At 44.1% G+C, this 144,179-nt stretch overlaps 2 protein-coding genes and 1 long non-coding RNA gene across 11 annotated transcripts; 1 reads left to right on the forward strand and 2 right to left on the reverse strand.

Annotated features, from left to right (window-relative positions):
* Positions 1-3,761: 3,761 nt before the first annotated feature.
* Positions 3,762-33,497, reverse strand: Skil (SKI like proto-oncogene). 9 transcript variants are annotated; one of them, XR_012908133.1, is made up of 8 exons: positions 32,234-32,387; positions 28,920-30,661; positions 16,362-16,459; positions 12,964-13,190; positions 9,062-9,291; positions 8,632-8,856; positions 6,410-7,976; positions 3,762-6,323 (listed from the first exon to the last, which is right to left on the reverse strand). XR_012908133.1 is itself a non-coding variant. In XM_075951079.1 (7 exons), the coding sequence occupies exons 2-7, from the start codon at positions 30,006-30,008 to the stop codon at positions 7,818-7,820; spliced, it is 2,028 nt and encodes a 675-aa protein (XP_075807194.1). In that variant the 5' UTR covers positions 30,009-30,661; positions 33,452-33,497; the 3' UTR covers positions 3,762-7,817. The 9 variants fall into 9 exon arrangements, 6 of the variants coding, with proteins under 6 accessions (XP_075807194.1, XP_075807193.1, XP_075807197.1 ...); XR_012908132.1 differs by having other exon boundaries at positions 6,398-7,976; XR_012908131.1 differs by having other exon boundaries at positions 6,392-7,976.
* A 225-nt stretch (positions 33,498-33,722) lies between these two features.
* Positions 33,723-48,226, forward strand: LOC142836655 (uncharacterized). The gene is made up of 6 exons (XR_012908134.1): positions 33,723-34,167; positions 34,345-34,386; positions 41,952-42,047; positions 43,729-43,913; positions 44,161-44,257; positions 47,826-48,226. It is a non-coding gene; the product is annotated as an uncharacterized LOC142836655 (long non-coding RNA).
* A 26,597-nt stretch (positions 48,227-74,823) lies between these two features.
* On the reverse strand, positions 74,824-132,401 carry Prkci (protein kinase C iota). Its single transcript, XM_075950443.1, has 18 exons — positions 132,080-132,401; positions 113,541-113,662; positions 106,873-106,962; positions 105,811-105,861; positions 101,395-101,480; positions 99,695-99,835; positions 98,560-98,614; positions 97,140-97,198; positions 90,762-90,938; positions 90,247-90,344; positions 89,742-89,828; positions 89,344-89,479; positions 86,819-86,906; positions 85,424-85,549; positions 84,268-84,347; positions 82,153-82,242; positions 81,562-81,677; positions 74,824-77,521 (listed from the first exon to the last, which is right to left on the reverse strand). Exons 1-18 carry the CDS (start codon positions 132,178-132,180, stop codon positions 77,434-77,436), a joined length of 1,791 nt encoding a protein of 596 aa, XP_075806558.1. The 5' UTR covers positions 132,181-132,401; the 3' UTR covers positions 74,824-77,433.
* Between the last annotated feature and the right edge of the window lie 11,778 nt (positions 132,402-144,179).

Genomic DNA, 144,179 nt, shown 5'->3' on the forward strand with positions numbered 1-144,179 from the left:
TCAGAGCACTGGCTGCTCTTTCAGAGGACCCAGGTTCAGTTCCCAGCACCCACATGATAGCTCACAACTGTCTATAACTCCAGTTCTAGAGGATCCAGCACCCTCGCAGACATATATGCAGGCAAAACAAATAAATAAATAATTTTAAAAATAGGTTTGGATACCCTCAAAAATAATCATTCCTTGTTAGAGGGAAAACAATCAATGAAACTTTAGCTGGACTAAGAAAAGTAGAAAGGAATCAAAATGAAAAATGCACCCATTCCAACCAATACAACACAAATACAAGGGCCGTAAGACTAAGGGCAATCATTCTATGGCAATAAATTGGAGAAAATGTGTATATTATTGGACATATATATCCATCAAGACAAAATAATGAATAGAAAATTTTGAACAGATAGTGACAAGACTGAATCATTTAAAGTCTGTCATCAAGAATGATCAAGGACCTCAGCCACACACACACACACACACACGCACACACTACACACACACACATCACACATACACCACATACACCCACGCACTCAGACATTACACATATTCACACACACACACCACCCATGCACCACGAACACACACTACACGCACTCACACACTACACACTTCACACACATGCACATACACACACCACATGCACACACACACCGCAGCTAATAAATCCACTCAGCAAAGTGCCAGGCTACAGAATAAACATGTAAAATTCAGTTGCATTTACTCTACATACAAAAGAATACGACATGGAAATTAATTTATTCTATGCATCAAAAAGAATTGTTTAGGGATAACTTTAACCAAGAAAGAGAATGATTTGTGGACCAAAAACTACAAAAAAAAAATGCTGAATAAAATTAAAGACCTAAGTAGAGAGACATCTCAAGTTCACATTCCCTAAGATTTAATTTCATTAGAATGGCCCTACCACACAAAGCAGTCCCTACATTATGAACCCAAAGGACACCAGGTTATCAAAGCAGTAAGAAATTTGGGCCAGGCATGGTGGCACATATTGATCCTAGCACTGGAGAGGCAGAGGAAGGCAGATCTCTGAGCAAGGCCATGCAGTGAAACTCGGTTTTAAAAGAAAAGAAATTTTGGGGCTGGAGAGATGGCTCACAGGTTAAGAGCATTGCCTGCTCTTCCAAAGGTCCTGAGTTCAATCCCCAGCAACCACATGGTGGCTCACAACCATCTGTAATAGGGTCTGGTGCCCTCTTCTGGCCTGCAGGCATACAGACAGACAGAATATTGTATACATAATAAATAAATATTAAAAAAAAAAGAAATTTAAAAGATTCACAACTCCTCATTTTCAAAATTACTTCAAAGTTCCACGTGAAAACTGTACTTCTGGTGTGAGGACAGATACGAAAGAGCCCATAAATATGCTTAAGTGACAGGGTTCAGTGACTTCAGACAAGGGCACCAATACCATTTGGTGGGAAAGAGAGAGGGTGGGCTTCGTGTTTTATTTTCAACAAGAGGGCTAGGAAAACTGGATATCTACACTTTAAAAAGGAGGAGGAGGAGGAGGAGAGGGAGGAGGGGAAGGGGGAGGAAGAAGAAGGAATTTTTGCATCATATACAAGAATTAAGTGACAACAATTATTATGACACCAAAAACACAAGTAACAGAAGAAAAAAATAAACTGGGCTATGAAATTTGAAAATTTACTCATCAGAGGTGTGATGATTCATTGGGCCAATCTAAGGTGGAAGATGACCATGACACAAACTTCTGGACATGACTGTAAGGGTATTTCCAGAGAGGTCTGCCTGAAGAGGAAGGACCCTGAATACACGTAACATCAACCCAAGGGCTGAGGCCACAGCCTGAATAAAAAGGAGCAAGCAAGCTGAGCACCAGCATTCGCCTCTCCGCTCCCTGATAGCAGATGCAAAATGACAGCCAGTCTCAAGCTCCTGCCACCATGCTTTCAACTGATGGACTGCGTCCCCAGGAAGTGTGAGCCAAAACAAACCTTGGTCCTTCAGTGGCTTCGGTCTGACATTCATCACGGCACCAAGACAAGTTAAGACTACAATGAAAAAGACGAATCAGAATGACAGGAAAAACATGTAAGTTCCATTCTGAAAAGAACTAAGACAGAGAATAACATATGCTCAGCATACACGAGATCCTGGGCTCAGTCTGCAGCCAAGGAAAGAAACCCGGACTAAGATGAGGTCAACAGAGCACAAGAGAAGCCAGATTTTAAAATGAACAAAGGGCTTGGCAGTATGTCTCCAGAAATACACAAGTGCTAATAAACACATGAAAGGGGGCACACTTGAGGAATGCAGGTCAGACCACAATGAAACCACACTTCGTATGCCTGCGGATACTGTGATTGATGAAAAGCCCCACATAAATCACAAGGATGTGGAGAAGCTGGCAGGGTTACGCTGCCTTTCTGGTGGATGTGTAAGAAATAGCCCGGTGGGTATTTGCCAGCTCCTTGAATAGTTAGTTAAAAAATTAACAGTTGAAGCGTGAACTTAAAAGAGTCACACTCCAGAGCTATCGGCAGACAAAGGGTCGACTGTGGGAGGAACATGGAAAGGAGTAAGAGCTGGATGTGTGGCCTGTGGATGCTGAAAGCACGCCCACTGGGGTTTCACCCCATCTAAGCACCAGAAACAGCAAGACACAGAGCAGAGTTACAGTCTGGAAGTGATGAGGAACAAGGCTGGGCGCACCCAGCGGCAGCTAATCACCACGAAAGTGGCTGATGTGCCTACACGTGCCACAGAAGGGACTTTATGCAGGGTGGCACTCTACCACGACTCCAGCGATCGCTGTCTGCTGAGTATGAGCTGGACTCAGTGACCTAATTCTTTTATTTTTGTGGGAGAGGGGAGAGGAGTTGGTTTTCGGTTTGGAGACAGGGTTTCTGTGTAGTTCTGGCTGTCCTGGAACTTACTCTGCACATCAGACTTGCATCAAACTTAAGAGATACACCTGTCACTGCCCCCAAAGTGCTGAGAATAAAAGCATGTGCCACCCCCACGCAACTTGTGACCCATTTCTAACACACAAGGAGAGGCAAGTGACTGAGTGACTTAGAATTTTGGTCAAAAGCAAACAGCGGCGTTGCTTTCTTCCCGGTCACTTATTCGGGTAAGTCAGGTTCCACACTGCTATGCCATCAAGAGCCGCAGACACGTGCCCGTGTAGAGGACCACCTGTCGATACCCACATGCACTCACCTAAAGCAGGCCCTCCAGCCTAGTCAGGCTCTGACAACATCCTTCTGGGCCCCAAGTCAAAACATCCAGTCCACCTATTCTTTGACTCTCAGAAACTGCCTGTTTGCCCTGAGTTACGGAATGTGTGGTGGTAAGAAATAACGTGCCAGGGACTTGGGGCGATGTTAAAGCAAGGGTGTGAGTGGCCCAGCAACAAAAAATAATAATAAAAAAAAAAATCACAAAATGCTGTCTGAAGTATTATATGAAAGTATTAAATGTTCCATGTTAATCTGTGCATTATGAGTAAGGTACAGAAAAATGGGGGCTGAAGGGACAGCTAGGCAATTAGGTGCACTTGATACTCTCTCAGAGGCCTCCAGAAGTTCCCAGCACCCACCTCAGAACCACCTCTCCAGCCTTCACGGGCATCAGTCATCCACATGGTAAACATACATACACACGAGCACTCGCAAATAGAAACAAATTTATTTAAAATTAAAGGAAAATGTCCATCTTAGGGGAGCAAGAGGGTTAGCAGTTAATACTGAGACGACCTGAACCAAATCTCATGGGCATTAAAAGCTTTTATTGGGAATATCATCCACCATCTATACAAGTTATATACAAGGCATGAAAATGGAAAACCGCACAAAATACAATTGAGGTATAAGCTAAGAGCACAGTATGTCATGTTTCAATAAATATAATCCAAAATTTGTAAACTAAGTAACCAGATAGATGAATCTTATTTTTTTTTAGTAAAACCATATAAAATATTTATTTCACGTGAGGTAGAGGACAGTTTTGTGTGTCATGTAATGCAACCAACCACAGCAATTTTAATCATAAAACTATACACACTGGCAAAATTACCAGTTGAATTATGCTCAATATAGTCAATTTGCTTCAGTAGTTGCAGAAGGGACCATTCACTTACTGCCTTCACAGGTTAAAACTGAGGAGTAATTGAAGACTGTTACATTGCCTTAAAATTACCAATATAAGTATTTTCAGCAAAAAGCTAATGGCAACTACATGTATCACAAACTCTAACAACTCAAACGATGTCCTAGGCTTAGCAATTATTTTAGTAGGGTGTTTTCATGAGTATTAAACGTGCTGTGCTTTCTTTTTTTTCAAGTGAGGTATCTATATTGAAGAAAAAAATCTTATAAATTCCTTTTATACTAAACTAACTTTAAACACTATTTTGTTTTCTGGGCTTAATTTTTAAAATGTTTTATATTTGATTACTTCCTAATTTCAAAACAGTTAACACTATATATGACACTTAATTCTATTTCTAAACAAGCTTCAAATTGTATATATTTTTAAAAGCCATTTAAGTGGGAAGATTAAAAAAGACTGTCCTTTCAAACAAGATACAATACAAAATACCCATATGTTTTTCTTCCAATAGTGGAAATGCTTAAGTATCTTACACTAGAAAACGGAAAACCTAAGTTCTGTTTAAATATCTCAGTTCCGCAAGGATAGTATATAACGAGCAGTTCATATCACATATTGCTGATTGCTTCCATGAAACCGTGAACAAGTAGGTCCAAGAGCAGGATCAGGTGGACATGATGAACACAATTTGTCATCAGTTTGGAATGCCCTGGCCTAAGGATTAAATGCACAACGGACAAACAGAAACTAACGTTCTTGCCGACCCACTCAAAGCATAACACATTGAGCACACCTTCTAGAAGTGGATCCGAGCCCTGCAGGACCAGCTTCGCAGCTGTTTCTAGGGAAATACCTTGGGCACGTTTCTTACTACTTGTGTTTCCTTTTCATTTTGCAAACAAGCCAGACACACGGAGAAACTGGCTGCTCTGATGTGACTTTCAAGGGACACAGGAGCCTGCGAACCAAGTGCAGCCCACTGTCTCCCTACTCCAGTCTGTTTATAATTCACTATGTACAGATGAGTTTTCCCATTACTCCTTCCCACCCCTGTACAAAAGATTTTACATATAAACAGGTTATATATTAAATGTTATAAAATTAGCTCAAGAAGCATAAAACATCCTTATCCTCAAAAACACAAGAAATTCAAGCAAAAGAATATATTTCAAAAATATTAAAGCCCAAGCCAGACCTAAGTTGTTGGTCAAATCTTTCGGTGTTCAAAAGTCCTGGTTGATGGGCAGGTGGTTTGAGTCTCCTTGAGGGCAGCAGTTCCCACACTTGGACCACAGAGAGAAACCATCCCCACCACAGCAGGCATCACTCGCCGTCTCTCCTGCACTCTACAGACTCTGCAGTGCACTCCTAAACCCAGGTTTTCAGAGCACATGGTGTCCTTTCTTCCTAACAGAACACAGGGTCTGAGGAAGTATCTGCTTGCCTAGTAAGCTTGGCACAATGCACAAGACCGAACACCAGAACGAACTTTTAAGATAGCATCCAGCACACAAAATGAGCATGCATAAAATAAGTCTCCTATGGAAAGTTGAGCAGAGGTCACTTTGGGAGTATGACAGAGTTTCAATTTTGTTTTCAAGCTATATGGTGCAATGTAACTTAAAGTTACTTTCAACAGTAGTAGGTATAATATTTACAGCTGACTAAAATTATTTTCAAGGAAGTTCAGACAAAAAACTATGGCACATCCTTTCATCTTCTGGAAAGTAAAGGCTATGCTAAACAATGTCATGAGGCCAAGTTTCATTCAAAGACTAGAAAAATTACATGTGCTTTAGTAGCACGTAAGTAGAAGAGTTTTGAGTAATCAGAAAAATAAATGGTGTAAGTTTGCCTCCCACATAGCCCAGCTGCGCTATAACTGACAACTAAGCTAAAGCTATTTTACAAATGTCTGTGATTTTTCTTTCCCCAGATCTAAATAAAATGACATATATGGTCCCTGTGCAATTTAACATCTGTTTCTCCTCAAGGAGGTTACAAAAGTCAACACATTAAATTATAAAGCTAACGTAGAGGAGTAAATCCCCATTTCGGTCAAAATACATTTAGAAAGCAAACTCCCTTTTGGAAAAAGTTGCTTTTATATATGTATCAAGAAACACGTATGAAGAAACGAAAGAGCAGTGACAGCCTTAACTCTTTAAGTTATTCCTAAGCACAGACACCAAGTCCCTTCATGTAGTGACACGAGACAGCTTGGGATACACAAAACTGAGGTGATGATGCCAATGCTTTCAGGAAACCTCCCTAAAACCACACACACACACACACACACACACACACACACACACACAGCCAGGTGTGGTGGGGCCCACGCCTGTAGATCCAACACTTGGGAGGCAAAGACAGGAGGAACCCTGCAATTTGAAGGGGAAAGAAAACAAAAAGAAAAACCACAATGCTCTTAGATTTCTCCCTAGTAAATTTCAAGCTGGGCATCAACTAATGGGAAAGCCACTGGTCAAAAATAACAGACTTTAATGTGCAAAAAAATAAAAATAAAAGTGCAGAGGCTGCCCTTCCCCAAACCACGGAATTCATTTGTCATCTAAAGTTCATCCAAAATTCCTGCTAGTAGCAGATACTTCAAGGGTGGATTATTAAGCTATCCGATATTAGCTGACTGTAAATTCCTGATTTTAAGATTAAAGAGTCATAATGGTCCATTCGTGCAAGTTTTAAGGTAACATTTAAACATACAAAAGTCCAAAATAACCTTCAAGATATTTAATATTTTATAATTTAAAAGAAAAAAAAATCCATTATATAAATTTCAGTAAGACCCTTTATAAGACTACATATAAAAACTGTACAAGAGGAACCAATGTACATCAGTGGGATCCATTTTCCTCATGAAGATGAATATTCTCACACCATTAACAATAAAAGTTAAGCAATCATTTTAATTTTCTTAAGTCACACACACATATCTAGATATAACCACTCTTAAACCAAAAGACAAATTACAACTGCTCTTGTGTGCAGCATGAGGGTACAGCAAAGCATGCTCCCCCACAATGTACACTGGGGTGGTACTATCATTCCATCAGTAAGATTCCTCTTAGGGGGAACTTCATTCCACAACCTGAACAAAATAAAACACAAACTTGGTATATAAAAATGAAAAGATCCCAGCACTCAAGAGGCAGAGGCAGCTGGATTTCTGAGCTCGAGGCCAGTCTGGTCTACAGAGTGAGTTCCAGGACAGCCAGGGGTACACAGAGAAACCGTATCTTGAAAAACTAAAGAGAGGAGATTCTGTAGTAAGATATTCTGTAATGAGAAGGAAGACACAGAGTTGGCTGGCTCTGTATAATAAACATTACCCTGTATCTAAGCTCAAGACTGAAATAAGCATACAAAACTGACATTGCTCTTTTCCACCACATAGTGCAGCTGTGGAAAGTATGTAACTGTTGGGCTTGCCTCAGAAATACAGGTAGACTATCCACAGACTGAAATCACATAGGTTAGCATTACCAAGCTGACTGAAAAATGTACAAAGAAGCAAATGTTCATTCCTTTGGAAAACGGAAAAATTGATGTACTACTATATAATCTTTGCACTTTGCTGCCCTACAAATGAACAGAATGTCTAGTTATCTTCATTCATATAAGACGATAAAATTTAATTTCCAAAGCAAGCAACAAACATAAATCCCTGTCAACCAAATACAGAAGCATCTCTTCTATTCCTTAGTGGTCTTTGATGATTTCACAATCTGCAACTTCAGCTCTTTTATCATCATCTCTAACTTCTGTCTCGCCTCCCGCTCTTGTCTGAGTTCATCCTGGAGTTCTTGCCTGTCCGCCTCAGCATGGTCCAGTCTCTGCCTCAGTTCTGCCAACTGCAGATTTAAAAGACTGTTAGTTTCCATCCCTTTGATTATTTCCATTGAATCATCTTACCATGGTTACAAAACAAACTGCCATTTGCTTTTACAAAACGAACTATGTCCATGCACACCTCAGAAAACCAGTCCTTTTGACATCTGACACGACAGTGAACTGCAGGAACACAGAGGAACGAGCATGCAGCATACTCCCCAAAGGCTTCTAGCTCACTCCGACTCTCTCCACAGCTGCCATGATAATGTGCTCATCGCCTCCATATTTGTGATAACAGTAACAGAATTATTCATGTTTGCTAATTTGGAACAAAAACTCATCGTACTATATCAAAATAACAAAGAAACTATATTCTAATTATTTGTTTATTCATCTATATGGTGCTAGAGATTGAACCTAGGGTCCTATGCATGTTAAGGTGTTTTAATACTCATCTATATCCCTAGCCCAAAAAGATGTAAACTTTACATACAGACAGTAATTACTAAATTACAGAATCCCAATAAAAACTGAAAATAATAAAGGTTAAAAAAAAATCTTACTGGAGCCAAATGTGGGGGTATATACCTTAAATCCCAGCATTCTTAGTGGGGAACATAAAGCTGTAAAGTAGTTTCCCGTTCTGAACCCATGCTGAGTGACTGGTGCTCTCACCTGGGCTGCGTACTCGGCCTCTTTATCCTTCTCCAAGTTTGAGTCACAGGTGCATTTCTGCTTCATCACCTGCTCCAACTTCTTCTCCAAGTCTCTCTGTTCAATATAAAATTCCTCCATCCTCTGAGCATGCTCATTCTGCAAAGACTCAAGCTCCTTCTGTAGATTCTGCTGCTCTTCAGTGAGCTCCTTCATTGCCTTAGAGCTGCTCAGCATCTCCACCTCCTGTAACATAGCGACAACTCCTTATTTCCAGCCCCTCAGGAAAACCCAAGTCAGCTATGTAGCATGCCTACAGAGAAGTGACTGACGTGAAGTACGCCTTCTTAGCATAGAACTGCACCACCCTGAGTGCATCTGCTACATCGCATTCTGACTTTCTCAACATTAAAAACTATCATAATAATGACTATTTCTTAGGTCAATTTACCATCTGAAGCTGTTGCTTCTTCTGCAGAATTGAATTCAGCTTCTCCTGCTGTTTTACATAGGTTCTCATCACTTCTTCCATAATCTTTCCCTTGTCGTCCTCACAAGTAACATCTCTGACCAGAAACGGAGACGAAGCTTCAGCATCATGCTTGCTTATGTCTCTCACTAAGTTGCAAACAGCAGACTCAGATTTCTTTTTACTCACAGAATTATTTGAGATCAATGGATCTTTGGAAAGAAACAGAAGGGGAAAAAAAGTATTAATATCAATGGCAAAAAGTCCCTGGAACAATCCATAAGCAAAATTAAGAAACAATTTCATTTCTAAATCACCCAAAAGCAGTAAGATACTTAGGGAGAACATTAACAAAAGCGCCAAATGCATACAACAACTGCAATGCTCATCAACTAAAAGGCTTTACCTACTTAGTGTACTCCACATCAAAACTCCAGCTCTATTTTCAGAGAAACCGCCAGCTCATTCTGAGATTCACATTTAAATGTGAGAAATTCAAAACTGCTACAACAATCTAGAAAAATAGTAATAAATGTGGAGGGCTCACAACCCCCAACTTCCTATCTTCCTACAAGCTACAGAAATCACAACATGGGTCAGGTAAAGTGTTTGTCACTTAAGTGAAGACCTGAGTTTGAATCCCCAGAATCCTTGAGAAGCTATATGCACACTGGCAAAAAGAAAGGCAGATACAGACGAATCCCAGAAGCTCAAGAGAAAATTAACAAAAACACTGCCTCAAAGTGGAAGGTGAAGGCAATACCCAAGGTTGTCCTCTATCCTCCACCTGTCCTCACACACAAATGCATGCACATACGTGGTGTAGGAGGGTCTTCTTTCTGTGTTGCTTTCATTGGTCAAATAAAGAAACTGCCTAGGCCTTTTGGTAGGGTATCCCTTAGATGGGCATGGTAGACAGAACAGAATTCTGGGAGGAAGAAGAAGGAGAGGCCATGGCTCTCCTTTCCGAGATGGATGCTGGTTAGACTCATGCCGGTAAGACACAGTCAAGTGGCGATACACATTAATGGAGATGGGTTAAATTAATATGTGAGAGTTAGCCAATAAGGGACTGGAGATAATGGGCCAGGCAGCAATTTAATTAATACAGATCTCCATGTGATTATTTCGAGCATAAGCTAGCCAGGTGGCCAAAAGCTAGGCGGCGGGAAGCAGCCCACGTTCCTTTTACTACACATACATGTACACAAACATACATTGTACATACACAATCAAAATTGTGGTACTGACACAAGACTAGACATTGAAATCAGGAAAAAAGAATTCAGAGTCCAAACACTCACTTTAATAGCATATATGCTAAAAGCAAAATGATTCAAAATTAGACATGGGCTCTGAGCAAGGACGACATGCAAACTTGTGAAGCATTCCCTATTTTTAGAGCAAAGTATAATGATGAGTATGTATGAAAATACAATAATGACCCTAGTATTTTATATAATGATGAGTATGTATGAAAATACAATAATGACCCTAGTATTTTATATAATGATGAGTATGTATGAAAATACAATAATGGACCCTAGTATTTTACACTAACTTAAAAAGCTAACAAAAAAAAAAAATTCAGAATCCAAGCCAGGAATGGTGAATAACACACACCTGTGATCCCAACACACAGGAGACTGGTGTAGGTCACAAGCTCAAGACCAGCCTGAGCTACCAGTGAGGTTCTTGTCTCAAAAGACCAATTCCCAAGAATTCAAGAGTCCAGAAAGAAATCCATACATTCATCAATTGCTGTTATTATTGTTCCAAGACAATTCAATCAGGAAAGAAACAATTCAAACAAGAAAGAACAATCTCTTCACCAAGTGAGCAGCAGTACTAACATGTTAAGAAACAAAAGTGGGACTCCCCACAGTATATAAATAGTAATTCAAGGCCAGGAACTGGTGGTGCATGCCTTTAAGCCCAGTATTCCAGAGGCAGAAGGAGGAGGATCTCTGAGTTCAAGGCCAGCCTAGTCTATAGAGCGAGTTCCATGACAGCCAGGGCTACAGAGAAATACTGTCTTGAACCTCCCCCCCCATGGTATAAATATTGATTCAAAATGACCTAAATGTGAGATTAAAGAATTAACTAAGAGCTGAAATCATTAAGTATACATCTTCCTGGCCTTGGACTAGACAACGCTTTCTTATGTATGACACTTGAGGTAAGAAGGCAAATTAATAAAACTGAATTGCATAAAAACTGCAACATCATATGCTTTAAGGATCACTAAATAAGAAAGTGAACGGGAACTTTAGAATGACAGATCGTATATCTAATAAGAACCAAATTATAAAATGAGCTCCTGGAACTTAACAGGAAAGATACAACCCAATTTAAACACAAGCAAATTGGACTTTTACCTCAAATAAAATAGCCAATGTCCAGAAAATCATAAAAAGATTCTCAACTTTATCTAAACTATTAGGAAATTACAAACCAAAACCACATACAACACTATACCATAGCCACTGCAATGCCCGCATCCAGAACAGACAGTAACACGTGCTGACACAGATGTGCAGACACTGAAACCTTGCCTAATAAAAACACGCAAGACCTCAATAACACACATATCCTTTTTATCTAAAATGTCTGAATAAGCACATCCTATGACCACACACAGACAAGGAGCTAAGGGAAAGGAGAATGGGGTGTCTGCCAGAGGGCGCCGGGGACGTGTATAGGAGCCATAATAAAGCTCAGGATCAAACAGTTGTCAGGCTTTTCACAACACGGTCATTACACTTAAGGCAAATGAATTGCACAATTAAGTTACATGGTATGTCAAAGGTAACTTATGTTTTTAGATTTAGTTTTTATATGCACCAGTGTCTTGCCTGCAGTGGAGATTAAATTCCCTGGAACTAGAGTTACAGGTAAGTTGTGAGCTACCATGTGGGTGGTGAGAATCAAACCCAGGTCCTCCCAAAGAGCAATAAATGCTCTTAATCACTGAGCCATCTAATAAACTAGGAAACCAAATAATAAAAATATAATGATATATGAATTAGTAGTCCCATCATAGTTCAATCCAGAGGAAACCAAGTCACAACAATACCAGGTCAAACACAGGAAGCTGTCAAACTTATGACAGTAGTGTAGCATATCAGCGAGACTGCCTGAAAACTCACAGGCTGCCAAATGATCAACCGCATGGCACTGAGCAAAGCTGCAATGTCCAATGGGACGGAGCAACACATACATGCACACCTCTCCTGTGGTCCGTGACAATTTATTTTAAGGGTTTCTCTGTGGTTTTGGAGCCTGTCCTGGAACTAGCTCTTGTAGACCAGGCTGGCCTTGAACTCACAGAGATCTGCCTGCCTCTGCCTCCCAAGTGCTGGGATTAAAGGTGTGCACCACCACCGCCCAGCAGTCCATGGCATTTTTAAAGGCACAGGAAACAGGCAGGTTTTCTTTGCCATACCAGTCAGCATCTGCATCAATGCCGTCTGTTTTACTGTCTAAGCAGCCCCAGTTCTGTATTCCTGAACTGTGAGTCCAATATTAAATACTTAACATCACATAAACAGCATCTCAGCTCACAGAAAGAAATCAGAAAAGACGAGGAAGTGCTGAAGGATGCTACCAACAAGAGGAAGGAAGAAAAGGCGAGTGAGAAAGCCATCTGCACCGAAGCCGTGCGCTTCCTCTCTCCACTAGCCTCCACAGGCTGCCACCATTCTAGAAAGCTCACAACTGAGGTGCAAGAAATCACCCTGAGTTTTCAAAGTTAGAACTGTTTTAAAGTAAAAGCTGTGATTATATGGGGGGAAAATTACCTTAAATAGAAAAGGCTTTTAAAATAATGATTAGAAGTGTTTCTTAACCAGCTGATTTTAAAAATATAACTTCTAAATACTTACCTAAATGACTGTATAACTCTCTACTTGTTTTTAAATCCATTTTCTCCTGCTCCTCAAGTGAGACGTCTGGGTAAGACACTGTTCTTTGATGTTTACTATTACCATGAGGCTTTTCTGCCTGTTTGGAGAACTTACTTGTCTCTGTCTTGGTGACCTCTTTAGACTGGGAGGCAGATGTGAGTGACACATTTGGTGCAACCACTTTATCACACATGTACAAGTAGTAGCTGGAAACAGAGGTGAAACAAAACACACATTACATATCATGCTTAAGTATAAATCCAGATGTGGTGTCTCTCTATAAACAACTCTCTGCCACTGGGACAATCAATGTAAAATACAAAGAACAGAGATCACAAAAAATATTTCTTAGAAAAAAGTCAGGACTTATGGATAACAAAACTTTGAGGGATTTTTTTTGTTATTTTATGAGTAATTTCAAAATACCAAAGACACTGAAGAAAAAGTGAGTCTCTTCCTCTTCCCTCAAAAGCACCTGAGAACTAAAGCCATGAAACCGAACGTACGGCACCCACATTTATAATCCCAAAACCTGGGAGCTGAAGCAGGAGGACTTGCCATGAGTTAAAGTTAGCCTGGGCAACACAGTGAACTCTAGGCATGCTTGCTTCCCCGGGCTGACACTGAGACCCTTTCTCAAGACACAGATAACTACAGGCATGAAGTTCCTCGTGGAGCTTCTTAGCCGCTGTGCTTCATTCAGTGAGGCTTGCTGCAGGGAGAGAACAGTGCAGGCTACTCTGGTGCCTGTCTTCTTATCCACAGGTAAGCAGTGTGTGACTGAGTCAAAGAGGTGCTCCCAGGAGCCTTTTCCTATGCCTCAGAGAGAGGACACATTCTTGGAATATTGCCCAGCTACCAGGCAATGCTTCCATCAAAACCTGTCTTAGTTAGGGTTTCTATTACTACAACGACACACCTCAATCAAAAGGAAGTTGGGGAGGAAAGGGTTTATTTGGCTTACTCTTCCACAGAACTGTCCATCACCAAGGAAGTCAGGACAGGAACCTAGAGGCAGCAGCTGAAGCTGACTTGCTCAGCCTGCGTTCATATAGAACCCAGGACCACCAGCCCAGGGAGGGCACCACCTGTTGTAGAAGGCCACTTGTTCGTTCCTGGCCACCCAGAACCCAAACAATCACACAGAAACTGTATTATTTAAATCACTGCTTGGCCAATTACTTAAGTGAATTGCTAGCTAGCTCTTACATCCTTTGCTTAACCCGTTTTTATTATTTTATTTATTATCACGTGGCCTGCCGACAAGGTTCTGCCCAGTGGCTTGTGTCTTTGTCCTCTGGTGGCTCCCTGGCTTCCCCCTGACTCTGCCTACTCTCTATGTCTATCTGTTTCAGCCTGGCAATATGCTGTTAAGGCATTGGCTGAAAGCAGCTTCTTTATTCATTAACCAATGAAAGCAACACAGAAGGACTTCCCACACCAACAACCTACCATGGGCTGGCCCTCCCCCATAAATCACTAATTAAGAAAATGCCTTACAACTAGATCTCATGGAGGCATTTCCTCAACCGAGGCTCCTTCCTCTCTAATGACTCTAGCTTGTATCAAGTCAGCACAAAACCAGCCCCTACCAAACCAATTCTTAATAAAGCAGAAATAATAAACTATATAAAACTAAAACTGAAAGAACTACTGACTTTTCTCAAAGTGCAAATAAAATTACTCGGTAGGTAATTTTATGCAAGCTTTACATTTTTGTAAAGCTTACATTTACAAATTTGAAAAGATATGGTCATTTAACCAACACTGCCCTACACTTTAATCTCTGTTTACATCTCACTTTCTTTTTCTTTTTCTTTTTTTTTCGAGACAGGGTTTCTCTGTGGCTTTGGAGCCTGTCCTGGAACTAGCTCTTGTAGACCAGGCTGGTCTCGAACTCACAGAGATCCGCCTGCCTCTGCCTCCCGAGTGCTGGGATTAAAGGCGTGCGCCACCACCACCCGGCTACATCTCACTTTCTGTAAGCAGGATAGTTATGTTACTACTCTTTATGTCTGGTTCTGAATACTTGGTGTTCTGCTTTAAAATTAAACCAACAGAACCTCTCATGGGTTTAACAGTGCCCCGAAGACTTAATTGGGAACTGTATGGTTGTGATGGGGTGCATGTGTGAATTATAAAACTAATACTGACAACCATGATGTGATGGAGGTGGGTCTTGTATCTATTTGTTGCTTTCATTGTTTAATTAATAAAGAAACTGCTTGGCCCTCTGATAGGGTAGAATTTAGATAGGCGGAGTAAACAGAACAGAATGCTGGGATAAAGAAGCCGAATCAGGCAGTCACCATGATTCTTCCACTCCAGACAGACACAGGTTAAGATCTTCCCTGGTAAGCCACCTTGTGGGCTACAGAGATTATTAGAAATGGGTTAGATCAGTATGTAAGAGCTAGCCAATAAGAGGCTGGAACTAATGGGCCAGGCAGTGTTTAAAAGAATACAGTTTCGGGGCTGGAGAGATGGCTCAATGGTTAAGAGCATTGCCTACTCTTCCAAAGGTCCTGAGTTCAATTCCCAGAAACCACATGGTGGCTCACAACCATCTGTAATGAGGTCTGGTGCCCTCTTCTGGTCTGCAGGCATACACGCAAAACAGAATATTGTGTACATCATAAACAAACAAACAAACAAATAAGAGAGAGAGAGAGAACAGTTTTTGTGCAATTATTTCAGGTATAAAGCTAGCCGTGTGGGTGGTTGGGTGCCAGGAACGTGCCCCCCCCCCACTCACATTACTACAAGGATGCAGTTTTATTGAAATATAAACACTAGATTGTGAAAGATGTGGTTATTATAAAATCTCCAAATAATAATCAAACTAAGGCTAGGGGCAGGGGTGCACACCTCTAATCTCAGCAGTTAGGAGGCAGAAGCAGGTAGATTTCATGAGTTCAAGACCAGCCTGGACTATCTAAGGAGGCCTGGGCTATCTAGTGAGAATCTGTTTCAAACAAAAAACAACAAAACAAAACAGCAAAGTAACACACTCTTGAAGAGTCAGTTTACCTCTTAAAGGTAAAAGGAATTAATTCTTTCAGTTTCTACTTCAAAGTAGAAATTTTTATTTCAAGAAAAAAACAATAAAGATTATTGTAAATGTTCAATACAATTTTACAACTCACTTCACTTTAGACTCTTTGATTTTTTTTTCTAATAAAATAGCTAAACAACTTTCCTATGATTAAAAACAAGCAGAGGTGTGTTCAATTCTGATGTACTTGTCTGAAATCAAAGTCTATTATCAGGGAAAACCTAAAGGTAAGTGATTTCATTTTCATTCCTCAGAAAGATACCTAACAGACAGCTGTAAATAAATCATAAACAAGCAAACAAACAAATGAAAACTCACTTACCTGGGGTGTAAAAACGAATGCGTCTGAGAAACATGGTCACCTTCCTGTTTTATAACAGGATACCAGGATGGCAATTCCATTCCTGACGGTGTATCTGTCTGTAGGAGTATGTGGAAAGGAACGTTACTGAGCGCAAAGATAACTTCTCTATGTTTAGAGTCTTTAAGGGATAGAACCCATGGATTAAGCCCAGGGCCTTGGCCGTGTTATGAAAGCACTCTGAATTGGGCTTTATCGCCGCCCCCTGGCAGGACTGCAGAACAAGTGTCATATTCTTAAGATTCATTGTCTACTAAATGCTCTCCCACAGTGCTGTCTCATTTCTTAAAACTTAGCAACTGCTACTATCTGGTCTCAAGTTCAAATATGTTCACTCAAATGACATGGCTTAACAGAAACAATTTCACACTTTGAGAATCGATTTCAAATAATATAACAGGACCCCAAAAATACGCAGCACTGAGAACCTCTGACTCTCACTCACTCTTGCTCACATTCATACCCAGCCGCCACCTGACAGCACAGCATTTTCTAGAATTTTAGCTAGATACCATTCTATACTCTGGCCAATTAAATCTAAAACTACTGTGCTTGCTAATAAGAATCAGTAAACCATATTCCTCAAATATTAAAAGACTTTTTTTTTGCCTTGAACTCTCAGAGATCCACCTGCCTCTGCCTCGAGTGCTGGGATTAAATATTAAAAGCTTTTTAAAAAGCACTTATAAATAAAGGAACAGGGGGATAACTGGTAATTTCATAAATATTACTGGCTAAGAATTTTACACACTTTGCTTAATTCTAATAAATGCCCCCCTCCATAAAGCAGTGATCACAGTTAAAAACAACCTTAGAAAAATGAACTAACTATGGTTCTAGCATCTTCCTAATTTTGGCCTGCTTTATGTTTCCTCCTCAACTATTTCCATCACAGTCATTACCCACTCTTGTGGGACAATAGGGAGCAAGGGTTCCTGAGAGAAAGGGAAAGGAGCCAAACTGAGGCAGATGCCAGACAGGATGTGGACAGATCTAAGACAGTGAGTGAAAGGAAGGCTAGCCTGAAAAGACAGCGGGATATTTTCCTGAATCCTTGCTTCTGAGAGGCTCCAATGCCATCTGCAATTCGGAAGTACATGGAAGAATGACAACCCCATGAAGAAAATACAGGGCTGAGGGTGAGGCTCAGGGTAGAGTACTTGCCTGGCAGACATTAAGACTCTGAGTTCAGTTTCCAGTACCACACATAAAAGTGCCCCACCTAAGGGAAGGTCACCAACACTACCAATTGGAGAGGCTGGTTTCTCCGTCCCAGTATTTCAGGTCAGGAAAGAACACAAAGGAAAATCATGCAAATTGGTCTGGGGTGGGGGACACCTTGCTAATGGAGAAAACCAAAGTAAATGAAGAAACTTTGGATAGATCAGACAAGCAGCCCAGAGACTAAAACAAAAAAGAGCTGAAAACAGAAGGAACAACTCCTAGAATAAACACTACACAACTTCATAATCCAGAAATGACTTCAACTACAATAAAAAAAAGTTTTTAAAAGAAGAAAATAAAAGGCAAGCTGAGTGAGATGACTCAGTGTTAAAGACAGTTGACATCAAGCCTGACAACCCTGAGCTCAACCTGTAGAACAGACAGGAGACTGCCTCTACCTCCACACATATGCCACGGCACATGACCTCACCCAAATAAATAAATACAATCTTTAAAATTTAGAAAAGAAAAACTTAAAACATGATAATTTGTATGTTTTCTAAGAATTATTGGATGAGGAATTTGAAACACAAATAAGATTATTATTATAGAGGTAAAGAATTATTATAGAGGTATTATAGAGGTAAAGAATATTTTTTAATATTTATTTATTTATTATGTATACAATATTCTGTCTGTGTATATCCCTGCAGGCCAGAAAAGGGCACCAGATCTCATTACAGATGGTTGTGAGCCACCATGTGGTTGCTGGGAATTGAACTCAGGACCTTTGGAAGAGCAGGCAATGCTCTTAACCGCTGAGCCATCTCTCCAGCCCCAGTAAAGAATATTTTTATAAGTTAATCTTTATTTTTATTTCACATGCATATAAATACTTTGCTTGTATGTATGCCTGTGGATCATGTGTGTGCAGTCTGTGGAAGCCAGAAGAGAGCATCAGATCCCCTGGAACTAGAGTTCCAAGATGGCCTTGTGGGTGGTGGGAATCAAACCCAGGTCCTCTAGAAGAGCAACCAACGAACTGCTGAGCCACTAGAACACTTGAAAGGGCTGAAGAGTTGGTTATCTATTGAAGACTTCTATGTGAGCAGACAATTTCTTTCTGAAAACTTCACAAAGCTGATAAAATAGTCAAGATTCAAATAAACATCACAGTTCTGAGGGGTTATTCAGAATCTTGGCAGACTCAAACACTTATTTACAAAGTAAACCAATCAATTGTTTGCGGTTTCTCAGCCTACGGCAGATTAAAAAGAGAACTGACTTCTAACAACAAATACTACATGATAAATGTTCACAGACAGCCGACAACCTGATAGAAAAGAGAATTACAAAATATAAAAGAATAAAAAATTGCTATATAGCAAGATAATCTGAGGACGCCAGCATAGGGCACGCCAAGTCATTTACTACATTTCAATTGTGTACTATGAGTTCTATAGTAGCTGGTATTTAAGTCTTGAATCCAGATGACATTAAATTATATTCTGTATACTACTTAGATCTAAACTTATTTGAAGCACTTAAATTTATCTTAAATGTTTACACTTTTAGGGATCTGAAGAGTGGCTCAGTTGTTAAGAGCCCTGGATGCTCTTGTAGGCGACCTGGGTTCATCCCAACACCCAAAAGAAGGCCCACAACCATCTCTAGCTCCAGCTCTAGGGGAGCCAACATCCTCTTTTGATCTCCAAGGGTACCAAGCATGTATGTAGTGCACAAACATAAATACATACAAGCTAAACATTCATACACAGAAAAAATAAACCTTAAAAATTAAAAAATGACCCAAATGGCACATTTAAGCCTTTTTTTTAAATATTGTAATTCTTAAAAGTAGCTTAATAGGCAAAATATTTTGCATTCCAACTCTATTTGATAAGAGGATGTGCCGATAAGCATCTGTAAATTAACTCTAACAAACTAAAGAAAGCTAAGATTACCTTGAATTAAACATAATTTTTTGGTTCAACTCACTTTAAAAAAAAACTTTAATTGATCTTATGTATTAAATAATTCTTGATATACTGCCCAGTAAATCATTTTCAGACTTTTTAAGTCTGAAACTGAACCACACATTTAAAAGGTTTACTGGTACAGATACTGGAATCTGAAATCTTCAGAATAGCTTGCAAAAAGTTTTCCTTGAGCTGGAACCTGACAACTTAAACAGTAAGTTCATTTCAAAGCTCTTTGACTTGTGTGATAATTTTATTCATAATTTGAGCACAATACGTCTTTTTTTATTTTTGAGGCAGTGGCTCCCTATGTAGACTAGAGTGGTCTTGAACTCTGAGATCTACTTCCTTTGCTTCCCAAGTACTAGGTAAGATTAAGGGCTTGAGCCACCATGCCTGGTCATGCCTTTATTTCAGCGATATCTCTGAAACATTACCTTAAGTAGATGTATTTATTTATTTTTAATCATTCATCCTCAATTTCTATTCTTTATTTCCTATTCTCACATCAATCAACCAACAGAGTCACAGACCACATTCTGAGCAAATCCCATGTTCTAGTTTGCTTTCTGCTGCTATGCTAAATGCCATGACTAAAAGCAATTTGGGGAACAGATTTGGCTCACGCTTCCAATTACGAGTCCATCACCACGGGAAGTCAGGACAGGAACTTGAGGCAGGAACTGAATGAAGCAGACGCCCACAGAAGGTGTTTACTGTCTTGCTCCCTGACTGTCAGCTAGTTTTCTTATACAGCACAAGATCTCCTGGCTATGGCTGATACTGCCTACAGTAGAGTGAGCCCTTTTACATCAATTAGCCATCAAGAAAATGCCCCACAGATAAGTCACACACAGGCTAATCTGATCTGGGCAATCCCCAATTGAGGTTCCTTCAGATAACTGTGGCCCATACCAAGCAGACAACTGAAGCTAACCAGAACACTCTTTAATGACTATCTAGACTGTTCCTAGCCAAAGTCAGAATTCCCAATTTCACCTTAGTAAGTGGCTATCCAGACTCTGAACAGTAACTCGAAGTCAAGCACAAATTTGCTTTTGTATTTTCAGTATCTAGCACCATGCCTACCATGCAGTATTTGTTGAATGATTTTGAGTGACAGGGTAGCTCAGTAATTCCAGGATAGCACTGTAAGGGTATTGTGGCAAGGAGCTGCAATGATTCCATGGTCAAGTATCTGCCCAGCATCCGTGAGACTGAGGATTAAATCTCCAACACCAAGAAAGAGGAGAGGAGGGCAGGACAAAGGATGAGAGGGAGCAGCACCCCGTTACTGGCCACCGTGAATCTCAAAAGACAGTCGTCACATTTGGCATCTTTAGCTGGACATGTTTGGCTACATTTTCTCCGATGTACAAATTAAATAATACAAGTCCAAAGAAAATGCACAATGCCAACAGTGATGAAGTACTGCAAGTTAATTTTGCCTAAAATGCTGCGGTAAGCCATAAACACATCTAACAAATTATACTAACTACATGTTAAAAACAATTAAGCACGTATTACAAAACGAAACATTCACAGACATGCCAGATTTTCTCTCCGAGGCCTACATTTGTCTCAACATACAAATTAGGTTTTCAGAAAAAAAGAATATAATTAAACAGAACAGCAGTAATGCTCCTGATCAGAAATACAAGTTAGATATCAAAATGGGAGCCTTTTATCTTACCACTCAATGTGGGACAATTTATTCCTTTCTGTACTTAAACATTAAACAATAAGCATCCATCCCTGGCAGACAGAAGGACATCACGTGTCCTTTAAGGCAGTCTTCCTAGTTTAGAATGCTTCTACAGCGGGGCTGTCCCACTATGTCATCCTTTCAGACAGACAAGCAAAGTTTTAGATACATTATTTCAATCCAAAGTTTCTTTTTCTCCTACACACCAATACAACACCTATGAGAGCAAAACTGAAAGGATCCCAATATATTTTTAATAAATCGTAAACGACTTTAAATACAAAAGCACATCCAGCTGCTCAGTGCTATTTGTATTCACACTGCACTTAAGTCCTTGGAGGACCAGACCTACACTCAAGAATAAACTTGGCTTTTAAGTGGTATGCTTGGTTTCAATTATAACATCAGATTAATATTATACTCTTTAATTTGTAATGATGAACACTGATCGTAAGTTTTTAATGTGTTTACATTTAGAGTGAGTGTAAGACTATTTGTGTGAGGTGTGTGTGTGTGTGTGTGTGTTTTCAAAACACAAATTTCATGAAACAGTTCTCTCTACCATTTGTAACCTGGGGACTGAACTCAAGTTTGATGGCAAATGCCCCTACACACTATCATCTTGCTGCCCCCTTCCCCAAAAATCTTTTAAAAGCAGGGTTGTTTTAAATGCTACAAGTATGCGAGGTGGTGGTGGCGCACGCCTTTAATCCCAGCTCGGGAGGCAGAGGCAGGTGGATCTTGGTAAGTCCGAGGCCAGCCTGGTCTACAAGAGCTAGTTCCAGGACAGGTTCCAAAGCTACAAAGAAACCTTGTCTCGAAAAAAAAAAAAACCAAAAAAGTCTTAATGGAATGCTTATATAAAGAATAAAATAGAATGCGCATTATTATGTAATACATTCAACATCAATTGTCAGCAACCTTCCAAGGACACTAGATAACCTAGACACTATTGCTTAAGAAATGCCTCCTTTGGTATGGTATCCCTGGCACTGGGTCTTCAGCTCATATATAACAAAGATATTCAAGTGGTCAATAAAGGATTTCAGAAGTATACAAAGCACCTCCTACCCAATAGCTGCCAACAACTTCTACTGAAAGAAACCCAATCCCTCAAATGGTATCCAGTTTCCTCGGTGTGCCCAGCATGCTGTGAATGAGCGTGTCAACAATTGAAAGAAACATGTGTTATGAGATAGCAAACAGCTTACTTAGGAGCTTTTCAGGCTTACGTTTATGCCTCACTTGACTGAGAATTAACCCAATGCAAAACTGAAGCACTATGATCTAAGCACCTGTATTAACTTATCGAGGGCTGATCCCCTGGATCATAGGGAGTCACATCAGTGCCTGCTGCTCACACTGAAGTTAACTTCCCACACACCTGACAAAGCCCGGTTGGAAAGCAAAAGCTGCACTTCTTATAATAAATATATTGTCGTTGTCTTACACTTCATGTGAAGTTGGTAGCATAGTTGTCCCTTTGCAACCTGAACTGATAAAACTCTTGTCAAGGAATTAACAAAGAAATTAAGAAAAAAATGTTATGCTGTAACTATTGCTATAAACTTGACAAACATCAATGTGCTGGATCCCCCGCCCCAGGTGCTTGGGATCCAATCCCAGAGCCCTGTTCACACCAGCCAAGCCTCCAGCCACTGAGTCACATCCTCAGACAGTTAAGCAGACAAGAGTTCTAGTTTGTTCTCTGTCACTGTGACAAAACACTGAGGGAAAACAACTTGGGGATGAAAGAACCATTTATGTAACTTTCACTTCCAAGTCACAGTCCACCACTGAGGGAACTCAGGACAGCTCAGGCAGGAATCGAGGCAGCAGAAAAAATGAAGCAGGAAAGTTGGCCTGTTCATCTTCCCTGCTTCTACAAGCCAGAAACATCTGCCCAGGGGGTGGCCCTCCCACATCAATTAGCAATAAAGAAACTGTCCCGAAGACAAGCCACAGGCCAATCTGATTGAGATAATCCCAATTCAGACTCCTTCAGATAACCCTGGCAGCTGAAGTCAACTAGGGAAAGCAGCAATCTCAATGCCATAACTGTATTTTCACTGAAATATCTGTCAAAATGTTTAACATGTATAAACCTAAGGCTTTCTGCTTGTATGGGTGGGTACCAGAAGGGCAAAAGGGTAATGGATCCTCTGCAATTGCCTATAAATCACCACCTGTGGGTAATCAAACCTAAGTTCTCTGCAAGAGCGGTAAATGGTCTAACCACTGAACCAGATCTCCAGATGCAAAATAATTCTTTAAGATTTCAGAGGGGGCATCTTTTTCCATGCTTCAACTTTTAATTTCACTGACTCTATATCTCAATTTCTTTTAAAATTATTTATGTGCATTGATGCTTTGCCTGTATGTATGTCTGTGTGAAGGTGTCAGATTCTCTGTAACTGGAGTTACAGTTGTGAGCTTCCATGTGGGTGCTGAGAATTGAACCCGTGTCTTCTGAAAGAGCAGCCATTGCTTTTAAGCACTGAGTCATCTCTCCAGCCCCTAAAATTGTTTTCTTTTAGGCAGCATATAATTGTGCTATTTTTAGCCAATCTAGTAAATCTGGCCATTAATGGGAGTGTTTAGATCATTTACATTTGCTATTATTATCACTGCATTCCGTCTACCCTCTTATTATTAGTACTCCATTTGTCCCCCTGTGCTTTTAAAATTAAAAATAAAAGTAAGGCTTTATTTTTCTATCTTAGTTGGAAACACATGCATTTAAAAAATATGGTCTGATTTGGGCCTTCAAATATTGTTCACTACCAATACAAAAAGAAAAATGGCCTTACTGTGTATAATATCCTCAATTTTCTATTTTATTCTATCTTGTGTTGGCTTTTTGTAAAATACTAATGACCTACTAAAATGATTTCATGCTCCTTCCTTCTGATCTTCTCAACCTGGTTATGAAGAGGGTTAAAAATGCCAAGACACTGACTGTGTGTGGTGAACTAATCCTTTCCAGCAGGCTGGAATGGCACTGGCACACCACAAGGTTCTTGGGAGAACTGACAAAGCCGCTCCCTAGGCATTTCCTGCAGGGCTGACTTCTCTCATGGAGCCTCACAGGAGAAAAAGGTACAGAGGAAAAGTTGTAGTGAAAAGGAACTCAAGATAAAAAGAACCAATATCTAACTTTTCTTAAATCGTGTCTCTTAAAAAATGCTAACAATTCCATTTTAAAATAAAAAATTAATACCTCCTATTTTTTCATTAAAACATGGCAGTACTATTCCCAAAGCATTCTAAAACTTTACAATAAAATCAAGGAACTCCTACTACTAAAAGATTAAACTGAAAACTCAACCACTATAAACTCCCTATCAAGAGTCACTGCCAAAGCCGGGCGGTGATGGCACACGCCTTTAATCCCAGCACCCGGGAGGCAGAGGCAGGCGGATCTCTGGGAGTTTGAGGCCAGCCTGGTCTACAAAGGGAGTTCCAGGACAGGCTCCAAAGCTACAGAGAAACCGTGTCTCGAAAAACCAGAAAAAAAAGTCACTACCAAAGAAAATGGTGTACCAAACTTTGACCCAATCCAAACAAGTCTGTACTGGGCTCCATTATCCAAAACCTCAAAGTGATCAACTATCCTAGGAATGGGCATCATCTCCAAGGGAACCAATCGACATGCCTGTTTCATGTTTGGTAAGTGAAGATGTGTAGGAGGAATCCTCATGTATACATTAGTATTTCAGTAATCATTCAATACCATCTGCTATCTCTATACAAAAGGCTTTCACATTCATTCTCTCATTTGACAAGCTACACCAAGTTGTAGATATAAACTATATACATTTTAAAAGGGTAAGCCATTATTTTTTAAAAAAAAAAAAAATCCTGCTGGATGCTTTTAATCCCAGCACTCAGGAGGCAGAGGCAGGAAGATCTGAGTTTGAGGCCAGCCTGATCTACAGAGCAAGTTCCAGGACAGTCAGGGTTACACAGAGAAACCCTGTCTTGGGAAGAAAAAAAATTCCTTGGGCTAGGGAGGTTTACTACTTCAGTGGTAGAACACATGCCTAGCAAGGGCAAAGCCTTGGGTTCGACCTCAGAACTACAAAAAAATATAATACCAAATATCAAAATAATGTATTTGTGTACTTCCATCATTAGGGGTATAACAAAAAACACGTTTCTCCTCTGCAAGAGAGGAGAAATGTGTTCCAGTAATCACTACAGAAACAAAAATGCCAAATTACAGGGAGTGAAACGGTTCATGTTTTCTCGGGGAGGGGTGTGCTGAAGCTCAACCCAGGGCTAACACAAGCTACCCATTTTCTCTACTATCCAGGAGAAGATACTTTTATGTTGCTTACCTTTAGGAAATCTGTCTGCATCACAGATAACCTAAAAACCAGTACTCCCTTTGTATATAGTAAAACTATCCTATCATACTAGAGTAGATGAGTCTAACTTAGAAATCTTAATTTTAATAAACTTCAAGGGCATATACAACCTTTTAAAAATATATATGAGTGTTTGTTTGAATATTAATTATATGCCTGTTGCCTTCAACGGCCAGGAGAGGGCTTTATTTAGACCCCCTGGGACTGGAGTTACACATGGCTGTAAGCTGCCATGTGGGTGCTGAGAACCAAAGCTTCATTCTCAGTAAGAGCAACTAACGCTCTTCTCTCTCCAGCCTGGCATATACCAATTTTTAACTAGTGAATTAGAGATGACCAGTGAAGATTCACCTAAAATTCTGTGGTAAGCTAACTAAAAATGACCTCTTCCTATGTGCTTGAAATAGTCGTGAGCATCATCCCTCAGGTGTATCTGCCAATGATGTACTTACTTACTTAGCCTTGCTCTGAAAGCAGAGACTCGATCTGATTCTTATCTGTCTGAATACCAACTTAAGGCGAAAAAGAATTAGGAAAACAGTATTTTTGCATATTAGTTATGCATTCTAAAACACAACAACCACTTTTTAAAATAAAAAGCACATCAAAAAAAAAACCTACTATCAATCTGGAAATACCCATTCTACAGTGCAAGCCAAGCATATCTAAACTTATACGCATTATTTTTCTTTTGAGACAAGGTCCTTCAATCTCCCTACATTGAAAGGATGACCCTCCTTCCACTTCCCAATACAAAACCCGCAGGTGCCACTCCTCCCCCACAGCTTACACAATGCTGGGGATCAAACCCAGAACTTTGTGCAGGTTAGGTAAGTAACTAAACTATGTATGTATCCAGACCCATCATGCGTATCTCTGACAACCTAAGAAAGTTCCAGAATGTTTTAGTTTCTACAAAGAATAAGCTTATAGTTCTAGGATAAACTCAGTGCTCTAAGAACACTTACCCCACTCATTCCTAGAATCTAACTATAGCTAACTATGCAAATTAAATATTAGCTATGCAAATAAACAACTTGTTGGTCATTACTAATGTAATTTCTGTTATTTAGAATAAGTTCCTACATTTCCAACAAGTGTCTATTTTCAGATTTCTTTTTATTCTAATCCAAAACCAATACTTTGACTACATAAATCATATCAAATTACATTGGTCACACTAAATATAATTTCCTTCATATAGAAGCTTAAAATATCCAGCACAGTCTTTGAGCTAAACAAGACTGATTTGCCGTTTTAAAATGAGTTTCCTCATCAATTTGGTTTGTCTGACAACCAACAACTAAAATTCCCTGAATACACAAACACACTGTCCAACCCGACTATCTTCCCATGTAAGTACTAGCTCCTCCTACCAGGCACCAGTTAGATACACACCAGATACAAAAGACAAAAGTCCAAGTCACTTCCCTCACAGATCCTTAAAACCTACCTCTCCATGTTTAGAGGAGATTTTAAAACTGCAGTAATTACATTTTTAAAACTGCTTAAGCACTGTTAAATACAAACCCTAATTTTTTTTCTAAAAGGTTTGATGAAATTTTCTTAAATTCCCCTAACTTCCTTCACATAAAACTGCAAACATGGCACAAAAAACCTACAGCAAACTCTGAGAAAAACAAAACAAAAAACTAAAATATGGAAGACTCTCATCCCTTCCCAAAATCAAATAAAAAATGTAACTATATTACTATATCCCAAGTGAAGGACAGTTTCAATTATTTCAGTAAATTTATCTTTTCAAAAGAAACTCAGCCATGTTTCTCGACGGGTTTTCACCCAAGCACAGAACAGGTATTCTAAGAACACTTGTCAGGAGTAAGGGCCAGGGCAAGAGTCCCTGGCAGTAACAGGGCCAGTCAGACATGGAAGGGTAGTGGCCCTAATTAGCTAGGGCAAGAAAGAAGTATCAAAAGAAACATCCTTCATTTTCTAATACAGCCCTCTGAGCAGGAACTCCGGCACCGCACAGGCAGGGCCAGAGCAAGTTTCACACTCTGAAGTAATGGCATCAGGTCAATCCTGCTTTCGCCAGTTAGCACTGCACCTGAATAAAACTTATCTGGTGGCCGCTGGCGAGGAGTCTCAGTGCAAACTTTTGGAACCGCAGTTGAGTAAGGAAGGAAGGAAAGGTCTAAAGTTAATTCTCTCCATGTTGAGCTTCAGCAGCAAACTACTGCCTTAAAAAGACACTGAAATTCAAGAGCTCAAGCACAGAACACCCAATATTAAATTATAATGTAAGCCTACCTAACTCTGCTGTGAACAACCTTGAGATTTAATAAACTTTCCTCCGTAAATAGAAAGTGATACTTCAAAGGAGAAAATTAGTGGAAAACTTAAAATGTGATCAATCTTGTCTTTTTGTGTTCTTAAAATGTGATCAATCTTGTCCTAAGAATTTATTAAATAAAATTATACATGAAATACAGCTCCAGAGTAACTCTCAATACATTTTAAACAGTGCTAGGTATATTACATACTAATTTTAAACCAAGTAGAAAAATATATAAAATAACCACATCAAGGTTTAACACTTCAAACCTCGTCTTTCATTCAGGCATAAGATAATTAGTTATCTTAGCCTAGCAGATAGCGCTGTAGAAAAAGTTTAAGATCACTTCCCCAATAGCTTGTTATAGCAATAGTTTGTTAATCTGAAATAACCTTTATTCTGCTCCTGTGTCACAACTTTTCAAAAGCATTCCTTTCTTTTGTATTAAAAACAAAATCCTGAGCCCAGCAGTGGTGGCGCATGCCTTTAATCCCAGCACTCTCTGTGAGTTCGAAGCCAGTCTGATCTATAGAGTTCCAGGACAGCCAGAAATCCTGTCTGGAAAAAGCAAAAAACCTAAATCCTGGTTACTCGTACCAAATTACTCAAATATCTTAATTTGACTTGAGTACAGACCAATCCTCACCAAACCAGTTCTAGCCAGCTGTACCATTTGTGTGAATGAAGACAACACAACACCTAAGTGCAAGAGTCCTTGGTGACAGGTGCAGTCAATTTGTAGAATGTGTGAAAGATTGGCCAAGAGAAACCACAACACCTCCAGGCTGAGAAGTCGTTTGAAACTCAGAGGCTCATTCTCTTACCTGTAAAATGGGAAAGATCCCAGTTCTCTCAGATGAGATTATACAGGAAAAAACATTTCGGGTCAAAACTTCACAAACATGAGTTAAGTCGAAGCACAGCTTCATAATACAATGCTATAGACACAGAACTAAGAAACCATTACCACTATTCAAAAATCGCTACTTAAAAAAAGAAACTTGCCTTTGATTGGGTTCTCTTTCCATTTCTCATGCTAAACTTCTCTTTCATTTCTTCTAAAATTATCTTCAGTTTTTTTTCTTCGGGTGTTCCTAGATATTTTTGGTTCACATGAAGGTAACAGTGCCACTTGGCTGACTCGAAGCCCCAGTGGCAAGTTCTCTTGTCAGGTGACCGGTGAGAATGCATGACAAATGTCTGGGGTGCGAACATTCCACAGCACTCCAGACACTGGATACAGGGAGCATCAGGCTGAACATAGAACTGGGGTGCAAAGAGACCCTGACATTTGCCCAAGCATTCATGTTCTACTTCAAAGGCACTGCCAGCTTCCTTTAACTGGGCCAAAGAGTTTTTAGCAGGAAGTATGCTACCATTTTGAGGAAAGGTCCTCGGCCGCAGTAAGGCGTTGCAGAGTCTTTGCGCATCAGTCAACGTGATCAGCCCACAGGATGGGGCATTGAAGGGAAGGATTCCTAGGACTTTTAAGATGTGAAGCTGGTCTGAAGTACAACGAGAACAATATATGTAGAGCTCATCACACACTGTGTTTATTTGCTGGAGTGAAAATTCCCGGAGAACAGAATTTAAGACTTGGGGCAAACAGAGTCTCTTTTCTCCTCCAACTTGAAAACAAGAAATAGACTCCCCTTCCAAAACAGTCTGAGTGAGCTCTGTGGAGCTATCAGAAGGGATGAGAAGAGGGCCAGGAAGAACCTGAGGAGATGGAAGAGGCAGGAACACAGTCGGAGACATGCTTTCTTGGGAATAGCGAGCGGAAAATGCTGCTGGTCCACCCAAAGAGCTCTGACTACTCAAATGGAACTGTGCTAGTGTGTGTTTCAGACTGGGGTTTAAATTTAAAGTTTCAGGCATGGAAGTACAGTTTCGCTTGGCAAGCTCTCCATCGGTCTCCACCGATGCATCTCCATAGTCATCCAAATGCTCCTTCTTCACCTTGGTTAGCGCTTTTCCGTTGGCATGAATGTCTGTCATCATTTTTTTCACGGGAGGGCTGCCATCATCCTCCATTCTGTTCAGTTTTTTATTTGAACCCTGAACTAAGGAGAAACTGGACTGTAGGTTTTCCATGACTACACTGGTGTTTTAAATAATTAAGTCTGCAATTGGCATGTTGTATACAGTTGCTAATTTGAAAAGAAAAGGATAACGTATACAAAAATTATGAACTCCCTAGAAAATGTTTAGTTTCCAAAGATGAATTTCTTGCTCAATAAATTTGTGCAAATTGGTTTCGGTTTAGTTATACCTTAGGGTAACAGAAAATACTACAAAATTTGATTTGCTTCTAATAAACCATAAGCAGACTTCTGAGAAAAATCTTGTTTTCTTGATTTCTTCAGATATTTGTGTTAAAATGAGGCTAATTTCTCAATTCAATTTGCCTGAAGTTCGGTGTAATGGCTGCACTTGGTGGCTCTGTCTTCGAAGGGAAGCATGTGGCAAAGCTCTGCCATTACTATATCCTAAAACTACACCCAAACATGAGTTACAATGATGCAATGGATTTCATTTTTGCCAAGGGCACCAAAAAAGAAGTGGGGGGGGGAGATAACTTCACTGAAAATGGTGGTCCGCTGCTCTGTGGTAAAGTCTAAACCTCTACACCAGTAACAGCCTGACTCCACCTGAACTTCTACAATTAAAAAATATATATATACTTAAAAAAAAAAACCCTGCCCGGTTATCTTCAAGGATTACAGTTCACTCTTCGTTTAATTGACCTAGAAGAGGAGAAAAGGGTGGGGAAGAGTTACAATTGAATTCGCTCCAGAGGCCAAAGGGTCAATTTAAAACCAGTTTCTTAATCTTAAACTCAGTTCACTTTACCAAAGGTAACACTCGAGTGACATTTTTCCACCTAACACCAGTCATCTAAAAGAAACTTCATTTAAGTAGGAAGCAGCCCAGAAGGGGGATAATAGCAGCATTAAATACTATCCCTCCAAACGAGGAAGAGTACACATTTAGAATACAATAAACAAAACTCAGTACCAGAGGCTTCCCAACTATGTCATTTTAATTAAAAAGTAATCTTTTATCTCATTTTTTAAAGCCTGTATTTTCAGCTCTCATAAAGAACCAGATACTTGTTAATATGCCTACCATATGTAACTAAGTTAGTCTCAAGTGGATTAATTCATCTAGTCAATATAAACTACCTTTCTGAAATGATGGGGGGAAAATTAAGCTTTCCCTTTAAAAGGTTACCGAATTTGCTTAATAGAAGCCAAAAGCTGTTAAGACTCCATGCCTGGAAATCTCCATCCTTGAGCAAGACTAATCCGGGACAAAAAAGCACAAGGCAGACAGACCTCACAAAGAATGCAAATGGAGGCAGAGTGGGGGGAAAAAAAAAGAGTCTTCCTCCACTTCCCTCCGGGGAGAAAGACCCAATAGCAGCCGATAAACGAAAACCTTGCCTTTCTAAACTCCCAGCAATTTATGTTAACACAAACCCAAAGGGTTACCGCCGAAAGCCACCTAGCCGCCGTGCCGTGACTTTCGCCACTACAGGGACACCTCAGCCCAAGGCGAGCCAAGGAAAAGGGCAGGAGGCATGACCTAGCCCAGGGGCGCCCCCAGAGCCGTGCGCCCACGCAGACACCCACCCATCTTCGACAGAAGGAGGAAGGACAGAAAAGCAGGGGACTCCGGACGTCTGGTGAGGTGAGAGGGGGCAGAGGGAAGTAGAGGGAGGAGTCCTCCCAACCCCCACCCGAGACTGGGATCACCCCAAGTGCCCTCCCCACATCGCCCCACCGCGGGGGCCGCCGATGGAAATCCCCCACGCAGCCCGTCCGCGGGAAGTTCTCCGGGGTTACCTCGGCGCCCTGGGGCTGCGCCACCCCCCACACCTACCCCGAGCCGTGGCACCCAGGGGGGCGCGGGCAGGTTGGGCGCCAAGCCCGGAAGCCCGCAAGCTCGCGTCGCCGGACGCTCAGAGCTGGAGCCAGCCCGGGGCATCCCCGCCGAGCGCAGACGGCAGGGGGATGGCGGCGATGACCGGCGTCCAGGTCTCCCAGGTCCCGACCGCTCGGGTCAAGTGCAGCGCCATCCCCTGCCAGCCGACCCGTCCAGGGATCCGCGAGGCCTGTACCCCCCGTGGGACCCCCGCCGCGCGCCCCGTGCCCACGACCCCGCCCGGGACCCCACGCATCCCGGACCCTCCACTCCGGCCCTCCGCGACCCGGGAAGCTCCACGGGTTCTGTGGCCTCCCCATCACCCCCGCCGCCACCTCAGCGTCCCCAAAAGCCGCACGCCCCTCACGTCCCCTCGCGACCTGCGGCCGCACCTGTGCCCGCCGTCGCCGCCGCTCGCCGCCTTCGCTGTGCCGGCGCCGCTCCGAACCCCACACACATCGCTACACACAGCCTCTGACGTCACCCGGCCCTCGGCCCGCCCACGTCACTGCGGAGACACGGCTTCCCGCAGACGCCGCCGCCGTCTCCGGCCGCCCGGGGGACAGCGAGGGCGGCGGGCGGAGGAGGGGAGGGAACGAAGCCAGCGGCGCCGCGCGGCCCCGCGCCAGCCAGTCCCTCGGGCGCGCGCGCCGTCTGGCCTATTGTGGCTCCTCGCGGGCTGCGCGCTCACGTCTCTCCGCCCCCCCCTCCCGGGGCGCGCGCCTGGCGCCTCCGCCGCGCACGCGCGTGCGCCTGCTCTCCCCCGCCCCCTCCCCCGCGCGTGCCCCGCGCTGCTGGCCCGGCGCGCCGTCTGGGCGGCTGGCGCACGGCGCTGTCTGCGGTGCCCGGCGCAGACAGGATGTTCCCTCGGCCCCACCCCCGCCGCCCTCCTTCCTTCCTCGAGTCGCCCAGCCGGCTGTCTGGGGCCGCCCCCGCCACGCCCGCCGCCGTGTGGAGACGGGCCAGACCCGGGGGCGCCCTGGCCGCTGGGCCGCCGTGCGGCGGGCGGGGGGGAGGGGGCAGGGCGCGGCAGGCTGCACTGTGCGCGACCCTGGCAGCTGGCGGCGCCCGGGGTCAGGCTCGGCCACCCTCCCAACCCCCGCTCCGGGCCGCAGCTGGCCGCCCGGCCCCGCCCCGGAGGTGGCCCGCGGGCGGCTCCCCGCCGCGACCCCTGGGGTGAGCCGGCCTCGCAGACGCCCCCGCCCGGAGCCGGCGACCCCCGCGCCACCCCCTCCCCCCGGCCTGGCGCGCAGACGTCGCGGGGCCCTTCGCCCCCGTGGGGCCTCCCGCGGCGGCCGCCCTGCCAGCTGCCGGCGCTGAGCCCCGCCTGGTCGCGCTGGGGTGGCCTCGCCCGGTCGCCTGGCGGCCGCCATCCCCTAAAACACCGCCGTTTCCGCACCGCCCAGACAGACCTGACTGCCCCAGCTGTTCTCGCCCTCCACAGTGACCCGTTCTAATTCACTGAGCGCGTCGATTGGGGTTTTCAGGTTTTTCTTTTTCTTTTCCAGAGACGGTAGGAGGAGAACGATAAACCACTTTGGAGGTTTCGGCTGCCACCTCGGGCGGGCGGGCGGCAGGGGGTGGGTGGGGGGACTTCCTAGCCAACGTACCCAGGGTAGTCTGTTCGAATATTCGACTCTGTGGAGCTGGGCCGTCACATTTCGAAACACCAAGAAATCCCCTTTTCTCCACCCCACCGCAGGACCAGGAACTGAAATAGCGCAGCGAGTAGCACTGCGCAGACTTAGGGAACTCAAGCTTCGGCGGCCGCGCTCTTCCCCCAAACCCCCCCCTTTTTTCTTTTTTTTTTTTCCCGTCCAGTTTTTTATTTTTACAGCTTCGGGGTTACTCATGTTTAGGTCCACATTTGCAGTTGTCCACTTGGGAGTATTTGGGGGCTCAAAGATTTTTCTCCCACCCCCCCCCAATAATCTAACAAATGTTCGCCTCATCACCGCCCCCGCCCCAGCTCCTGTCGGCCCCCATCTCCGTGCTCTCAGGTCATGCCCCTCTCCCACCTCCTACCCTCCGCTCCTTGACTGCTTGCCTGTGTGAACATGAATAATTCCACAGCACTTCCCATCTGTTATTGCCATAGAGACAGAAGCTCAGCAAAGATAATGATGTTCTGTGCAGAGCCGGTGGGGGGAGAGCAGCATCTGCGAGTCTAGGGGAATAGATGCCCTAACCGCCGGAATATTCAGAGGTCTGCCTGGAGAGCCGAGGTGAAAGCCAGGACAGTCCTGAGACTAAGCATCTGGTCACCTTGCACTTGGCTCTGTATCGGGCCAGAAGAATCAAACTTAGAAAACAAGATAACTGAGAGGTGTGTGTGTGTCTGTTAAGCGATTCTGAAACTTCAATTATTTAGTAATCCTCTTACCACCTATAAAAGTTATTCCTTGCTACCATGGCCAAAGGCCTAAGAAACAAAATTAATTGGACAATACATAGACCTTTTAGAAAACCAAATACACTTTTTCTTCTGTTCTGCTCTCTCCAGGAATCTATTTTTGAGAAAAGGAGCTTTTGTGTCTGATTTTAGGTATGTAACAGTTGAGAAACTAGTCACAGCTATGTGGCTAGAACCATCCAAAACCAAGCTTTGGGGGGGCATTTGCAACATTATTCTTCAATTACAAAATAAAATTCCCTTTGCCCTTGAATTCCCGGCTTGGAATACACGTGAACCTAAGCAGAGCCAGTCTGCATAACACTGCTGCAGACCGGTAGGCTTCTTCTAAACCACGTCTTTAAGACCACTTTAGGGTTTTCAGGATTATCAGTAAAATGTACAAACGTAAAATTAGGGCTGTGGATGCAGCCTAGTTGATAGAGTGCTTGCATCGAGTCTTGGGTTGAACCATAGCACTGCACAAACAGGTAATCCCAGCGTTCAGGAGGTGGAGGCAAGAGGATCAGAAGTTCAATGTCATCCTCTACTACATAGAAAGAGGCTAGTCTACACTACAAAGAGACCATATCTCCTGAAAACAAACGATGATGGTTCATTATTCCACAAACAGATCTGGACAGAGAAAATACAGGCCTTATGGGAAAATCATGGGGGTTGGGGAGAGAGCTCATTTGTGTAGTGTGTACTGTATGAGCTGTGGCCCTGCATTTGATTTCCCCAGTACCTACATAAAACCCAGGCACGGGAGTGCTCATCTGTAACCCCAGCACCGAGGAAAGACAGAGAAGGCAGTACCCTGGAGCTCAGCCACCCAGCCTAACTGCATGTATTAGCTCCAGGCTCAGGAGGAAATCCTGTCTCAAACAGCAAGGTGAAAGGTCTGTGGAGATGGCTCCTCAGCGCCATCTTGTCCTTACAAAGGCCCTGAGTTTAGTTATCAGCACCCACGCAGTGTCTCACCTTGGTCTGTAACTCTGGCTCCAGGGCATCACTTGTCCTCTTCTGACCCGGAGCACCTAGCATACATGTGATACACATATATCCATACAGACAGAACTCTCCCAAATAAAATAAGGAGGCATGACGGCAGGCACGGCGTGGTGCTGGAGAAGCAGTTGAGAGCTTCCTCCTGATCTGCAGGCAGAGTGGGGATTACCTGACCGGGATCTTTGAAACATCAAATCCCACCCCCAGCCACACTTCCTGTAGCAAGGCCACACCTACTAATCCTTCCAATGCTTTCAAACTGTCTGGTCCCTGGTGAGTAAGCATTCAAATGTATGAGCTTATGAGGGCCATTCTTATTCAAACCAGCACTGAAAAGACACCCATTGTCAATCCCCAGCCTCCACTTGCAGGTGTGTACACCTGCACCTGCACACAGGGAACATGTCCACACATGAAAGAAAAAAATAAGTGTCATGAGGTAATGAGCATTATGGTTACACGTATTGGTAGTCTTCATCAGTGTTGAAAAATTAAGTACTGGCCAGTAAATAGCATCCTATAGATTACACTCACCTTCATGGCTGCCAGCTGGAGCTGAGCCAAACACCTGTGACAGACAGCATGCCAGTGTTCTAAGAATTCCAAGTGATGGAGAGGGGCCTTGCCCAGTGTTTGGGTCTCCCCCATTAGATAGTACAGAAAAGATCCCGAAGGCTTGGGACTAGACACCTTAGAATACCTTCATCAGTAGTTGTGGACACCTGGTGCTAGTGGACACCAAGAGTCTAGAAGCTACAAATGAGGAAGCAAGTTCTGTCCTGTTGTATTACAAACACAGGTTAGGGTTACAAGGGTGAGGTTGGGAACCCTGAGGAAGGTAAAAACAAGGCTTAAAGCTGGATAGGAGATGAGCAAGTGACAAGAGAAAGCACAGGATTCCAAGTCAGTGCTTGCAGGCTGGCTGGCTCCTGTATGTATGTATGCATGCATGCATGTATATATATATTATGAAAAACATACACAAGACAGTGTCGTCATTTCACGGAGTCTCGCTTCTAATGCAGCTGACCATACAGACTGCGGGATGGCTTCGGACAGAAAGCTCCACCTACTCCAGAAACGGTCATCGAGTAGATGAGGAGGTGACGCGAGGGGACCAGTGAGGACGACAGCCACATCTGGTCGCTGTGATGTTAGCTATCACTAGACAGTGGAGGGAAAGGCCTGTGATGAACTGCAAGCTGGCCTCGTAAGTAAGGGGAAAGAGCATAGGCGGAGAAGCAGCTAGCAGACCTGTTCAAGGACACCTGCAATGTCAGACAAGCCATGCCTGTCAGAACTAATGACCAGGAGTCCAAGATGGACAAAGCAAGTCAGAGACAGGCAGAAGAGGGCCTCAGATTGTGACCACTCCCTACCTGAGCATATGTGTGTGTCCATGATCATCTCTCAGGCTGGCTCAGGGCATGGGCTCTGTACTGGCTCAGCTTATGGTATGCTCAGAGCATTAACCAGTCTGGATGGAAATTTTCTTTGTCTAGTTTGTGCCACGAGAAGAAAAGAGCAAGCAAGAAAGCAAGCAGGCAGGAAGCAAGTGTGCACCCCTAGACAGACATCTCAATGAATTTCCCTCCCTTGCATCCCCTTAGAGCTAATCCAACCTTTTTTGGGTGGCCTTTTGAGCTGTGCTTGCTACCCAGAGCTCTGCTCTCTGCAATCTTTCTTCTTTAAGCTTCTCTCTATAATACTACCTTGTAAACTTGCTCTTCTTACTTTCTGTGAATTTCATTCTTAGACTTTGGGAGGTAAGGACTCATGCCATTGACTCAAATAAGTTTTGTGTGACCCTGAGCATTCCAGGACTCTTCACACCAGAGGAGTGCACACCTGGAGCAGAATTTCTCCTTCACACTTGAAGACAGCCCTTCATTATGACCTAATAGTTTGGGGCAAATACTTCCCCTTTGTCTTAATTTACTGATTTTTGCTTTCCTTGGCCTTTTAGCTGAGATAAAGTATGCCGCTCTTTATCAAAGCTGTAGATGAGGCTCTAAGACCAAAGGTGCTCTCCCTGAAACTTCTAGGATCTGGTGTTCAACAACAACAACAAAAAAAAAAAAAGGACTAGGGACACACATGGGTATTGATAGAAACGGAAACAGTATTAAGTAAGAAAAAAACACTCCCCAGAATGGAAGTGGGCTAGAGAGGGAGGAAACATCTTTCTAGGTCATTTGCATATATAGCACCTGCCTTCTAAGGATCCCAGGGGCTCTTGAATACCCTGTTACTCGTAGCTAGAGATTGTGCTTCCCAGCTCTACTCTGTCATTCTTTCATAATGATCTTGCTTCCTCTCCCCTCCCCCACTCTCCCAACTCTCCCACCACATTGATAATGACCTAGTAATATTAGTTTAAAGGAATATGAAGGTGAGAAAGAGTGTGATACAAGTCAGTTTTGTTTTTATATTGGTGGGGGAAGAGAAGTCAAATGTTAAAAACTGTAAACAGTGATTTGTCTTTTAAAAATGTACCTTCTAGTGCTGGGCTCCAGCACTCAAGAGGCGGAGTTCAAGGCCAGCCTGGTCTACAGGCCAGCCTAATCTACAGAGCAAGTTCCCAGGATAGCTACAGCTACACCTGTCTAGAAGAAAATTGTGTGTGTGTGTGTGTACCTCTGCTCTTTTGTAAAGAGAAGTCAACTGTAGCCTCGAATCCTTCTTGCTCCCCAACGACAGCATGTTCCATTGAAAAAACTTGTTCACAGCATCGGCAGTGCTGGAGGTCCTGCACCCTGCTCCCTTCCACCTCGTTGACTTTTCCTGTAGTGTTTCATTTACCCATGTGTCAGGACGATTTGTGAGAACGGTGCACGTTGCCTTCCACACAGCACCCCCTCCCCTTCCCGTCCTTTTCCTTGTACAATCCTCTCTCCCATATTTGCTCAGCGCTTCCATCCTCAGCAGTGAGAAGTTCCTTCCATCACTGCCAAGGCTTTCTTCCCTGCATGGCCTCTTCCTATCTGCCAAGTCAGAACTGGATTAACAAGGCCCCGGTTCTTACTTTCATGCCTTACAAACAAACAATGAGAAAGTTAGCCTCCTCTCCCTGCACAACAGACTCCTCCCCCCTCCCAGGTTTTAACTAAACATCCTAAAACTAGAATGGAAGGAAGAGAAGACAGACAGGGTATACCCAAAAAGAGAAAGTCTTGCTAGATGTTAGACTGTTCGACTTTTTATATTTACTGTTTTATGTGTATGAGTGTTTTGCCTGCATGTCTATCTGTGCATCACTTCCAAGCCTGGCTCATGAGGAAGCCAGAAGGCGGCGTCAGTGCCCTGGAACTGGATTCACAAATGGTTGTGAGCAGCCTACTGGTGCTGGGGATCAAATCCAGGTTCTCTCAGAAAGAACAGCAAGTGCTCTTGATAACTGAGCCATTTCTTCAGCCTCTAAGTTCTCAATCTTTTTTTCTGGATCGAACCAAGGCCTTGCACTTGCTAGGCAAGCACTCTACCACTGAGCTAAATCGCTAACCACCAACTTCTCGGTTTTTAAATTGAAAAAAAAAAAAACTAAAAGTAGTGTAAAAGTCACATTCAATATGTGTTATTATTAATTCCAGGGATTGTATGACTACTTGTGTGTGTGCATGAACATATATCTGAGATCAACCTCAGGTGTCCTTCATCAGATGCCGGTCACCTTGTTTTTTGAAACAGGGTTTCTTCATTGTCACTGCTTAGGCAAGGTTGACCGAGGGACCCTGAGGCTTCTACCTCCCCAGTACAAGGATCACAAGAACACATTACCACAACAGTGTTTGGGGGTTTTGTTGTTGCTGTTTATTTGTTTGTTTGTTTTGTTTTGTTTTGTTTTTAGGTGGGCTCTGGAGATCAAACTCAGGTCTTCGTGTTTGTAGGGAAAACACTTCACCAACCTAAGTATCCCCAGTCTTGAGGATAAATCAAACATTTACCTGTGATTTTTTTTATCTGAAAAAGAGGGGGATCTTAGTTGGCCCTATGGCATTGCCACATCTCAGTACCCAACCCGTAGGCTGAGGATGGATTGGATAAGTAGCTCAAGATGCTTCACATAGTCTTCTAGATATGCGCTCCTAGTTTGCTCCTTGAACTAAAGGAAGTTGAAGGAGTTTAGGTCATCACCTGGAAACTCGTCCCTCCTGGGGAGCAGAACCGGAGTTAGAACCATAGGCACTTGACCAGCAGCACCTGTTCTCTCGTTCCCTCTCTTCTTGGTGGAATTCAAATAAATGATAAGGACTGATTCGTAATAGGCAAAAAGACAAATACTGAAACTCATGGGTTGGGCTCATATTTCATAGCTACTTAGGTTTTCTGTTGCTCTAAAGAGACACCATGACGACAGAAACTCTTATACAGAAAAACATTTAGTTGGGATGGCTTACATTTTAGAGGTTTAGTCCACTATTGTCATGGCAGGCGACATGGCAGCATGCAGACAGACTTGGTGCCTGGGGAAGGAGATGAGAGTTCTGCTTCTTGATCTGCAGGCAGCAGAAGCAACTGTGTGCCACGCTGAGGGTACCGAGAGCATAGAGGGCCTCAAAGTCCACCCCACAGTGACCCACATCCTCCAACAAAGCCACACCTCCCAATAGTGCCACTTCCTCTGGGGCCATTTTCTTTCAAACCACCACGACAGCCCTCAGTGACGTGTCTTCTTATTACTTACAATGCACTTCTTTGTGCTTCTTTTCGCGTTTTTTCTAACTGTGTAGATGTTTACTGGGATGTAGAGATCTTGGATTCAAATAAGTGCTTGTTTGAAGGGCTAAGTTAATCTAGGTATGTGATATTTTATTTGAAAGTTTTTACAATAAAGTGATTTTCATTAAAAATTAAAATGGGCTGGAGAGATGGCTCCGTGGTTAAGAACTTTGGCTGTTCTTCCAGAGGACCTGGGTTCAATTCCCAGCAACCACATGGCAGCTCACAACTGCCTGTAACTCCAGGAGGACCCAACACCCTCACACAGACATACATTCAGGCAAAAAACAAACAACAACATCCTCACACAGACATACATTCAGGCAAAAAACAAACAACAACACCCTCACACAGACATACATTCAGGCAAAAAACAAACAACACCCTCACACAGACATACATTCAGGCAAAAAACAAACAACAACAAACAAAATGCACAGAAAACAAAAGTAAATAAATCATTTTTAAAAAATGTAAAGTTAAAATTTTTGACAGTGTCTCCCTGTGGTACCCCAGCTGGAAGGCAACTTGGTATGTAGATCAGGCTGGCCTGGAACTTAAAATAACCCTTCTGCCTCTGCCTCCCAGGAACTGGAATTACAAGTGCAGACCACTATGCCTGACTTCTCAAGGCTCTGTGGGTGTTTTGTTTTGTTTTGGAAGAAATCCATCTTTGCATTTCCATTTGTTGCTGACATATTACAACTTAAAGTTTAAGAAACCATAAATTAAAAAAGTAATATTAATTGTTAACACATATATGGTGTTTCCTTCTGCTAAGTTCTATTCTGAGCACTTCACGAACGTAACAAATTTAATTGCTATGACAATCCTATGACTCTGCAGCTATTATTACTGCGGATCAGGACATTGGCAAAAAGTTGTTCTCAAGATCCTGCTGTTTGATACATTTTTTAAATTTAATTTATTTTACATCCTGGCCACAGTACCCCCCCCCAACTCTCCTCTCCCCACTCCTCCACACATACACACTCTGTGCAATTCCACCCCCTCCCCTAATCCATTCCTCTGTTTCTGTTCAGAAAAAGCCAGGCTTCCCATGAACATCAACAAAACATGGCATATCAAGTTGCAGTAAGACTAAGCTCCTCCCCTTGTATTAAGGGGACAAGGCAATCCAGTGTGAGGAATAGGGTCCCGAAAGCCTACCAAAGCATCAGGAACAGCAGGTAGACCACAACCATCACATACATGTTAAGGGCCCACATCAGCCCCAGGCAGGCTCCCTGGTGGTTGGTTCAGACTCTGTGAGCACCTATGAACCAGATTAGTTGATTCTGTGGGTTTTCTTGTGATGTTCTTGACTCCTTTGGCTCCTACGGAGTCCTCCTCCCTCTCTTCTGCAGGATTCCCCGAGTTCGGCACCCCCATATTTGACTGTGGATCTCTGTGGGCTCTGTGGGTCTCCGTGGGTCCCTACAGATCTCTGTGGTCCCTGAAGTTCGATAGATTCTTACCCTTGAATATGAGAATGGTTTATCATTTCTTCTCAAATCGGAATTATAGGCAGGATAAATTTGGTGATATTTTTAAAAATAATACAGAGATGGCAAGATGACTCGGGATAAAGACACTTGCCATGCACACCCTGAGTCTGGTACCTGGAACCCATGTAAGGTCGAAGGGGGACCAGCTTCACAGGCTGTGCTCTGACTTCTCACGTGTGCCATGGCACACACATCCACACATCCACACACCATCCATTCACATAATCACATGTTAATATTTGAAAGGACATGGAACTCTGCTCTCTGATTTGAGGGTCACTAAGAGTCTGTGTCTCACTGCATTCTGACACATGTCAAATGACCCAGAAGACAAGTCAGTTTCATTGATATACATAGACTAAACTGAAAAATGTGTTTATTAGGAAGAAATAAGTATTGTTGACATTAATTTTTTTTTTACTAGTCTCTAACCCCCCACTTCCAGACTGGCCTGTTTTGTTTTTATTTTTGATTTTCGAGGCACGGTTTCTCTGTGTAATAACCTTGGCTGTCCCTGAACCTGTTCTATAGAGCTCGAAATGACAGAAATCTGCCTCCCAAGTGCTGGGATTAAAGGTACGTGTCACCACACCTGGCTCAAGGTAGGCCATTTTGTCCTCACTTGCTCAGTGAGGAAACTGATGTTCTGAGTCTTCGCTGTCGTTTGCTGCCTATATCAGATTAATTAGTCACCTGGCAGCAGAGTCCTATGTAATGGAACACAAGATAAGGAAACTCCCATCAAAGGAGGCTAGAGAGACACATATACAGCTCAGTAAAGGACCAGGTCACCAAGTGACTGGGTGAGCACTGTGCTCACCTCCCATGGGCTTCTCTCCCCAAACCCCACTTCTTATCTGGTCCCTTTTCCTCTTGAGCCACACAGACATAAACAACAGAACTTCATTCAGCTCAGGCCGACCTGTCCTCCGTCACGTGATCCAGAGCAAGGCTGCACACCTAGGCCACCCTAGGGCAATTGGCACCTCGCCAGACGTGTTTGGCAGGAACACCGACAGACAAACGCAGCCTCAGCCCAGTTGGTATGTTGAGTGGAGGAAATAAAATCGCAGGAACTTTGCGCGGCCATGCTCGCTGCTGTGAGGTGGAAAAGTAGTAAGCCAATTTGCCAAATGTACCAAGTGAGGCAGATTCAGGACGGAAAAGGGTAAAATGGGTGTCCATTAAGTGTAAATGTATCATTTACTCCAGAGGGGGAGCTGATTTCATGCCCTTGGTTGTTTCTGCTTCCTCAAACTGGACCAAAGTGACTTTTTGATATCTGTATCCTGCAGCATCCTAAGTAACGAAAGGGCCAGGATCCAAGAAAGACCTGGAGAGCAGGGGTCATGACAGAGACAATGCTGTCTGCTCCTCCTCCCAACCAGCACTGGGGACCAACGCAGGGTCTGCAACATGCTGACAAGCATGCCTGCCCGTGGCTATGCTCCAGCAGCGCTGCTTGCTTCCTAGCACAGACAGAACCCACTAGCAGTGGAAGAGCTGTGCTGTGCAAATAGAGCTCCTTCCATTTAAAAGAATCACGCACTCAAATGTCCCACGCCACACAAGGGCCAGCAGCTCGGCAGGCAGCACAGTGCACAGGCCCCACCGTCAGTGCAGGAGCCCCCTACATCTAAGAAGAGGCATGAGGGCCAGAGGGAGAGCTCGAAGCCAAACACGCTTGCTGCTCTTGCGGAGGACTGAGTTCGGGTCCCACCACCCATACTGGGTGACTCACAGCTGCCTGCCACTGCTCAGCTCCAGCTCTGATGGTCTCCTCTGGCGTCCCCGTCACCTGCATGCCTGTGAACATATGTACAAACAGACATACACCAAAATAAAAAATAAAACCTTGTAAAAATAAAAGGGACACAAATATCCTGAAATATTTTATATTCTGTGCCAAAGGCAAAAGAAATCGGGTGTTGTGTTTTTGAGCATCTTTTGATTTTCTTTGAAAAGTGGGAGTTTCAGAACCCACTACGGGGTAGCTGTGCACTAACTGACCAAGGACCCCAAACTCTTACTCTGTGCATAACTTAGGAAATGAATAATGTGGGGGTCCTGGACTTGTGCCCTCCAAACCCATGGTGGAGTTCCTAGCCTATTGGGAGGATTGGGAGGTACTAAAAACCCATGCAGTGTCTCTGGGACCTTTGGGAGGGGGTCTAGGCTTAAGTTTGAGTACTGATGGCTTCATAAGAGGAAGGAACCAGGAAACACAATCTATGTCCTCTCGTCTCTTCCCATGTAGAGAACTCTGCCATCAAGAAGGCTATCTTCTCAACCGGATGCTCTTGGCCGGAATATGAAACAGAAGAGATATATCACCCTCCCCCATACTTCCCCTCCCCCTGGCCGAGAGTTTGCTTTGTGGACCAGGCTGGTCTCAAACCTGTGGCAGTTCTTGTGCCTCCTGCTCCCGAGTGCTGGAATTAGGTGTGTATTATCACGTTCAGCTAAAAACCCTTTTTCTTTAAGACGTTCCCAGCCTGTGGTATTGTGTTATTAATAACGGGGTATGAACTGATAGAGATGGCTTTCTAAGAATTACTAGCAAAACCAACAAAAAGGAAGAGAAAAGCGGTAAAGTAAAAGAGAGAAAAAGGGAGGGGGAGAGGGAGAGAGAGAGAGAGAAGGTGTGGGGTGGGGGTAAAGTCACTTTTCTGTTTACGTCCGCGCACAGGTGTGGAGACCAGAGATCGACCTCGGGTGTGGTTCCTTTGGCGCCGTAGGAGCGCGCTTTTTGAGACCGGATCCCATGCTGATCGGAAACTTGCACAGTAGGCTATCCTGACTGGCCAGGAGGCCCTAGTGATTTCGTCTCTCCCCCTCCCCAGCCCTGGGATTACAAATAAGCCCTCCCCTGCCCAGCTTTTTTATATGAGTTCTAGGCTTCAGACTCATACTTACATAGCAGGCATTCTCTCATGGGCCCTGCGAAATCACTTTAAAGAAATAAAATTATTTTCTTCTCAGAGTGAAATTTAACTCATTGTTTTAACAAATTCACAAAATGAACGTGCCCCCAGAAGGCATAGTTCAGTCTGCAAGGCCAGGAATGTCATCTCAACTGTGGAAATCCAAGAAGCAGGCCCAGTTTCCTCAGAAAGCAAATTGTGTATTTGACTTCCCTTATTCTAACTTGCCCACAAAGCAGCTTTCTGGTTGTAACGGGGCTTCCCAAACCACTTGTGTGTGGGGAGATTCCACATTAATGCAAATGTTCTAGCTCCTTCGCTAACTGTAAACAAATCCGTGACGTGAGGCTTGTGTGTTCACAGTGCTATGAGTTTCGTTAACGTGAACCTCGTCACAGAGCAGATTCAATCTTGTTTGTTGACAAAAATCGGGTGTTCGAATCTACAAGGCAATAAGCCAGGTCCTAATTAACTCCTGGAATTCCGGTTCCGTCAGGCCCTTGGCAGATGCCCAAAGACCTCCCCACCAACTCCCTGACCTGTCTCAGGGACGTACGCTCAAATTAGTGTTTCCTAATAAAGCAGCAGGAGGGGAAACGAGATTCTAGATGTATTCTAGAAGGCCCTAATGAGAGCATAACAACAGAGAGGGACGGTCAGATCCATGCGTTCACTACAATGGATGGCACCGTGTGCATCCCAGATACTCAGGAGACTAAGCCTGAGACTTGCTGAGTCCAGACACGTGAGGCCAGCTGGGATAACATAGCTTTAACCAGAAGAAGAAGGCAGAAAAGGAGAAGGGGAGGAAGGAAAAGAGGAAGGAACCTTCCCGGATCAGCAGCAGCAGGGGAAACGCTGGGGAACAAGCCCCTCAACCTTCGTAAGGAAGGTGTTTGCTGAAACCTGACTTGCTGATAGAGTTGGAGAGCCCATGTTTTAGGTGTGTGTGTGCGCGTATGTGGAAGCTAGATGAAAATGTCAGGAGCAGGTCACCTTGAATCTCTGAGACCGCTTTGGATGTGCCAAGCAGGCAGTGAGCCTCTCTCTCCAGCCCGCATCACTATATCCTCCTTTAAAAAACAAAACAAAATAAACAAACAAACAAAAAACTGGAGTCTGGAAATAGAACTCAAGTTCTCACGCTTGGAAGGCAAGTACTCTCCCGACTGAACAAACTTCTCAGGCCCATTTTAAATATTTTGAAACTCACTATGTTGCCCAGGCTGGCCACAAACTCCTGAGCTCCTCTCCCAGACCTCAGCTTCCTGAGTAGCAGAGAGAACAGGTGTGCACAACCACACCCAGCTAAAACCCGATGTTTTTAAATAGAGTGTTTCATCTAGATGTCCTCCACCCACTCCACCCCTACAAAAACACCTATCGAGTTTCCAATGCAACATCTTTCAAAATGCGATTTTCCCAGAATCCCTCAAGGAACACATTAAAAATATGAATTTCTAACCAGGCAGTGATGGCACACACCTTTAATCCCAGCACTTGGGAGGCAGAGGCAGGCGGATCTCTATGAGTTCGAGGCCAGCCTGGTCTACGAAAGCTAGTGTCCGGACAGGCTCCCAAGCTACAGAGAAACCTGTCTGGGGGTGGGGTGGACAAATAAACAAACAAACAAACAAAAAATGAATTCCTAGCATGTCAGAACTTCCAGATTAGAACCTCCGGGGTCAGGATGCCGGAATCCACCCTTCTAGTTAGCTCCAGGTACCTTTCTGCCCCTAAACTGGAGAGACTCAGCACTAAGTGAAGGGTAAAGAAAAGGCAGAGAACCTTCTCTTCCTGCAGTCGGCTGCAGGAGGCCTAAGCACAGGCCCTGCAGACAGAGTCAGACTTACCTGAGGGTATAGGCAGCTCTACCTCCCGCTTCTGCTGAAGTTAAGTCGCCCCAACAGCAATGTTACACTTGTTCACAGAACTGGGAAGTTAAGTCAAAAGAGAATATTCATTCTCCCCTTCTACACTAGCTTACCTCCCTCAACAGCAGCCGAGCTGCCCCAACCTTTTCTTGGTGTAGAAATGTTCCAGAGATATGAATATTTCCCCAGATAATATTGAAACTCTTTTCTAAACAAGTCCATAGAAAAATAAAGAACTAGCGGAGAGTGTAGTGGTGCACGCCTTTAATCCCAGCACTCAGGAGGCAGAGGCAGGTGAATCTCTTGAGTTTGAGGCCAGCCTGGTCTACAGAGTGAGTTCCAAGACAGCCAGGGTTACACAGGGAAACCCGTCTCAAAAAACCAAAACTAAAGCAAACATAAAAAAATCTTCAAGCTAAGCTAAGCATAAAAAGATAAGAATAGAACAAGGTTCTGGGGTTCAACCACAGGTGTGACGTGATCATCAAAGCGGCACTCTTGGGCTGTGGTGTATTTGCCTAGCAAAGTGACACCTGGGTGTGACCTTAGCATAGAAAAGAGGGGGAGAAAGGAAAGATAAAACCTTTATTTCCTGGGGCTGGAGACATGGCTCAGCGGTTAAGGGCATTGCCTCTCTTCCAAAGGTCCTGAGTTCAATTCCCAGCAACCACATGGTGGCTCACAACCATCTGTAATGAGGTCTGGTGCCCTCTTCTGGCCTGAAGGATACACATAGAAAGAATATTGTATACATAATAAATAAATAAATATTTAAAAAAAAAACTTTTATTTCCTATGTGTTTTCTAACATGGAAAAAAGGAATATCATATTCATATTGTTGTTTGGCAAGTGAAATGTGAATAGAAAAATCAAGGAAACATAAGGGCTGGGTAGATATCTCAGTGGGTAAGAGTGGTTTTCTGTGCACATACAAGGGTCTGAGTTCTGATCTCAGCACCGTCTAAAATCTCAGATGTGGCCACTCACATCTCTGTAAACCCAGGGCTGGGTGATGGGGACAGGAGGGTCAGTGGGGCTTTTGGCTACCTCCAGGTTCAGTCTCAAAGGGATGAAATGGAGAGTGACCAAGCACAATACAGACTTCTTATCTGACTTCTGTGTCTGTACACACGTGTATACACCGCATGCATACACGCACTCACATAACCGATCACTTAATACGAAAAAAATCTTGCTAATAATAAATCAGCATTTTCCCATCCCCGCTGACTCGGTAGTTTTAGGATTCATTTGAACAAAGTTAGTGGACAAGTAACACTGGCATGATTTCCCACACAGAAAATCAGAGATGTCCTCATACAGAACACATCACCCTCAATGTTCGAAACCCCTCCTCTAACAGAAACCACCCTGACCATAGTCTCTTGCTGAGTAAAGAATGACATCCTGAACCATAGGATGACCAGCCTGCACTTTTTCTGACCCAGAAAGCCTGGCTAAATGGCTGTGTTCAGCCAATCAGACTTTTCTCTTAACGAGCTAATCATGAAAGACAGTTAACTGGAATTGGGCTCTCCTTTCTTTCTCTACGCAGGTGCGTGTTTTTATGAGTCTGCACTCTTGTGGGTACCCGTGTGAGCATATGCACTTAGAGGCCAGAGGTCAACTTCAGCATCATTCTTCAGGAGCTGGGCAGGGCTGGCTGCCCAGGGAGCCCAGGGAGCCATCTGTCTCCTACTCTCCAGTGGTGAGACCCCAAGTCCTGACATTTGTATATGGGTGCTGGGCGTGGAACTCCATCCTCACACTTGTTTTAGCGTGGTGCACGTCACCCATTAAGCCGTCTCCCTAACCTGAAACATACCTTTTTAATAAATAATTTGTATATTTACTAATATACAAGTAAAAATACTCACCCAGTCAGTAAAATAGTTACTTGTAAGTGTGCCTACTATGTGTGTAAAATTTACCAAGGAAAGTATTAAAAGCACGGTCCTTTTACCCATCCACCTCTCCATCTCCATTAGCATTGGTGTGTGCTCAGCCTATGTGTTTGATGGACCGTATGGGACATGGTGGGATGATGAGGTCTTCTACTCATGAGGTTAACTGTCCTGGATTTTTAGATTCACTCAAACTGGCCTCTGTAGGAAATGAATGTTGGTTCTGTACTCAAATCAGAAGCTAGGTCACTAGTGAACAGACTTCTTTGCACAGGTAATATAGATTTTGAAGAAACCACATGGGCTCATTAAAAGTTAATAAAAATGTGAAATTAATACCCTGAACTTCCCTCAGCCAGCTTGTTGATTTTGAAATAAATCAGCCTGTCAAACAAAGCTCTATATAATGTTTACTTCATGTGTTTCGGTACCCCTCTCTTGGAGGGACAAGGGACAGGCATTCAGTGTTCAATATTTAAATATCTGACATATTCAAAAATAGAAAGAATAAACACTACGCCGCCATAATTTTAAGAACGTGGAGAACTTGCTAATGGATGTTAACATTTACTTAGCTGTAAACACTTGTCTGTGTTGAGGAACCCTCCCAGGGCCATTCATGAAATACACACAGTAGAGATCACACCCAGCCAAAGTAAATAGCCGGCCTCTGCGGCCTCACCCGCGGTGCCACACCTGCTCAGGGCCCCTTGAGACCTCTTCCTTTCCTTGAAGCTCCTTTGCTGTCCCTCTCCAAGTCTGCCTGGCTTCCAGAAAATACCAGCTACCAGAAACATGCCATTGGTCAGCTGTGTCAGACCTCTGCCTTCTGGATTGGCGTGTGTGTGTGTGTGTGTGTGTATGTGTCTGTCTGTCTGTCTGTCTGTGTGTGTGCCACGGGATTGGGCATGAGGGTGGGAGTAAGGCCAAAATCAATATCAAATATTTTCCCCAATCACTTCTCCAATGTTTGTTCGTTTGTTTGTTTTTCAGACAGGGTCTCACTATGTAACCCTTGCTGGTAGAACTCTCTCTGTAGATCAGGCCTGCTTCCAACACGTGGACATCCTCTTGCCTCTGCCTTCTTGTAGGGTAAAAGATCCAAGCCCACTTCCAGGTTTGAAAATCTACCAAAACACACCAATCCCTGAGCACAAAATGCCATCAATCCCCGGATTTGGCCTGAAACCTCACCAATGCTCATCCTGGAAATCTTCACCCAGGAAAACCCCTCCCCAACAAAAACCCTGTATAAGTAAGCCTGCCTTTTGCTAAATTCTCTGCGGCTTCTCCCCAGCAGAGGCAACTACCCTCCTGTGTCTTTCCTGATGAATCTCTTGTGGGAGGTTTGGTGTGCAGTGTGACTTTGTGGTATCCCTTGGCTCCCGACTGCCAGGATACCTTTCCCCTCAGAACTGTGACACAGAGGAGAAACCTGTCTCTTCAGAGCTGCAACCCTCCCATTGGGGAAGCCTTTCCCCAGAACTGCAACACTTCCACCCCTGAGTACTGGGTTAAAAGTGCATGCCACCATGTGCACCCCAACTTACTGTAGCCCTGACTGTCAAGTTGGAGACTAAGCTGGCCTCGAACTCACAGAGTTCTGCCTGCGCCACCACACCGAGCTTCATCTTACTTTTTTTTTTTTTGCATCTTTGATCAGGTTTTTATTCAAATAGGCTGTCTCTATTTGCTCAATGGAATGAAAGTAATTTTAATAGATTAAGCAGCAGACTTTTTCTCTTCTTTAGTTGGTTTCTTCTCTACTGGCTTTTTCTCAGCTGTTGGTTTCTTGGTAGCTGCAGCCTTTTTTCCTGCAGGCTTCTTCTGCTTCTTGACATCCACAGGCTTCTTTTCTTTCTTACTTTATGCAGGCTTCTTGTCTGCAGTCCCCTTTACTTTAAAGACATCTTTCACTGAACCTTAAACTCGCTGGTCCCAGGAGGCAGGAGAGAGACATCCAAGGCAAAAGGAAAAGACTGGAAATGGTAGCTAATGTATTATTATTGGTCCCTCTTACATGTGAATGTAAGGACAATGTCCACCTTGTAAACGCTAAGAAAATTTTCAGGGCTGGGGGTGGGGCTCTCTCAAGAATGTCAAAGGAAGACTTGTGGTACAAGAGTCTCAGAAAGAAACAAGACAAGGTCTCACTGCATCCTTTCATGTTCTCCATATAATGTAGTGAGATAATCTGGCCAAAGTCACTTCAGGGTGGGGGGGTCATAAAGAGACTTGTAACTGGAACCAACCAGAAAGTCTGCAGGCTCTCGGTAGCCTAGTGCAACCTGTTTTTCTTCAGTTATATGTGGTACTGGACCTGAATTCTGTCTGTGTCCTGATATTTAAACCACCAAAGACTCTGATTGGATCCAAATGTAGCTCGCTATATCAGACCATTGCTATGTCAGACTCCCAGACTCTGGGTGACCCCTTGCCTGACCTGTTGGAATAGCAGAGTTTGTCATGGAATAGCATGACAAGCCCCTCAGTCAGCAATGCAGCATTGGCCATCGGCTAAACCTGTGCAAAGCTCTGGTTTTGACCCCCAGCCAGGCAAGAAAGCGTTTTTTTAAAAGGAGTTTCTCCAGGGGGGATACACTGGACACATCTGTTTACTGTGAAGGAACGAGACAGAAAAGAAAAGAATTCCTCCCATTTAAACCTTTAGGCTGCCTTGCAGCGCTAGAGTGAGTTGCTTCTCAGCTTTGCAACATCTCAGACTGACCACTCTGAGCATCAAGACTGTGTATAAAAAGAGGGAAATGTGTGGAGGCTTTTTAAATTGTTTTGTGTAATTCTTCAGGTTGCTGTGGTATAAAAATCTGCCAGAGAAAATTCTCCAAAACCATATCCTCCATGGGACTTGGTCTAGTTCCTTTACACGGTAGTCTCGAGAAGATATTTAGCTGGGCGGTGGTGGCACACACCTTTAATCCCAGCACTCAGGAGGCAGAGGCAGGCAGATCTCTGTGAGTTTGAGGCCAGCCTGGTCTACAGAGTGAGTTCCAGGACAGGCTCCAAAGCTATGAAGAAACCCTGTCTCAAACCTCCCACTCAAATAAAAAAGATATTTAGTCTTGATAATACAAAATTTGATATAGTCAGTCTCTCTGCAAATCCAACACATAAGCAATATTTCCTAGCTGGTAAAATCCTAAAATCCTAATTTGTTTGCAGTGATTTAACCCCACATTCTGCCGTTTATCTAGAATTTTTGGAGGTCTCAGAAATGCTTTCTAGTTTTGCTTTTTTTTTTTTATTCACGTGTGATCGGCAGAGGACTGCTTGCTGGAGAAGTTCTCTCCTTCCACCGTGTGGATTTGAGGGATCAAATTCGGGTCAGGCTTCCCAGCAGGCACCTTTACCCGCTGAGCCGGCTTACAGGCCCAGACTGTCTTAAATGAAATGAAAACCAACCAGTCTTAGGTGTGAAGAAGTAGGGGTCCAGCCTCTTTCTTCCATTTTAGCCCTTGCCCTTTGCTCCCATTCAGAAACCAGGGAAGCCTCTGTGACCCAGATATCTAGATAGGCTGCCCTTTGCCTGGGTCTAAGAGATGCCCTTTGGAGCCAATCGATGTGGCCAGAGGCCATCAGTCCCGACTGGTAGCCCTTCTCTGCACCAGGAGGAAGACAACCAAGGTGCACAGATCCTTATCATTAAACCAACACAGCCGGGCTGCCCCAGGGACAGCTTATTCCTGGTAGAGCATTTCCTGCCCGTTCTGTCGCTTTGATAAGCGTGCTAATTTTTTTTATTCCACCTTGACTGAGCACTGGAGATTTCTAGTGCCTATCAAAGAGATCAGTGTGCTCAACAACTGTGCCTCCAAGAAAAATATGGATTTGATTCAAGTATAACTTTTGGGTAAGCAGGGATCATGAATTGGGCCAGAAGACATAGCCCCGGGGTGGTGCTGTCTCCAGTCTGTTTCTGCCTTTCTTGTTCCTCCTCCTCCTTTTCCCCGCCCCCACATCTCCTCCCACTTTCTTCTTCCTCCATTAAACCTGAAAGCTTTCACACAGAGGTTACCCTGGTCGCACCAGTCCCTGTCACTGGCTCCAGCAGACATTTTCATACCCAGCAATTAGTACCAACCACAATAACCAGCTCCCCTGGCTCTCCTCGGCTCTGCAGACCTAGGCTGAGCTTCTGTTTCTTCGGGCTGAACAAACAACCTGGGCACCCATGACAGCTCCCCAGTTTTGTAGCCAGAGCCCACTCTGCGGGTGACACTTGATGGGACCCCAGGCCACACTAACTTCTCTGTACGCTGTTTCCTAGATAGCAAGAGCTCTCCGTAAACACGTGTGAAATGCCCGTGCTGCCTTCCGTGGTGAACAAGGATTCAGAAATACCTTCATGTCTCTTGACAGTGCTCAGTTTTCTAGCTGGCTCCTGAAGACTCACGTTTGTGTGTTCGAATCAAGCACATACACTGCCCGTGCAAGTGTTGTTTCCTGAGGCTCTTTGTCTGTCTACCTACCTTGTTTTCCTTACAGTTCCCGCAGAAGTCCCCACATCCTGAGTCTGGATAGTTGTGCGGGCTGCATCTTTGTGCTCTCGGGTGCCACGTTCTGGTCCCCCTTATTTTTCAGAATAGTGACAGTCATCGCTTAGAGACTTGTGCTCGTGGGTCCGGCTCAGCTGGCCCAGCGCTTGCTCACAGTCGTCAGCTCTTGGTTCTGTTCTCATCACCGCAAATACTGGACGTGGTGGTAACACGCCAATCCCAGCAATGGGAAGGTGGAGGCGGTAGGATCAGAAGTACAAGGGCAGTCTCAGCTCCACGGTGATTTTGACGCCAGCCTGGCATATGTAAGACCCTGTTTCCAGAAAAGGCTAGAAACTTTGTCAGGTTCCACACGACCTGAGGAGAAAGAGTATTTAACCTCAGTGTGTTTGCTTTCCTGTGGGTTACAAAGACACACAGTGAGCCGGGCGGTGGTGGCGCACGCCTTTAATCCCAGCACTCAGGAGGCAGAGGCAGGCAGATCTCTGTGAGTTCGAGACCAGCCTGGTCTACAAGAGCTAGTTCCAGGACAGGCTCCAAAACCACAGAGAAACCCTGTCTCGAAAAACCACAAAAAAAAAAAAAAAAAAAAAAAGACACACAGTGGCTCCTCCCCTCTGCTTTGTACTATTAAGAATGATCAGTGTGCTCAGGTGTGGTCAGCCTGAGTCCATTATAAAATTCCCTATTAGAGCCCAGTAGTGATGGCACATGCCTTTTATCCCAGCACTAGGGAGGCAGAGGCAAGCGGATCTCTGTGAGTTTGAGGCCAGCCTGGTCTACAGTGCGAGTTCCAGGACAAGCTCCGAAACTACAGAGAAACCCTGTCTTGAAACGCACCCCCTCAAAAAAAAAAATAGAAAAGAAAACAAAACACAAACAACGAAAGTCCCCCATTGGTTTTCAACAGCAGATTCGACAGCCATTGATGAGCATAATCTGGGCCCAGTGATGTTTCCCCAGGGTGGCAACATCGCTGTTCCTTCTTCACTGATTAACTAGAATTAATTTTTTTAAAAGTATGCTTCCTTATCATTTATTGGTTGCCATAAAATATAATTGTTGTTCTTGTTTCAGGAAAGGCAGCCAGCTTGACTATTTCCTCTTGTTTATGGGTTTTTCAAAGTCTCGAAGCCGCCACGAATGACAAAGCATTTTTTAATTTGGGTTTTTGTTGTTGTAGTTCATGTTAGTTTGAATGAGAGTAGTAATGTTTTTTTTTGTTTTGTTTTGTTGTTTTGTTTTTCGAGACAGGGTTTCTCTGTGGTTTTGGTGCCTGTCCTGGAACTAGCTCTTGTAGACCAGGCTGGTCTCGAACTCACAGAGATCCGCCTGCCTCTGCCTCCCGAGTGCTGGGATTAAAGGCGTGCGCCACCACCGCCCGGCTGCCACTTTTATTTTTTAACATTCATTTATTTCCTTGCGGGGGGGGGGGGGGATGCCAGGCGCACAAATGGTAGTCAGAGGACAGCTTGCAGGAGGTCCCAGAGGCAGAACTCTGCTTGTCACCCGATGAGCCATCTCATCAGCCTGTTACAGTTTGCGCTGTAACTGCTGCTCTCCCATACAAGCACCAAATTCTTCTCCCAGCAGTGTGACAAACTGGGCACTGACTTCATCGAAAGTTACTTGTAAGGTGGCGATCTCCAGAGTGGTCTGTGCACAGCCCAGAGGTGTACATGAAGACCCTGGGGTGATATGTGCACAGTCCACGGGGTGTACGTGAAGACCGTGCCGTGGTCTGTGCACAGTCTAGGGTAGTGGGAGCGGCAGGCTGCGTTCCTGCCACCTGGCTCCTGGCTGCCTGGCTAGCTTATGCCCCGAAATAATTACACGGAAACTGTATTCCTTTAAACACTGCTTGGCCCATTAGTTCTAGCCTCTTAATGGCTAATTCTCACATCTTGCCTAGCCCATATTTAGTAATCTGTGTAGCACCAGTCTTACCGGGAAAGATTCAGCATGTCTGACCTGGCAGCTTGCTTCATCATGTCTGCCTTGGAGAGGAGAGGCATGGCGTCTGCCTCACTTTCTCCCAGCATTCTGTTCTGTTTACTTCACCCACCTATGTTCTAACCTATCAGACCAAGCAGTTTCTTTATTAATTAACCAATGAAATCAACAGATTGATATATGACACTTCCCACATCATTAGATTGACATATGACTGTCCCACCTCAGCCTGGGGTACATGAGGAACCCCGGGGTGATCTGTGTACAGTCCAGAGATGTACATGAAGACCCTGGAGTTCTCTGTGCACAGACTAGGGGTGTACCTGAAGGTCCTGGGGTGATCTGTGCACAGCCTAGGGGTACATGAGGATCCTGGGGTGATCTGTGCACAGCCTACGGGTACATGAGGATCTGGGGTGCCCTGTGTACAGTCCAGGGGTATAAATGAAGACCTTGGGGTGATCTGTGCACAGCCTAGGGACATGAGGATCCTGGGGTGATCTGTGTACATCCCAGGAGTGTATGTGTAGACCCTGGAGCAGATAGGGAGAGATAAGGCCTGTCATATATTTTCTCTCATTCTTTCTTGTTTTCGATTACAGGGTTTCTAATATGCATAAAATATATTTACAAACATAAAACTATACAGTTGGGAGGGTATTTTCAGACTTTTAAAAGTAATAATCAGAGTTATTTGAAGGCAATACAGAAGCATCAGTTACCAATGTAAACTTCTCTACAGCCATAACTGTAAAATTTAAAGTACACGAAGAGTATACTTAGAAGTATGTACTTAAATTTAGTGCTTACTTTTGTTTCCATGTGTGTGTGTTTTCGTGTTCCTGTGCATGTGTGTGATGCATGTTGAGGCTGGAAGGCAACCTCAAATGTCATCCCAACGGAAATGTCCATCTTGGGCTTGGAGATAGGATCGCTCCTTGTCCTGGAGTTTCCCTGTGAGGCTAAACTGGCTGGCTCGCTAGCCCCAGGGATCTGCCTGTCTGTCTTCCAGTGCTGTGTTTACTGATATAGGTGACAGTGCCCTGGGGATTGAACTTGGCTCTTGACCATACATGGAACTACTTTACAGATGAAGCTCTCCCCACCCTCTTATTTCGTTTTCCTTCAGCAACTATGCCATGATCTCCCATGAAAATCAACATCAGACAAATGTGGCCAGTATTTTATTTCTTTGCTAACAGAACCGCCCCCCACCAAAACTGATGAACTTGAGATATGAAATTTGAACACTGTATCTTAAACATGCTCTTATTGGTTAGCCACTTCCCTTAGTGCAAAGTCTGCTGTGTTCCAGTCCCTCTTCCAGAAGCTGGGGCTGTAGAAGGAGCGGCAGGCTGTGTTCCTGCTGCCCGACTCCCAGCCGCCTGGCTAGCTTATGCCCCAAATTAACAACACACAAACTGTATTCTTTTAAACACTATTGGGCCAAGCAGTTTCTTTATTAATTAACCAATGAAAGCAACACATAGAAAGAAGACCCACCTACATCATGGGGCCTCGGTTCACGGGCCACTGTGCTGTATGGATCCTGTAAGCGCCCCTTTAAAGAAAGGGCCAGAGAAGTCTGTGCAGTCAGATGCCAGGGAGCTCGCTGTGTCCTCCTCTTGTCTCCTGGCCTCCTAGGAGAACAAAAACTGAAGGTTATCCCTGCTGTCCTTCTCCTTCCTCTCTCCTGCAGCCTGTCTGGTTTCCCAGCATGACTTTTCTCTTGGGTTTCTCCACGTGAAGTTTATCTGTAGTCGATTAATTAAACTTTGCTTTGATTTGGCACTTCTAAAAGGGTTGTATCCTTGAAGCCTCTAACATGATTTAGGAGGACATTTCGCTCTTGCAGATGTATGTGATGGCTGGACTCGTCCTGGCCCTCTGAGGCATCTCCACGCAAGTAATACTCCACCCCACACATACACACACCTTGACCTCAAATATCGCTCCCTGAGATTCCACCAAAGACCCTCCAGCAAGAAAGAGAACAGAGCCCCGCTGCCTTAGGCCGTGTTGCTTTACACTGGCTGGCTGGCTTGTGGGTTTTCATTTTTGCATCCTGCTAAGTACCTTGAAGCAGTATCGTTCCTCTTAATTAGTTCATGTTTGTAAGGCACCTCCCCGATCACAGTGCTGTGTCAGGGGTAAGTGGGAACAAGTGGGAACCCTCACACCACCATGTCCTTTATCCACATACAGCCCAGATCTGGAGAGATGCAGGTGTGGAGGAAGACTGCAGCGTTCCCCCACTGGACACATCCTTGAGGATGGAGAGCGGAGTTACTGTGTGAGGCTGGTCCTTACCCTTGCTGAGACAGCAGATAGCATCTAGTTGGTCTCTCTGTGTCTGGATAGAGGGGGGTGGTAAGTACAGTGTAGCTACATTCCCAACATGTCTGAGAAGGAAAAAAAAAGGATTCATTTTAAATTATAGCATGTTCAATTAGATGTTGAATAATGCTTCCCCAAGAAACGCTTTAAATACCAGTTTCATTTGCTTCTGCTAGCATGCTCACTAAGACTGCGTTTATTAAATTTTCAGTGTGAAGAATTGTGTCACACATTCTTATTAAGGCATCTGATTTCATAGTTACCTTCACAAATACACACATTAAGCCTGACTTTTTTTGATTCTTTTTATTATTATTATTTTATTTTATTACTTTAAAAAAATACCAGTCCAAATTCCCACTTCCTCCTCTCCTCCCACTTCCCTCCCACTCCCCTGACTTTTTTTCAAGGAAGCTTTTTATTCTTTCTTATTTCCATGATTTTAATAAAATTCCTAAAGTGGGTTGACATTTTAAAAAAATAAGAAAACTGACTGGAACGAAGCAGAGGACATGAAGGTTTCTATTTTACTTACCAACGAAGATTTATAGAAAATGTAAATATTTGTTTTTTAAAAATATATTAAATTTAAGCCAAAAAGCCGTTTGATGCTTCCTCTCAAATTCACAAAAATGGCTGTTACCTCCAAATAATTTACCGCGATTCGATGTTATTTTGACTGACCCATATCTCATTCTAAGACTATATAGCAGGTTACACGTTGTCTTCTAACTGCTTTTCAATGTAAGAAAAATCCTCGTTTTATTTTGATAATGAAGGTTCCTGAATGTTCCAGCAGGATCCTCAGTCAATGTAAATTTACATAATTCATCTTCCACTTGCTTTTCTATAGTTAGCGCAGCTGTCACCAGGGAGCCACAGTCTTGTGGGCAGGTAGCTATGGGTACAGCAGGCAAGCTTTAGTCAAACATTTCCTTTTAAACCATTCTATCAGTTTTTCCTCTCATTTCAAGTGAGTCAGGTCTTGTGAAGATTTAAAAAAAAAAAAAAACCAAAAAACCCCCCAGCTTTCTCTTTTTAAATTTTGACTCTCCTTACCAACTTACAGCTTCTTCTCCAGGTCCCATTTTCTAGACGACATAAATAAGGCTCTAGAGAATTTCCTCATCAGACCAACGTTTAGGATGTATATATGACTGTGTCTCCTTAAAGCTTCCGTGTTTGCCAGGCATGGTGGCCCACGCCTTTAATCCCAGACAGGGGCAGGGGGATCTCTGTGAGTTCAAGGCTAGCTTGGTCTACAAAGTGAGTTCCAGGACAGCCAGAACTACAATCCTGTCTTGAAAAACCAAAAAAAAAAAAAAAAAAAAAAAAGCTTCTGTGTTTTAAACCAGCCAGATTATCTTGTTGTAGTAGTTAAGGTCCTAAGGATGTGTCTCTGTGGGTAGAGTGCTGGCCTTGCACATACAAGGCCGTGGGTTCTGCACCCGGCACTGAAGGATCTTCAGAATAAGACGTAAACATCTAGCGTTCTCTTTTTCTTCTATACCTAGTGTCTAACTTGTCTTAAAGCATTTGATATCACACTTAAAAGAAGAAAAACCAAAGTAGGCTTGATGGTGCAAGCCTTTGATACCAGCACCCATGAGATAGAGGCAGACAAATGTCTGTGAGTTCAAGGCTAGTCTGGTTTACATAGTGAGTTCTAGGACAGCTAGCTTACACAGTGAGACTCTGTTTCAAAACAAATGAATAAATTAAAGGAAAGGAAAAGAAGAAAAACAATTTCTTTTGCACTCTTACACACAATTAATACAGTACTCAACACAGATCCTTCTCCCTGGACGCCAACAAGTGTGGCCCTTGCCAGTCAAGTCTTCACACACACACTGGGTTCCTTACAGTTTATTTCAACCCTGACGGGCTCTCCTTGGGATTAGGGCTCAGTCCCACAGGATTAGGACTCAGCCTCATAAATCTGCTCCCTTTTCAGATGCCAGCCTGTGGACCAGGCTTCTGATAGATTGGCTATGGCCCAGCTGTTCCTGTTAGTTTACTAGGATCGTGTTATCATTCAAAACGCAGCCGAACCCGTGTGCGTCCTCATTTATCAGCAGGGACATTGTAGGTGCCAGGGACTTGGCTCCGTTGGCACAGTGCTTGCTCAGCACACACAAAGCTTTGCATTTCATCCCTAACACCACATAAAATCCGGCATTAGTGGGACAGTAACCTTGGCACTCCAGAAGCAGAGGCAGAAGGATACCAAGTTCAAAGTTCTTTTTGGCTACATACAAGTTTGAAGTCACCCTGGATATATGAAATCCTATCTTGGGGCTGGAGAGATGGCTCAGAGGTTAAGAGCATTGCCTGCTCTTCCAAAGGTCCTGAGTTCAATTCCCAGCAACCACATGGTGGCTCACAACCATCTGTAATGGGGTCTGGTGCCCTCTTCTGGCCTGCAGGTGTATGCACAGACAGAATATTGTATACATAATAAATAAATAAATATTTAAAAAAAAGAAACCCTATCTCAAGTCAATAAGTATATAGGAAAATAAGTAAATAAAAAGGAATGGCTATCACAGGAGAGAGGAGTGCACGGGGCAGGGCTCTCTTGTGAGCTGGGGCGTTCGGGAAGGCAGGAAGTTGGGGTGCTTTGCTGATGATGTCCACAGTCAGGGCGCATTGCCGATGTTGTCTTAGCTACTTAGGAGTTTTCTGAACCACTGGGGTTTTTTTTGGAGGCTCCATTATCTTCAGCAGGGTTGGTTTCCTCCTTGGACATTGGTGACCACTCAAGGCTGAGGGTTGGGCTGACAATCCAGCCCTCTGAACACGCTGCAGGGCTGTGTGCCAAGTCGCAGGAGTAGTTCACGATGCACAGAAGCTTGTTCCTTACAGTTCCCAAACCCAAGCATCCAAGGTCCCCGGTGCTCTCCTTGCACCCTTCCGCAGTAGGGTGGAGAGGGCTGAATTTGACCTGTGGAAAGGAACTTGCTGTGGTCATTAGATGAACCCTCTTCCTCGAGAATACCAAGAGTTCAGTTCTTACTGCACTGAGGAGTAGCTCCTGCCTTCTGGGGGGACGCAGTCAAACCATAGCACACATCTTGGCCTCTGTCAGCCAGCCCCAAATCTCTGTCACGTCATTAGCATCTGTTAAGTTTCAGAACCGAAATGACTCACAAAAGCCATGTGTGGAAACCTTGGTCACCAGCCTATGTCACTACTGGCAGGTACTGGGGCTGGTGAGAAGTGGGGCCGAATGAGGGAAGGACTTTGGGAGAGTGGCCTTGAAGAGGGTATTGGGACCCTGCCCCCAACCTCTCCCAGGTGGCCAGACCTCCTCTTCCACATACTCACTACCATGACATTTGCCTTGCCATAGACCCGAAGGCAGCCAAGCTCTCTGCATGGGGAGTGAGACCTGCAATTATAAGCCTAACAAATCTTTATTCTTTTTTTTTTAAAGATTCATTTATTTATTATTTATACAACATTCCGTCCATGTATGCTTGCAGGACAGAAGAGGGCACCAGATCTCATTACAGATGGTTGTGAGCTACCATGTGGTTGCTGGGAATTGAACTCAGGACCTCTGGAAGAGCAGTCAGTGCTTTTAACCTCAGAGCCATCTCTCCGGCCATAAATCTTTATTCTTTTTAAATTGATTACCTGAGGGATTCCGTCACCAAGAAGACCTGGGGAGCCGGCTCAGTGCTTAAAGTGCTTGCCAACCAGCTGTGAGAACTGGAGTTTGGATCCTCAGATCTCACGAAAATACCAGGTGGGCATGGAGGCCCGTCTGTAATTCTAGCTTGAGAAGGCAGAGATGGGCGAGCCCCAGAGTAGGTGGTTAGCGAAACTAGTCATTGCCGGAAGCTCTGGGTTTGGGTGAGAGGCCCTGCCTCAATGAATAAGGTAGAGAATAATGAAAACAGATTCCTGACACCAACCTCAGCCTGCCATTTGCACGTACACGTCACCATTCACTTGTGTGTCCTCACACAAGCACGCACGCGTGCGTTTACGCATGCGCACACACAAATGGGGTGGGAGGGGGGAGGCTCAGCGGGTGTAGCTCAATGGTGGAGAGCTTGCCCAGCGTTTACAGACCCTGAGTTCAATCCTTAGCATCCTAAAACTTTAATTTAAAAAATTAAAGCAAATCAAATGCCTAGGAGAAAGAAGGTCAGATGGAGGTGAGAGGAACAGGAGCTGGTTCTAGGGGAAGCGCTAAAGAGGGTCGGTCGTCCTGGGCACGGACAGCAGGACAGGGCTCAGATGCTGAGCGCACAGTCGAAAGGCGGCCATGTGAGCAAAGACCCAAGGAGACCAGGGGTGGCTGAATCGGAGGAATGGACATGGTTGGTAAGGTAGGGAGGGCTGTATTCAGGAGGCTAGGCAAAGGAAGATGAAGAAGTCAGGGACCTGAAGTGCGGTGTCCCCTGGGTTGTGACTTGAAGGCTGTCCACCCACTGTCGTAATCTAAAACTTACTCCACGGCCCTTTCCTGGTCAGTTCAGGGTTTCTCCCTGACTCCACTCACTCGGAGGACTCTGGTCCGGTGTGCTGCAGCTGCTGGACACCAAGTCTTTGTGCCTCTCCCTCCCTGACACCTACCTAGCTGGCCCTCCTCAGCCTCTCTCACTTAGGAGAAGCCAAACCTAGGTGAAGGCAGTGAGTTCCAGGCCTGGACTGTAAAGCCCTCTTTGGGTTTGCATTCCAGCCTCTCCACTACCTGAAAACCACAAGCCTAGAGCCACGGTTGGTCTCAACCCCTGGCTGTTGGTGGAGCTGCAATCGGTCCTGGACTGTGAGGAGAGGAGGAGCCAAGCTTCCATCCACGTGAGGGCAGTGTCACTCAACAGGTTTGCCAGGGCCACAGGAGGATCGTCACAGAGAGAAATGCTACAAAGCATTGTCTTATGTATCTTACATATATGAGCCCTCACGGACACACAGAGACTGTTTCCATGATGATATTGTTTGCCTTTTGTTTATTAAATTTAATTATTGTATGGGGGTACCCAAGTGCCATGATACAAATGTGAAGACCAGAGAGAATGGGGGGGGGGGGGGAGTCCGTTCTCTTCTTCCACCGTGTGGGCTCGGGATCCACTCAAGACAGAAGGAGGGCCAGCAACTTTTCACTCATTGGTCTGGCTGGCCCCTTGTTCATCATGTTTTTTTTTTTGTTTGTTTGTTTTGTTTTGTTTTTAATTTTTTCCCATTCAAAAATTTACACTTCCTCCCCTCCTCCCATTCCCCTCCCGCTTCCCCCTCCCCCTCCCCCTCCCTACTTTAGAGAGGGCAGGGTACCCTGCCCTGTGGGAAGTCTAAGCCCCTCCCCCCTACATCCAGGCTTAGGAAGCTTTGCATCCAAATAGACTAGGGTCCCAAAAAGCCAGCACTTGCGGTAGAAACAAATCCCAGTGCCTTTATCAATGGCTTCTCAGTCAGTCCCAATTGTCAGCCACATCCAGAGTCTGGTTTGATCACCTGCTCATTCAGTCCTGGTCCAGCTGGATTTGGTGAGCTCCCATTAGAACAGGCACACTGCCTCAGTGGGTGGACCAACCCCTCGCAGTCCTGACTTCCTTGCTCATCTTCTCCCTCCTTCTGCTCTTCAACTGGACCTTGGGAGCTCAGTCCATTGCTCTGATGAGGGTCTCTGTCTCTATCTCCATCCGTAGCTGGACGAAGATTCCATGGTGATATTCAAGGTATTCATCAGTGTGGCTATGGGACAAGGCCAGTTCAGGCACCCTCTGCTCTGCTGCCCAAGGACCTAGCTGGGGACATCCCTTTGGACACCTGCAGAGGTGCGGGTTGTGGGAGATGGGGTATATCTGTAATTCCAGGACTCTGGGGAACTGAGGCAGGGCAACCTCAAGCTCAGGGCCAGAGCAGGATACTAGGGAGACCCTGAAAAGAAAGAAGGGGTGGGTAGGGAAAGAACAGCGAAGGCAGGTAGCGAGTATGGAGTGTGTGAGGGAGGGGTGGGTTCTGGGTTGGTGGCCTAGGCTATCTTAGACGGCACCCGTGTGAGAACCCCTAAAGCCTGGAAGGAAACCGTGTCATTCACTTTGCTTCTAGAAACAACAACGCTGAGCCAAGGTGCAAAGGCTCCATTTCCGACCCCATGACCCCAGCCCTGGAGCAGGTGACTACTTTCCTGGACTCTGTGAACATTGGCCTAGAAGAACTCCTCCCCTCCCTCCCTTCCTCCTGCGTCACAGTGTTCAATGGGCCGATGGTAGAGACAAGGTACTGCTTTTGAGAACAACTGCTGGAGGAATCAGATGTCTTCTGGGTCAGCGTCTCTTCTCCGAGCAGAAATGAAGTCCGTAGGCCAAGGCCAAAGAGCAGGAGGTCTCGTTTGCCTCCAGAAGTCATCTCAAGAAGTCACTGAAGAGGAGGTGGCTCAGTGTCTAAGAGCACTGGCTGCTCCTCTAGAAAACCTGAGTTCAATCCTAGCACCTACCTGGCAGCTCAGCCTATCTGTAACTCCAGTTTCAGGGATCCCTCTACAGGCATTGCACACAAATTGTGCACAAAAAGATGTGCATAAAATAAAATGAGAATTAAAAAATAAAAATGAATTTTCAAAAGGAGTCAAACAGGCCAGGCAGCGGTGGCGCACGCCTTTAATTCCAGCACTCGAGAGGCAGAGGCAGGCGGATCTCTGTGAGTTCGAGGCCAGCTTGGTCTACAAGTGCTAGTTCCAGGACAGGAACCAAAAAGCTACGGAGAAACCCTGTCTCGAAAAATCCAAAAAAAAAAAAAAAACAAAAACAAAAAACAGAAAAAAAACCAAAAGAGGTCAAACAGATGGAGGTACCTGGGAGGAGGAGTACTTATATGCAAATGCCAAGAGCCAGCATCCCCAGATGTTCTTCCTGTATCAAGTCCCAGTCCACAGTCCTGAGTAAGCATCCCCAGATGTTCTTCCTGTATCAAGTCCCAGTCCACAGTCCTGAACCAGCATCAGGTCTCAGTCCACAATCCCGAGCCAGCATCCCCAGATATTCTACCCGCATCAGGTCCCAGTCCACAATCCTGAACCAGCATCCCCAGATGTTCCACCCACATCAGGTCCCAGTCCACAATCCTGAGCAAGCATCCCCAGATGTTCTTCCTGTATCAAGTCCCAGTCCAATATCCTTAGCCAGCATCCCCAGATGTTCTACCCGCATCAGGTCCCAATCCGCAATCCTGAGCCAGCATCCCCAGATGTTCTACCCACATCAGGTCCCTGTCCTCAATCCCGAGCCAATATTCTCTAGATATTCTACCTGCATCAGGTTCCAGTCCAAGAAGCCTTGTAGCATTTCTGAGAATGATATCTATCGCTGATGTAGGGAATGTCTGCCATCGAGGGTTTTCAGGTGTATTGATCTGGTTAATGCAGCAAAGGCCATCTTTGTGCTGAAATAGCTCTGTTCCAAGACTCATATTAGAGACAAAACAAAAGCTAACGGCTCCTAAGGTCACAGCACAAGCCAAAAGGAAACACTAACAAGGAGTGAGAAGTGGGCTACAGGTTTTCAGACGTCCCCTTCCCTTGAGTTCCACGATTTCACTGGGGACACCACGGCCTTGGCTGAGGTGTGTGTTTGCCTCAGTGCTGGGGAATGCCATAGAAACCCACAATGACTCACTTTCCTGGCAGAGGCGGGTCTAGCCGAGGTCAGCACTTAATGTGTGGGTGAAGGCCTTTCCTTTGTGTGGTTTTCCCCCCAAGCGTTATCAAAATATCCAAGCCATCTGGGTGGTCTGCCAAAACGGCTGCTCCCTCAGCCCCAGTCCTGAGGGAGCAGTGACAGGTTCACGGTGCCACACTCTGCTCAGGGTGGAAGCACGTGACAGCGGGATCCCTTTCCAAACCCCGCAGAGACATTTGTCATGCACTCATTTGCATATTCATGTGTAGGTATTTCTGTGCCAGGCATTGTTCGAGGTTCTGGAAGGGCAAAAGAAAATAGGCGGGGCCAGTGAGATGGCTGAGCAGGTAAAAGGTGCTTGTGGCCAAGCCTGATGACCTGAGTTTGATCCCTGGAATCCTACTACACACACACACACACACACACACACACGCATGCACACGCACACACACGAGTGCACACACACACACACACACGCATGCACGCGCACACACACACACATACATGCATGCATACGCACACACACGAGTGCACACACACACACACACACGCATGCATGTGCACGCACACACGCACCACTAAATAAACGAGATAGAGTGAGAAAGTTTTAAGTAGATGATTAAAGGTGGTATAGTCGCAGTTCTGTGCTGAAGGTGCCGGTGAAGAAGTAAGCCAGGCAACCCAGAGTCACACACTGAGAAATGTTAGGAAGGAAAGGTGTGCTGACCGTACAAGGATAGAAGATAGTGGGGGGACTCTAAGGGACACGGCCAGGTAGGTTTCTCTGGGCATGTGACCCACCTGAAGCCTAGACGTTGTGCTCCGGAGGAAGGGTGAAAGGTGGCGAGCACGGTGCTGGCTGGCGTGTGTGAAGAACTTCGGTGTGAACGAATGCGGCTGTGGGGGATGCAGGCTGGCGCTTGGGTGGTTTGTGTTTGTCCTGTTTAGGCACTGAAGTCAGGGGTGGTAGGCCTTGGGGAGGAGCCATGTGAATTAGGAACCAAATCGTCCTCAGATGAGACGAGACAGGCAGGAGTGGGATTTACGCAATGCAAGCCCAGGTAACAGGAGACTTGAAGGATGTTTCCACACACAGGCTGAGTGACGGACAGTACGCTGGGGGAAGCAGGTGGAGCCCTCGGAAACATCCTGAAGAGAGACAGTAGCAAAGAAAGGACACCCCCAGGGAACAGGGAAGAGCAACGGATAAGCTGGAGGTGCAGGCCCCCGTTTGTCCCGAAGAGGGGCCTACTGGCTGTAGGAGAAATGTTAGCAGAACAGGATGCGGGGGTGGGCGCAGGGTTAAGCTTCGGAAGGCCTGAGCTCGGGGAGGCTAGAGCACCAAGGGCACGTCTCAGATGGACAACACAGATAATCTGCACACAGGCATGTCTTCTCCAAGCTATGTAAGAGAACCCAGCACTCTCCCACGGGGCACCCTGGATTCCCAGAGGCCAGTAGCCCTGTCAGTTCCTCTAGCCAAGGGAGTCAGGGCCAGGTAAGGCAGCAGCAACTGCCTGCTGTCGGACATGAAGACCGTGGCTGTCCGAGGAGGGCTTTGTGGGAAGTGATACAGGAGGCTCACACTACTTCCAGATCCAGCGTGGGGCAAGCCTGGCAGGACCGAGGCAATGCATGCAGCTCCAGCGGAAAGAACCGTGTCCGAACAGAGCTGCGGGAATGGGCACCACGGAGTCAACAAGGTTGAGACTGTCGTCCGGTTGTGCGTGCGCACTCTCTAAAAAGACAAAAGCTTAGAGAAAATCTGAGATGCTCTTATGCGTTAATGGGCATAACTGGAGCCATGCTGACCCTGAGTCAGTTACAGCTTTCTAGTGTGCACCAGCCTGAGATGCTACACCTCCTAGTACTCACTAGGGCCAGTGATACTTGTCAGGGTCTTTGGGATTAAATGAGAAGCGTGCAGATGTTTAAGAAGTCGTACAGCATCACAAGTGCACCTGGGCTAGCCTGCTCCCAGAAGGACAGCTGTCTGGCCTGGTTAGTGCTTGGGTGGGAGGAAGGATTACATGGAATGGAAGGCAAGTTACAGTGTCCGTAATGAGGAGGGCAAAGTCGTTCTACTGAAACCAGACCTTCCCGATGAAGGATAGAGAATTCCTTCTGAAGGGCAGGCATTTCGAATGGCATCTTGATCTGAAATACCCACTTTTTTTTTTTTAAATGTGTAGCCCAGGCTTGCCTCGAACTCGTGATCCTCCTGCCTCTGCCTCCTTCAGCAAATCCTACCGGCGTGCGCCACCACAACCGGCTGAAATACCCACTTTTAAAATATCTCAGTGTCGTCTAAAATATCCTGGTCATTATTGTAGCTCACAGGGTTTGCAGTGGGCGACCCTGTTGGCGCTCCCCTCCTCCGCACCCCAGCAGGCCACAAAACACCTTCCACTGCCGAGAGAGAGGGGGTTTCCTGGTCAGTCCTAGCCTGTTTTTTTTTTTTTCATGTCCTGTGACCAAAGTGTGTGGTGTCTTCAGCAACAGGATCTTCTTTAATGTCAAGTTCTGGTGGGTAGCCAATACTAGTGACAATAACGTGTATTTTTTTTGGGGGGGTCCTCTGGGACACCTTTAACCAACAACTCAAGGAAGAGTCCCTACACCCAACATTGGGCTTTTCATTTGGCAACAATGACTTCTGGGAGGAGCATAATCCTGCAGGGTAACTCCCCTTCAGCTCTTATATGACTACATCCCCAGGGTCAGTTATCTTCCCCATCCCGTTTGTCTAACTGTCATTAGCCCCTACCCCCCTTTTTTGGTTCTCTGAGACAGGGTTTCTCTGTAGCTTTGGAGCCTGTGCTGGAATGCGCTCTGTAGACCAGGCTGGTCTCAAACTCACAGAGATCCACTTGCCTCTGCCTCACAAGAGCTGGAATTAAATGCGTGCGCCACCACCGCCCAGTTGGTCATCACTCTTATGCGAATCTTAGTGTTGAATCTTCAGTTCTGTGTCTTTAACTTGGAGTAGCTGTAGAATACAGAATCCTAGGAAGGGACCGCTGAGGGCGGGGGAGAGGAGAGATCTGGTGGGTCGTAGTGGGACACAGGCGACAAGAAGGTAAACAGAGGACAGTGGGGAGGGAGGTTTGGTGGGAGTGGTATTAAAATTCCTCTTCCTATACCAGATTACATAAGGCCGTTCCCTCTGGGCTTGGCTCACACTGGTTTTGAACAGTTCTATAGAATGTTTACAAATGTTTAACACACGGCAGGCCCGGGTCAGCTGGAATCATCTGTACTAATATTTCTACTTGGGTGGCCCTAACATGAGGAATGATGTCCTTTGGGAAAGTTACATATCTGTAGCAGTTCTGGGAATAAAAACAAATCAAAAACCAGCAGCAGGCCGTTTTAATAAAGCTCAGAGCTGCCCTCTATTTTCAGAAAGAAACCTTTACTACTTTGGAGAGTCCTCTGGGAGTCAAACTGCAGATCAAGAAGTGGTGTCAACAACACCACAAACCTAAAAAATGTGTTGATAGAAACCTATAAAGGAGAAGGTGGGAAGCGGTTTAAAGCAATTTATGGTGCGTTTACAATCAGTTGTTTTGGGCAATGAAGTGAATTAACCGCTTTGAATTGAGGAGTGGCAGGAGGAGTTGTCAACAGGGTTAGAAAGAAAAATATCATTTCTTGGCAGTAAAGCTATTTATTTCCGCCCACAACACAAGCATCTCACACTTACAAACCCAGTCGGTAAGGCACCAGCCAGACAAGCCTGGCGGCCCGAGTTCCAGCCCCGGAACACACAGTAGATGCAGAGAAGCTTCTCCTGGAAGGTGTCTCTGCCGGCAGCATGCACACTGTAACATTCTCACACTCCACACATGCACAGTACAATAATGGTAAAATAAAAATCTCAATCCCAGGCAATGCTGCTGAAATCATGTTTTTTTTTTCTAAATGCGTACGATTGTTTTGTTTGCATGTGCCTGCGTTCACCCCAGGAGTGCCTGGTGCAGAGGTGACAGAGGGACTCAGATCCCCAGGAACTGGATTTGTAGATGGTTGTGAGCCATCTGGGAACTGAACCCAGGTCCTCTGGAAGAGCAGTGTCTGTTTTTATCTTTGGTTGGGTTTTTCTCCTGCCAGTCCCTGGGATTAAAACTAGGGACTCATGCAAGCTGTAGCCCCAGCTGAAATCATGTATAAGTGACTGATTACTTGAGTGTCTGAATTTATGGTTTAAGTCTGTAAAGGACACCACTTTAATGCCATGTAACATTTAATTCAGAAAGTTCACAATACAATTCCTTGGCTTGTTTTAAACTGAAATCCTGCACACATCAATAACCAAAGTCAGTTCTGGTTTCATATTTATTCATTTGAGACAGGGTCTCATGTAACCCAGGCTGGGGTTAGGGGAAGCCGCCATGGCTGCCTCAACCCTCCCTGGTTTTATTATCAACTAGAAGTATTCTTCAGGGCTGGAGAGATGGCTCAGCAGTTAAGAGCACTGACTGCTCTTCCAAAGGTCCTGAGTTCAATTTCCAGCAACCACATGGTGGCTCACAACCATCTGTAATGAGGTCTGGTGCCCTCTTCTGGCCTGCAGGCATACACAGAGACAGAATATGTATACATAATAAATAAATAAATGTTTAAAAAAAAAGAAGTATTCTTCATAGGAGAAACATGGTATAATTAAACCCTCGTGTATATTTCCCCATTGCCTGACACAGAGGAGGTTCTTATTCACAGTTAATATAGATCACACGGTAATACAGAAATTACGTGTTTAGATTAAAGAGGGAAAAGAATCCTATTAAAGCCAATCTCCCAAATAACGTAGATTTTACTTGAAGAGCAATTTGATTAGTATGTTGACTTTCAATAAAATCAAGACACCAATAAAATCCTGAACTTCTTGGCCAATGGCCTGCCTGTGGGTATGAAACACTTCGCAGGGGATACTGACCATCATTAGGCAAGAGACTGACCCCTAGTGGTGGCGAAGCAGAGCGTCACCCTTCAGCCAACCAGACCCAATGCTGTCAACCCCCATTTTCTCTCGCTCAGGCCGTGAACCACTCTGCTAGGGAAAGAACATTTTAATCCAGGAAATATCTCCTACATAAACACATGTATATGCTAAAAACAAAAACACAAAAAACAACAACAACAACAACAACAACAACAAAAAACCACTTTAAGACAACTTTTTCTGCAACACAATTGTTCATAGTATCAAAAGAAAAATGCCTTAAGATTGCACTTTTCCTACGACCGTAGAACGAGTACGGAGCCTCCAAACGGACTTGTAGGACGCGGTGGAGTGCCAGGTCGGAGGGAACTACCAGAAAAGGATTTACCACACCCTCTCCTCTCCGCCCCCACCAGAAACTCTGGAACCCTGGAGCCGCGGGGAAAAAAACAAGTTTTCACTCAGCACCCCGAGGAATCCGCTAGAGCTGGAGGGATCCGAGAGCCCTCACCTTTCAGCTCAGAGCAGCCGCGCCAGCAATTCTCTCCGGAGATTTGCGCCGCTCTCCTCCTTGACAGCCGAGCTTCTTCAGTGAGCGTGAACTCAAAATTCAGCGTGCTCGGCCACCAAAATCTGACATCGGTATCCATACCCCAAGCCTACCCCCAAGATTAGCAAACGCCCCAGGAAGAGAAAAGAATGTTAAGGCCAGGGGTTGGGGTGAAATGCTTTTGGACGCGCGTCGTGGCTACGGAACTCTTTAACCACAGCAGTAGTTACCCGCGGGTAAGACTTGTCCAAGGTCAAGCCAGTCAAAATTCCAAAACTGACGCGCAGGCGTGGGAGGGGGGCAGCGGCTCACAAGGCCCCACCCTTAGCTGAGGAGCTATTGGCGGTGGTGGCCCAAGTAAGGGGTGGGGGGTATTTTTCTTTAGGGGTGTGGGTGCAAGCATATGGGCAACACTAACGTGGGTTCTGAAGGGGAAGGAAGGCAAGTAGGGAGCCGTACCTGCTGTGGGGAGGGGTCTAGGGGAGATGAAATGGGGAGCGCAGGGCTTATGATCAAAATATGTACACACGCATGACATTCTCTAATAAAAATATTATGCTAAAAAATCTCTCAATCGAGGCAGAGGCAGGCAGATCTCTGTGAGTTTGAGGCCAGCTTGGCTCCAAAGCTACACAGAGAAACCCTGCCTTGGGCAGCGCAGGAGGATCTCCCTACACTGTATTTTAAGCTTAAAATAAGGAAAGTTTAGCAAAACATCAAGGCTGACATTTTGACTCTGATTTCAGGGCTACTCAGCACATGCCGAGTATGTATGAAACTGTGGGTCAAACGGTAACAATACAGACAAAAATCAAGACAGCAAAGCTGAGTCCACAAATTCGTATCATTCTGTACATCGAAGCATCTGCTTTAAGTGAAACTCCAATGACAGGAAAAATTTTTGCTCAAAATTTCTCCAGGCTAGGATATAGATCAGAATTAAGAGTGCTTGCTGAACATGATCAAAGCCCTGGGTTTGAGCCTCCAGCACACCACACACACACACACACATACATCACACAGGCATGCACACTCACGCATGCACACACGTGCTCTCACACACACATGTACACTCACACACACACACACACACACACACACACACACACACCTATGAGTCCATTAAAATGTAAAGTTGGGAAGGTCAGGTCAGGGAGCTGGGACGATGTCAGGAAAGTGATTGCCTTACAAACATGAGTCTGGTGCCCTGAACCACATAAAAAGGCAAGCGAGGTGGCATGTGTTTGTAATCCCAACATGGGAAGATGGAGATGAAGGATTCATGAGGCTCACCGGCCAATTAGACTAGCTTACTTGGTCAAACTCTAGGCCAGTGAGAAACTTCATCTTAAAAACAAAAACAGCAAACAAAAGGAGAGACCTGAGGACCACTCGGGGCTATGTTGATAGCCACAAGCACACTCAGAATTTCAAAGTTAAATTTTGGTAATCTACATTTTATTCCTAGACAATAATATAAAGGCACAAAACTACTCACTAACACAAAGTTCCTATGAAAGATTTTCACGTCTTATTTATCCGGGGAAAGAATGATGCTCAGCACTGTACGGAGGTCAGAGAACAACTTTCAAGAGGAGATTCTCGACTTCCACAACCTAGGTCTAGGGATCCGATTTCAACTGTCAGCTTGTTGGCAAGGGCCTGTACTACTGAACCATCCCACCCCAATCGTTTTTCCAGACAAGGTCTTCTATCATAGGCTGATCCTGAACTCTCAATATAGTCAGGAGAATCCTATTGTCTCCAACCCCTAAGTGCTGGGATTACAGCTGTTTGCCACCATGCCCAGCTTGTGTTGAGTTTGAAATCTAGCCATATGGTTCTAGCACATTCCTTTTTGAAACTATATTACATAAAAATGTTGCAAATAAAAATAATGTCACACGCTGAGATTAACCAGACTGAGGCCACATAACTCGAATGAACTTCTATATTTAGAACATCCATTTGGAACAAAAATAGTTATGCTTTTTTTTTTTTTTTGGTTTTGGTTTTTCGAGACAGGGTTTCTCTGTGGTTTTGGAGCCTGTCCTGGAACTAGCTCTGTAGACCAGGCTGGTCTCGAACTCACAGAGATCCGCCTGCCTCTGCCTCCCGAGTGCTGGGATAAAATAGTGATGCTTTAAGTGGGATTTTGCTCTTTTGTTCACAATTGAGTATATTTTTGTGCACTTATCCACCCCCCAAAATGAAAAATCCATGGCAAGAGTGGAACTAGAAAAACAAGATTTACACCTGAGCATACCGCGTTCTCATCACCTCCAGTCCTTCATCCCCTAATAAAAAAGCCTCCCGTGTTCTCTTCATGCATGGTAAACTCTACCCAAACATACATTTGCTTGCAAAAATACATGTTATATTGGCTAGGTTCCACCTGAGGGAGATGTTTTTTATGAGATTGTGACTGCACAAAATATTATAGTCTGTCTATTCTATAAATGTTGTGATCATATTCTTCGTTAGAGTGAAGAGAATTCACTACTCCCAAATTTCCACTGTCCACTGTTGATGGACAAACAGGTTGATTCCAGTTCTTTCCCATTCTGTGTGAACGAGGAAGACAGCAATAAACACAGAGGTGCATCTATCTATGGTAGGCTATGGTGTTCTGTGGGTATAGATCCAGGAGTGAAAGAGTTGGGTACTATGGCAATTCTATTTTTAATTACTCGAGGAATCTCAAAACTGATTTCCATAAAGGGTATATTACTTTAGCCCCAACCCTTTGTCACTTACCGACAGCTGCCATTCCGACTGGGTCAGGAGATATCTCAAAGTAGTTTTAATTTGCATTTCCCTGACATGGATATTGAACACTTTAAAAAAAATTTTTTTTTTTTGAGACAGGGTTTCTTTATGTAGCCCTGGTTGCCCTAGAACTCGCTCTGTAGACCAGGCTGGCCTTGAACTCACAAAGAACTGCTTACCTCTGCCTCCCGCGTGCTGGGATTAAAGCCCTGTGCTACCCCCACCCAGCTTCTACAGGACGCTTCTGACACAGGTCTGTACTGCCTATCTACTGTGGTGTAAATGAGCTAACAAACTCTCTAACTTAGTAGATGCGTCTGATAGTTTTAAATTTTCTATACCCTAGAAAAACATCATACCAAATCTCTCTTAGATAAGTATAGTCAACTCTGTTTCTCCAATACTAAAAATAGCAACTGGAGCAAATATGTGCTAGTGTCAGCAGAGCCTGAACTGCCAAGTGAGGACGGCACTCTGTCACACTTCACATCCCCAAATCTTTCCTTCTGAGCTCAAAGAACCATCGGTCCAATCAGAAGCATCGGCGGCTTGCTCTCCCGGTCCACTGGGGAAAGCCAATTATCATTTCTCAGCACGAAGTGCAAAATCAACCTTAGTCTTGGGGGAGAGCACCCATGATCTGTGTTTCTTCTTCCTGTGGATTTCCAAGACACAGGAAAGCTCTGTGGAGCCTACTCTACATCTAGTAAGTGCAACAAGACAAAGTCAAAACCCGCGAGCTTCATTGTGTTATGTGAGGGCAAACTGGCCACACCCCGCGTACTTACTGCCTCTCCTTGGTCGTTCTTATTAGCCGTATTTAGTATGACTCAGTGTGTTACAGTAGATCTGTGGCTCCGCCTACTGGGACTACACGGTCTTGTGTCTCTTATTCCATTCCTTCCTAAAGCAAATCTAGGAAAGAGCCCAGTTCTACCACACTCACACTGCTTGGCGTTGTTCAGAAACAAGCTGTCAAGGTGTCAAGGGCTGGAGACCCGTTTTGCCTTCCAGGGGAAAGCTGGCTATCCCAGTGGCTGGCTCAATGTCTCATGCAAAATCCCCCTAAAACCCCAAGGTCCTCGCTGGGCTGCCTGGAAATGTAGCCAGCACCGAGTGTTAGTGACGCAGGGAACTGTCTGATGGCAGGCACTTCCCTAGTAACAAAGGTTGCAATCAGGATGAACACAGGGGAAGGGCTTCAATATACAGTTCCCTGCTTTCTGTCGATGAAGGCAATGAAGATGCAATTACCATGGAGAAAGGAGCGTTATACAGTGAAGACTATGTCCATGGGACACCAACTATTATCCAGAGAGTGAAGTTCCAGCAGTTGGGAACACAACAGGTCAGTGTGAAGCCTAACAGAAGGATGACCCGCTACTAATGTCTGGATAAGCTTTTACTCCGTGTTCAGTTGATCTCTTATTTTTCACATGGGAAGACCTACTGAGGAACAGGTTTAAAATGTACTAGAATCCTTTAATCACAACTACTAGAATGCTGTCTGAATTACAGGAATTCTGTAACAAATGTTGATAGTCTAGTTCTAAAACTTTTTTGTTTTAAAGATTTACTTATTTAAATTATGTATACAATGTTCTGTCTGCATGTATGCTGCAGGCCAGCAGGCAAGACAAGGGCACCAGATCTCCTTACAGATGGTTGTGAGCCACCATGTGGTTGCTGGGAATTGAACTCAGGTCCTCTGGAAGAGCAGCCAGTGCTCTTAAGTGCTGAACCATCTCTCCAGGCCTGTTTTTGTTTTGTTGGTTGGTTTTGAGAAACCTTGTCTCAACAGTCCTGGCTGTCCTGGAACTAGCTCTGTAGATCAGCCTGGCCTTGAACTCACAGAGATCCACCTGCCTCTGTCTCCCAAGAGCTAGGATTTAAGGTGGTGCCCCACCATTTTTTTTCAATGTGGCACTTGTTAAAAATGGTCCACTCCTCATAGGTATTAAACATTTTATTTAAAGATTTTAATGTAAAAAAATTATACAAATACAGATTACGTTAATAGTGAACAAGACAATATTCTACATGACAAAAATAAAAACAAATTTCTAAACTAAATGTACCGGCACTGAGGACACATGGAACTAGACATCCAATCCAGCTGCATGTGATAAAACGATCCGACCACAGTTTATGCAAATTAAATGGTTTCTAAGACACTCCGCTCGTTCACACCAAGAGGCCCCTGATGAGTATTTTGAGAACTTTTACATCCGTATAAGGAGTTGGCACGTAAGGACTGAAAACTAGAACTAAAGACATTTACAATAATTCTGTATAAACACACACAGTAAATTTTATTAGTTAAGAAAAAGATTTAAAAACAAAGACCGCCATTAATAAGAGACCTCATGATAGAAAACTGCTCATTTGCACAGCAGAGCCGGAAACGGGTGAGTTTTACTGGGGATGAGGGCAGGGAAGGTGTGTAACTTGGATTAGTTCATTTAATGCGTAGACAAATTTGGCGATAATTCACTGATTACCTTTCTTGAACTGTTTCACCACAGGAAGTAGACTCACACCCCATAAGAAATATTGTCACACACATAAAAAGAATACCTTGAAGAAAATGGTTTTCAAAATGAAATACAAAGTCCCAAAGAGTCGAAGGCCCCAACGACCGCATTTCCACACAATCTCCGTGGCTGCTGGACGTTCCAAGGTGCCCAAGCGTAAGCGTGCTGACCCTCCAGAATTCTCTACCAGTTTATGACGTGACGCTGCCTTGCGACTTAAAATAAACCTAAGCATTGGGGAAGCACACTTCTCAAACATGAGACAAACATGGACATGCAGGTAAACAGTTGCTTCCTGATATGCATTCTACTGCATGTATTTGGCTCCCCCCCATTTCTTTACTGCAGGGGAGGGTGTGCATGTGCCACGGTGCACTAGCTTGTAGGAGTTTGTCCTTTTCTCTCACCATGTGGCATCAGAGCCAGGCCACCAGGCTGGGCGGCATGTCCTTCACCTGCTGAGCCACCTCACTGTCCCTTACTTAGCTGCAGTCAATGGAGGCTTCCAGTGCTCTCGGCCTCACGTTATTTGAAGAAAAGAATGCATGACACAGACTTGGGAAAGCTTACACTTCTCACGAAACACAGCATCCCCCAAAGGATAAATTTTTAAATACCTACATGTTTTAAATCATTATAAGCTCAACACTAGATAGCATCCCTAAAATTAAATTTTACTGATTTGACAATTGTACTTTATCTAGATTATTATTTTAAAGTTCCTTTATATAAAAATATTTAAAATAAACAGCAGAATGATGTTAAATGGTACTTCTTTAAATAAAAATGTTGCTAAATACTAATATTAATAAAAATATTGCGGAGAACTGAAGAACTCTGCCTCTGAAATGCATTCTATTATGTATTATGTTTATTACCTTAGACCTAAAACTCAGTAGGAACTGCGAACACGCGTGTTACAGTTACTCATGTCATACATAAACGCCATTAACTGGTCCTAAAAGTACAAACAATGTACTTTGGGGAAGGAATCAAAAGTAGTTAAGACATTCTACTTAGAAGATAAATTATTTTCCTGCATACTAAGTAATAAAATATATGTATATATACACTCTGCCTCCCCTGAATGAATGGAATGCTTTTCTAAGTTTGGGAAGAAGTGAGTACTTCCTCATTATTTAAAACAAATCTCAAAAGCAAGTGTAGGATTCATTCCCAGTAGAAAATAAAACATTACTATTATCCTTCGTTTTCCTTTGTATGTACTGAGCAACTGTCCATATGCTCTCTGGGTCCTTGAACTGCATATGCTACTTCTCTCTGAGAAGGCAAGCTCAGACGCTAACCCCTTATTCTAAAAAGAAAAAAAAAATTAAATACAAAATAAGCGGCGGTGGTGGCACACGCCTTTAATCCCAGCACTCGGGAGGCAGAGGCAGGGGATCTCTGTGAGTTCGAGGCCAGCCTGGTCTACAGAGGGAGTTCCACGACGGGCACCAAAGCTACAGAGAAACCCTGTCTCAAAAAAACAAAAACAAACAAACAACCCACAAAATAAATCATTGAGCCAATTTTTCAAACATAGCTAATTTATAATCCAATTCTTACTAAAACAAGTCAATTGTGTATCAATTTGATAACCGTTCCTTTAAATATCAATAATTATCCGAACTAATGAGAAAATTTATAGGAGGATTCTTCAAGGAACTCTGAAGCTAGCTTATGAGATGTTCTGTGAGCCACCCTCCACTACACTATTAGGCCTTCCAGTGACTTCCCACGATGACAACAACTGTGGAGACTGATGATGTAATCCCACCCTGCATCCCAACACAGCAGAGGCTCTGCTTGAGAGGCTGTGGTACTTCCTTGCTGAGTACTCCGGAGAACAAGCGAAACTAAAGTCTGCCACGGCTGTCGGGAAGCGAGCTCTAAGAGTCCTATCATCTAGAAGAGGATGCTGGGAGGTTCTGCAGGTGACAACACAAACGCTAACGGTGGCCAGGCTAACAGGCTGATCCATGCAGTAACGGCAGTAAGCAAATGAACAGCTGAAAAGCGAGGGTCAGACACATTCTTCTGCAGACATCAGAAGAGGGTTGATATACTCAAAACCTTCGAATTCAGACTGATCAATCTTCCTCACGATGTCACTGTTGAAAGAAAAGTGAATTTATTTTCATCATAATTAAGATTTTTTAGCCTTTAAACAGTGAAATACAACTAAAAAGAAAAAAACAGAGCTAAATGATTTTAATTGTGGAAAGAAAACAAGTTTTTAGATTAATCACAAAGTGAGTTCTAGAACAATTAGGAAGGAAAAAGCCCACGAGGAAAACTAATAGCCCCACAAGCAGCAGCCTGAGAGCCAAGAGGGCTCAGAATCAGGTTGAGGATTTTTAAAAACACAGAAATTATCACAATCCCAGGTATTTTAACTTTTACTCTGAACAGAACTCTTGATTACGGTAAATAGGCAGGTCTAATTTAACATCCAGCTCAGCAATCACTTAGCCAGGCAGATGGTGAAGAGAGGGAAGAAGCTAGCCAAAGGCAACGGCAACAGCAACAAGTGCAGCGCGAGACCTGGAGCAGAGGAGAGGCTGGCACTGTGTCACCCTGGACACCCAGCTTAGTGCACACTCCAGCACCGGAAGGGACGTGCCACACTGCCAAGCACAGCACTGCAAAGCTCTAAGAGAAAGCAGTGCTTGTGGTCGACAGCAGGTGGCTTCCTCAGTCCCCCACCTGACTTTCTGCTCACTGATCTAGAAGGATGGTTAAACAGCTCCAGGTCCCCAGCATCTCTGTATCCCGAGTACTAGTATTAAGATGTGTGTCGTCACACTTGCTAGAGGTGTGAACTCAGGTTCCCATGCTTGCATGGCAAGCACTCTCCCACTGAGCCATCTCCCAATCCCACTGTCTGCAATATTTCCCACAGTGTAAGCCAAGTCCTCTCTAACCACACGTGGAAAGGGAGGGCAACACCGAGCTGGAGAAATCAAGGCAGTCGGCGTTCACTACACTGCATGCGGAACTGGAAAGGCGGGCAAGTGTGCAGAAACGAAGACCACACCAGAGCTGGAGCTGGGGACTAGAAGGGCACTGAGGGGGAGGGGCCACTGGAAGGACGGCGGCGCTGCATTTATGACTAACGAGGTTCCATGAAGGGATTTCAACTGGTGAAAATGACAGAGGAAAAGAGAGACCTGAGTCAGGAGAGAGAGCATGACACCCGCTAGCGGGCAGTGGTGAATGACAGACTGCCCCAAACACCTTTTGTGTTTTAGTGGTAGGGCTAAAAAGCAAGGCAGGGACAGAGGTGGGGTGGGGGTGTGGACAGTTGTCACCTGGAGGTTTCTGACTCGGGCTGAGGAACTGAACAGTCCATGAAGCATACTGGATAGGATACACAGTAAAGGAGGAGGAATCAACGAGCTGGGGGACTACACTCTTGGTATAATGTGTGAGACTGGATCTCGGGTTACGGCAACAGGATAAGAAAAGAAAGCTCAGATCCAAGTGCTACAGGAAAACACACAAAGCTGCCTCAGCAGTGGGTAGTATAGAATCTGCTGGCTGAAAGACATCAACAAGCATAGCCGAATCTGGTCGACAGGAATAGGTGGTGGTGCAAAAGGCAGCCATAAGGAACGACCTAAACCGAGGGACAGCACAGTGAGTCATCTGAGCTGTTTATCGGTCAGTCAGTGAGATGTCAAACAGACAGACATGCTCAGGAGCACCACAGCGTGGCAGCGAGACGCTCTGCAACCACCCTTGCTTCTTCATAGGAACGTTATCAAGTGGACATGACCGAGGACGGCAGCGAGAAGCTCAGAAATCACCCTCGCTTATTCTTCACAGGATCCTTGTGAGGCGGACGCCATGAGAAGGAACAGGATCCGAGAAGTCATGCAGTTCTACAGAAGGCTTCACGACAGATGAGAGTAACAGGGACTTGAGCATCCCTCCTCTGGCTAACCCCCCTGTTCCTTCTAACACACAGCTCTGTCAGGAACATCCACCATACAGGGCCAGCTGAAGTCTCCAAGGCACGAACTGAACACAGCAACAGAAGGTGGCCATGTCCAGAGAAAGATGACAGACAACTGTTCACAGAGACAAGCTGAACTAGGACGGCAGTGCTCTGAGCGCCATACCTTCCCAGACACGGGGGAGAGGAGGACTAACCAAACAGTGCTCTGAAACCTAGAAACTGAGACGTCACCCTCACCCGCCAAAGGTTAGGCAGCAAGCTCATCTACAAACATCTACCAGGGCCGACCACCCTGACAGAGTCTGGAAGCTACTGCTCATTCCTTACTAAGAACAGCAACACGCGTCTCTTTAAGTGTCTGAAGAGGAAAAAACGAAGCGACACAACCATGCTGTGTCACAGAAGGGCTCAGGTTGTGTAAAAAGCACAACTGGTGTGTTTAGGTAGGAGGAAAACTAAGGTACTGAAGTAGTAAGAGCTGGGAATGGAGGGGGCAGACCAGACGGAGGGGCGGCCTTCCAGGAGTGAGGTCATTCCCAGCAGGAGGCAGAATAAGGACCCAGAGGAGTGAGGCCAGACCTGAGACACAGTCATCTGAGGTCATAGTCCTGAGAGACACAGTCATCTGAGGTCACAGTCCTGAGACACAGTCGTCCAGAGAGGTCACAGTCCTGAGACACGGTCGCCCAGAGAGGTCACAGTCCTGAGACACAGTCATCTGAGGTCATAGTCCTGAGAGACACAGTCGCCCAGAGAGGTCATAATCCTGAGACACAGTCGCCTGAGGACACAGATGTCTGAGGTCACAGTCCTGAGACACAGTTCTGAGGTCATAGTCCTGAGACACAGTCGCCCAGAGAGGTCACAGTCCTGAGACACAGTCGCCCAGAGAGGTCATAATCCTGAGACACAGTCGCCCAGAGAGGTCACAGTCCTGAGACACAGTTGCCCAGAGAGGTCACAGTCCTGAGACACAGTCGCCCAGAGAGGTCACAGTCCTGAAACACAGATGTCTGAGGTCACAGTCCTGAGACACAGTCGCCCAGAGAGGTCACAGTCCTGAGACACAGTCGCCCAGAGAGGTCACAGTCCTGAAACACAGATGTCACAGTCCTGAGACACAGATGTCACAGTCCTGAGACACAGTCGCCCAGAGAAGTCACAGTCCTGAGACACAGATGTCTGAGGTCACAGTCCTGAGACACAGTCGTCCAGAGAGGTCACAGTCCTGAGACACAGTCGCCCAGAGAGGTCACAGTCCTGAAACACAGATGTCACAGTCCTGAGATACAGATGTCACAGTCCTGAGACACAGTCGCCCAGAGAAGTCACAGTCCTGAGACACAGTTGTCCAGAGAGGTCACAGTCCTGAGACACAGTCGCCCAGAGATGTCACAGTCCTGAGACACAGATGTCACAGTCCTGAGACATAGTCGCCCAGAGAAGTCACAGTCCTGAGACACAGATGTCACAGTCCTGAGACACAGATGTCTGAGGTCACAGTCCTGAGACACAGTCGCCCAAGTCACCTCCACCAGTCAGTGGTGGAGACGGATAAATTCTCACAGACAGAGTCAGGAAAAGTAGTCCCTGAGAGAAGGCTCTAACGAACAGATGCCAAGAGATATAAGAGAAGTGAACACCAAGAGCAAAGGCCCCTTAGATTAGAAAATCTTGGGGAGAAAGGGAGGGAGGGAGGGAGGGAAGGAGGGAGGGAGGAGAGAGAGAGAGAGAGAGAGAGAGAGAGAGAGAGAGAGAGAGAGAGAATGAATCAAAACAATCTCTTTGAAAGGAAGTGACACAATCAAGTACTCTGACCCCTGCTGGCCACACGAGAGACTTGCATCACTCAGAGAAATGCTCATATCTGAATGGGGCAGTGCAGCCCACTGGTAAGTACAGGCCTTGGCCAGTCAGCCCCGGGTGGGAATCCCGACGCCTGAGCACCTCTCCTTAACCTCTCTGAGCCTTGGTTTCTCATCTGTAAAGATGAAAATGCCCACTCTACAAGGCTGTTGTGAGAACTGGGATAATGCACACGAAGTAAGTGGATGTAACCACAGCTAGAGTTTTAAACAGCCCAGCAATGGATGGTTACATATAAATTAGAGAGTATTTTCAACAATAAACAGCCTTACGATTTAGATTTCAAAAGAAGTTTAAAACATCTTAGTGTGAGGAATTACTTACTCATCATCTGGAGTGAGCTGGACTGGTTCATTCGTAAACTGGGAATCAAAGTTATCCAAGCCAAATTCTCCAGAAATGTTTGGTTTAAAGGGCGGCACCACCTGCTTCTGCTCCATCTGAAAGAGAACCCCAGAAACACCGTGCCTCTGCACTTTACCTTGCTCTCCCACGTCTCACCCGGCACGCTGCGACACCATTTCAGCAACCATGGCCACATCTTATTAATCTGAACGTCGGTATGGGCCTTAATAATATTACAATCTGCCCCTGTACATTAATGTTCTCTTCTGTTTCTAAAGCTTCTTGTTTATCTTCTCTTTTCAAGACAGGGCTTCTCTGTGCAGGTCTGGAGCCTGTCCTAGAACTCACTCTGTAGGCCAGGCTGACTTTTGCCTCGCAAGTGCTGAGATTAAAGGCGTGCGCCACCAAGCCCGGCTCTCTAAAGCTTTTTATAAGTACTATAGAGTAGTTTTAAGTTATTTAAGCTACAATATCTTAGCTTTTCAATAACTCATTAGCATAATAAAAGTTGGCCCTTGGTTATAGTAAAACCCAAGCAACAACAACAACAAAAAAGGTAAAGGTACATACCATGTCCCAGTCCACATTTCGGAAGAACGGGTGTCCTTGGATGTCAGCAAATCCAGTTTGAGGGTGGCAGCCCAGCCGTTCCTTTGGGTCCTACGGCAGAAGCAGTGTTTCGAGGGCTAGATGAGTGAGATTCCTGTTTTATGGCACCTTTGTTTGGAAATGTCTAGCTAGTTCTAGAAAGCCCACCACCAAGCGAGTCATCTAGAGCACAACAGGTAAGGGTTCCTCCTGGCTCTTCATCAACTTATCATGGCAGTAAGCGGGGAACTCGAGAGCAGGCATGGCGGTGAACACCTATAACCCCACTGAAGCATTTTCTTTAAATTGACCAGACACAAAAGAATTGGAATTCAGTACACTGTGAATGTAATCTTCACTTGATAATTGTTCTTGTTGTATACAGTCTTACTATGTTAAAGTTAAAACTTTTCATTTTTGTTTATGAACAAAAGCGGGTGTTGGGGAATATTATTTTAAGGTGTGTTGCTTTTGTTTATGCTTATGCTACATTTGTTTAACTGTGAAGCTGTGATTCTTTGCCTGTCTAAAACACTTGATGGTCTAATAAAGAGCTGAACGGCCAATAGTGCGGCAGGAGAAAGGATAGGCGGGGCTGGCAGACAGAGAGAATAAATAGGAGGAGAAACAGGAAGAGGAAGAGCAACGAGGAGAGAACAAGAGAAGGACATCAGGGGTCAGCCATTCAGCCAGCCTCGGAGTAAGAAAGTAAGATATTCACAAGTAGGAAAAAGGAAAAACCCAGGGGCAAAAAGTAGCCAGGATAATTTAAGAAGATCTGGTAAGAAACAAACCAAGCTAAGGCTGGGTATTCATAACTGAGAATAAGCCTCCGTGTGTGATTTATTTGGGAGTTGGGTGCTGGGCGCCCCCCGAAAGCCTAAAGAGAGAGGTGGAGGCAAGAATGCCAGAAGTCCAAGGCCAACTGTTACACAGAAGGCAAGGTCAGCCTGGGCAAGTGAGCACGACCACCCCCCTGCTAAGGAAGGAATGTGAGGAAAGTAAGGGCAGCATAGCTGGCTTGCTCTCACGGGCCAGAGTTCAGTCCTCACTGAGAACCCTCTGAACGATATCACACTTACGTTTAGATCAGCGTTACACCCTATGCTCAACTACAGCAACAAACCCTAATGTCTTAAGACAATGACAGCAATTACCTGATCACTGGACTGAGATGGAGCTCATAAAGCCTTGGCTTTTACTCTTACTGTGAATTGGAATGTTTTCTTTTTCATAAAAGGCATTTTATTTTATAGATTAGCATCTCTCAACTTTATTTCTCATTGTATAAAACATAAGCTTTCCAGTTTAAATCTTCCCTCAAAAAAACAGTCATTCAGGAGTTCAGTGGTTAAGAGCAGACTAGCTGCTCTTCCAGAGGTTGGACTCCCAGCACCCACACAGCAGCTCACAATCAACTCTAACTCCAGTTCCAGGAGATGTGATGCCCTTTTCTGGCCTCCCTGTAATGCAGTAATGCACGTGGTATACAAATACACACACACACACACACCTCTCTAAACTAAGTGCCGATTTCCGATTTTATTAAACTTTGTCATTATCTGCTCAAGGTGGCAAATATAACCCATTTTCTACCCTATTTATGTGAAATAAAATTTATGAATCCCAAATTCATAATCTTAGACCCTAAACTCCTCTAGTGTACCAACTACCACAAGTGATTGATGCTTACATTTTTAAGATGCCATTTCATTTCCTCTGAATTGGGTTCTTAATATGAAATGGGTAGAAAATACTACTGACCACATGCTCAAAAAATACACAGTGACCAATGGGTGTTATGGATAACACACATAAAACAAGAACCGAAAATGCAGCTTTAGTGATTCCTAAGGCCCCATTTTTCCTTCACTGATACGATATTTATGTATCACTCACACTAAAAGCATCAATCTAGAATCTGGCTGGGGGTAAATTATATTGGCCATGTGGCAAGGATAATCAGGTCAGGATTTGATCGTGTCTAGCTGACCACGGAGTAAACTCCACCCTAACTGCACTGCCTGCGTCTCCACTCACCAGGCTGGCTCACAGTAGGGAATGGAGGTCACATCAGATCTCACACACGGTTCTTACCTTGTTGAGAAAACTCTTCAGCACACTTGCTGCTTTTACAGACAGAGAACGTGGTATGCGAATTTGCTTTTCCAAAATAACTAGGAAGGTAAGAATGACAGTAATTTTCAGCTTTTTATGTGACTGGAATATTTAAGTTTTTTCTTTAGACGCCAAGATATTTAAGGCATTTCAGCAGAAAACACATTATCTACATAACTGAAATTCTTCATATAGTTTTCTAATCCCTTAGCCCTCCTTCTCAGAGCTGGCCCTCACCTGAACACTGCATTTACTATTTACAAGCATGTGTTATTTCTTAGATCCTTGCTGTGCCTCAGTTTCTTCCTCTGTAAACAGGAATAGAAGCAACACCTGCTTCACAGGGTTCTTACTAGGTATAAAGTTAATAAGGGAAAGTGCTTGCATATGTAGCACAGAATTATTCCAGGAAATGTAAAATTATGCTCCCCCCCACCAGCGGTCCTGACGAGTTCCCACTGCTCTATACTTCCAAGCACTAAGCACTTCTCATCAGACTGAAGTCTGTCAAATGCACAGGATGAAACTGCAGCTCACTAACACTCAGTGTGTATTCTTTTTTTTTGGGGGGGGGGGGTTCGAGACAGGGTTTCTCTGTGGCTTTGGAGCCTGTCCTGGAACTAGCTCTGTAGACCAGGCTGGTCTCGAACTCACAGAGATCCGCCTGCCTCTGCCTCCCGAGTGCTGGGATTAAAGGCATGCGCCACCACTGCCTGGCTTCAGTGTGTATTCTAACCACCAGAGAGGCTGGGGGCTTTTCATATTAACCGCTTTGTGGTAGAGAAGCCTGTGCGTGGCCCCTGCTTCTGTTCAGCTTTCAGCACTCCTCGCTGTGGGCACTGCAGCCTTAACACCTCTGGGCTCTCTGATATCCTCACACTCTGCCTCTCTTGAGCTTGGGCACTAAGCCGCGGTTCCCGTGCAGAGATTAGACTCTCCAGGCACAGACCCCGCTTCAGTCTCTGCGGCTGTGTTAGGAGCGTGGAGGAGCACTGCACATGGACTACCGACTAGAGTGGGAACGGGAGTCACAAGTGTATGTCCAAATTATTCCCTTTCTTACTCAGAAGAGTAATCTGAAAGCCTTAATTTTGCTCTACATTATTGAGAATCTTAACAAAATCCTGTAAATTACCTTGGAATAGATAGTCCTCTGTATTTTGGTCAGGATTATCGGAGCTCCCAACAATATCAAATGGAGACCTTCCGGCCATCATCTCAAACATGAGCACTCCAAGAGCCCACCAGTCAACACTGAAGCCTTTGGAAAGAAAATTCAAATAATAAATCTTCTCTGTATTCATGAAAAGCCAGCAATTAGAAATCTACTTTATCATGAAATGAACTGTAAATTCTAATTAGATTATAAATAGTCTGGTAGGCACTAAGAACTACAGAAAAACTGGTCCAACCTTAAAAGGAACATCTATATACGAATCCCTCTTCCCAAGCAGAGGGATGGTTATGGAAGATGGGAAAGACTATAAATGCAGGAGGTGCTGGACCAATACAAGGAAAGAACAGCTTCCAGACACATCAGGGCAGCTGCACACAGGAACTCACAGCAACTGGGATAGCATGCACAAGCCCTGTGCAAACTCTAGTCAGACCAAAGGCCAGCGTGGGAAGGGTGGGCAGACATGAGGAGCTGCAAGCGATAGCTGCTGGGGGAGGGAGTTCCTCTAAGAGAGTTGCTCCTTGTAAGTTGACCATGCTCCTGTGGGCAGCACACACTGGACATGAGCGAAAAAGAAAAGGACACAAAGGTGGGTGAGTGGGGGGGTGGATTTGGGAGGAATGGGACAGGGTAGATACGATCAAAACATATTGTATGAAATTCTCAAAGAACTAATAAAATGATAAATACAAATGTAAAAAAAACTTAATGGAAGTCGGACGTGGTGGTGCACATTTTAATCCCAGCACTTGGCAGAGGAAGTCAGATTTCTTTGAGTTCAAGGCTAGCCTGGTCTACATAGCAAGTTCCAGGACAGCCAGGGTTATGGACTCAGAAAGGGGGCGGGGAGAGGCAGATGCGATGTACTGTCTGATGCTTGACTGCCTGACCTAGCCTTTAGCATCTTTTAGACTCCTAGAGGAAATATCCCAAGGGCTCTGAACAATCTAGGAGTTCACAACACTGATTTCACACAGCTGATGGCCATTCCTGGCTACTGTGATCTAGGTATATTATTTAAACTGTTCTGTGCACCAGTTCCCTCATTTATAAAATCAATTATGCTAACCTCAGATTTCAAGGGAGCTTAGAGTTAATTATTTGTAATAGTTCTTGACACTGCTCAGTGTTTGTCATTAGTAAAATGTTATTTAAATGTATACTCCACCAAATACCAAACTCTTTTTGGCTCTGGTTTCAGAATCTGAGAGTCTTCATATAGGTTAACAGAACCAAGAAACATTCATATTAATAGGATGAATACTAAAATGCTATAGTATATTATATTGTAGTTGGTACCACATTAAACTACCAATATAGCAATAGCTAAAATACCACCTATTTATTTATTACCATAGTCTTCTCCTCTTAAAATTTCAGGAGCAATGTAATTGGGAGTTCCACAGAAAGTGCTAGTTGTATCTCCAGGCCGTAATCCTTCCTTTCATAGGGTAAAAAGGAGGGAAAAAAAAGAAAGATAAGATACTATTTTAAATTTACCTCTCTTGTACTTCATCTACTGTCTAAACCATGTATATGCAATATATTAAACCTAAAATATAGCATTATGAACAGTTATCTTATCATGAAAATTGGGATTGCTACTAAATAGTGAAAACAACACCAGATGTTGCTAAAGTCAATTTAGCCAAGAGGCAGGCGGGTCTTTGTGACTTTGAGGCCAGCATGGTCAACAGAGTGAGTTCCAGGTCAGCCAGGGTTACACAGAGAAACCCTGTTTCAAACAAAACAAAATAAAAAACACTTTTAAAATAGTATTTGCTGGGCTGGAGAGATGGCTCAGAGGTTAAGAGCACTGGTTGCCCTTCTAGAGGTCCTGAGTTCAATTCCTAGCAACCACACGATGGCTCACAACCAGCAATCTATAATGAGATCGGTGCCACCTTCTGGTGTAAACGAATCACCCAACATGACTGCTGACATTTCAGCGCTTGCTTCTGGTCACTTTTCCTATGGAGCTTGTCTTCTACCTTGGTGAACAGTAAGGCACAATGCACAAACAGGCTAAGTAGAGAAAACACTTTTAGCTAAATAGAACAACCATGAAGAACTATAACAAATACAAATTTCTGTATACCTACTAACATATTTTTTTAAAAAAGAATAAAAATGAACAAGTTAGGAAAATTTCATTGTATTCAATCATAAGATTCTAACATTCTTCTACCAGAAAATACAGGCTACATACCAATAACCAATAAGCAGAAAAAAAATTAGATTAAAAACTAAAACTAAAAAGAAAAAACAAGCATGGCGGTGCAGGCGTCATCCCCGCACTTGGAAGACTGAAACAGGAGAACTATTAATTCAGGGACAACCTCCGCTACATAGGTTTTGAGACCTTGTCTCAAAAGAATAAAGCAGAAGCAAAGCCACAAAACAAAACCCACCCAAACAAATAAACAGAAAATAAAAACAACCAAATATGTTACATATACCCATATACGCAGTATAAATATGGTCAGTCAAATATGTTTGAGGGCAAAGGGAAGGACAGTCTTTGCAGGGCTGGGGAGAGGGGGGTAAAATCTCGCAAGACAGTCTAGGTCTGCCTTGAGCTCATGACCATCCTGCTTCAGCCCTGCAGAGGTGAGTCATGCCTTGGCCTCCGTGTGCTATTGGTAATCTTTACTCATGTTCAAACAGTGATGAAGAAGAAGAAGAAAGAAGAAGAAAAGAAGGAGGAAGAGGAAGAGAGGAAGAAGAAGAAACCACTGTTCTAATTTGCTCATGTTTTCATCTGTTCTTGAAACTCACAAGAATCCACTATTATTGTGGTTACTTATTCATTTATTTTGTGGTTTGTTTTTTTTTTTTTTTTTTGGAGACAGGGTTTCTCTGTACAGCCCTGATGTCCTAGAACTTACTCTATAGACCAGACTGGCCTTGACCTCAGAGATCTGTCTGCCTCTGTCTCCTGGGATTAAAGGTGTGACACCATTGCCTGGTGTGATTTAAAAAAAAAAAAAAGAAAGAAAACAGAGAGAGAAAGCACTCTAGGAGAAAAATGGCGAAGCAAAGGGTCTCCTACACAGAAGTGAAGGATGCATAGGAGGGCACTGACTACCTTCTCACTGTCTACAAATGAACACTTACATGACAGAATAAATGAAGGTGTATCATAGGAAACGGGTCTTGAGTTGTACACATTGTGTGAAGGCTTTATTTTCTAATATAAGATGTACTGATGTAACATTAAATCCTCAATACCACTCAAGTGTTTTACATCTGTAAGAACATGGAATTCTGCTCTAGTGGCACCTCCTCCAGGCGGATAAACACAGTGCATACACTCACACACCTGGAGATGCTTTGTTGGAGGAGCATTAATAAGTAGAACAGTTTTCTAGACATTTTGTGGCAAAAGACCAGATCTCTAAATGAAACACTGTTGCCAAAAGAATAAACCACCAATAAGTAGGCATAATCTGAGATGAGGCAAAATGCTTATTTGATTTTGTTCTTACTTTATATCAGAGATTTGAAATTTAAATATAAAAACAGACTCCTAAGGAAAATTTGCAAGTAGCTTCAGGGTCTACTAAATGGTAAAAGATTGGAAGATGATATGCAAATACTGGGTTAACATGAGGACTGCAGGTAATTTTTATTTCCAAATTTTCTTCAAAAGTGTATCAGCTTTCAAGACAAAAAAGCTATAATCAATTAAAAATATTTAACCCTATATAAACACACATATCACAAAAGACATGGAATTCTGAGAATCTAAATGGTCAGGGAGTACACTCATCTTCAGCTAGAATTCCAAAACATCCTAAACAAGGCAGTTGATCATTTCCCATCTGAACCCGAAGTTACTCAGTTGACAGTTGCGAGCTGCCTGAGGGCTCTCTCACCTTACACATGCCATAGTCAGTCAGTTTAATGTGTCCTTCAGAGTCCAGCAGCACATTATCCAGCTTCAAATCTCTATAGATTATTCCTCGCTCATGCAGGTAATTCAGTGCTAGACTGATTTCTGCAGAGTAAAACCTTAAATTGAAGAAAACATACACATGATTTTCCTACAACTGGTCACTGCTTGAAAAACCCTAAACATACACTGAACACAAACAGATTTTAATATGTGATAGGTATACTATAATTTGTCATGTAAACTAAGCTAGTTCAGCCTCCTCATGACTTACAAAGAATAAACTAGCAACAAGATAACTTGTTTATGTACTGTATTCAACTAGCAGACACAAGGTCAGGCAGTCCTGAGGCACAAATCCAACTCAAACAAAAAACTTACCTGGCATGTTCTTCAGGAAGCTTTCTTTGTCGCTGCATATGAAACATTAGATCCCCTCCATTTACATACTCTATAACAAAAAACAACCTAAAACAGAGGCAGAACCACAGTCAAAATGAGTCGTACAGTTTTAGCATTTCCAGTAGAACAGCAATCACACAGCATAAAGGGCTGATTGAGTCCTCGCCAAGAACTCAGTGAGAACAAGAGGCACGGACATAAGAAAGGAACCCAGCATGGCACAACTACACGACTCCACTCTAGAGGGTCTGCTTGGGGTAATGAGCTACTGACTAGGTGAGTCATGTCTGCATGTCACGCCAGGTAAAGGAGACATCATGTCCTAAGCTGTGAATGTGCAGGGCACTAAAGGGCTGGCTGTCTACACTACTAGTGACTGGTGTTAGACTGGTATTGCTGATTGTAGCAGGAAGTTCTTAGTGCTCCTACAGGAATTACAGGAAACAGATGAAGCCCAGGAACATTCTGTCCACTTTAACCTCACCTGCTTTCTGTCTGGAAGCAAGAATGCAGTCCAACAAGAAAAGGGTGATTGGACGCCTGCTCAAAAACATGCTTCTCCGTCTGCACCCAGTCAATGTCCTGTTTAAAATACCAAAGAAATCTATGTCAAATGAAATGACCAAAACTATGATAAATTTGTTCTTAGCAAGCCAATCATCACAAATGTTAACTAATTCGACTAAATATCAAAATTACTCACTGTCATGAAACAAAAGTTATACAAAGAGAAAATACAGTAACAAAATATCCAGTATTATGAAATAGTCTTGAACACTAAGAAACCTCAAGTACTTCCCTTCATAATGATATGCCTTGACGTTATTTATACCTAAGGCATGTTCTTAGAGAAGCAGACCACAATAACGACACGCACAATATGCTGAAGTAGTGCGCTTTTGTTATGTCTGTCTGTGTGGCACTCTGGATTACACCAGGGCTTCGGACATGCTAGGGTTTGTCTAGAAGTAGAAAAAACATAAACATCACCATGCTTACCTCATCATCATTGACGAGCTCTTTTTTCACAACTTTCATTGCATAAATGCGATCTGTTTTTTTTAATCGAACCAACAGTACTTTGGCATAACTTCCTCTCCCTATAACGCGAAGCAAATCAAAATCCTGGAGACCTAAACTTGATGATGCTTTGCCGCTTTCCCTGGTGTTTGTTGCCTGTTGAGAACATTTATATAACGAAGTTTTACCTGGAAATATTTTGTTCAATTCTTTCTATTTCTAACACACTGTTCCAACTATAATAAAATATTTAAGTTCTTAACGCTTTTCTTATATTTATATATTCTAAATCTAAAACATCTGATCTTTGAGAGACAGGATGAGCTTGTGAGTTAAGAAGTGTTAAGAACAGAGCTGATCTGAGGACCTGACAAGTTTTAAGCACAGTATTATGGAGACACATGAATTAAACATGACACTGACTTTCATGACTGGGAGAAGAGATGATGATAAGGAGGATAACATATGTGGACAGGATAACAGTGGCAGCTGTGTGCATTATTTGGTTTTCTAAACAGAATTTAAGTTAGAATATCAAGATAGAAAAGTCAGCCGGGTGGTGGTGGCGCACGCCTTTAATCCCAGCACTCAGGAGGCAGAGGCAGATGGATCTCTGTGAGTTCGAGGCCAGCCTGGTCTACAAGAGCTTGTTCCAGGATAGGCTCCAAAGCTACAGAGAAACCCTGTCTCAAAAAACCAAAAAGGATAGAAGAGCCTGTAAGGGAATGGTAGACACTAGATAAATGTAACCCAGGCTGTGAGAGGGCACACTCCAAGGTGTATGAGATGCTACAGGCAGGAAATGACCAGGAAGCAGTATAGATAGCAGTAGATTTGATATTAAAGGATGGCAAAGGAACCCTTTCAATTCATTTAAAACTAGAAATTTAAACACCCATCATTTCATGCAGATCATCAAAGATAATTTTCTACATGATACCTGCAAAGCCAAAAGAACACCTTTAGGGACCATGCCCCATAAGAAGAAAGCAGGAGCCGGGGGTGGGGCACAACTTTAATCCCAGCACTCTGTGAGTTCAAGGTCAGCCTGTCTATAGAGGGAGTTCCAGGAGACTCCAAAGTTACAAAGAGAAACCGTGTCTCAAAAAAAGAAAAAAAAATCCCACCACAATAATTAAAAAAAAAAAAGATAAAGCAGGAATCCTATGGTTAAAAATATCAAGAAAAGAAAGGCAAATAGGAGAAGGAAAGGAGGGAGGGGAGAGGAGAAAGAAACGAAAGCTCCAGCTCTGACTCCTCCGGCCTCTGCACTGACATGCACATCCACATAAACACACATACATGTAATTAAAAACAATAGTTTAAAAAGAATGGTCATGGGGATGGAGAGGAGGATCACTGTTCTTCCAGAGGACCCTGGTTCCATTCCTAGCACCCACATGGCAGCCCACAGCTGTCTGCAACTCCAGCGCCAGGGCACCCGATGCCTCTTTTGAACTCCACAGGCACCAGGCACACATGTGGTACAGACATATATGAAAGCAAAATACCGATACACATAAAATAAAATAAACATATCTAAAAATATTTTTAAAAGTTCACATTTAAAAAACTAGAAATAACAATAATTAGACTTTGTAATACTAGATTCTCATTATTGAAAATACCAATTAAGTTCTTTAAGAAGAAAAAAACATCAGGTGGAAAAGGCCAGGCACTAGAAATAGAAAACCAAGTGGGTAAATGTGGGGAAATCTAAATAAAGAACGCTGCTTTATAACCCCCCACACATCAAAAAATGAAAATATGGCAAAAATATCACTGAAGACAGGAAGAGAGAAGACTGAACTTCAAGTACTAAGTTTAATTTAAAGGGCATCTTCTTGAAAATGATCAAAGTATCAACAGCTTGTGTTGAATCTTAAGGCCACAGGATAGCTATATAAACCAGCAATAGGATGAAAGCCTAAAACAAGTTTAAAAACCATCCGTCGCCACCATCTCCACCATCTCCACCATCATCTCCATCATCTCCACCATCTCCACCATCATCTCCACCATCTCCACCATCTCCATCTCCACCATCACCATCTCCACCATCTCCATCTCCACCATCTCCATCTCCACCATCTCCATCTCCACCATCTCCATCTCCACCATCACCATCTCCACCATCTCCACCATCTCCACCATCTCCATCTCCACCATCTCCAACTCCACCATCTCCATCTCCACCATCTCCATCTCCACCATCTCCATCTCCACCATCTCCATCTCCACCATCTCCACCATCTCCATCTCCACCATCTCCATCTCCACCATCTCCATCTCCATCATCTCCATCTCCACCATCTCCATCTCCACCATCTCCATCTCCACCATCGCCACCATCTCCACCATCTCCATCTCCACCATCTCCACCATCATCTCCATCTCCACCATCTCCACCATCTCCACCATCATCTCCACCATCTCCATCTCCACCATCTCCATCTCCACTATCTCCACCATCTCCACCATCATCTCCACCATCATCTCCACCATCATCTCCACCATCATCTCCACCATCTCCATCTCCACCATCTCCACCATCTCCACCATCTCCATCTCCACCATCTCCATCTCCACCATCTCCATCTCCACCATCTCCACCATCTCCATCATCTCCATCTCCACCATCTCCATCTCCACCATCTCCATCTCCATCATCTCCATCTCCACTATCTCCACCATCTCCACCATCATCTCCACCATCATCTCCACCATCATCTCCACCATCATCTCCATCTCCACCATCTCCACCATCTCCACCATCTCCATCTCCACCATCTCCATCTCCACCATCTCCATCTCCACCATCTCCACCATCTCCATCTCCACCATCTCCATCTCCACCATCTCCACCATCGCCACCATCTCCATCTCCACCATCTCCATCTCCACCATCTCCATCGCCACCATCTCCATCTCCACCATCTCCACCATCGCCACCATCTCCATCTCCACCATCTCCATCATCTCCATCTCCACCATCTCCACCATCTCCACCATCTCCACCTCCACCATCTCCATCTCCACCATCTCCACCATCTCCATCTCCACCATCTCCACCATCTCCACCATCTCCATCTCCACCATCTCCATCTCCATCATCTCCATCTCCACTATCTCCACCATCATCTCCACCATCATCTCCATCATCTCCACCATCTCCATCTCCACCATCTCCACCATCTCCATCTCCACCATCTCCATCTCCACCATCTCCACCATCTCCATCTCCACCATCTCCATCTCCACCATCTCCACCATCGCCACCATCTCCATCTCCACCATCTCCATCGCCACCATCTCCATCTCCACCATCTCCATCTCCACCATCTCCACCATCGCCACCATCTCCATCATCTCCATCTCCATCTCCACCATCTCCATCATCTCCATCTCCACCATCTCCACCATCTCCACCATCTCCACCATCTCCACCATCTCCATCTCCACCATCTCCACCATCTCCACCATCTCCATCATCTCCATCTCCACCATCTCCACCATCTCCATCATCTCCATCTCCATCATCTCCATCTCCACCATCGCCACCATCTCCACCATCGCCACCATCTCCATCATCTCCATCTCCATCTCCACCATCTCCATCATCTCCACCATCATCTCCATCTCCACCATCATCTCCATCTCCACCATCTCCATCTCCACCATCTCCATCTCCACCATCTCCATCTCCACCATCTCCATCGCCACCATCATCTCCATCATCATCTCCACCATCACCATCTCCACCATCTCCACCATTTCCACCATTGCCACCATCTCCATCTCCACCATCTCCATCATCACCACCATCATCTCCACCATCTCCATCTCCACCATCATCTCCACCACCATCTCTACCATCTCCATCTCCACTATCTAAGGACTGGCTTACTAGAGACTGACCAGGCACAGCATGGACAAGAACGAGCAGCAACCACAACTCTCACACTGCTGGCAGAACTACAAACTCACAAATGGAAGCCTGCGGCCACCATCTCTTTCAGTGGACTGTACATACTCTTCAGCACGTCTACTACCTATGCCCCAAAGTTGTTATTAACTTACATAATTAATTATTTATGAAGTACCGGGGAGTGAAATTTTTATTTTATGTAGTACTAAGGACTGAACCCAGGACCTCATGTATGCTAGGTAAATGTTCGACCTCTCAAACTTCTCCAACCCCTTTTTTCAGTTTTTATTTGACTTCACTAAGTTGTCTAGGCTGGCTCTGCGATCCTCCTGCCTCAGCATCCTGAGTAGCTGGGAGGACGCACTGGCTTTCATCGGCGGGGTCAGTAAACCACACTTATAAGACTGTTTCATCTTAACATCACAATACTTCCAACCGAGAGGGAAAACTGAAGTGGGACAGGTAAATGGAATGATAAAAATAACCGAAGTACCGCTCCGCGAAACACATCTATGTTACACGGGAGAAGTCAGAACATGCATTCTGTAGGACTCTGTTTCTACAGCTGGAACAAGAGCAAATAAAGGGGCGCAGACAATGGCTACTTTTAGGGGAGGGGGAGACAGGATTGCCGTGATCAGAAGCTGCAAGACAGACCTCTGGAGTGGTGGTACATCTTTCTTCTGAGAGGTCATCCTATAGTGCTCACTGTGTCAAAAATCCATCTAGCCACATCTCATCGTCTGAGCGTTAGCTACACGTATTGAAAAGGTGTGACCACCAAAGCAGTAAGAATAATGATGATAATGATAAAATGTCAACACGTTTCTAAGAACAACCAAAAAAAGGAATAAAGACCACCAAAGAGCAGATTAAAGAAATATGAGCAATACACGGTCCGGAAGAGCAGAGGACACATTCTTTAATGTTAGGGTTTTCTTCCTTTATATAACTCAATCAGCCTACAACAAAACAAGGAAGACCTGGTCACAGTGGCAGAGCGGGTTATAAATGTTAACAACCTTGGCAATGGAGAAGCAAACATGCAGCCTTAAAGAACAAAACTGAAAGAAAGACTAAGGGTAGATGAAACAGAGTGGAGACTGGGGTGCAGCCGGGCAGGGCAGGAGCACCTGTAATCCACATCTGGGAGGGGGAGGAAGAAGGACCAGGAGACAGAGTCTTCCTTAGACATGCAGGGAGTTCTAGGACAGCCTGGGCAACAGGAGAACTTGACTCAAAAGAACAAAAGAAAGCAAACAAAAGGTAATTAGTCTAAGATGCCACACTAAAAACATGGGATCAACAGATTTACTTCAAAATTCTGCTGGAGTAAAGCAAGTGAGGAGACAAAACCACCCACTGTGTGTTCACAGTAACTGAACTGAGTAGTGCATATGGGAGGGGCCTTTGCTACAACATTCTGTCTGCTACTTCTGTATCAAATTTCCATAATAAAAAGTTGGACGATAACAGCCATCAAGCACTAAAAACTGAAAAAGAAAAGGTAAGGACTAATCTTCCATGGCCAGACGACATTTCAAAACCAGAGATTTAGATACTATTCACACAGAGAAGAGGCTAAAGGGCTTCCAAGACAATGGACCGGAAACAGGTAACACGTGACATTCTTTTTCACCAAAAGCTTTTCTAAAACTGGTTATTGTTTTAATTAATTTCTGTTTTAGAACAAAAACCTGGACTTGAGAAACAGCTCAGCAGTTAAGTTCAGCACCCACATCAGGCAGCTCCCAGCAGCCTGTAACTACTGCTCCAATCGACCTGACACACTCTTGGGCATCCATGACCACCTGCACATATGTGGCACTTTCTTACACAGATACATACAAAAATAAATATTAAAACCCAATAAACTGCCTAATAGAGAGAAAGAAAAAAAAAGAAAACACTAGCCAGATGACTTAGCAGGTGAAATACAGTGTTTGCTACCCAGGCCTAGCAACCTAAGTGGGGTTCCCGAAGCCATATGCAGGTATTAGAGTATCAGCTCCACTTCTACATGCATATGGCAGCATGCCCACCCCATTCCTACACATCACACACAATAACAACAATAATATTTTAAATGCCAATTAAGACATTTAATCATTTACACTTTAAGCAATTAGTCCAGAAAACAGAAGAATCTGCAGTATGTTTCAAACAATATTATCAAGTACTAAATGCTATTCCTATGTATATTGTACTTTTTGCATATGGTATCTTAAAGTGAAAATAAATTTTCAAGTTATTTCATAGTTAAAACTACTTAAAGATTTAAATAAAAACAGAACTCTAAAATCATTAACTATCTCCCTTGATTGACTGTTACCGTCTAGTGGGTAAGCAGCTCCAAGTGTTACATTTCTAAGAGACCGTATCTTTCTAAGAAGGAATGATGCTGTGTACAGTAGTACAAATTGTCTTACCTCCTTTTCTTCACCAACTTGGTCCAGACTTTCATGACTTGAAGGATTATATGGAATTACTAAAAATTCAAAACCAAATATTGAAAAAAAAGAAAAATAATCAATGATGAATTTGACTTAAAATTTTTCTTTTGATGGTTTTTCTTAGTTTTTACATATGAGTAAGTAATTAGTGAAAGCTTAATATTTGTTAAGAGTAGTGAAGGGGCTGGAGAGATGGCTCAGCGGCTAAGAGCACTGGCCAGAGGTCCTGAGTTCAATTCTCAGCACCCACATGGTGGCTTACAGCCATCTATAGTGGGATCTGATGTCCTCTTGTGGTATAAAGTCATCATTCATGCAAATAGAGCACTCATACGCATAAAACAAAATTTTTTTTAAATATTTATTTATTTATTATGTATACAACAGTCTGTCTGCGTGTATGCCTGCGGCCAGAAGAGGGCATCAGACCTCATTACAGATGGTTGTGAGCCACCATGTGGTTGCTGGGAATTGAACTCAGGACCTTTGGAAGAGTAGGCAATGCTCTTAACCACTGAGCCATTTCTCCAGCCCCATAAAACAAATTTTTAAAAAAATAAAGAAAGATCATTTAAAAAGAAAGAGTAGTGAAGGCAGAGAAGAAGCACCAATTGGCAGTCAAGTCCTGCTTTTTCTCTTCTTTATGAATAAATTGTTCTCTACAGAGAACTATAAATCCTATTGAAATGCTTTAACACCCGCAAACAGAGATGGCAGGGCTGTAACCTTCATCTTAGAAAAGCTTGACTCTTACTGAGATGAAGACCTGACACAGTCGGGCTTCTGCTCCTCAACGCTGCTGGGGGTTGGAGGAGTAGCAGCCCTCAGCTCAGACCGGTCAAGCTCCTTTCTTTTAGCTTCAGCATCCCCCAGATACACACTTAACTCGCCCACAGTCAGTCTGCTACGCTCTATCTCTACATTTCCAGAGGAAGGATTTGAAGAAAACCAAGTTGCTTCAACAGTCAACATGGCTCCAAACTCAGCTTTGTACTTTCTCACTGTGAAAACAAACTAGGCTTGCTGAATTTAAAGGATTCTCAAAAGAAATTATTTGAACTAAGAAAGTCATTTGTTAGCTTACACAGTTGTTTTTTCAAATGCTAAATATGTATATTAAAATACTGTGACAAATTTTACAACCACAAAATATGCTTATGTACACTATGTTTTTAAACTTGGGCTTTAAAAGGCTACCACACGACTGTGGCGAGGAGCTCCGGGGGCAGAAGGGCTGAAAGAGGGGAATGCAGGAGAAGACAGGGAAGGAGAAGCAACAGAAGTTTATCACTGCATGCTAACTCAAAAAATAAAAAAACAAAACCACATGAAGTCTAATGTGAGAGATTAGATTTAAAAAGCCCCCAGAGCAGTCTCTAGCCGCCACTGCCCTTACCTGTCTGTGCGTGGTCTGGGTGCATGGATGACTGGTCCATTGGCATCATTGGTTCCTACAAACAGTTCCAAAGACACAGTAACTTAGAAGATTCTTTGCAAACCCCCAAACCTCTATATATCTAGAAATGACAGTATCTCAATGGGATGTATCATATTAAAACTTAAATGTGAAAAACTCTAAGTGATATGAGTTACATTATTATTATAATACTTAACAATATAAAGCCATGCACTACTCCTATGAACGACATAATTTTTACAGAAAAACAAATACACAAGGGATTTCAGGTGAGTTAGAAATAAAACCGTGATCCCCCCTTCTACATTACCTTTCCTCCCTCTGAAACCTGACAACAACCTTCCAAGTTACTCTCTGACCTCCAGATGCTGTGGTACGTGTGCATAACACATGCACAAAAGAACAACGAATAAAAATAGGATACAAGATATAGCTAAGGGGACTGGAGACAGTGCTCAGCAGTTAAAGAGAACTTGCAGCTCTCGCAAAGGGCCTGAGCTCATTTCTTAGCACTCATACTGGGCAGTTCAGTTCCAAGGGATCTGACACCCTCTTCTGACCTCCAAGGCCAGAACACACGGGGCATATACATATACATACACATAAATAAAAAATAAATCTGAAAAAAATGACCAAATTATACTGTTGAGAAAAATGAGTTGGAAAAGGATGTACATCAATAACACCACTTTTACTAAAAGCATATTAAAAAAAAGACACACTCAAAGTAATGAACAAAATTATTAAATACTTTAAATGACTAAAAACTAATTGTTTCTCCTGCAATAAAATTCTACGGAAAATACACGTGGAAGGAAGGAGGAGCCAGGGAATTTAAAAAGTATGGAAGAAGCATCAATCAAGAACTGTTTGACTCTTAATTCAGAATGAAAATTGTAACTTTCATGAGACAACTAAAGATGTGACTACTGCCTAGACGGCATTTGATAACGGGTCCTTCAAGACCTGCAAAGCTTACGTATCGTAAGCAGAATGTAAAGAACGCCTGCACACTGTATCTTCTGAGATGCAGTTCTGTAACACCTTCCTGCTTTAGCCCCGTTAAATGAAGCATGCTACACACAAATATAACAAACAATTCTCTAAGCCTTACCGGTGGCAAGGAATGCCGCCCACACTCAATTGTGACAAGCTTGTGGCACTTCTTATGAACCAACAGTTTGCAATTGATGCACTTATATCCTTGTCGTCCAAGTCCCCAGATTCTGTCTGTGCAGATGGCACAGTGAGCACGCTGCAAAGAGCAAGTTCAAGAACATTTATTCAGTCAGCGGTGGTGCAGGCCTTTAATCCCAGCACTCAGCATGCAGAGGCAAGTGGATCACTAGAAGTTCCAGGACAGCCAGAGCTACGAAACCTATCTCAAACAAAACAAAACAACCCCATTTCCCAACAGCTTGCTCATTGTGTCTTCAATCCCAGAATTCATGAGGCAGAGGCATACTGATCTGTAAGTTCAGTATGGTCTACATAGTGCGTGCCAGCCAAAGCTACATACTAAGACTCTGTCTCAAAAAAAAAAAAAAAAGCAAAATAAACAAACAACCCCAAGAAATTGAAAAACCGCTGGTTTTCCTTCTAACTGAATTCCCTCACCATGGCATCAGTTGTCAGCCTATAGCAAAATCAGATGAAACAAAATTTTTTCACGTAATTTTTTTTCAAAGGCTATTGAAGATCAGTGAAAAATAAAGAGAAGACAGCCAGTATAGAGTCATGAATATACCACCATGTTGCTTTCTGATGTTAAATTCAAGAAATTTTCATCTTCACAAAAATTTCACAGTAATGAACACAGGAAAAGTGGCTAATAAGCCCACAGTCTTCCCGATTATGCAGAGGGCAAACCAGGCTTTCCTAGAGAACTTGGGCCTTAGTGTCGCCATGGCCACTGGCAAGAAGAGTTTGGGGATCTCGGGCATTCAAATCTAGTGACATTGATGAATTGAGGACATGATGTTAATTGTAGAACTGAAATCCATAAATGTATAGTTATCAAAAGAAGTTAAAGCAGGCACTCCCGCACTTAGGCAGACAGAAAGAATTGCATTGGGTTCTTGGTTAACTTCAGCTATACCAAGTACCAGGCCAACTGTAGCAACACAGTTAGAACCTGTGTCAATAAAGGGGTAGGGGTGTTTCTAAACACAGGCTTGTGCCAACAGACTGCTTGCTCTCAAACCCCAGCTCTGTACTCACTGGCTAAACAGTTAAGACTTAACTTCATTTTTCTCTCTATAAAATGGAAATACAGTACCTATTTCACAGGGCCAAGTAAGGATTTAGTGAGCACTCGGGAAATTGCCTCATATTGTGAAAGCTAGCCAAGGCCTTGCTACTACTACTGCTTTCTAAACAGTGAATTAAAGGGCTTATACAATAAACTCTAATAATTTCTGCCTGCTTTGAATTATATTTAAACATAATTTTCTTATAACTTTAAAAACCCATATTTTTTTCAGACTCATTTGGAAATAAGATGCAAACATTAGAAGTTTAGCCTAAGATGAATGGCATTCATTCATCTAATCAGGACCTTCTTAAAAAGCTGGAACCATTCTCGGAGCGGCGGGCTGTGTGTGAGTGAAGCAGAGAAGCGGGCAGTGGAGGAAGTGCTATTCTAACCAGAGTGTGCCTGGTTAGATAGAATAGCTGTGCGCCCCAGAGGTAGAGGGCGGCAGATCAAGGCCTAACAAGATTTAATAACAAACTATCTTTCTCTCATAGGGAGAAAAAAATAAATAAATAAAAATACATGTCTCAAAGTATTAGAATCCAACAAAACAAGTTTACCCTGTTGAAACGTTTGGCTTGAAAAGTGTGGCCATTTGCACAGTAAAGCTTTCTCCACCGGCGGGCCCCTCTGCGGTAGATGGATTCTGAAGAGAGAGTGAGAGTTTAAAGAGCAAGTCTGAATAAAAGCCACTTAATTAAATCTGACTTTTCCGGGATGTTTATCACAGTAACACAAACTAGAACTGAAATGCAGAATGGGCTCACTACAGGGCAGGCTGCAAACACACAGGGCACTGACACTGGAATAATTAGTACTCTTTTCTTTTCAAGAGATTCCCACCTAACACCTGAGGTAAACTGGAGCTCCTGGACAAGCTAAACGAGTAAATGTCTGCATCCTTTACCCGATTCACAAGGTACTACTTACTCTTTTGTTATATCTAATATCTTCTCGACAAACACAAACAAAAACAGAGTCTTTTTGTCCCCGCAGAATGATTAGAAAATGCAGCGTCTGAAACCAATGACTTTCACTCTAGACATCCATAACACAATATAACCTCTGCATCCTAGAGAATTAACTCAGCAGAAAGTGCAGATACAAACTCTCTTTCTTAAAGGTTCCAAAACTGTCTTTCAAAGCTGTCATGTCCTACACAGGCACAAATCACAATTCAGGCATTGCATTTGGTTTCTTTGGTTTGGCTGTCTGGTTGGTTGGTTTTCACGTCTAACATACTCAAAACCATGCGCTCTGCTTTACTCTTCACGTCCTGGGCAGTATTTTTGTGTTCCACATCCCGGGTTGCAGAGTCTGCCTCTTCACAGTCAGAGTTAGTACTAAAACTTTGAGCAAATGCAAGGCGGTGGTGGTACACACCTTTAATTCCAGCACTAGAGGTAGGTGAATCTCTGTGAGTTCAAGGCCAGCCTGGTCTACAAAAGCTAGTTCCAGGACAGCCAGGACTGTTATACAGAGAAACCCTGTCTTGAAAAACCCAAATAAACCTTTGAGTAAAAATACTCTAGTGATGCCTTTAAGGAGGAGAGGGGCCAGAGGAATATCTCTGCTGTTGAGTGGACCTCACTGCTCTGACAGGACTAGAGTTCAGTTCCCAACACCTCGTCAAAAGCAGCTCACAACTGCCTGTAACTCCAGTATGGCGGCGTAAGCACACAGGGGCGGGGGATCAAATGCTCTCTGCTTCTCAGGCATGGGCACTGGTATGTGCACACACACAATTAAAATAAAATAATAAGAGTGTTGATCTTTTCTTATGGCATGCCATCAGAGGCACACAAACATCAGATGTCAGCGCCCACCACGACAGACATCTCCACAAGGACTGACTCTACATCTCTTCTTCACTGGAAAGGTACATCCTCTTCATGGAAGTTGATCTGTAAGTGATACTTCTATATAACTCCATCTACAACAAACTTTCATCCTTTTTGGTCTGTTTTTGGTACGATACTGGGTGTTGAACCCAGGACCCCACACGTGTTACATAAACATTCTACCACACAGTCACGGGTCTGGCCCACTCCAAAGTTTTTATATAATTGCTATTATCCTTTTTTAATTTTTAAAAACATTTGTCAGTGTTTGGCTTGCATGTATGTATGTATACCATGTGCTTGCCTAGTATTCTGGAGGTGAGATGGGGGGATTGGATTCCCTGGAGCCAGAGTTACAGATGATTCTGAGCTACCACATGGGGCCAGGAACTGAACCCAGGTCCTCTCAAAGAGCCATGTCTCCAGCTCCCACAAACACTTTTTTTTTCTTTTGGTTTTTCGAAACAAGGTTCTCCATGTAACAGCCCTGACAGTCCTGGAAACTCCTCAGACCAGGTTGGCTCGAACTCACAAAGGTCCTCCTGCCTCTGCCTCCTGAGTGCTGGGATTAAAGGTGTGTGCCACCACTATTGCTAAAACGCATAGGGAGACAGATTAATCTAATCCATTTGTAATTTTGGCAATCCCTCACTATGACATGCACTATCTAGTAGTCACTGCAATCCACTAGACATTGTACTTACTATCTACTGGTGATATTTATCAGTGCTAGTTAACAGGAAGAAACACTTCTGAACTACCTTAGAGCAGATGTGGCACTGACTTCACTATTTCAAGTTAAGTAGAAAGCACCAGCTATAATGTTCTTAGACGTCTCTTCTGCTTGCAGAGCTGGGGATGCAGCCAGGGCCTTGCACACTACTGGAGCCTTGCAGTGTGACCCCTGACACTAAACACAGGTGTTTGTGTTTGTGCTACATTATCTAGTGAGGGCCGGCCAGGGCCTTGCACACTAGCGGAGCCCTGCAGCGTGACCCCTGACACTAAACACAGGAGTTTGTGTTTGTGCTACATTATCTAGTGAGGGTCAGCACATGTTAACTTAGCAGATGCTCTTATGAATTAGATTATATACCCTAAATTTAAATATTTTACTGCTGTCTAAGAACTTAAAGGGCCAAGAGACCCCAGTCATGGTTACCAATTTTCCTCTCTAGTTTAACATTTATTTGACTGGGGAGAAGGTGGTGTCAGACCTCCACCGCTACTTTGAAAAGGTCAATGAGTGTGCAGTGTAACGGGAAGCATTTTACCCAGAAAGCATGCCATCTACCTACAGCAGCTTTCCACGGGTACAGAGCCCTGCACAGGGTGTGCCAGGGCCAACTCTGTTAACAGTGGCTCTAGGCTTTCTCCAGAGCTCTGCAAAAACAGTCAACATGGCTTTAACTCTCCTTCCACGAGAACCCCAGCAAGATGCTGTGAGCTGAAATCAAACCTGGGTTTTCACTACTGCCTGGGTGTTCTGCCCGTTCCTTCTATTTCCCCATCTTCCTATGTGACACATTACATCTATTTAATCTTATAGCTCTTTGTTTTCCCTGTTCACTGAAGAGCATTAAATCATAAAATCAGAAGCTTAGACTTGGAAATTTCACATAATTCTGATATTTTATTTATGTTTTAGTACATAAAGCTTGTCTAAAGATCAGAAGGGCAAAGCTAAACCACTAGATGTCGGGCAGTGGTGGCGCACACTCCCCAGATTTGGGAGACAGCGGCAGATGGATCTCTGTGAATTCAAGGCCACCCTGGGCTACACAAGGTCAATGCAGAAACAAATCCAGGTGGTGGTGGCTCACATCTTTAATTCCAGTACTAGGGAGTCGCACTATCTTAATTCCGGCACTAGAGGGAATATAAAATGGGAGAGAAAGGCTAATTCTGCTTAGTCTGTGGTCGCCCAGCGCTGGTACAGGTAAGACTTCTCTAGTAGCTTGGCTGCTTTGCTTTTCTGGTTTTTCGGGTTGAACCCCAATATCTATCTCTGGGTTTTTATTATTTGTGTTGCATAATTCAAAGCAAAACATCCATTACTTTTCTTTCTGAAGTCATGTTTATGTGTAGAAACCATAAAAGAAAATGAGGTTCTATAACAATTCCTAACAATGTGACATCTACAGAGGTATCTAGAAGTGAAGTGCCAAGACACTTATTCTCACACTATACAGCAAGCCCAAGCAAACGAATGACTGTAACGGTGGGTCACTGGACTCGGAAGTCACCTATGTGTGCACACAAGCAAGCACAGTGGCAAACAGACTATGCTAAGCTCCGTTAAATCTGAACAAGTGATTTGTAGGTATCCTTTTTTCCAAGATGTTTTGAAATTTCCAGATCTGAAAATATTCAAAATTAAAAAAACATGAAGCCACATGACTTAATTTAATTGTGTTTTTATATGCACAACAGACAATTATGTAAGATGTAGCTAGATGAAGTCCATTTGGCAAAAGCACAGCTTAGGCAGTTGCTAATATGTTCTAAATTAGACTGAAAAAACAGAATAAGTGGAACAAATTAAAAGTTCTATTTCTTAAGGCAGGCATGGTGGCACATATCTTTAATCCTAGCACTTAGGAGGCATGGGCAGGTGAACCTCTCAGTGGAGGCCTGGTGTAGGGGGTCCTTCTGTCTGTGTGTTGCTTTCACTGGTTAATAAACTGCCTTGGCCTGTTGATAGGGCAGAATTTAAGTAGATGGGGAAGACGGAACTGAATCCTGGGAGGAAGAAAGTAAAGTCAGGGAGACACCATGGGTCTGCCGCCAGAGATATACTGCTGAATCTTTGCCGGTAAGCCACTGTCACGTGGCGATGTACAGATTAATAGAAATGGGTTAAATCAAGATATGAGAGTTAGTCAATAAGAGGCTAGAGCTAATGGGCCAAGCAGTGATTTAATTAATACAATTTCTGTGTGGTTATTTCAGGGCTAAGCTAGCTGGGCGACCAGGACAAACAAGTGGCCTTCCAGTTACAGAGGCCAGCCTGGTCTATAAAGCAAGTTCCAAGACAGTCAGAAACCTTGTCTAGAAAAACAAAACAAAAAGTTCTGTTCCTTTTTACTATGAGTAATTTGAATTTCAAGTGTACAGAGTATTAGAAACACTCACTGTCTTCTCCTGGGCAAGGCATTCCAGGACGTTCTGGTACACAAGGAAATACTGAAAGAAATTTAAATTAGTTAACAGCATATTTACAAAATACAAACTATATAGAATTAAAATTAATCCAAAATTCAAAGTGACTTGAGTTACCCAAGGTAGAATTCTAACACATGACCAAAATTAGTCTACTGAAGGCTCTCACTTTTACCAAGCCTATATATAAAGCAACTTTCCGTGAAAACAAATATGACTGTAAGTAACACATTAGAAGCTCGATTTACTAATTCCTGACCCTTGTGAATAATCACTTTTTCTTCTTTTGGGCCTTAAAGAAGCTAACTACTACTTTTTAACATCCTTGTTGTAGAAAACTTTGTTTCAACAAAGAATTAAATGACAAAAATCAAAGTTTTTAAAAGATGTGTACTCAATTTAGGAATGAATTAATATCAGAAATAGTATCAAAATCCCCAAAATATTAGCTTATATTCCAGACTATATATTTATAAACATACCATATAAAGCATATAATTCTCTTTATAATGAGAAACATCTTTTTAACTAACTGTACTCTGGTGAATTATGGCCATAATTGAGTTAAAAGCACTCAGAACAGGAAACTGTGCTAGGCAAGTACTCTATAACTGAGTTAACTCTCACTGTGTAGCCCTGGACCACAAGATCCTCCTGCCTCTACCTACCTGGATAACTGATTGTTTCTCTAACATTTTAACATTTTATACTAGAAAAGGGTAGTCCCTGCCCAGCACACACATGTGCGCATAGAGACTTCTAAAGCCGTACAGGAACTGTTGTAAGTTGTAAAACAATGGGAGTTCACATTTGAATATCCTGGAAGACTATAGCCAGATAACACATTCCTCCTACTCTATAGGAAGCAGGCTCATTTTACTTCATCTAGCACAGGAAAAAGAAGCTAGAGGACAATTACACAGGAAAGAGGCCACACATAATAAATGATACCTAGATTGCCTTTAAAGAGTCAATTAAAAAAAACAGTTATGTTTCAGTCACTGCTTTGGGAGAGTCAGCAGATGGTTCTCTTACCATGGATCAAGAGCTCAGAGTCCTTGTTCAGTTCATAGAGCCTGAAAGCTTCTTCTAGTTCCAGCTGAGAAGACACTGTGCACGGATCTCCTAAAACACAAAGGAAAACTCAGTCTCTACCCTCTGAGTTGGGAAACTGTAAGCAAATCCTATAAACAGTCATGGAAGGAGCACTGATGAGGACAGATGTTTAGACACTTCCTCAAACCTACATTCTCTGTGGTGGATGACATCACATCCAGTTCTAGCTGCACAGAATCAAACACAGGGCCCAGACACCATAATTTCTACATATAAAAACCACTCTGAACCAGGCGGTGGTGGCGCACGCCTTTAATCCCAGCACTCTGAGGCAGAGGCAGGTGGATCTCTGTGGTTCAAGGCCAGCCTGGTCTACAAGAGCTAGTTCCAGGACAGGCTCCAAAAAATACAGAAAAGCCTTTCTCAAAAAACCACTCTGTACTGCATGAATGTGCATGTGTGTCACGTGCACGCACACACATACACACACAGTAGCAAACCTGCTCTGACTACCTTCAGGCTGACATGGCTCACTTAGATGGGGACGTTTAGGAGCCAGTCTGTTGCCTCCTCCTTCTCCTTAGTATTATTGTGGATGGAGCCCAGGACCAGGCCAGGCAAGCACTCTAAGCCCTACCCCTGTTTTTTTCTGTTTGGGGATAGGGTCTCAATAAATTACTCAGGCTGGCTGGCCTCAAGCACATAATCCTCCTGCATCAGTCTCCCAAGGTCTATACCACCAGGTCTGATACTAGTTTCCTTAAAAGAGGAGTAAAAGCAGCTGCCCTGTCATACTATGGCTGGTTGGGATCTTTCCCTAAGGAGTGACTTTGTCAAAGATTTTCTTTCCCATTACATCATTGCTCAGTCAAGTCACAGGAAAGAAAACACCAAAGCACCCTGGAATAAGATAGTCCAGCTTGAGCCATTTAAAAAAAAACTTTTTTAGATTGATAATTTGATTAAGCATTTTGCTTGCATAATATATGTGTACCACATGTGTGCCTGTGGCAGTCAGAAGGCATCAGATCCCCTGGAACTGGAGTTCCAAACAGTTGTAAGACACCTGTGGGTGCTGCGAATTGAACCTGGGTCCTTGGCAAGAGCAGCAAGGGCTCTGTGCTGCTGAACCATTTCAGCAGCCCCCACTTTTGCACACATATAAACAATGCATCCAGATAGTGTACACTCCAACTGCACTTTCCAAGGGGCCCCCAACTCTTCCTCCATTCTTCCCAGGCACCCCAACAGATCCCTATTCCCTTTCATGTCTTCTTTTTTTGTTAACAGCCTATGAGCACTGTCTGCTGGAATGATGACTGATCTCGCTGACTCACTCTTGTGTGCGTAACCGTAGCTTTAGTGAGCCCAAAGACATCACTCCACAGCACCACTCCCCATCCTGTGTCTCTCACATTCTTCGCACCCCTCCTCTGCCACGTTCCCTGAACCTTTGGTGAGAAGGATGTCACAGATGTCCTACTTAGGGATGGACACCCGCTTGAGTTACTCTTAAATGTTCAGTGCTAAATTTTAGTAACACGGACAAGGAGGAAGAAACACCTCTCCTGACTAACCAAAGTGCTGAGTCATTCCTGGAGTCAAGAGGTGACATAAATACAGCATGACACCATTCCTCAATGAACAAGTCACTTAGAGCAAACCCGGGGCCTGAACTGGATCCGCCCCCTGCTGTGGTTACATGAAACATTCCTCCACGCTAGATGCCATTGATTCTGCCTAATCTTCAATCACACTCAGTTTACAATGAGAGCACAGTGAAGTCATTTCCTTTCCACGCTATCTCAAAGAAAACAGTGTCTCTATTCTTTTCTTCAACTCAGCTGCTGAAGCCTTAATCCCTTTATCTTTTCTGGGCATTTATAACATTAGCCCTGATAACTCACAGAGCCGTGAAAAGGAAGTTTTCAACCCACCAACTTGTAAGACAGTGCTACACAGAAATAGGTAACCAAACCAGAAACTGGAACAAAAGGAAAAGAATTTCATGGCCTTTTCCATCTAATGAAAGGCAGAAGATGGCAGTCATGGGCTGTTTGTGAAGCCCCGAGAACAGAGAAAATGATTGGAAAGTGAACAAAGTGTGACATCACTGTTACTGAAGGCAACATAGAAAATAATCCTAAAAACAGTGGCTGAAATAAATCACAATAACTACATAGAAGGTTCAAAGTATCAAAAGGCTTCTTCCTTTTTTTCTAAAGTATTCATTTTTATTTTATGTGCGTAGGTGTTTTGCCTGCATGTGCATCTGTGTGAGAGCGTCAGAAGCGCTGGAACTGGAGTTGCAGACAGGTGTGAGCTGCCATGTGGGTCCTCTGGAAGAGCACCTAGTGCCCTCAACTACCAAGCTATCCTCCAAAATGGTTTCTTTCAACCGCCTATGTAGATATGGATATAGAGAAATGTCAAGACTGGAATAATTTTTGGTGAAACTTGGATTTCAAAAGTATCTAAAAGAAAAACCTTTCCCTGCCAAGTCTTGCTCAGTTTGAAAATAAAGCTGCCTCTCCATTTCAATCTATAAGTCATAAAAATAAGAAACATACTAACAGCAAAGATCAGATTCATGGAGCTTTTAGTGAACACCAAGACTTCGTAAAAAATGGTGCATATGGGGCCAGGTAAGTGTGTTTGCAGAGCAGTTGCTGGCAGAGGCTGCTGGATCCCTGAGGGCTGCAGCTGTTGCGGGCAGTTATGGGCCTCCCCCCCCCCCCCCATGGATGCTGCGGTCCTCTATGGAAGCAGTTTTTACTCTTAACTGCTTAGCCACCTCACCATCTCTACACCAGGATCTTAGCTAAGCATAAGAGCCTCTCAAACCTCAGAAGTGTGTAGATGGGATCTTGTCTAAAAGAGATTTATGTGGGTATGGATGTTACCTAATGGGGCAGTTTTAACTTTATCACAGAAGGTCTACAATGCTCAAACGAACATGTGACTTCAACTCTGCAGGACAAAGTCTAAGCAAGTTACTGAACTACAAACGCCTTGGCCTAGGAAGAGAAGGCTGACTCAAAGCAGTGTTAGTCCTGGAACACCAACCGCTTCCAGAGAACAGCAACGAGTTTCCCCGAGGAGCGGTGGTATACGCTGTTTTAACTCAGAGTCCCCCTTTCTGTGACAGGAGTAGGTACTGCAGTCAGTACTCCACAGGTCTTCAGAACTAGCAGAGAAGCAATCAAGGAACCTAAACCACAGGTGGACAAGACAAAGAACAAGAAGAGCATGTTTGGACTATGAACCTTTTGTCATAATGGATTAGGCTCTGGGTGGTTTGGAGAGGTTATTAGCACTTCTGTATAACCATAAGGAAGCTGGAAAGTAAGTCATCACAGATAATATATTCAATCTCTTTCGTTTTTCTTGAACTGAGTGCCTGTGTGTCACATGTGACCTTTCTTTGACCATGTTTGATAGGTAAAGCATTCTATGTAAGTCATTATGAAACAAAGATGACCAGGAAAGCTAACTCTATCACCAAATCTAAATTTATAGAATAAACACAAATACATTCTTAGTATTTGCTCACTGAAGTTGACTTTGAGAGAATTAAGGGATTGATAAAACCCACATATTAATCGTTAGGTTGTTCTTGTTTTCAATACACCTATTTTTTTCACCTATAAAAAAAACCAAATAATTAGGCTCTAAAAACCGTTGTTAGATATGAAATACCCAACTATTTGTAAAATAACCTGACAAGATGCAGAACACAAAACTTAGGTCACATGTTCATTATATTTAAATCCATATTCCACTTCCTGGCCCCCATTGGTTCATGGCCATATCATAATGCAAAATACATTTAGTCCAACTTCAAAACTCCCATAATCTAACATGGTCAACACTGTTTAAAAGTCCAAAGTTCAAAGTCTCTTCTGAGACTCAAGGCAATCTCTTAACTATAACTCTCAGGGAAAAAAATATTCCAACATGTGATATATATTACCATTCAAAAAGGGAAGAATCAGGACATAGTTAGGAAATACTGAAAAGTATAAATCTTTAGTGGCTCTGCCTTTCCAGCTTTGTTGCCTGCAAGATACTCATCTCTCTTGGGCTGGTTCCACTCCCCGGGAACTCCTTGGGAGAGAACCCATGGCACCAGTACTTATAACATCGTGGGGTCTCCAATACAATGCAGGCTTCCCTTTCAGAGCTTCACACAATGGCACCTCGGGGTTTCCATGCAGGGACTCCCCTTGCCACACGCCAGGCCTCAGGAGCTCTCCTTCACCGCGGAGGAAGATTCCCTACACCGTTCCTCATGGATTTCTCATGACTCTAAGGACAGAACCGTAAGGACAACAGTGCCAAGTTCAGATGCCCATTTGGGAGCCTGGTCCTCGCCTTGAATCACCTTTGCAGAAACTTTCTTTGTAGCCTCTTAAGAGCAGAAAATTCAGTCGGGCAGTGGTGGCGCACGCCTTTAATCCCAGCACATAGGAGACAGGCAGGCGGATCTCTGTGAATTCGAAGCCAGCCTGGTCCACAGAGTGAGTTCCAGGACAGCCAGGACTACACAAAGAAACCCTGTCTAGAAAAACAAAAACAAAAAAAGGGCAGAAAATTCCTCAGGCCCTTTCTTTTCCCAAGTTGGAAGCTTAGCTGGGTAGGGTCTTGCCCCGTGTGGACCAGGCCTCTCCTTAATCCCCTTATCTCTTAGCACAAGCCTCAACTCCAACATTCAATTTCCTCCCCCTCTTTTTTCTCTTCATACTGTAGTTTTGTATTTCTTTTTGTCTCACTTGCTATTTTTCACCGTAGACCTGCATAAGAGTGATTACTAATAATGACATGACAGTTAATATCATGTCCTGAAATGTCCTTCAAGAAATTGTCTTTGCAATTTAACCTCAGGCAAAGTCTTAGGACTACAGTGTGGAATATTCCTTTATACTCTGGACATATGTCCCTGTGATTGGCTTAATAAAGAAACCAACTGGCCCATAGCAGGACAAGATAAGGTTAGGGGGAGAGTCACACGGAATCCTGGGAAGAAGGGCGGAGTCAGGAGCTGTGAGAGCTACAGAGCAAGCAGGAGATAAACATGCCGTGTCCAAAGAAGGCACCGCCACATAACAGAGGGTAGTTAAGAAATACGAGCTAATTTAAACGTAGGAGTCGGCTAGCAACAAGCCTGAGATGCTGGCCAAGCATTTATAATTAATATTAAGTCTCTGTGTAGGTTATTTGGGAACTGGTGGGCAGGAAAGAAACTTCCCACTATACCACAGCAGAAGCCACATTCTTTTGCCAAAACATCACAAGAATAGTCTCTAGCCCAGTTTTTAATACTGTTTCTCTGAATGCTGGGCCTATATAATCCATATTGCTCTCAGCAATACTGTTTTGCACAAGATCCTACCAGGAGGCCTATTTAACCCAGCCTACAACATTCAAATATAACTTTTCTAGACCAAAATCCCAGTCTTCTAAAAACAGGTCAGGCCTGTCACAGCCTCAGTACCATTGCTAGAGGACCGGGCTTCTACTCCCAGTAACCACACGCCGGCCAACAGCTCTCTGTAATTCCAGGTCCAGGGGACCCAGGGCCCTCTTCTGGCCTGTTCAGACACTGGACACACATGATGCAGACACACACATGTAAGCAAAACACCTACTCACATTAAACACACACACAAAGGAAAGGCATAATACTGCATCTCATAATTATATATTCAGTCAGTTAAAAATAAAAAATTTAAAACTATGCAGAGAACTAAAACAAAATAAAGTAAAATAAAAATCCTGTCTACCATTCCCTGTTCTATGTAAGAGCATATGGCAGTAATGGTGACACAGTTACTATCCACCTGAAATGTTTTGTTATTAGGGGTGACAGCTCACATAAGGAGACAAAGAAGCGGTCACTGCAAGTTCCATATCAGCCAGGGCCACATAACAAGACCTGCCTTTATTTAAACAAAGAAGAAAAAAAGTCAATTTAGGGGCTGGAGAGGTGGCTCAACAGTTAAAAGCACTTGTTGCTTGTTGTTCTTGTAGAAGTTTAGTTCCCGGCACCACAACCTTCTGCAGCCAGTTCCTCCAGGGGGATCAGATACCCTCTTCTGGTCTCCTTAGGCACCAGACACACATGAAGGCAGTGGAGGGTGAGAAGGCTGAACTCAATGTCCTCGAACTGAGGAAGCTGCCCATTCTATCAATCTATCAGCCCTGGTCCTTAAGAGAACCCTGTCTAACACTGCGATGAGCCTCTTGAGTGTGAGGACAAGCAATGTCTATCCTCAAACAGTTCACAGGGCTTCGTGGGTACAAGTCACTAACACTGCCCTGAAGTAAAATGACCACAATTGCTGATTGCGCCGACATTTTCTTTACGGTACATTCAGTTAAGAACAAGTAAACTCTTATATTAAAATATAAGAAATTTATAATCAAAATTAAGTTAAAATGTCACACCAATAAAACATTTGCCTTACTTCATTTTGGAGAGGGAAAGGCAAAGACTGTGCACTTTGATTTAAATCTTCTATCTTATTCTAAGTACTCAAGCGTGGCGTTAAATTTCTACTTTATCTTTCTCTCGACTTTCTTGGGACTCTTACTTTATCTAAAAGCAAATGCGCACACAGGTAGCACCCCTTCCCCCAGTCACTCACCTTCCTCGTCTATCCATTTCATGGTGAACGGCTGTTCATTGTCAAAAGAACACATATCTCGGACCTCACTGCAAAGTCCCTCAAAGGAGATGGAAGGCTCAAAGTGTGTTATCATAATGTCCCTGAAAAAGAAAAAGTTTCATGTTTAAAGTCATACTGATCTACATGTGACTGAACACCTCATGACGAACTAGTTATATCTGTGTGTACATGAAAAATTAAAACATGAAATAAAATTACAGTACAAAAACAACAGATTTATGGAAACCTTAACTCAGTGTCCTGTCACTGAGAACGCCGCGCTCACTGCTCCGCCACTTTCACACGGCCTTCCACCTCCACAGCCACGCTCTACAAGCATTTGCCTTGTACTCATCTAAACTCTACTTCAAACCCCATCCCCAGAGTTTCCTACCCCCAAAAGTCTACCATTCACTTAGAGACGTCCTTCTGTTACCCTGGCTCCCTTAGCCTTGATTATACAAATAACCCACCATAAACCTGTCAATCATTCTTTGTTTTCCAAAAATAGCTTTAAGGTAACTTCCTTTAGTATAGGTAATCTTCCTCCCCAATCACAGGAATACACTTTTAATAAAAGTATTAATAAATAAAAATAGTAAACAATATCTATTATTGCATTAATATATTAGTACTAGACAAACCATTTAAATCCAATAAGCAGCTAGTCACTTAACTTGTTGAGTGTTTTCTAGTAGAGGCCTGGTGTCCCCTCTAGGCAGCCAATCACTTAACTTGTTGAATGTTTTCTAGTAGAGGCCTGGTGTCCCCCTCTAGGCAGCTAATCACTTAACTTGTTGAGTGTTTTCTAGGAGAGGCCTGGTGTGCCCCCTCTAGGCAGCCTCTCCACAGCAGCCACTCCACACAGCACTCTGTGCTGGACCAGCTTTAAGGTTTTTATAAAATTAACACAGTCCATGGCTTCCGGCTGCAAATCCAAGTGCGTCTACTATGCAGAGTCAGAGTTAATTTCCTAGGTAGCTGGGATGGTTAGCTTGGCTGTGGATGTGGGAAGAGAGGCCTGAGGACCAGTCTAGCTTAGGCTGGTCTGAAGACATGCCTGGGAGGGATTTTCTTGGTTGAACTGACTGAGGAGGTGAGATAGACTGTGAAGCAGAGAGTTGGAAGGAGCCCTTTCTCCCCTAGGTTGCTTTATCAGGATATTGTATCACAGCATCTGGGTCTACAGCCCACAGATGTCCCCAGTCAGAGTACAATTAAACTTGGTGAAAGCGAATGCTGAGACATTTTCTTCACGATATCCCTGAGGGCAATGCAGGACAGGATGAATACCTAACTGTCAAAACTTAGCTCTGACCTCAACATAGGGAAGGATAGATAATTCTAGAGACAAATATCAGTGCCATGACCATGAAACACAGACTCAAGTTACCCCAAATCCCATGTTCAACATGGTAACATTTTCATGAAGTTAAATCAAATCCACATTTCAAACACACTGGTGGGACATCAGAGAGCTGACTCCCAGCAAAGCCAGACATCTCTGCTGTCAGCCTAGATGCTCGCTGATGACACTCTTACTTAGCTTTCGGCATGAACGTAGCGGCCAGTCAATACATCTCAAAACGTTTCACTCATTAGACACCAGGATGTTAGGTCAGACAGAGATGGGCAAGAAGTGGTTATTTAGGGAGCTAAAAGCAGCCCAAGATAAACTCTTCCTAGGTTCTGGACCTGCAACATGACAACCTCTCCAGTCACCCAAGACCTCACCGGGGGGATCAGGCTCGTAGAAGGTTTGGGGGAAGGTACTGTTCTTTCCAGGAACTTTAACTCGGACAGTAAAGGAAAGGAAATGACAATAAAGAGGAGCTGTGAGCAGTGGGCAGCAGAAATAGAGAACACAAAGGATCTTCTGTAACTATTAACACGGCAGCCACTGGCTATCTGCCTACAGAAGCGACAGCGACACTTAGCTAGAGAAGGAAGCAGAGAGCAAGGCAGACCAGGAAACCGCGCGACCTCTCAGGACCTGCCAGCATCAGAGACGCTCCCTCCTGCAGCAATGGGAACAAATACAGAGACCCACAGCCAGACATTAGGCAGAAAGTGGCAGACACTAATCCATAAAGGGGACGGCTCCATCAAATCCTGGTGTAGGAGGGTCTTCTTTCTATGCGCTGCTTTCATTGGTCAAATAAAGAAACTGCCTTGGCCTTTTGATAGGGCAGCACTTAGGTGGGTGGAGTAGACAGAACAGAATTCTGGGAGGAAGAAGGCAGAGATAGAGAGCCGCCATGTAGCCAGCCGCCAGGTCAGACAGGCTGAATCTTTCCTGGTAAGACATGGCCTCGTGGTGACATGCAAATTATTAGAAATGGGTTGAATCAAGATGTGAAAGTTAGCCAATAAGAAACTAGAGCTAATGGGCCAGGCAGTGTTTAAGTGAATACAATTTGTGTGTTATTTCGGGGTATAAGCTAGCCGGGCGACAGGACACAGCCCATAGCTCCATTTACTACAGAGTCCCTCCCCTCAGGACTCAGGGAACTGAGGAAATGGAGGCATCAAGACACCAAGGCATTCTAGGCACAACAGGGCTGGCACACACAGGAACTCAGAGACTGTGGCAGCATGCACAGGTCTACACCAGATGGGGTCCTAGAGCTGAAAGAAGTGGACACACTGCCCCCACCCCTAACCTAGAAGCAAGCTCTGATTGCCACCTGCAAACCAAAAATGAGTTTTCTCCAGGGGAGTCTCTTGAGGGTAGACCCCACAGCGACAGACGGTGAGCACCAGACTAACAAGTCGAGGTCCTTTGTGTACACATTATGGCTTCTGGTTTGGGGTTTTATGGGATCCCTGTGTCTTCCAACATGTGTGTGTCTGCATCTATGCATTTCTTCAGCATTTTCTTTGGCTCTTTTTCATATTTATTTTACCATATTTGATTTGTTTTTTTATTTATCTTACTATATTTTATTATTATCTACTTTTTAGATGTCTGTCTTTTTCTCTTTTCCTTTCTTTTTTTTTTTCTTTTTCTTTTTTGGTTTTTTAAGACAGAGTCTCTCTGTGTAGCTTTGGAGCCTGTTCTGGAACTTGCTCTGTAGATCAGACTGGCCTCGAACTCAGAGATTCACCTGCCTCTGCCTCATAAGTGCTGGGATTAAAAGTGTGTGCCACAACCACCTGGCTAGGTGTCTATTTTCTAAAGACAGAAAGGTATGGATCTGGATAGGAACTGGGGAGGAACTGGGGGGAGTGGAAACCATAATCAAACTATACTGTGTGAAAAAAAATCTATTTTCAAGCAAAGAAAAATAGATGATTTTTCATATACATTTTAATAACCCCCCTTGCCTAACACCTCCCACATCCTCCCCACCTAACTTCACATTTTTTTCTCTCCAAAACAACAATAAAAAAACCAAAAATCAAATCAAAACAAAATACTATTAAGATGAAATATCAAAACAAAAAGCCCGCAAACACCAATCACTGAGTCCATCTTGCTTGGCCAGCTACTCCAGGGGATGGAGCCTGCCCTGGAGTGTGGCTGACAGACCCCATGGCAATGCTCCATTGGAGAAAACTAATTTTCCCTTTCCCAAAAGTTATTAGCTGTAAATAGCTTCTTAATTGGGGTGGGGCTTTGCATCCACTTCCCCTCCTCGGTGCTAAGATTCTGTGTGTCTCTGTCAGTCCTGCTGTGTCCGGAAGACACAACTTCCTTGGATTCACCCACTTCGTCTGGTCCTTGAAGGGAGGAATTTGATAAAGACATCCCATTTTGGAACTGAGTGTTCCAAGTCTCCTGCTCTCTACATTGTGACACAAGACGTTCTCGGGGATATTCATCGGGCCTCTTCCTCCTCCCGTCCTCCCACACCTTTGGAACTTAGTTCATACTCGATGCTTTGCCCATTATCTCTACACACATCTTCTGCGTTACAACGGCCACATTTGACTCTAGACCTTGCTCTAACTTCTTTTTTCAACTCGATCATACATTCCCAATACACATAACTACAATAGACACTAGTTTACTCAGAACCCTACCCGAGTGCTGGGTTTAAAGGTGTGCGCCGCCACCACCTGGCTTCATACCCCTAAGCTCAAGTATCTTGAATGTACTGTAGTAATGTAGGAAATGATAAAAGTTTCTATAGAAAATCATTTTTCCATCAAATACACTTTTGACAATGGAATACAAATTTTTTATTATAAACATTTACAAAACACTTCGTCTTGTTTCTTTCTGATAGGGTCTCACAAAGTGGCCCTGGCTGTCCTGGAACTTGCTCCATAAAATACTCTGCCTCCTGAGTGCTAGGATTAAAGGTGTGGGCCACCACATCCAACAATACACACATATGTTTACGCAACCATATCTTACTCTAACTTTGTAATTATCAATCTAAACATTAAGGCCCACCTGACAGATTTTGAAAGACAAAAATCACAGAGTCACGACAGTATATGGCAGTAGCAAAAGAACTCATTTTCAAATCTTAATCTAAAAAATCCTGTAACTGATGCTGTGCTCCGAGCTGCTCCCCTCAGCATCCAGCACCCCCACCCCAGTCAGTACTGGAGAGGATTTCTGCTGCCACCATTACACCATCCATTATCAGCCCCTTCAACATCTGACTCCTTGCCTGCAGACACAGATGCACCCCATTCTCCAACAGCCGTAGGGAATATAAAGGCCTTAGATGCGCCAGCTCATCCTGTAAGGGTCTGGAATGCTGACACTTCAGTTTCAACTTCAGGGCAGCTTGACTGTTTTTCTACCTAAGCCTGTGCTCTGGCTTGACTGTGTGTCCCCTCCAAAACTCATGGTGTAACTTAATCTCTATTTATTAATCACTGTGGTGGTAGGAGGAAGAGGGGCCATGCTGGGCACGGTGGTGCATGCTTTTAATCTCACTAAGTAGAGGCAGGTGAATTTCTTTGAGTTTAAGGCCAGCCTGGTCTATATAGTAAATTCTAAGCAAGCCAGAGCTACATAGTGAGACCTTATCTTGTCAAAAATAAAAAATAAAACAAGAAGAAAGAAAAAAAAAACGAATGAACAGAAAAAGAGAGAAGTGGGCCTCCAGGAGCAGTGATTAAGTTATGCAGGGTTTCGTGGGCCCTTTTCTGCGCTCCGGCCCTTCCACTAATGTTGAGGGTCGTTGCCTTCGCTGGAGAACAGAGCGAAACAGCCATGCTGACTAAAGAAATCAGACCTTTGACTAGACACCAAATCTGTATGTAGACTACGCTGTCTGTAATATTGTTACAGAAGAACAAACAGATTCACAGAGCCTCTTCTCTTCTCTGTTACTCCTGAATAAACCCCACCCATTCTCAAACTCTGAACTATGGCTTTCCACAGCGGAAGCCAGACAATGTATATCTTGGTTCTTTCAGTCTGATTTAATAAATTCTACACACGAGATAGCTCACACACAACAGGAATGAATTTATGTCCATCTGTCCATCCTGGAGACAGAAGTCCAAGATGAAGGTACTGTAGGTTTACTGCCTGCTCAGCCCCAATTTCTGTTCCAAAGATTTGAAACTTCTAGTTGTGGCCTTAAAAAGGGCTAGTCTAGGGTCACTTCAAAAAGGTACTAATCCCATTCACCAGAGGCAATGCATCCCCCACATTTTATCTTTTGAGCCAATTTCAACATATGAATTTGGGGAGTAGGCACAAATATTCAGACCATAGCAGTGTATTACCCTAAAATCTCCACCAATAACTTTTTACAGCTAATAAGCAGGATACAAAATTAACACACATAAATCAGTAGCTTCCTATAAACAAACGACAAACTAACTAAAAAAGAAATCTAGGAAGCAACACCTTCCACGACAGCCTCAACACAGATCTGCACTCCTGTATTCACAGGGGCATTGTTCACGACAACCAAGAGGCGGTAGGAACACAAGCGTCCATCCAGATGAATGGATAAGTGTTATATAACATACAATGGCTATTCTTCAGACAAAAAAAACCTATCCATATTATACACCACAATCCCTGAGAACATCATGTACCTTAAAACAAACAAGTCAAGCACACACACAGCTCTAGAGTTTTCATGAGTGGAAAAAAAGCAGAACCTTACAAATAAAACTTATTTTTTTGGCTTTGAAAAGTCTTCCTATATAACCCAGGCTGGCTTTGAATTCTTTAATCTCCTGCCTTAGCCTCCCAAGTCAGAGGATTATATCTAGGGTTCATGACACCTGGGGAAATATCTGTGAAATATTTGAAAAGCCAAAGCACATATTTCCTTAAGAGACTAAGTGTAGGGTGGTTTATTAACTACCATTCCTTAAGTTCCAGGAGCTAAAGCATTTAGGGAGCGTTTGTGCAAACACTTTTCTCCTTGGGAAAGCACCTTGTTCACAACACTCCACAATGAACAGATCCTGGTTACAATAACAAAGGAAACATGAGCTGAGGATACGCACACGGCCTTCAGAAGAGGGAAAACACAATACACACACACGATTTTTCTGGTTTTACTCTGTTGTTAGCATAAATCACTTAATGGATGATCAACAGATTGGTGTTTTACCGCAGAGTCCCTAAGTGGCAAATTTAGGTAGTTTTACTTAATTTTTAAAGGAAAAAAAGGGGGGCATCATTAATTTTGTTAGTTATCTCCAGAAGACAACTGTTTAGGAATCCAATGATCCTATTTTCTGAAATATAAAATGTAAAACCTCCTCAAGGCTGATTTTAAAAGCAAAGTCAAGAAGACGCAACACTGAGTTCTGCTATTTAAACATAAACTTTTCTTCTGAAATGCATGGATTATCTAAAAAATGTCTTATTTGAACTTTATTTAACTTACAGCAATTGTCTGGGCAGGATTGCCCACAGATGCCAGAACCACTGAAGAAAGGGTTTAGAGGCAGAGAAGAGTCTTGTAATCTCACACTATTATTCAAGAAGCCACCAATGCCTTTCAATGAAGACAACAGACTAAAGGAGATGACTCAGACAAGATCCAAGTTCAAATCCTCAGACCCACCTAAAGCAGGTCATGCTAACAAATATCTTTAATCTCAGTGCTCCTATAGCAGGAAGGGACGAGAGATGGAAATCGCCTTTGAACCAGTGTACACAGAAGTGATTGAGAGATCCTGTCTCTCTAGGCACAGTGATGCACACACCTTTAATCCCAGCACTCGGGAAGCAGAGGCAGGTGGATCTTGTGAGTTCAAAACCAGCCTAGTTTACATAGTGAGCTCCAGCACAGCTACACACAAACACACATGGGGGGGAGGGGCACCTGTCACCAATGAGGTTTAAAGTTAATTCTGATATCCAATGTTGTCCATACAAGACACAAGTTACTGTAGAACATGTCCATACACACACACACACACACACACCAAACAGAGATTTAAAAAAAAAAATATATAGAGCGGTGGCAAGATAGCTCAGTAGTTATAAGCACTCGGAGACCCAGATCAGTTCCTAGCACCCACCCATTCGGAGGCTTACAGCTAACCATAACTCTAGCTCCAGGGGATCTGATAATGCCCTCTTCTGACCTCTGTGGGTTCCAGGCACACATGTGGTGTACTTACATAATACATGCAGGCAAAACACTCATACACACAAAATAATAATAAATAAGTTAAAAAAAAAAAGACTATAGCCAGGCAGTGGTGGCGCACATCTTTAATCCCAGCACTTGGGAGGCAGAGGCAGGAGGATCTCTGTGAGTTCGAGGCCAGCCTTGTCTACAAGAGCTAGTTCCAGGACAGCTCCAAAGCTACAAAGAAACCCTGTCTCATCCATAAATAAAATTTAAAAATAAAAAATTAAAGAAAAGACTAGAAGCTGCCTCCATACTGAGTCAAGAGGACTGTTCCAGCAGTGAGGGAAGAGGCTCCTCCCCTCGGAAGGGCGCCACAGCGAGCAGGAGTATGGAGGAGAGCCACTGCAGCAGGAGGGCACAGAGGCTCCTGCAGAAAGCCCTGCCTCAAGACCAGCGCAGGTTCATCTGCACAGGTGTGTGGACAGTCACAGAGAGAAAAGCCACCTTCTCACTCTACAGTGCAGTCTACGTGATTAAGAGGGCAAAGAGATGCCATCTCAAGAGGGAATTTGCTGACTGATACTGAGTTACCCTGGGCACCTAGACCAGAGAGCGGGAACAACCACAGTCAGAGAGCCTGGAAACTGGATGCTGGCTGACAAGCTAAAAGGTGCAGGCACCAGGCGGCTCTGCTAAGGCACAGCTCCACTCTGAATGCAGGTTTCATCGACTGAGAAAGATGCTGGAGCCCACAGGCCGAGTCAAAGACCTAAAACAAGCAAATGAAAGTTGAGAGCAAGTGGGTGCAACGATTCCGAAACCAGAGAAAGTAGACTTCAAAATTAAAGAGAAACAAGGGCACTACCTATGAGTAAAAGGAATAATCATCAAAAGGATGAAGCAAGCCTGGGTATGCAGTCGATCAGCGCGCACCAAGCAGAACATGTGGCCCTACGGCAGGATGATCTATGCTGATAGCCACTGAGGACTGGGTGGGAGCCCAGTATCTGGGACCCCTCTTGGGGCCATGCTGGTGTCTGAGGGCCACCCTGCAGTCGGGGTACCATCCGGACTTGGGCTGCTGCTGAGGGCCATGTCTGGGTTCATGGTCCTATCACAGCCAGGTCTGTGTTGATGTCCATGGCCTGGGTCCCATGGCCACACAGATGCCTGGGCTCTGATCTGCCACCAAGGGACATCTGAGGGGACTACACTGCTACCCATGGCCAGGGTGCCAACTGGGACCAAACTGCAACCAGGGGCCATGTCTGGCTCCACGGCCCTATCACAGCCAGGGTTTATTTCGATGCCAGCAGCTCCTGCTATCACCGAAGGCCGCACACATGCCCAGGATACCAGAGGCCATATTGGGACCTGAGGGTCATGTTGCCACAGGGATCATACAGATCGGAATAAACTATACTATCACCTGGGGCCATGGCGGCATCCATGCCCAGGCCTGGGCTACAGTGGGTCTGTGGCCCTACTGTGCCAGGGTCTGTGCTAATATCCATAGCTCCTGGTACCAATGAAGGCCACGCAGATGCACGAGGTCTGGGTTGTCACCTGGGGCCACCTTGCCGATCTGAGGGGACTGTGCCATAGTGACATCTGGGCTCAAAAGTTGCTGAGGACTATCTTACCCCAGCTAGGGTCTATACCAATGTCCATGGCCCGGGGTGCCACGATACACCACTGCCCATTGTTCCCACAGGAGCGCATGTGATCCAGGGTCGAACCATGTGTTGGACCATGAGTTAAAATATAAGGGCCTTGCTGAGTTGGCCCCACCCCTCATTGGCCCAGGGAGAGCTGACCCTGTCCCTCGCAGGCCCTGGGATAATGGACCCCAATCACCCTGACATGATAAAGCTGGGAGAGTTGCGGCCCCTCCCCCAACCCTCACCCCACACTTGGAAAAGCTGTTCCTGCCCCTCACCATGGGCCTGGGAGACAGGAGGATCTAAGGGTTCGCTGATAAACCAGTCTTGCCAGCATGGCAAACTCCAGGTTCAGTAAGACCCTTTACTTGAGATGGGGAACAGCCAGTGAAGATCCTTGATGCTGTCAGCTCCACGTGCACACGCACAGGTGAGCACACCGTCACACACGTGCGTTTACACATACACCATGCACACAAATAAATAAAAGAGGGCTGCAGATGACAAACCACTAAAGGGGAAAACTGAGAGCACCTTCTCTAAAATTAAGAACGTGACAAATCTGCCCATTCTCACTGCTCCTGCTCAGTAATATTCAATCTTTAAGCTAGAGCCGTAAGAAAAAAAAAAACACTGACACAAACGGGAAAGCAGAAAGTCAAAATCATATCCACTGTAGTGCTTCTACTATAAGTAGTAGGATTAAAATCATATCCACTGTAGTGCTTCTACTATAAGTGGTAGGGTTAAAAAAAAAGTCAGTAGTTTTTCTACATACCAGTGAACTTGAGCAGAAATAAGTTGGGAAAAAAAAGAAATCCCATTCATAGTAGTTTCTAAATAAATATATAAATAAATAATCCTAAAAATAATTTTAACCGAGGAAGAGAAAGATTTCTCCAGCAAAGACTAAGGCACTGGAGATGGCGTGAGAACAATGGAAAGGCCTTCCATTCATGGGCTGGCAGAATTAATAATGAGAAGATGACTGGCTATTTACCAAAAATAACCTCCAGATTCAGTAAATTCCCATCAAATTCCAGTAACATTTCTTCACACAACTAGAAATAACAATCCTGAAATTCATATGGGAACACAAAATTCCTAAGCAGAAAGAGTGACGACAGAAAAAAAAAAGAAAAAAATGGTATTAGAAGCACAAAGACATGTAACTATATATATAAAAAAGAGTGACGACAGAGGTATCAAATGCCCGATCTCTAAGTTATATACTAGAGTCATGGTAACAAAAACAGACAGGCAGATCAGCGAACACGATAAAGACAAGTTCATACAACAATTGCCACCTAATTCTTGACCAAAGCGTCAAAAGCACACATTAGAAAAAGGATAGCCTCTTTAACAAATGGTTCTGGGCCTAAGGCTGAAGAACACCACAGAAGAGGAGATGGAAAGATTCTAAGGTCCAGAGGACCAGGAACTGCTGTGAAACTGCTTCCTAGACATGACAGGGATGCTAAACCCATTATACCTCAGATAATATGGCTGACCAAACAAGTCCTAAAGAAGGACACCACAACAGACTGATATCTTACCTGAACCCACCCCAGACACAGAACTGCAGGCAATGAAGGACGGCTGAGAGAGGAGAAATTAAGTTTTCCCAAGGATGAGCCCCTAATTGGTCATCCAAAACAAAGCAGTCAGTACTAAAACCATATTTATACGAATAACACTAGACAGATCCAGCACGTTCTATTTATATGCTTATGCATTTATATACACACATATCTGTACATGCATGTGCGCAATAGTAACAAAGAAAATAGATCACGGATTTGAGAAGGAACAAGAGTTGAGAAAAACAGTAGTGGTTGGAGGGAGTAAAGAAAGGGGGTAACGATGTAACTATAGTTTAATTTAAAAATAAAATTTTAAAAATGGTGCTGGGAAAATTAGATTTCTACATTTAGTACACAGTAATATATAGTACATAGTAGAAAACTAAAGTAAAATTCCTATCTGTAATTCTGCATAAAAATCAATTGAAAATGGGGGCCAGTGAGATGGTTCAGTAAGTAAAAGTGCTTGCTGCAAAGCCTAAGGGCCTGAATTCGATCCTCAGAACCCACATGGTAAAGAGAACCAACTCCTGAAAGTTGTCCGCTGACCTCCACACATCCACTATACAGCATGTGTGCCCCCCATGTGCTGCACAAGCAAAAAATAAATGTAACCATTTTTAAATTAATTCAAAATGAATGAAATACCTTAATAGCGGACTTGAAACTCTGAGAATGCTACAGAAAAGGACTTCAAAACATAGGAAATGCAAGGACTTTCTGAGTCAGATACCAGTAACACAGGAATAATCCCAAGAATGACAGGCAGGGACACATGAAATTAAAGACCTCTTTAACAAAGGAAACAATCACCAGAGTAGAAACAGCCCACGGAATGGGGGAAAAACAGCTTTGCTGTTTGCTGACAACACATTGGGCAGGAGAGTAATATCTAGAGTATGTAAGAAATATGTAGAGTAATATGTAGAGTAATATCTAGAGTATGTAAGAAACAACATAAAATAAACTTCAAGAAAATCACCCCATCAATAAAAGAGCTAATGAACTGAACGGACAGTTCTCAGAAGAAATCAAAATGACCAATAAGTTCATGGAAAGTGTACAGCATGCTTAGCCATCAGGAAAATGAAAACTATTTTGAGATCTCAGACATCCCAGTTAGCATGGCCACCATCACGAAAACAAGCAGCCTGGCTCAGAGGTGAAGAACACTTGTTGATCTTCCAGAGGTCCTCATCAGTATCCACAAGGCGGCTCACAACCATCCCAAACTCCAGTTCCAGGGAATCTGACAGCCTCTTCTGACCTCCATGGGCTCATCTAAGCAAAACACTACCACACATAAAATAAAAATAAATTACCCAGCATCCAAAAGGCAGAGGAAGGTGAATCTCTGTGAGTTCAAAGCCAGCCTGTCTTCAGAGTGAGTTCCAGGACAGACAGGGCTACAAAGAGAAACCTTGTTTCATCAAAAAAAAAAAAAACAAAAAAAACAAATGAAACAAAACAGCAATAAATTAATTTTAAAAAAAAGCAACGGCCAACTGCTCTGTCGATGGATGTAGTGGTTGAAATAGAACTGACCCCCATAGGCTCACATATTTAAATGTGCTGTCATTAGGAGTGGTACTGCTTGACAGGGATATCAGTGTGTGCTCCTCCAAAACTCAAAAGTGAACCACCTATGAGCACAGTGTCACACCCTGTAATTCCAGGTGCTAGGGAAGTTGAGGCAAGAGAATTACTCGAGGCTGGAAATGCTACACCAGTCAAGGCAACACAGCAAGACTCCAATTAAAATAGTAAAATTAAAAAAGGATACAATAAGCGTGCAATGTCCCTCACAGGCTCGCTGTCTGAATGCTTAGTACACACATGCAAGCACTGTTTTGCTGGAAACACTGAAGGTGAGGCCCCGCCAAGAAGTAGGTTACACAGCGAGGCCTGTGTGACAGTTCATCACCTCCAGTCCTGCTCTCCGCTTCTTGGCCCACTGTAAAGTCAGCAGCTGCCCTCTGCCTCGAGCATCTGCCACCCTGATGTCATACTTGAGTGCATGGGGCCAAGACTGACCCTTTGAGACCATGCGCTAAACAACATCTTCCTTAAGGTACTTCCGTCAGATTATTTTGGTCACAGCAACGCAAAATAAGAGGAAACAAAGCTCTCATTTGTGAAAGAAAGAACTTCTTGGTAAAATACACAATATTCAACCAAAACCAAATCCCTGGGAATAGAAGATTAAATAAATAAGACTTACCAACGCAATCAAACTATATCCTGTAATAATCAAGTTGTGTTATGTACTAAACAGATCTCTCCCCAAATCAGCGGCGGAGAATAGACAGTTATCTGTGCACATTGTGAGGAATGCAGTAACACTTATTCCAAACCAGCAGTGAAAGAAAGACCTCTTACAAAAAACGCTAGTAGAATTTTAAAACATAAGTTGTATCAGAAAACTACTGATGAGGGGCTGGAGAGATGGCTCAGTGGTTAAGAGCATTGCCTGCTCTTCCAAAGGTCCTGAGTTCAATTCCCGGCAACCACATGGTGGCTCACAACCACCTGTAATGAGGTCTGGTGCCCTCTTCTGGCCTGCAGACATACACACAGACAGAATATTGTATACATAACAAATAAATAAATATTTAAAAAAAAAAGAAAACTACTGATGAGTACACCCCAAAATAAAGTACTGAGAAGGCGACTGCTTAAAACCTGCACAAGCAAAACTGTAGACCACCTGTAAATGAGAAAGGCATCTACTTAAGGCAACAAACCAGGAAGGCACATATAAAGGAGGAAAAAGATTTAACTACACAAAATGAAAAATCTACAGATAAACGAAAAACCGAGAGATGCCTGGCAACTTTACTTATCAACAAATAAGTAAAAAAAAAGAAAAAATAGGTTGGAAAACCGGCTAAGTTTGGTGAAATGGTTGCATGGTATGCATGAGCGCCTGGGTTAGAGCACCAGCTTGTCATAAAAGCGGGGTGTGGTAGCACACACCTGCTTTTCCATCTCAAAAGAGATGCAGGAAAACCAGAAGCTCAGTCACCCTCTCCTAAAGAGTAAGCTATATGCCAAATGGGGACCCTGTGTAAGAACAGAGAGGGACCAAGGGAAGGGAGAGAGGGAGGGAAAGAAAGAGAGAGACCACACAGGAAAATGTGTTGCCAATCACCTTGTAATCCCAGCACTCAGGTGTCACAGCCTGGAGGATGGAGAGTTCAAGGCCAGCCTGGGTGAGCAGTGAGTTCTAGGCCAGCCAACTGCCCAGACTGTCAAGAAGGGGAGGAGAAGGAAGGAGGAATGTACGTCTCCCTCTGGGGAGAATTTTCTAAACAGCTGCTTCCTTCTGCGTGCGCGTGCTCATTCCCCCAGCTCCCCAGCCCAGTGTCACCAAACTCAGGATTTCTGTGGGTTCTTCTCTTTTTGGCCAAGCATGGGTCAGCTGCCCCATGGATCTGGCTCCCACTCTACCATTCCCACCTCTTTCGTTTTTTGAGACAGGGTCTTATATGGTCCAAACTATGACTATGTAGCCAAGGATGAATTTGACAAGTCTTTCCCAAGTCTCCTGCTTCTATCTCCTAAATACCAGGATTACAGGCAGGCACAACCACACTTGGTTTTTTGTTTTTTTGTTTTTGTTTTTTTTTTTTCGAGACGGTTTCTCTGTGGTTTTGCAGCCTGTCCTGGGACTAGCTCTTGTAGACCAGGCTGGCCTAGAACTCACAAAGATCCACCTGCCTCTGCCTCCCGAGTGCTGGGATTAAAGGCGTGCGCCTCCACCGCCTGGCCCACACTTGGTTTAATGTAGTGCTTGGATCAAACCCAGGTCTTTGTGCACACTGGGCAAGAAATCCACCAGCTGAACTACATCCTCAGCTTCAATGCCCAAAAGTACACAGCTAAAATAATTTTGCAATACTCTTAAAAACAAGACCTGACGGGGCTTGTTCACTGTAAGGGGAAAAAAATGCAAACAGCTCTACATTCCAAATGTGCAGAGTCAATCCGGAGCTGTGGAGCTGTGGACATAACTCGGCAGGAGGGTGGCTGTAAGAGCGGGTATGATCCCCTGCACTGCCAAAAACAGCTGGCGTGCGCTGAAGGAACAACAACCACGGCTTTCTGCGAGTCCTGTACACATACAGTGTAAACAATGAGCAGCACAGTCGTTACCTGGTTAAATTCTCTCCCACAAGTACCTTTACATAAGAATCAGCACACAATGGCAGTCTATCACTAACCAAAAAAACCTGTTTCTCTTCCTCCAACAGCACTACCTAACAACTGAAAAGGGCCACTGGCAAGACTTTCCATGTTGGGGAAAAAGGGGTTCAGACCACGAGACAGGCACTCTTAGTTGATCTCCAGTCAAACCAGACTGTCAGTGCTTTTAAAAACTAGAAAAATCTACTTTAAAAACTGAAAAAACTCAAATTGCATGCTTCTTCTAAAAGGAAACACTTTCCGTCAAAATCAAGTTTAACAGACTAAGTACACTACATGCACACTTGAAAGGAGAGGGTTATTCACCCACTGAACACATCCGAAGGTTCAGCCTTCACTGGGAAGTAGCCCTGTTAGGAGGAATACGGCCTTTCGAAAAAGCTAATGAAAAGACGGTTTTCTTCGGGGGTAGTTTTTGTTGCTGAGACAAAATCCCGTGTAACCCAGTCTGGTCCCAAATGCAGTATGCAGCAAGGACAACCTCACTCTTCTGATCCTCCTACATCTACCTCTTAAGTGGTGGGGTTCCAATGTCCCACACAGCAGGTTTATGCAGCTGGGGATGCACCCTATGACCTCAGGCATACTAGGAAAGCACTGCACCAACCGGGTAGTGTATCCCAGCCCAAAAAACATTTTTCAAATGCAAGTCCTCCTTTATTTCCCAATATAAGGGAAGGGGAGTCCACTTTCTAATCATGTATGGGATTGTTATCAACTTATTTATTAACTATCCTTGCTAGTGATTCATCTTTGTCTCATCAACGTTAATAAGCAGCTGGCTGGAATAATAATCACCAGTTTAGATTATTGTTAATAAACATATAATCTTACTGGCTGACTCAGAGAACAGAAAATGGTACAGTTTAGAGCACTGAGGTTGTCCTTAGAGGAGGCTTGGAGGGTGTTTCTGTTGACTATGAAGCACTAATGGCATGTAGTTATTTGTGTCTTTCCTCAGTAAAACTTCTTAAATTTTAAAAGATATTAGTTAGAATGTCTTCAAGAAATTTTAAACAGAAAAATCATATATGCATACTTTCGTGTTTTCTTTTTTAAATAATTGGAGCAATAAATAAGAAAATCCTTACAGAATACCTGTATTTCAAGAGTTCAACACACTGATTTCTTTCCAAAGAAATACTGGACATTATTTACATGATATACCTATTTGCACTTGTCAAACTATTAAAAATACGGGGAAAATGAAAAAGCATTAATCCCTTCCTCTTTCACTGAGTCACTGTGGCTAAGTATAGTAAGTAAAAAACTAAAAACAATAGCTAAACAACCGAAATCTGAGATACACAGGAGACAGGATGTATACAGTATAAGAATTACATACACTATAATTTTCATCTTTCAGTGGAAGTAATCAACAAATGCTATCTAGAGATGATACTTCAAAAAACATAAATACAACTTTCTGGCCATTTATTTCTATTTATGTACAAGTGTGCCACGTGTATGGGGGTGCCACAGTGGCCAGAACAGGGTAGTGGGTCCAATGGAAGTACAGTTACAGAAAATTGAGAGCCACCTGATAAAGATACTTCACACCCGGAGCTGGAGAAATGGCTCAGCGTTTAAGAGCGCTGGCTACCATTCCAGAGGATCAGGGTTCAATTCCCAGCACTCACATGGCAGCTCACAAATGTCTCTAACTCCAGCTTCAGAGGATCTGACACTGTCACACCAATGTACATAGAATTAAATAAACTATTTAAAAAATAAATAAACAAAAAGGCACTTCAAACCTAATTTAGGTCCTCTGGAAGAACAGCAAGTGCTCTTAGTGGCTGAGCCAGCTCTCCAGACCCATAAATGCAACTTTTAGAACAATATATGCAACCTTCAGAAGAACCACAAATTAACCATCAACAGTAGAGCCGTGGAGACAGAGACGGAAAGCCATGCTTTATTCTGCACCTGTACACAACGTGTGCTTTCCTATGATGAGCATGGATTCATACTGACTCTAGTTTGTTACCCTATCAATAACCAGACAATTCCTTTAAAATCCACTGCATTTCACCCTCTACACCTAAGAGCCATGGGCTGCCAACTTTGAAAATAGAACACACTTTAAACCTGTGAGTCACAACCCCTTTGAAGGCTACAGGACCCTTTCACAGGGGTTATATGAGACCATCAGAAAACACAGATGTTTACATTACAATGCATAACAATAGAAAAATTAAAGTTGCGAAGGAGCAGTGAATATAACTGTATGGTTGGGGATCACCACTTAGGAAGGATGAGAACCAGTGTTCTAAAGTAAAATATCTCTCAAATTATCAGAAAGTTGTAGGGTTTGTTCTTGGAAGGGGGGCTGTGGTTCTTTCAATCTTGCAAAGTTTGTTCATGGTGACCATGAACCAAAACGGCTAAAGCAGTTATTATGGAAACTACCAACTTCTCAAAAAATTCAAAGAAAACGTAGAGAAAAATGTTATGGGGGGGGGGATTGTTTTAAAGTCAAAAGCTCTGTTACCCATGCTTTAAGAAAAACAACAATGTCTACTGTAAGTCCTACAAATTAAATTAGTCCTGAAGTCAGTCGACCTTACCGAGGCTGAATGATAACAAGCCTAAGGCCTTCCAAGGAAGCAGGAAGGCATGTGGAGCTCCAGTTCTCTTTGAAATGAAGAGAGAGCGACCTGAAGGTCTGCTATCCTCACTGACCCTCAGGAATGTACAGGCACGCACAGCACTTCGAACCATGTGGTACTTGAAATTTGCAAAAGCAATTTAGTTCTGCCTAGACAAGCAGTTGGGCTTTCTGTGAATCCCTACTCTCCAGCCTCCATGTCCACGCTAACCTTTCACCTCACCAGTGCTCCGAAATGATCTCAAGGAAGGGAAGAGCTTTACAAGACATGCTAGAAAATTATTTGACACAGTGATCTCAGAACTGGATTACTTCTGGCAGCCACGTTAGTCTGAACGTTTGGTAATCAAGTGAGTAACGCTCACAGGATTTAAAGCGCTGTCTTCTCGCCTTTCGATACCTCGCCATAACTCAGCGCTTCCGAAATGTGGACCTGCACATTTCCCACTTAATTCTGACCTTATCTAAGAAGCCGGTGCACATCCTTTAAAAAAGCATCGACTTCAGTACTAAGTTTATCTCCTATACTGGCTGGATGACCGTAGTCCAGATTCACTTCAGGAACTCTCCCACTGCTAAGGACAGATACAAATCTGATTTCAGAAATTGGAGGCTTCAGGCCTGTCGGTAATGGGAAGAGCCAGCTAACTGGAGCAGTTCAGGCTTCCGAAACGACAGCAGCCGGTGAACAGAAGGTTCCCTCGAAATCCTCAATCCACCCAGTCCCGACACAGTTGCAAATCTCCCGGTCAGCTGATTTGTTCTCCCCTCCGGTTGCACCTACTCTTCTCCGCCGCCGACTCCTTGGCGACCTACACTCATTGGTCCCGGGTGCCACCAACCGCGCCCCTCGCCGCCCCCGGGATCGCTCGAGCCCCATCGCTAACACCCTTGCCGCCAACCCGGGCCGAGGCCGCCCACGCCCCGCGCGGCCACTCACCCGCGGTAGTAGGCTTTCACCCGGACCTGGTGGGAATGGTCCCCGCCGCCGCCGCCCGCAACTGTGTGGGACATGGTGCTGCTGTCCCTCTGGGTCGGCATCTCCTCACTCCCCCGCCTCGCCGCCGGAGGCCGAGGGGGCCGGGGCAGTGCCGGACGCCGCGAGGGACTTGGCCGCCCGAGCCTGTCGGGAAGCCGTGGCCGCTCGCCTGGCCGACCTGCCCGCCTAGCCCGCGGCGCTGAGCGAAGGGGCGCCTCGCCGCCACAGCCCGCACCCCGACGCTCCTCCCGCCGCGCTGCACAACACGCCTCCCGCCGCGGCTCCTCCCACCACGCTCGCTCCCGAGGCCGCATTCCGCGGCAGGGCGGGCGCCGGAGCTGCAGAGCCCGGCGCGCTCATCCTCACGGGGGAGGGAACGGGATCCGCCGGCCTACCGCCAGACGCTCTCAAATGGGGAGCGCTTGGAATTTCACTATAAATTCTAAAATGAAGCTTTTAAACGGAAATATCCCTATGGAAAAACCTATAGGGCACACACGCTCAGGGTTGATCCCCCCCCATTCTTGTACTTGGTCGCGTCCGCGGCTAGTCGGCTATGCTTCCTGGATGATTTGCTGCGTGGATTTCTGGGATTTGGAGTCCCGGTGGGATTCTGGGACTTGTTTCTTAAGTATAGGGAGCCGCGTTTTTTCTGTATCTCGTGCTTGCCGAGATTGTAGGCATGGAAGTTCTAAAAACAGCCTGAGTATCTGAGGGCACTGGAAACATGGCTTCTTCGCAACTTCAATTCTGTTTTCTGGTCAATTCTCCTTGCCAATTTCATCGATCACTAAAATTAAACAGTGCCGTTTGGAGGAATAAGATTTAACAACCTACTCAGAACTTTTTTTTTTTTTTTTAAATCGAAAGAGGGTTTCTCTGTAGCTCTGGAGCCTGTCCTGGAACTCGCTCTATGGACCAGGCTGGCCTCGACCTCACAGAGATCACTTGCCTCCGCCTCCCGAGTTCTGAGATAAAAGGCACGTGCCCCCATGGCTGGGCAAGAAAATCTTGAATACAGTCACATCATCTTCACACGCCCTCCAGGAGGGCAACCATGCCATCTGGACGCATGTTTTCACCAATAAAAAATGGTGGTTACTGAAATCAGCAAGGATGTGCTTAATCGGTTCTGCAGTTCCTTTGAGTGATGTCGTGTAATCTTTGCTGTGATTTTTGTCGTCTCTTTGGTAGAGCTGTTTCTTCTAAGCGATGGTTCATGACATCAACACGGGTGACTACTGTGCTTCAGCGCCTTCGCCCTCCTCTTTGGCAGAAGCATTTCCGTCAATGAGTGAGTCACAGACGCTACCCTCTGTTCTACTGACCGTCTGGTCCGCCACCTCCAGTCACTCCTTGTCTGTGCTTTGCCACATCTTGTAGATGTCAGAGAACGGCTCATCAGGCTGATGAGGTCCCGGTAGATGATCATGACAGTGATCATGACAGGGCATTAGCTCAGAAAGCACGGTGCAGTGTGAGTGGGCAGAAAAGACCGACTTGGGCGCTCCCCAAACTCACATCTGTAGTAACTGTTTTTTTTAATATTTATTTATTTATTATGTATACAATATTCTATCTGTGTGTATGACTGCAGACCAGAAGAGGGCACCAGATCCCATTACAGATGGTTGTGAGCCACCATGTGGTTGCTGGGAATTGAACTCAGGACCTTTGGAAGAGCAGGCAATGCTCTTAACCTCTGAGCCATCTCTCCAGCCCCCTGTAGTAACTTTTAAAACAAGGAAATGAAGCTGGATATGGTGGCACACATCTGCAATTCTAGCACCTGTGAGTGGAGGCAACTAATCAATAGTTCAAGGCCATCCTCAGCTACACAGTGAGTCCCAGGACACATAAGGAGGCCATATGGACCATGGACACCACAGCATGTGCCCCCACTGTCGCTCGAACCACAGATACCAACATGTCCTCCGCGGGCAGCATGAACCATGGACATCTTTGGAGGAGGCCCAATCCAGAAAACGAACCATTCTACATCTTAGACATCCTGTCGTTGCTCAGAGCCAGGGTAATGGTGCGCAAATGAGCGCCAGGCTCCTGCCCACCCTGAGTGTCCTACTTGGCAACAATGTGCTCTCCGGTCCACCTCGGCCTTTTCCCACAGCCCTCACTGCCGTTGCGTCTCTAGTTCCACCTCTTTCCACCACGCATGTGCGCTCCATTCCCCCTTCTTTCCTCCTCTCCATCGCATATTTGTTTATGGAAGTGGCTTTGCAAACGGCAGTGTGTCACACAGTATATTTTTTTGGCCAAACAAATTTACCTGCAAATATTCATTGCAATGAGTCATCATCGGTAAGGTTCAGGGTTTCTGAATACTGTCAATTCTGGTCTAGCACTAGGACTCATCTTGGCTATCCTGCTACTGCCCAGAGTCAGGGTGATCTTGGCTAGGCAGGGCGACTGATCTGGGTAGGATCCTCACAAACTCCAGGCTATTGCACACCTCCCCGTCCTTGGTGCCCTGCCCTGAGGCTCTCGGAGGCCCTGTGCCGTACCCTTCGTCACAGAGTTTCTAGTTTCAACAGTCTGTACCAAGTGCCCAGCTCTGCTCAGTCATCTTTCCTTCCAATTTCAGGAGTCCACTTTTTAAAAGCATCTTCCCATAAGTCCCGCCTTTTTGCCAGGCAGTGGTGGTGCACGCCTTTAATCCCAGTACTCGGGAGGCAGAGGCAGGTGAGTTTGAGGCCAGTCTATTCTATGAAGCGAATTCCAGGACAGCCAGAGCTATTACACAAAGAAACCCTGTCTTGAAAGAAAGAAAGAAAGAAAGAAAGAAAGAAAGAAAGAAAGAAAGAAAGAAAGAAAGAAAAAGAAAGAAAGGAAGGAAGGAAAGGAGAAGCAAAGAAGCCTTCCTTTTTTTTTTTTTTTTGACTCTCCCACTGATGGACTTTTATATTCATTCTGAATTAGCTCCACCCCTGTGTGCCCTTCAGATGGGATCAAATGTGGAAAAGCGTTTGCTCTGCCCTTCAGGTGGTTGTGAAAATCTGCCACTAGATCTTCACTATCTGTGTCTCAAATGATAAAACATGGGAAGCCTCCCAGTCCATTTTTCCTGTTTCCTAAATGTTATAGACCCTCTGCTTTGTGCTTGAGGCACAGTGCAACGGTAGAGCGTTTGCCTGGAGTGCATGAGGCTCTGAGTTCATTTCCCTGTACTGAGGGAAGAAATCAATATCCTCAACTTGGCATAAGCCTCCACCCTCTGCAATTCCACTGAAACTGAGACAACATCATTAAAAGGAGAGAAAACTATTCAGACTGGAAACCCTGGTCATTTGGAGGGTTTTATTGCCTTATCGAGATAAGCATTGGCAGCTGGACTCAGCATATTTGCCTCTGACTGCTTGTAATACCTGTAATAGAAAATCAAATTCGTGCTAAAAAGCCATACGTTTAAGAGACTTAAAAGTATTATTTGCAAATGTTCTCTCATTTTGCAGCCGTCAGAGAGCTTGTCCCATTCCGGAGCGAAGCAATAGCCTGTCTGGAGAATGGTGGGGTGAGAGGACAAGTGATAGACACAGACTCCGCGGTCATGCTTTAACATCACGTCATTTTACTTAAGCTTTGCCGTGTGGGGGTTGGGTGTGTGTGCATAATTGTATGTGCATGTAGTAAGGAGGCCGCTTGTTGTTTCCCGGATACTCAGCCCTGAAATAATCACACAGAAACTGTATCAACTAAATCCCTACTTGGCCCATTAACTCTAGCTTCTTATTGGCTAACTCTTATTTTAATTTAACCCATTTCTATTAATCTGTGTATTGCCACATGGCTGTGGCTTACCGGGTAAAGTTCCCGTGTCCGTCTCTGGTGGCTACATGGCGTCTCTCTGACTCTGCTTCCTTTCTCCCAGCATTCAGCTTAGTGCCCCCCCACACACACACCAGCTCTGTTCCCCTATAGCTATACCATAGGGCCCAAAGCAGTTTCTTTATTAATTAACCAATAGTATTCACAGCATGCAGAGGGGACTCCCACATCATGTGCACATCTGTCATGTGGATGTGGAATCCAGAAGCCAACCTCAAGTCTCGTCCCTCACTAGGAACCATGCACCGTGCTTTTTGAGACAAGGTCTCTCATTGGAACCTGAGACTCACCAATTAGGCTAAACAGCCTGACCAGTGAGCCCAAAGAGCTACCTCTGTCTCCAACTCCCTGGCACTGGCGTTCTAAGCATAAGTCACCACAGCTGGCTTCATGCCACCACACCTGGCTCTTTACATAAATTTTAGGGGCTCATCACAGGTCCTTATTCCTATTGGTAGGCACCACACAGAAGAGCTATCAGACCAGTCCATTGTTTAACTATTGTAGGGTATTCAGGAAAGAACACTGCTCAAACGTGGGTTAAGCCAATAGAAAGTCTTTATTAGCTGGCCAGGTGTTGCACTGAGCTTTTCTCAAATAGAGCCTTTAAGCACAAAAACCATGTTCTGGGTTGACATACTTCAGTTAACAAGAACAGTTATCCAGAAGTGGAACTACAGAAGCTAAAAATCAAGGTTAGTACATTTTGAGACTTTCCCAGAACTGTACGGACTTTGATTTATGAGGGTCTTGTTTTAGTTTTGGCAGGTGGTGCTGTCTGAGTGCTGAGTTTTACAGCCCGAATGGCACTTCCATCAAGGAGTCAGTGGTTCTAAGATCCGGGGTACCCACTACACTAACCTTAAAAGAAAAAGTCATATCTGGGAAGCAGAGGCAGAGGATCTCTGTGAGTTTGAGGCTAACCTGGTCACATAGGGAGCTGTAGAACAGCCAGGACCACATAGAGAGATCCTGCCTCAAGACAAGCAAACAAGCAAAACTCATGAGCAAAAATGACCAAGACTCTTTGCTGGAGTCTGATAATTAGACTAATTCAAGTTAGCATAGATAGGTAATAAGATCACTCAACTTTTCTTTCTCCTTTTCTTGATTCTCCCCTACCCTGAATCCTCTTCCCTACTCTACTGACATGACCAACTTCATCTCAGATAATTTCTGGGTTCTCTCTTCATTCTGGCCACACAGACTTCTTTACATATGGTTTCCCAATCCCTGCTCTATACACACTAATTATATAGCGTTGAAGCATGAATATAATTTCACTTTGAAATAGAATTGCTTTATTTTTGATTGAAGCATTATTAAAAATATTTTGTTTCTTGATAATCATAAAAATAAAGTTAATTTATTGATTCCAAAACACACATGCATACACAAGCATGCACACACATACAGGTATCCATACACAAAATCAAAATAAAATCCAGTAAAAAGTTATAAAACACTTGTCTAGCCAGGCAGTGGTGGTGCATACATTTAATCCCAGCACTTGAGAGGCAGAGACAGGCAGATCTCTGTAAGTCTGAGGCCAGCCTGATCTACAGAGCGAGTTACAGTATAGTCTCCAAAGCTACAGAGAAACCCTGTCTCGAAAAACCAAAACTAACCAAACAAACAAACAAACAAATGAAAAACTTCACCTATCTACTGAAGACAACCAAATACCCAAAGTGGTCTAAGAAAGTTCAGCTAGTACCTTCTGTGGGTTAAATCGGTGCCAGGCACTAATGCGCTCTCTTCTCTTTCAAGCAAAGTAGAGTCCAGATGTGCTATCAGGACACGAGTTAATAAAAAGAAAAAGGCAAAGTAGTGGCTGACACAAACAATAAGCAAGAACAATTCCTAGAGTGGCATTTCTCTTCTTTGAGAAGGAAACAACACATTGTTTCCAGTTACACTAAACGGAGGAAGTTGACCTACAAATGACATGCTGGAGCTGGAGAGAGAGCTCAGTAGTATTTGCTGCTCCTAAAGAGGTCCCATGTTCAATTTCCAATATCCACCTCAGGGTAAGACGTGATTCACTGTAACTCCAGCTTCTAGGGATCTAACACCCTCTTCTAGACTCCGAGGACACAGTATTTATGCACATATACTCACACTCAAACACACACACAATTAAAAAATTTTTTTAAATGCGGATGACGTGACTAAAGAGCCTCTGTCCAAATACAGAAATTTCTTCTGAAAGTTGTTTGTTTCTTTTGAATTGTGTACTGAGAACTGAGCTTAGGACCTATCACGTGCTAAGCCCACGCTGACCCAATAAACTACAGCCAGCCCGAGAGCCCAGCCAGAGACGTCTCACTGTTTAATGTTATTTAATGGTGTCTGCACAGTGCCAACCGTTCACCTTAAAATAGAAATTACCTTCTGATTTAGAGCTTTCCCTAAAGATGGCATATTCCACTGAAAATGTGAACACATTCCAATAATGTCTCTGAATGGGCAGCCTTTACCCAGCTTGCCACAGTCTCCTTCAGGAGGAAACCAGTCCTCTCCCTGGCAAAACTGCTGGACTTTCCCTGTCTCTCAGAAACCACCTCTGCTTGCTTCCTGTTGGACTCCAGTATTTCTGTATTGATTTTCTTCTGATCTTGACTGGGACTAAATCACATTTGGGGGCCTCGGATAAGTCAGGGGAAAGATGGAGCTCCCAGTCCGGAATGGTTTCCTGTTGTCTGTCAGGTATGCAGTGCCCGCTGGAGAGCCGTGGGAGATAAAGCCACCAAGTTCATCAGCACACTCTGCTGTTCACCCCGTGACTGGACCGTGTGACTGCTGCTGAATGGCCTCCTGCTCCAGAGAACCAACTAGGAGGGAGCCAGTAATTACATCTCAGAGCTCCACACTCAGCCTTTTGAAGCAAGCTGCCATTTTCTTTGGTTGCCTCACCGAGCAGGAATGTTACTTTGTAAAGTCTTGTTGACACGCAGAAAATTACTGGACCTTCCCGTTTGTGGTTGTGTCTAGTCAGCTCCTGGATCTCCCGGCCCCCACATTAGCAGCTGCTTTGCATGTGGAGGCTACACAAAATCAATCTATTTTGATTATGCGGTAAATGCTGCAGCTACCATTTGGACTGCTAAAGGAGAAGAAAGTAGAAGAGGCTCATGAACCTTCAAAGAAAAGTTAAAGATTGGTTTGAAGGCTAAGCCCCATAAACAATGCCCGTGCTAGACAGGAGATGTAGTTCATTGGTGGTGCTTCCCTAACACATGAAGTCCTGGGTTGGATCCTCTCAGAATTTCTTTTTGGGTTGCTGTGATAAAACACTAACAAAATCAATTTAGGAGAACCAGGGTTTATTCTGGCTTACAGTTCTGGTTTCAGTCCACCGTCTGGGGAAGTGGAAGCGGCAGGAGCTCCCGGCAGCTAGCTACAATGCATCCACAGTCAAGAAACAAAGAGCAAACTGTGCTTATGCTCTGCTCGCCGTCTCTCTCCTTACCCAGTCCCGAACCCGCCTTTGAAACCTTGCCACCCACCTTTAGGCTTTGTCTTCCCACCAAAATTAACCCAATTGAAAAGACCCTCCTGGGTCTGGAGAGATGGCTCGGGGGTTAAAAGCACTGGTTGCTCTTTTAGAGGACCTGGGGGTTCAATTCCTAGCACCCATATAGCAGCTCACAACTGTCTGTAACTGACACCTTCACACGAGTTTATATAAAATAAATAAATTTTAAAAAAAAAGAAAGAAAAACCTCCGCAGGCATGCACATGGTCCAATCCAGTCTAGATAATCTCCTATGGAATTCCCACCATAGGGGTTCCAGGTCCTTCTGCCAAGTTGACAACGGTGATTAACCATCACAGATCCCCAGGAAGTTACAGCGATGGGGAAGCTGTAACCTCAGCCCTGGGAGGCAGAGGCAGGACGATCAGAAGGTAAAGGTCATCCTGGGCTCCACAGGAAATTTGAGACCATCCTGACTACACAGAATGATCTGTGCCCATCCACCCCATTTTGTTTTTGACATCGAATTCAGTGATTGGCAGAACTAACTTCTCTTGTAGAGGACCCGGGTTTGGTACGCAGCACCCATGCCAGGCAGCTCACAACTGCTTGTGCTCCAGTAACTATTGTCTGTAATCACATTCTAGGGCATCCTATGCTTGTGGGCACCTGAATGTACCCAGTGTACAAACGTATGTATAGGCACACACAAGCACATAAAACAATTTTAAATCCTTACAAAAATGTGGCATGCTGAAAAATGTAAATAAGACACACAGAGAGGAAAAATAGAAACGTCAGAGGACTGGTGGGGAGACTCCACATACATGTGGACATACATGCACATGTAGTGATTCGAATAAGAGAAGGCTTGGATGAGAACGATCACTAAAGTCTGCTTTGCTGGAGTTGACTTTCTTAGAAAACCACTACATATCAAAGCTCTACTAGGGGGACACTCTTGCTCTTCCGGAAGGCCCATGGGACATCCTGAGCGGAAAGCGTCATTTCACCTGCCGGACTTGGTGTGAAAAGTCATCCCATGGCTTCACTCTATAAAACTTGGGGTATTGCTTGCTAAGGCACAGTTACTGGGGTGAATGTGAGTACGCTGGGCCTGTGATGCAGAAGGCGAGGTCTCTTGGAGGCCGAATGTTCAGGTTACCAGCTCTCCTGCATATGATGGATGTACAGGCATGGGCTTACTGACCTGAGCGTGGACTCACATATGTAACTCCTGTTGATAGCTGAACACCAGAAATCAAGCAGGGAAACCATCATTGCCGTGATCTTTCTGAATACTGCCAGCAGCACTGGATGTCTGCAGTTATCAAGAGGACGGCTTAGGGCCGGTGAGATGGCAGAGTGGGCTAAGGCACCTGCTGCCAAGCCTGACAACCCAAATTCAAGTCTGGGACCCACATGGCAGCAGCAGAGAACTGCCTGCCACAAGTTGCTTTCTGACCCTACACGGAGGCACCCTACACACAGACAGAAATAAATAAGATAAAGGCGATTTTTATTTTCACAAAAACTAATTATTACATCATAAAAATTATAATGGAAGCCGGGCGGTGGTGGCGCACGCCTTTAATCCCAGCACTTGGGAAGCAGAGGCAGGCGGATCTCTGTGAGTTCGAGACCAGCCTGGTCTACAAGAGCTAGTTCCAGGACAGGTTCCAAAACCACAGAGAAACCCTGTCTCGAAAAACCAAAAATTATAATGGAAAGATAATATTTGTATTGGCAAATGGAAAAGTAAACTGTTGTTTATGTCTACTTGAACACTAAATTTAACCTCAGTAGGACAGGAAGGAAGGCGGCAACATCGAATAAAGCAAGTCTTTATGTTTTGCTTTTCTATCATTAATCCCGCTGGTTGAGAATAAGATCACCACCACAGTTTAAAGCCAGATTTGAAGCAAGCTTCAATTAAATACTGGCCAGGTGGGGGCGCACGCCTTTCATCCCAGCACTTGGGAAGCAGAGGCAGGTGAATCTCCGTGAGTTCGAGGCCAGCCTGGTCTACAAGAGCTAGTTTCAGGACAGCTAAGACTGTTATACAGAGAAACCCTGTCTTGAAAAAAACAAACAACAGCAACAACAAGAATTCTCTTTATTGTAACTGTTCGTGTGCATGTGGAGGCCAGAGGACAGTTTGAGGGAGTCAGTTCTTTCCTCCCACCTTGAGGATTCTGGAGATCCTGACTGGGACCTTTCACCTGGCCTTCCTGTGCTAGTTAACAGTCCTTTTCCTCCAGGCAAATCCCCGCGGTTAGAGAGAGTTTTACCTAATTCACTTTATCAAGAGTTGTTCCTCAGGGTAGGCAATGTCCACCTTTTCTTCCCGGAGGCAGGGTTTCTCAGCAAACTGGAACTTGCCAGTAGGCTAGGCTAGCTGTCCAATAAACGCGGGAGATCTGCTGTCTCTCGTTTCCCCAGAACTGGGATTACAAGTGTGTACCACCGTGCCTGTTTTTTTAAGTATGCGTTCTGGGTATCAAACTCAGGCCCTTATGTTTGCAAGACAACGACTTTATTCTCTGAGCTATCTCCCAGCCTGTTGTTTGGAATCTTTCAAACAGAATCACGGGATGCTTAAATTACTAACTGGGAGTTGTTTTGTTATCCGTGCCTCTTCTCCAACATTAATGTGCACCTAAGTCCACTGTGGCTTAGAGGGCTTAGAATTGGGTCTCAGAGTCTCCATTTCAGATTGGTTTCACGGGATGTTAATTTTGTGGATCTACAGATTACAGTTTGAGGTATTTAAGAGTTGGGGCTGGAGAGAGGGTTCAGCGGTTAAGAGCACTGGCAGTTGTTCCAGAGGACCCAGGTTCAATCCCCAGACCCACACTGGACCCGGGTTCAATTTCCAGCACCCACATGGCAGCTCACAACTGTCTGTAACTCCAGTTCCAGAGGATCTGGCATCTTCACACAGATATACATGCAGGCAAAACACCAGTGCACATAAAATAAAAATAAATCTAAGTAAACGTCTTCATTTAATAAATAAAGTTCAGAACAGTGAAATGGCTGATTTTATAACATAGTGGGGTTTTCCATTCTTTGATACAACTTAAAAGTAGTTAAATATGTAACTTACTTACATGGTTTTGATCACAGAAACTAAATGATGGAAAGAAGTCAAAGCAAAGCTGGGCGGTTTGAACTAGTCTGCCTTTAGTTGCAGCACTCAGGAGGCAGAGGCAGGCAGAGCTCTGAGTTCAAGGCCAGTCTGGTCGACAGATTGAGTTCCAGGACAACCAAGGCACAGAGGAACCCTGTCTCAAAAGGAAAAAAAAAATAGCTTAAATTTGTAATTTAAACTTTCTGATAGATGAAGAAAAAGTCCTATAACTTCCTGAAATTCTTAGTTTTACTTGTTGCATTTTATCTGCATGCTAGTCTGCTTTAGCCCATAGTAACCTGTTCCTTTAACAACCAGTAGGTTCCCCACATGCGGACCAGTGTACGTACGGAGAGCCATTTCTTCATATACCATTTTTCTTATTCAGTCAGCTTTTATTTATCCTTTTCAAAAAATTATTAGTAAGGGTGGGCTAGGCGGGTCCACAGTTAAGCTGAATCCTCCAGGAAGCTCTGAGCCGTAGCGGTTGAGAGCACTGACTGCTCTTCCAGAGGAATGGGCTCTGAGTCTACCACCCTCCTCTCTAACTCCAGTTCCTGGGGATCTGGTGAATCCTGGCCTCCAAGGGCACTAGGGACGAACATGGCACATAGTCATACATGCAGGATTAACACCCAGACATGGAAAATAAGGTAAAGAAAATCTTTTAAATTCTATTGTGGTTTTCATTGTCATTTGTTTGTTTTTGAAACAGGACCTCGCGTATCCCAAGCTGACCTCAGACTCCCTATATAGGTAAAGATAGTCTTGAACTACTAAGCTTCCTGCCTCTACCTCCTAAGCGTTGGTGTTACAAGCATTCTACCAAACTGAGCTACATCCTCAGCAATATTTCGTCTGGATTTTGTATTTTAACCCAGTTAGACAGCTCCGAAATCTGATTATGTTCAGGCTGGATTAGTCCATCTCTTTCTATCACATCATTAGGAAGCAAGCGTGAACTAGAAAGGGGGCAGAGTGTATTTTCCTTCCCTCTTAATAATTTTAGACTACAATTCAAATTTCTCTTAAAAGTGAATTTTCTGACCTTTAGAGGGAAGTCTATGTTTTTTTATCTGTTTAAAAAATTTTCTAGAAGTGTTTAAAAATAATGCTAAGAAATACTTTACACATATTCTTTATTAGGCTATTGGTCTCTCCGTTGCTTTGACAGTGAACTACTAGAATGTTTTCCAAACGAAAGCTGTTGCCTCTGTTGAGCCTCTCAGTTAAAGCAACCTACGGTTTCTCTTTCCCTTCCGAGAACTAAACAAACCTGAACCTGCTATGCTTTCGAGAGGAGAAAACGGACTTGTTCAAGGTGAGACAGCTGCAAACTTAGGAGCCCTTTCTATGGTAGGGAAAAGAATGAAACTTAAGGCTGGTAGCCTCCCTCCCTCTCTCCCTCCCTCCCTCCCTCCCTCCCTCCCTCCCTCCCTCCCTCCCTCCCTCTCTTCCTTCCTTTCTTCCTGTCCTGCGGGTTAAACTCAGGGTCTTGCTTTTGCTAGGATTTATATCTCCAATTGAATTTCATAGTTTTTAAAAAGGAATTGTTTAAATGCACAAAAGATATCATGAAATATCTGTTGCTGGAAGATCTCTGTGAA

This window comes from Microtus pennsylvanicus, chromosome 16, assembly GCF_037038515.1.
Source record: "Microtus pennsylvanicus isolate mMicPen1 chromosome 16, mMicPen1.hap1, whole genome shotgun sequence".
Taxonomy (NCBI): Eukaryota; Metazoa; Chordata; class Mammalia; order Rodentia; family Cricetidae; genus Microtus; species Microtus pennsylvanicus.

Excerpts from the sequence above, each read along its gene's own strand:
- Prkci (XM_075950443.1), bottom strand. The coding sequence starts at position 132,180 with ATGCCGACCCAGAGGGACAGCAGCACCATGTCCCACACAGTTGCGGGC. Across the intron at positions 98,615-99,694 it reads GGCGGCATTCCTTGCCACCG|GAACCAATGATGCCAATGGA; the intron begins GTAAGGCTTAGA and ends AACTGTTTGTAG. Across the intron at positions 86,907-89,343 it reads CTGACTATGGCATGTGTAAG|GAAGGATTACGGCCTGGAGA; the intron begins GTGAGAGAGCCC and ends ACCCTATGAAAG.
- Skil (XM_075951079.1), bottom strand. The coding sequence starts at position 30,008 with ATGGAAAACCTACAGTCCAGTTTCTCCTTAGTTCAGGGTTCAAATAAA. Across the intron at positions 8,857-9,061 it reads AGAAGCAACAGCTTCAGATG|GAGGTGGAGATGCTGAGCAG; the intron begins GTAAATTGACCT and ends GCTATGTTACAG. Across the intron at positions 7,977-8,631 it reads AGGCCGAGTACGCAGCCCAG|TTGGCAGAACTGAGGCAGAG; the intron begins GTGAGAGCACCA and ends TTAAATCTGCAG.